The sequence below is a fragment of the Bubalus bubalis genome, chromosome 2 (assembly GCF_019923935.1).
Source record: "Bubalus bubalis isolate 160015118507 breed Murrah chromosome 2, NDDB_SH_1, whole genome shotgun sequence".
Taxonomy (NCBI): Eukaryota; Metazoa; Chordata; class Mammalia; order Artiodactyla; family Bovidae; genus Bubalus; species Bubalus bubalis.
Window position 1 is genome coordinate 41,294,571 of NC_059158.1, and position 121,896 is coordinate 41,416,466.

Here is a 121,896-nt window from a genome sequence, read left to right on the forward strand (position 1 = left end):
GAGTAATACAGCAGGAGCCAGCACCTCATATCCCTGCTTTGCCTGAATTCTAATGGGAAACAGCTGCTCCAACCCCTTTTCAGGAATCCTATGGACGAGAGAGGGATATACTGCTCACAGGAATATCTAATCGGCTCTGGAAAAACTGGGCCAACAGTTAAACCACACAAACAAAACAGCTGCAGCTCCACACAGAACTGGCTGCCTGGGACAGTGCCAGGACCAGCAGTCAGGGGGCTCCGGGCCCCACCAGGGCTGCAGGCTTCTTGGGTCTGCATGGATACATCTCAAGAAAGAGGGGTTGAGTCCCCAGGGGCTGTCATTCCTGGACTCCAAGCCTTCCTTCATGCCTCTTGGATTCTCTAGAATAGGCTGCCCTGTTTTATTTTAGAACCTTCTGGTAAACTGTGGAGCCTTCCGGGGCTTCCTTTCCTGGTGCATGTCAAAATCAGTGAAATACACATGGGAAGTTTCTAAAAATACTGATGCCTGAGCCCCACCTCAGTGCTGGTCAGAGATTCTGGTCTGGTCCAGCATTAAGCATTAAAGCTCTCAAGTGATTCCACTGTGCAGTCAGGATTAAAATCCACTGAGCTAAAAGAATGTATTAGGACAGCAATTCTCAAATTTGAGAATGCATCAGAATTACCTGGAGGGCATGTTAAACCACAGACTGCCAAGCCTCACACCAGTTTTCCGATTCAGTAGTTCTGGGGCAGGACCCAAGAATGTGCATTTCTTCTAAGTTCCTGGCAGATGCTCCGGTGTAAGGACCACATTTTGAGAGTCCTTTACTTACAAACTACAGCCCGGGTTTGAATCTCAAGTTTGCCAGATGTAGTTGACTATCCACCTGTCACACGAGTGTATGCTCCTTGGTCTCATCACAACAAAGATTTGGAGTGACGGACATTAAAGCCCCCCTCAGGGTGTCACAGCTCTTGGGTCTTAGACCGTGATATAGCTCTCAAGTCTTAAGCGGACCGTCTTATAGCTCTTAGACAAATCAGTGTTACAGCTCAGTGTTACAGCTCTATTTTATTTAGATAATAGCAGGAAAATCCATTGTCGAGGCGTGAGGGCATGTCGACCCAAAGACACGAAGAGAAGAGCACCCCAGCGCCCAGGGGAGAGAGAGTGAGCGAGCTTCGGCTCCTCTTTTTATCTGTTTTTCTCTCCCTGGGCCTGTCCTGTGTAAATTGGGCCAGCCAGGAGTGTTGTTTGTTTTACCTGACGTCCTCACTCCGGTCCTCGGACCTTACCTTCCTTTGTTCTATTTTCACGGGCTTTTCTCTTCCTCATCTTTTAGCCACCGCCATTCTGGACTCCTTTTCCCTATTCGAACTACCTAACATTCCCCCCTCAAAAGATGGGAGGCCCAATTCTTTGGGAATAGGGGCATCGAGGTCTTTCTACTTCCTGCTGAACTGGGATGGCGAGGGGTGTTGGGCCTCCCCCTCTTGCTAGTCTCAAGCCTCAGAGTCCTTATAGCAGTGTCCATCTAAGGGTGAGTGATATTTTCCATGGTTGGCTGTAGTTTTATATCTTTGTTGAACTGGCGCTGCGTGTTGTAGCTTGTTGACCTGGTGGCAGAGGCTTAGCCTCTATGATCTCAAAATTGGAGACTACTGCATATCTGGCTCTTCTTTTTCCATCCAAGATAAAGCTGCTTCCATCAGTGTACCAGATTTCTTCAGGATTGGTCAGAGGATCTTCTGACAATCCCTCTCGGGGTTTTGTCCAGTGGTCCAAGGTTTCTAGACAAGAGTGAAAGGGGAGAGAGCCCTCGTGGCTAGGCAGGAGGGTGGCTGGGTTAAGAACCTCACAAGGGGATATAGTGAGGCCTGGACTTTCCATCAGCATTACTTGATATCTGAGGATTCTTTGACCAGACATCCATAAATGGCCTCTCCCATTTAGGAGTTGTTTTACTTGGTGGCTGGTAAAAATAGTTTGCCCTCAAAGGAGAGTTTTAAAGCATCTTCTATCATGATTGCAATAGCTGCAAGATTTCAAAGGCAGGGGGGCAAGCCTCAGGTGCCCCTGAGCCTGTTGGATAAGTAAGCTACAGGTTGGGGCTCAGATCCCAACCTTTGAGTTAACACTCCCAAGGCTATTCCCTCTCTTTCATGGACATAAAGTTGGAATGCTTTTTCTGGGTCTGGCAACCTCAAGGCAGGTGCCTGAGTTAAGGCCTGTTTTAGTGTAGCTTCTGCCTTCTTTTGAGGAGTTCCCCACATCAGTGGGATTGAATCACCCCCATCCCTTTAAGCTTTCATATAAGGGCTGGGCAATTAGACCATAGTTGGGTATCCAGAGTCTAACAATACCCAGTTAGCCCCAGGAAAGCTCGCAATTGTTTTCAAGTCGTGGGGGAGGGCAACTGGAGGATTCCTTGTACCTGATCAGAGGACAGCCTCCTGGACCCGTGTGTAATCTGAACTCCCAAGTAAGTGACCTTTGTCTCGACCATCTGTGCCTTAGCACAGGAGACTTTATATCCCCTTTCTGCCAAAAAGTTTAGAACCTGAATTGCATATTGTTGGGCACTTTTCTCATCTGGAGAGCAGATTAGTACGTCATCTACATATTGCAATATTTTCCCATTAGGTCCCAGGGTCCAGATCTAGGAGATCCCGGCTAAGGGCCTGTCCAAACAGGTGGGGGCTATCTCTGAACCCCTGAGGTAATACTGTCCAAGTCATCTGTTGGTGTTTTTCTCCTGGGGCCTCTCACTCAAAGGCAAAACGATATTGGGATACTTTAGCCAGTGGTATGCAAAAAAATGCATCTTGGAGATCCAAGACTGTAAACCACTTGGCCCTGGGTGGGATTTCTCCCAAGATTACATAGGGATTGGGTACTGTGGGATGGAGGGGGACTACAGCTTCATTTATAATCCAGAGATCTTGAACCATTCTCCAGGTTCCGTCTTTTTTCTTTACTGAGAGGATTGGGGTGTTACATGGCGAACTGGTGGGGACCAATAGCCCACAAGCAAGGAATTTATTTATTAAAGGCTATAGTCTCTCCTGAGCCTCTCTTTTGAGAGGATATTGTTTCCGGTTAGGAAACTGAGTGGGATCTTGGAGGACAGTGATAACCGGTTCAGTTTGGTGGGCTCGTCCAGGAATCCCCTGGTCCCCTGGGGGTTAATTTTGTCCTCCCATAGTTTTCAGTCCCTCTCTATTGGAGAAAGTGTAATGGGTTCTTCAGTAGTAACCAGGAGCTGTAGGGCTCTAGGGGCTGAAAAGCTTCCCATCACAAGGGTGGTCCCCAGTTTAGTGAGTATGTCTCTTCCCATTAAGGGAGTAGGACACTCAGGGACCACCAGAAACTGGTGGGGAAATATTTGTCCATCCCAGCAACAAAGAAGTGCTCGGGTGAATCTTTTAGTAGTTGCTTTTCTTGTAGCACTCAGAATGGTACAGGTTTGGGAGAAGGCTCCGGAGTAGGAGATCAAGATGCAGTAGGTAGCCCCCATGTCAACCAAGAAATTCTTGGACCTACCTGCCACATCCAGTTGCACCCTGGGCTCCAGCCCCGTGATGGTTATCTGCGACAGGCCGGCTGGCTGGAGCGGCCGCTTCAGTCCTCTTGAACCATCGTGAGGGTAGGCTTGGCACTTGACCTTGAGGCTCCTGGGTCCCAAGGGCAGAGTGCCGCCCAGTGTCCCAGTTGATGGCATTTGTGGCAAGCCGTTCTAGGAGACTTGTCAGGGTTTGGACACTCTTTGGCCCAATGTCCCACCTGTCTACAGATCAGGCATTTGCCTAGTGCCTTGTCCTTCAAGGACTCGGGGTTTGTCATAGGGCTTCCCTGGAGGGCGGCCAGCATCTGGGCATGCCTTGTCTCTTTCCTTCTCTCCCTCTCCTGGGCCTTGGCCTCCTTCTCCTGTTCTCTGTTATAAAAGGTATTGGTGGCTGTCTGGACCATCTCATCTAAAGAGGAAGCAGGGTCCTGCTGCTGTAGCTGTTGTAACTTAATTCTGATATCTGATGCACACTGGGACAGGAATTTGTCCTTTAAAATCACCTGTCCCTCGTAAGAGTCTAAGTCGAGATTGGTAAACTTTTGGAGGGCCTCTTTTAGCCTTTCCAGAAAGGCAATGGGGTTCTCACTGGGCTCCTGAGTTATTGCTGAGACCCGGGCATAGCTAATTACTTTTTGTTGGGCTGCTTTCAGTCCTGCCTTCACACAGATTAGAAAATGATCCCTTTCCCAGATGTGCTCAGGGTCATTATAATTCCAATTAGGATTGGAGGAGGGGACTGCAGTTTCCCCTACTGGGTATCTGCCACTGGACATGTGAAGCCCTGTTGCATACCTCCAGGCTTCCTTTAAGACCCTAGGATGTTCAGGGTCAGATAAAATTTGACTAAATATGACCATGATGTCTTTCCATGTCAAGTCAAAGGCCAAGGTAATATGTTGGAATGTATCTATATATTTGCCTGGGTCATCTGTATAGCTTCCCAGGTCTTGTTTGATCTGTCTTAGTTCTAAGAGGGAGAAGGGCTTATGGACCCAGTTGGTCCGAATTCTCCTCCAGTTTCAACTAAGGGACATACTCGAGCTGGCTTTTGTGGAGGAGGTGCTCCCGGGTATGGGGGCACGTTTGGATATAAGGAAGGAGCACCAGGTAACTCGGGAGCTGTGGCAGGTGAGCCTTCACGAGGGGGTTCCTTTTCTTGGTTGCCTGTGCCTAACACCATTTGCCTAGTAGGCTCACTTTTAGGGCGTACAACAATCCCATACCTAAGACAGAGTTCCTTCATATCTCTTAGTTGGAAGAAAATTTGGACATAGGGGATCTCTGTCCATTTCCCTTGTCTTTTGCAGAATAATTCTAGCTGCAGGATGATATTGTAATTTAAAGTCCCATCCTCAGGCCAGTGTTCCTCGTCCCCCAGTGGATACTGTGGCCATGCAGTGGCATAAAAGAATTTTAAGCGACTTCTCCTTAGAGTTAGAGGATCGAACAGCTTCCAGTTATCAAGGATGCATTTCAAGGACGTCTGCTGGGAAGTGGATTGGTTATTTCCCATCTGAAAGACAGTCATGACAGGGAGAAAAGAAAAAAAAAAAAACTAATAGGCCTCCTTTGATTTCTATGGGTGGACTTCCTTAGGGGTGAGTCTTTCTGAAGCTTATCCTACCCAGTACTGTTGCAACCTGACAGCCAGGCATCCCCGGGTCAGGATGCAGATCCCCAGGCAGGCTGAGGCGTGACAGCCTCCTAGAGATCGAATCCCTGGGCAGGTCAAGGCGTGACAAGCTCCTGGGACCCCTGGGACTGGCAGATCCCCGAGCAGGTTGAGGCGTGACAACCTTTTGAGGACCAGATCCCTAGGCAGGTCAAGGCAGGTTGACCTCCTGGGACCCCAGACTGGAGTCGAGAATCCCCAAGATCTCCAGCGTGACCAGTGCTGGGTAGGATTAAGGGGTTGTAATCTTAACTCATTGCTGGTTTGTCCACCGTGGATGAGAATAGATATGATGTAAAGCAACCCAAGCCTGTGCCCAGAGACGGGGAAACAGTGCAACAGTCTTAAGCCTTGTCCTCTTTTTGCTCTGAGGGATTGTAAGTCACTGATTTCTTCCCCTAGTCCTCCATAAGAGTAGGTTAGGGTGTCTCCAGTGGTAAACATTGCATTGTCATAGACCCACTTTAGGTAATAACAGAAGTAGTGACAAAGGAGTGGGTTATCTGGCCCTTTTAGAGACATTAAGGGATTTTAATAGTAGGCTGGCTGGAGCAGTGTTGCCTACAAGGGGAAGGGTCCTGATTGTAGGAGTTAGTAATTGGCTTAAGAACAAATTTGTTAAGAGGCAACAGACCAGATGTTCCATAAAAGTGGAGTAGAGATTTGATCCGATCCAAGGGTATGTTTGTAACTTTAGGAGAAGGGTGGTAAGGGTTTGCGCCCAAACAGCCTGTGGGGCCAACTCCCAAAGTGGCAAACATTATCCCTGGAAGCCCATCACCCACCCTAGCGGGTCCACTGGGAGATGCTGATGTTGCACATGTTGTAGGAAACATGGAAGATGAAGGGCTGAATATCTAGAGGGATTGGATATTATATAGTATTTCCCTCCCAAGGGCCAGCTATTTTCTGGTTGTCCCTCCATAAGATTGTAGAGGTGACATTGTGGGCCCGGTTGGGGCTGAGGAAAAGAGCATGAGACAGGAGGGAAGGGGGCAGAGCACAACCTTTGAAAGAATGACATAGCACAAGGGTGTAACATAAACCAATTAAAATCAATTGGGTCCAAGAGGACAAGTCAAAATCAAGTCAACCTTAATCCCCAATCTGTAAACCAAAAGACACACCCAGAGGTGGCAGATCAGCTCTATGCTATGCTATGCTATGCTAAGTCACTTCAGTCGTTTCCTGTGTGTCGTGTGACTCTGTGCGACCCCATAGACGGCAGCCCACCAGGCTCCCCCGTCCCTGGGATTCTCCAGGCAAGAACACTGGAGTGGGTTGCCATTTCCTTCTCCAATGCATGAAAGTGAAAAGTGAAAGTGAAGTCGCTCAGTCGTGTCCGACTCTTAGGGACCCCATGGATTGCAGCCCACCAGGCTCCTCCGTCCATGGGATTTTCCAGGCAAGAGTATTGGAGTGGGGTGCCAAGCTCTAAGGCACTGTCAAAAGACAGAGGAGTGGGTGGTTCCCCAGTGGCTGGGGTGATCCTCTCACTCATTAGCATATGAATTCACCCCGCTGGCAAAACCTAGCCAGGCCACATTCCTTGGCCTGTACCCTGTACAGTGCAGCGTTTCTCTCTGAATCTTAACAAGTCTACCTCTTACCTATCGCTTTGTCTCTCGCTGAATTTTTGCAACGAGACATCACAGCCTGAGCTTCATTAGGTCCTGAAGTCGGGCATCCTGGGTTTTGGTCGGGCTCAAGTCCCGGGAGAGAGAGCTGAAGGACAGGAGGAAAAAGCAGTCGGAAAAACGTGCCAAGGAATCCCCTTCATAGCCTGCGGGAAAATTTGCTAAATATCTGACCGGTGCTCACAGTTTTCATTGGTCTGATCCTTGGCAGAGAAGAGAAAGGACAGAAGAACCCCCACCGGCTTGTGTAACAGCTACTGGGGCTCAGCAGATAGCGCCTTTGGGACATGCTGAGGAGTAGCCCCTCCAGAGTCCCTCAGTTGCGCCCACTGCCGCCCGCCTGTTCGCAGGGGGTTCGAGGAAACAAGAAACGAGAGACTAAGGAACTAAGATTTTGTTAGGCATGTCCCTCCAGCCATAGGAGCGAGGACCTCCTACCTTAACCGGAGGTCTTCTGGAATCTGAGGCTGAGCCGCGTGAGCTTTCTGCTGAGTTCGCTTTTGCTGCCGGGTTTGCAGCACTGGGCCTCTTGTCACTTCCCTTGTGCTGGGTTTTCTTCGCGGTCCGCTTCTACCGCGGGAGCTTTCGCTGAGTTGGGCTTCTGCTGTGCTTGGCGTCTTCCGTGGAGGTTGTTTAAGCCAGGTTAAACCCGAGTCACGACACCATAGAATGTCACGCGAGTGTATGCTCCTCGGTTCTGTCTCGTCACAACCAAGATTTGGAGTGACGGACATTAAAGCCCCCTCTGCGGTTCACAGCTCTCGGGTCTTAGACCGTGATGTAGCTCTCAGGTCTCGAGCAGACCGTCTTATAGCTCTTAGACAAATCAGTGTTACAGGTCTTAATTTTATTTAGATAATAGCAGGAAAATCCATCATCCAGGCGTGAGGCCATGTCGACCCAAAGACGCGAAGAGAAGAGCGCCCCAGCGCCCGGGGGAGAGACAGCGAGCGAGCTAGCTTCAGCTCCTCTTTTTATCTGTTTTTCTCTCCCTGGGCCTGTCCTATGTAAATTGGGCCAGCCAGGAGTGTTGTTTTACCTGAGGTCCTCACTCCGGTCCTCGGACCTTCCTTTGTTCTATTTTCGCGGGCTTTTCTCTTCTCTTTTAGCTCATCTTTTAGCTACCACCATTCTGGACTCCTTTTCCCTTTTCTAACTACCTAACACACCTGCGAGAGTTTTGTGAGGAATGAGTGACGTAACTTGGCCAAAGAACCCCACAGAGTATGTACTTAAGATAATTAGTAGGCAAAGCTACAGAAGTCTTTTTTTTTTTTTTTGGAGGAGGGGTGGGTGAGGCCATGCTACACAGCTTGCAGCATCTTTCTTCCCCGACCAAGGGCTGAACCTGGGCCCACAGCAGTCCCAAGTGCTGAGTTCTAACCACTGGGCCACCAGGGAATTCCCAATAAGGTGACAGAAATCTTGACTTGCAGCAATGTGAAACTGAACCATCATTTTAATCAGAGCCTCAAATTTCCCCATCTGTAAAATGCAGATAATGATACTCTCGCTCAGCCCAATTTACATGTTGCAGAAGGATCAAAGGAGTTCCTTCATGTCAAAGTGTCCTGGACACTATAAAGCCCTGTAGGAGAGCTTTATTACAAAGCGGTCAGGCCAGCACAGCCCCATCCTGGAGCCACAGGTAGGGTTCCCTGCTCAGGGACGACATCCGAAACAGCAGTTCACAGGCTGGTGAGAGATGAATTCCAGTGAGGCCCTGCTGCATTCCTGCCACTCTCAGTGTATTCAGATGTCTCAGGGGAAGAGATAGGGGGATGAGGGAGCAGCCAGGCCCCGCCTCAGCAGCATTTCTGCAAAGAAAAGCAATGTGGTGGAAGAGGGCAAAGTTGTGTAAAGGTTCCCTCCCCAGGCCTGGCCACACTGTGGCCATCAGGTGCCTGTACCTCTGCCCACCTGGCTCCAGGGAGGGAAGATGGGCAAAAGCTGCACTCCCAGCAAGACTGTTCTGCTCCGGGTAGGCGTGTGTCCACTTGGTGCTGTCTCTGCAGTTCAACTCAACAGACACATACTGTACATCTGCTAGTACAAGGCTAACAGGCTAGTTAGTATTAATGCTTTCTGAATTTTTCTTTTTAATATATATTTTGGAGGAATGGCCTCACAGGGGCTGAGTTGAAAAGAGCTAAGAGCCCTTAGCAGTGAGGACTTGAGAAGCCAGTGGGCCTTTACACTGCCAGTAGGGAGGGGCAGGGGGCTTGACTGACTCAGGGGCCATTTGGCAGAACAGATCAAAAGTCCAAAAACATGCGTTATCTGACTTGGGGAAGTTTAGGAATCCATCCCAAGATGATATCACAAAATGATCTGATTTTTTTTTTTTAGTCTTGGCTCTAATGTGGGTGCCCTAGGGCAAGTCACAGCTTCCTCCCTGCTGCTGCTGCTGCTAAGTCGCTTCAGTCATGTCCGACTCTGTGCAACCCCGTAGACGGCAGCCCACCAGGCTGCCCCATCCCTGGGATTCTCCAGGCAAGAATACTGGAGTGGGTTGCCATTTCCTCCTCCAATGCATGAAAGCGGAAGGTGAAAGTGAAGTTGCTCAGTCGTGTCCGACTCTTAGCGACCCCATGGACTGCAGCCCACCAGGCTCCTCTGTCCATGGGATTTTCCAGGCAAGAGCACTGGAGTAGGGTGCCATTGCCTTCTCCGCTTCCTCCCTAGAATGGGGTTTAATAATGGCATCCCACCAGGCAGGGCCAAGGAAGAAATGAGACAGTGCCTCAAATGCAGTAATTGCTCACTGATATCAGCATCTTGCTTGGGGGACCCTCAGATATAGAGCCCCAGAGAAGAATTTGGGAGGCGAGCCCAGGAATCACATGGGGCTCTGAGACGGGGAGGGAAGGAAGTCCGTGCAGGGCACATGGATCATGCTGTGCACAGAATGAGCTGCCTGATGAAGCAGAGTCCGGAAGGTGAGGGGGTACCTGGAGGTCTCTATTCCTTTAAGTCTTGCTTTTAAAATGCTCAAGACTGTCTCTACAGTTGAACGTGAGGGGAAAATATTCTCAAGTTTAAGCCACTTATTTTGCTCTTCTGTTATACACAGCTGAGTTTAATAATCCTTATCTGAAGCTGGAGGCCAGTGGCTGTCCCCAGCAAGAAGCTTTCCAGGGGGCCCCAGTGTGGAGGCCCAGTAACATAGGCAAATGCTGTGATACTAACATTTCCCTAGGGAAATGATCTCACTAAGGGACTCTACTCACACTACCCACCCTCCTGGAGCCTAATTTTGTAGTGGAAAAAGTTCTCCTAGGTAGGAGTTCATCCCTCCCACCCAAATCCCTAGGGTGTCTGGCACCTCCTTCCTGCTCAGAGGTGTCACGACACCTCCCCCAACGTGGCCTCCCTGTGCCCAACCCTTCCCAAGGCCTCCTTCACAACTGATCCGTTCCCTGTGCCCTTCTCCTTGGTCTCTGGTCTCTTAGGCAACAGCCAGCACATCTGACAAGTGAATCGGTGTTACTGGGCTAATGTGTCACCCTCCAAGTAGCCAGGAGGCTACTTTTACAGGAGCCAGGAGGAGTCGAGGCCCTATGCCCAGAGCTGAGTGACATGAAGATCACCAGAAAAGCTAGAGGCCACCCTGCTGCTGGCCTCACTTCCTGTGCGCCACTCCCATTTCCCCCTTCATCCCATGCGCTCCCTTGGCACAGCCGACCATGGTCGTAGCTCCTACCTCAGCAAATGCCAGGTCCCCACCCTCCACCGCCATTTGGCCTGAGCTGCCACACTGAAAGCGAAAGGAGGAGTCGGAACAGAAAGAAAAATAATAAAACTACTGAAAGAGAAGAAACAGCTGGCAGAATATTGGAAAAATTCCCAGGCGGGAATCCCCAGCCCTCAAGGGCTATGACTGGCCGAGGACCTTCTTAAAGGGCAATCTTGAAATGTGTTCTTCACATCGTGGTCAACTCACAGGAGTACCCGATCCCTGGACCCCACCCTGCCCCAGAGTGGAGTACATGCATGAGCTGTGGTCAGAGGGTCAGAGCAGAGTTACGGTGGGAGGGAGAGGGGAAGGGCTGAAGGACGCAGCAGGGACGTGGATGCATGAGAATCCAAGCTCTTCTGGGATTCCAGGGGGGGACAGGCAAACCCAGCAAGGAGAAGGCTTGGCAAAATCGTGTAGCCAAGAGGGCGTGCGTGCAGGTGCAGGGAGGGGGCCTCCAGAAGGCTGCCAGTGCAGCTGGGCGGTGGCAGCCAAAATAAAGTTGGCTGCTCTTACCTAAACCCAAGTGAAACTTTATATCCGTTCAGGAAACATGGATGGCAACTGGAAAAGGTTGAAAGGGGGATCTGGCTTGTGCTTCTGCAAGTCTGAAGCAGGCATGACAGAGGTTGGCAGGCAGGGAGGCAAAAGCAGAGGTACCAAGAGCACAAAAGCAAGGCTCCCACCATGCCTGGGGACCAGCAGACCGGCCACCAGGAGGGGCTGGCCTTAGGATTTCTGATGAAGAAATATGAAGGGGCCTGCAGGGTAGGGACGGGGGTGGGGGACGGGGTGAAGGAGAATAGGAGCGGGTCTGCAACTTACCCAAACTCTGGGTTTGAGGTAATGGAGTTTGGAGAGAAAGACCAAGGCTGGACCTGGCACAAATCATCATGTCTTCTGGCCAAGTCTGGGAGACCTTTCAAGCCCCCGTGTTTTGGGCTCAGGACCTGACCTACCAGAGAGGCCCCCTCACCCTTTGTGAAATGCAGTTACTGATAATACAAAGAATAATCCACAATAAACCGGCAGTCAGTCCTCTTTGATGAGAGAATAATTTCCACCAAGTTCATTAATTCCAGACAAGCTATGACCTAAGGAATGTCCCAAGCCCTGTCTACTGATTCTTCTGTCTTCACTCTTCTCCCTCCAGCCAGTAAGGTTAGAGGGGTTCACTGCCCGCCCCCAAATCCCCAAGTTCTTCCAGCCATGTGCTTCTCCCCATTTCACTCCACACACACCCCCGGAGTGGGCTTCCCCTGTGGTTCTGCTGGTAAAGACTCCACCTGCAGTGCAGGAGACCTGGGTTTGATCCCTGGGTTGGGAAGATCCCCTGGAGAAGGGAAAGGCTACCCACTCCACTGTTCTGTCCTAGAGAATTCTATGGACTGTATAGTCCACGGGGTCGCAGACTCAGACACGACTGAGCGACTTTCACTTTTACGCCCCCAGAGTAATCTTCCAGAAGCACTTGAATACCCACTTTCCCTGCCCAGCATTTGCCACCATCCAGACCAGCCCGTGTTGCCTGGCAACCTGACCTCCCACCCTTTCTCACTGAGGGTGGTGGAGTAGAGGAATGTTATGGTCAGAGCAGGGGCTCTGAGTCTGCAGCTGCCTCCACTCTCGGTGCCAATACTTCCTCATCTGCGGACTAGAGACAATAACCATGCCTAGTTTATGTGGATGTTTTGAGGATTAAATGAGTAAATAAAGTACTTGAAACAACTGCGAGGTATGTAGTAAACACTTAATCCTAAATCGCTTCAGTCGTGTCCAACTCTGTGCGACCCCACAGACGGCAGCCCACCAGGCTCCCCCGTCCGTGGGATTCCCCAGGCAAGAACACTGGAGTGGGTTGCCATTTCCTTCTCCAATGCATGAAAGTGAAAAGTGAAAGGGAAGTCGCTCAGTCGTGTCCGACTCTTAGCGACCCCATGGACTGCAGCCTACCAGGCTCCTCCGTCCATGGGGGATTCTCCAGGCAAGAGTACTGGAGTGGGGTGCCATTGCCTTCTCCGAAGCACTCAATAAGTGTGAGCTATTATCATCCTGGCTATGCACTACAATGTCCACAGAGGAGGGATTTTTGTTTTGTTCACCAGCTTCATCCCAGTAACTCGAACAGGGTCTAGCACATAGTAGACAATGTACATTTATTATTGTAAACTCTGTTCTAACCTAACTCTTCCTTCCCTGTAACACATTTTATACATTCCTACCTCCATGCCTTTGCTCATGCCATTCCCGCCTCTTGAAGGGCCATACCCCATCCAGGGTTATTCTTCCTACTATTCTGAATTGCCACTCCAGCCTCCCCGCTGCCCGCTCCCGCCCAGACGCCTTCCCCGGGCTCAGAACCTGCACAAAACAAGCTCTCAGCAAAGCCTCAGTCGCTTGTGGCCGGGATTTTTTTTTTAATGCTTTGGCTCCAAAACAGTTTCCTCACTGACTTGGCACTTAATGTTCACCACCTCCTGGGGTGGGCCCCAAGAAGTGGCGCCCCTCCCCACCAACCAGCTACTATATATGTCACTTATCTTGTGGCTTTGACATTGAGAGGGCTTCCGAGGTAAAATTACCTGAATAACTAGACATAACTGGACACGTGGTCTCCAAACCACAGTTTCTAGGCTTCCTAATTGGTGAGTTGAGAGACATGGCATCTGTTTGCCCAAGAAATATGAGCCAGGCGGCTCTACATCAACAGCCCGCTTTCCGCCCTGGATGGGGCAACAGCTGCCTTAACTTGGCTGTTTGTGCACTAAAAAAAGAAATTCCATGGTGACCAGTTGACTCAAGCCAGCTCCCAATGTGAGGAGGTAATTTCAAAGTAATCCCTGATGACACCAAATGCTCCCCACCCAGTCCTTAATGAAAAGAAAAAACAAGGGCAAACCTTGAGCAGGAATTTGCATCAGTTGATATTCTAAACCTCCTGGAGTGTGTGGTGTGCGAGCTGGAGTTGCATCTAGGAGGTTGCAGGCCTAACGGTCCCCTCCAGGCAAGCTGGTCCCCCCTCCCCAGAGACAGGGCACTCTCCCCACTCCCTGAGAAGGATCACAGCACCATCGGGAAGGTCCACTTCTGAGGCTGGGGGTGGGGAGGGAGCAGGAGATTGACTTGACTAGCAGCATGTCCGGGCCGGATTGTCCATGGGCCTCCTTGGATAGCATGATCAGGTTTTCTCCACAACCACACTTATCACACATTAGGCTTTCTTCTCAGTGCATTACATACATAGCTCTTTTTAAAAATTTTTATTTATTTTTATTTTTGGTTGCAGTGGGTCTTTGTTGCGGTGCACAGGCTTTCTCTGGTCGCAGAGAGCAGGGGCTACTCTCTGTGGTGTTCAGGCTTCTCACCGCCCTGGCCTCGTCGCAGAGCACAGGCTGTAGGCACAAGGGCTTCGTTAGCTGTGGCACCCACGTACTTGTGGTGCATGGGCCTGTTGCTCCAGGCGTGTGAAACCTTCCCCGGCCAGGGATCCTGCGTCCCCTGCACTGGCAGGCGGATTCTTGTCCACTGTGCAGCCAGGGCAAGTCCCACAGTTCTCTCTCAATCCTCACAAACAGCCAGGAAGGTAGGCCAAATTATTTCTGCCGTTCTACAGGTGGTGAAACTGGAGCCCGGAGTGTTAACTGTCCCACATGTAACCACTTGAAAATGGCCAGGCTGGTTGAAACCTGGCCCCGAGTCCATTCTGAGTCTAAGCTAAGTGGACTTCAGTGTGTGCCCTTCCTACCCCTTGAGAGTGCCACCACCGCCTCTCCAGCACCACCGCCTCTCCAGCACCACCGCCCACGCTTCGTGCCTCCCAGTCACTACTATCTGCGTGAACTTTGCACTCTGCCCCTGTGGACCCAGGAGAAGTGCTTCCTCGTAAGAGCATATCGCCCAGTTTTATAGTTTCCTCCTAGACTCTTTGGCAACACCTGAGCCTGCTGCTTCCCTCTTCCCCATCTCCACTCACAGTCACCCTCACACACTCAGAATTACACTAGTCACACACACACACACACTATACACACACATTCACACAGAAGCGGTGATGACATTCACACACACCTACAAAGTCACTCACCTCTGTGATGGCTAATGGGATGAGAACTGCTTTCTAGAAAATCCTGCCTGACTCTCCTTAAAGCCCTTTTTCCCAGCCCCTGGAGCTCCAGGCTTCTGCCTCGTTTCATGTTTCATGACCGAGTAACTCGCTCCGAGGACCACGGTCCCCCCTCTTCCTGTGCCCGCAGGCAAATCTGGATGTTCTTCCCCGTGCCCAGAACTGTGGGCTCTGTGCCCAGGGGAGACCCACTTCCCCGGGAGGTTCCAGGAGCCAGGTGGGCTGTTAGGAGAGGTCTACATCCAACTGTCCCCCATCTCCGACGGGCAAGCCGAGTAAACCAAGATGCCCTCTTCCTCCAGCCGGTCTTCAAGGGCACAGTCAGCTGGCACGGCAGATGGGAGGGTGGGCCCCAGGACCAGTGCGTGTCAGGCTTGAGCTCACAGACAGGCGTGTGACCGGCTCTCACCTCACTCGCTCCACTCAGGGACACTTCCAGGCCTCTCTGCCTTTGGTGAGGCAGCAGCCCAGGTGTGCCCCTCCTTTCCTCCTTGAGCCCAGAGCCAGTGTGTTTCAGGCAGAGTGATTTCAGCTCCTCTCTTTTACTCAGTTTTATTTTTGGCTCTCTGGTGCAGAGGGATGAGTCAGCCCTACTCCCCAGATGACGGCTGCCCTCACCATGCCTGGCTAGTCACGGGCCACTCCCATCCCCCTGCAGCGCAGACTGCCATTCTAGTACATCCTTCTTTGTATGGCTTCTAAGTGCAGGGTTTTGTAGGTGTGTTACCGCACGGCATTGCCTGCTGCTGCCTCTTTCATTACCATTTTCCTGACTGTTATTTAAAGTGTTTGGGGGAAGGGTTATAATAGACACAACCTGTTCCAGAGTGGAAGTGCCTTACACTGAGACTCTCCGTATTAGTGATCATGGAAGTGACTGCACTTTTTCACTGATTTGTGTTTCCTCAAACATAACCTCAGGATTGTGGGTCATGGGCACCCCGACTGGGCAAGGCTGCCCAGAGGCCTGAATCTTCACCCCCAGCTCTGCCTGAGACCCCCTGCAGGTCTTTTTACCTCTGATCTTTGGATTCCTCATCTGTTAAATAGCCCTTAAACTAAGGCCCTTAGAAAGATCCATCTACCTTGAATGGTCTTTGACACTCAGAAAAGTGCTGTCTAGGAGTCACCAGCCCTGGAATTCTTACCCTGAAGCCAGACAGCCTAGGTTCCAGTTCCAACTTCCCCACTTGCTGCCATGTAATACTGGGCAAGTTACTTTACTGTGTCTTTTTTAACTTGAAGATAGTAATAATACCTACTCTCTGAGGGTTGCTGTGAAGATTAAATCAATTAAATTAGGTGAACAGTGCTGGGCACCTACCAAGCATTCATTAATGATTATTGGAGTTTTTTTTATTTTGTTTTAAATTTTATAATAGCCCTATGTTCCCATTTTACAGATGACAAGACCAAGGCTCAGGGAGCCAAGTAACATGCCCAGGCTTACATAACAGTATTACTAGGAGCTAAATCTAGGTCTCCTGACTCTGAATGCTATGGTCTTCCCACAAGAGAAAGCCTTAGGACTTCAATGTGCAACCTGGAGACATTATGCAAAACATTCTTGATACCAATGAGTGACAAGAGGTGACCCAGCGCCCACTGCACAGCCAAGTCCTGGCCCTGGCAGTCTTCATTCCTCACTGGCATCCTTTTCCTTTACACCCACTTGCCCTCTCTGACAAAGAAACTGCTTCCTCTAGGGTTCTGTGGGTATCCACGCAGCCTCTGAGTCAATGTGAACCACAGTGCCAGGCCCGTTAATAGCAGACACACAACTGAGATGTGCTAGCAAGACCTTGGGGCTAAGGAGTCAGGCCTGGGTTCTAGTCCTGGCTGTGGCATTTCCTCACTCTGGGAGGAAATTTTCCTTCTCTAAACCTCAGTTTCCACATCTGTGCAGTGGGAATAGCAACTGTTAACAAAAATGTGTGAGGACTATTTGAGAGACTATCGATCTTAATCAAATACGAATATTTGCATGACCACTTTCTAACAGAAAGTTCCTGTTAAAAAATCCTGATGCCAGGATTTCCCTGGTGGTCCAGTGGTTGAGAATCCGCCTGCCGTGGGGCAACCAAGCCTATGAGCCACAACTGAGCCCGAATGCTCTGGAGCCCACACGCTGCAGCAAAGACCTGTACACCATGTACCCAATGCAGACAAATAAATATAAAATTCTTTAAAAAGCCTGAATCAGCCTTGGATGAACTGTCACCCACTGTACGCAGTTAACATTTTTCCTTTACTCTCCAGAAAAATAACTGTCTGAACCGGCCATCCTTACCAAAATATCATATTTTCTGGACTTGACAAGTTTTAGAATGTAAGTGTTGGAAAAGACCTTGCAAACCATTTGGTCCCAGTGTAGTATAACCTGTATCTGATCAAGAGCTGCCTCTGCCTGAAGCAGCGCATGAGCTGAGAGTCCAGCTGGAAGGACACTGTGGGCCATCTATTTACCCGGTGCAGTAAGAAGGCACAGGCTGCCACACGAGGCACATGCCACCTGCAGCCCCACTGTCCCCCCTCCTACAACGGGCACACCAAGGAGGTGAAGGTCCGTCTCTCCTCCAGCTGACCCTCAGGGCCACCAGGTCTGACTGCCATGTTGGCACAGGAGATAGGTCCATGTGCCACCTGGACCAGCACAGGGCAGGGCCCACATCATACGTGATCACTCACAACCACCACACAATTAGGGTTCTTGAGCTGCTGTCTTTATCTTTTTGGAATTCTTTAAAATTACAGGTAGATTTTAGGGAACGATTTGCCTACAATCCACTTGACCTCCTCAACGTGTAATTTTAACGGCTGAAACAGTGCATATTTGTTACCTTAGGCATTAAAACACTGCAGTTGGTTTCTTTTAGAACACAATGGAAATATTTGCTGGGAACTCCAAGACAGGTAGCAAACAGGAAAGACCAGAAGAAAGCAAACACAGACTAAAAAGCACCCTTTTAAAAGCGAGGGAAGCGACTTCCCTGGGGTTCCAGTGGTTAAGACTCCATGTTTTCAATGCAGGGGATGCAGGTTTGACAGCTGATCAGGGAACAAAAGATCCCACATGCTGTACTGCACAGCCAAAAGATTTTAAAGGGGGAGGGAGGGAAAAGCCCAGAAGGAGAGAACTTATGTGCTTGCAGAGCTAAGGACAATGCCAACCCAGTATCCCTGGGAAAGCAAAAAACCCTGAGTTTACTCACAACCTGCCCACTCCCAGGACTCCAGCACTGGACAGGCTGCAAAACAGGAATTCATCTTCAGTGAGGAGGTTTTAAGTACCTCGTCATCATGAGGGAAATACATCATGGGCGCAGGCTCCCTGTAAACACGGGGGCTCGGGGGCAGGTGTCTGAGGCTCACGGGTGGGCACCTCTGAGGTCCCTCCTGGTCCTGACACGAGTGCTGGGCTTGGACTTAGGCTGTGGAGTTCAAACCTGGCTTAACCTTCCTACTCTTGGCGTGACCTTGGGAAAGGTACTTCCTCTTTCTGGTTTCAGTTTCCTCATTTGCAAAGTGGGGCCATGATATCACCTCTCTAACACCCGCTAAACACAAATGATGTTGGAGAAGACTCTTCAGAGTCCCTTGGACTGCAAAGAGATGCAACCAGTCAATCCTAAAGGCAGTCAGTCTTGAATATTCATTGGAAGGACTGATGTTGAAGCTGAAAGTCCCAATACTTTGGGCACCTGATGCGAACTGACTCATTGGAAATGACCCTGCTGGCAAAGATTGAAGGCGGAAGAAGGGGACGACAGAGGATGAGATGGTTGGATGGCATCACCGACTCGATGGACATGAGTTTGAGCAAGCTCCAGGAGCTGGTGATGGACAGGGAGGCCTGGCATGCTGCAGTCTATGGGGTCGCAGATTCGGACGCGACTGAGCGATTGAACCGAAACACAAACAAATGAAGACACTTCCCACTCCAAGCATACAGAATAAATAAAATAGGATAGAAAAAAACTTATGAAAATCCAAAATCTACTGGGTCACTTTCTTATGTGCTGTCTGCCATTATCGTGGATTACCTTTGAATTAAAAGTGAGTAATTAAAGAGGATGGAGTAGAGCTCATGTGAAAAATGCTGAGCCTGGCAACTTTCGGGGCTCCCTCTGTGCCAGGCAGAGTTGTTGAAGCTTTACACACGTTACCTCAGGTTTTGTCCCAACAAGCCGGGAAGGGAAGCAGTTCTGGCTCCCACTGCTCAGCTGTGGAGACTCAAGTTCCCAGAGGAGTCAAAGGCTTCACTATCGCGAGGGGCCACGGTGACGTGCCAGCAGGGGGTACGCAAATACACAACAGTATGGTCAAGGTCAGCACGGCAACTCTGGAGAAAGCAGAACCTTCTCCCTCTCCTGCGACATGACCACAGAGCCTCGGAGAAGCCTTTCCCAGCAGAGCAATACTCTGTGAACCTGCTTCTGGAGGACCTGCTCTGAGTCAAGGTCAGGTTAATTTATTATTTGATAACAGCCTGTGTCCAGCCAAAGGTTTCAGTGTGTGAACTTACTTTTAAAACATTTGTTTCTGTATAAACATATTGCTTGCTCATGGTATTTCTCTCCTCAGGAGCAAGAGAATGCATTCTCTAAACAAAAACACTAATACGAATAATGCTGTGATTAGAATACCTCCTAATAGTGGTTTATCATGCCTCCCTGAAAAAAAGGCTGCAAATGATGATAAATGGTATTTTTTAAATCCTGGGAGTCAGTAGCCCACCTATTCTCCCATGCTTCAGAGCCACCACCTGTCGCCAACATGTCTGCACCCTGGTAACACAGCACCACACCCCATGACGCTGCCCCGCCCTGATACTGGGCCTGAGGTCGATGGGGCAAGGCTCTGAGCCGTCCACAGGGACAGGGCAGACAAGTCCCTCTGTGGCCTGGAAAACCCTCCTTGAAAGAGCCGACACCTTTCTCAAGCTCACAGGTGTCTGCCTGTTGCTCAAGAGCCTGGATCTGGCCACAGTGAGGGAAGGGATGTGGCACAGGCAGAAACCGCTGGGTCAATCAGACCTGCGCTGACTCCTGGAGCCATGTACTGTTTGCCCTCCGTCTGAGGCTTTATCTGCCAGGGAGATGGGCAAGCAGCCAGGGCCTTGGCAGGTGAGGGGTTGTACAGCCAGGGCGGTGGCATGCGGCCACACCAGATTTCAGTCTCTCAGGAGTACTGAGCTGAGACTCAGGAGGCTGAGCACCCAGAGATGGCCCTAGCTGGGCTCCATGAGTCTCAACAACTCACTCCCCTGTCCCTTTACCTCAGGCTTTACAGGGTAAAGGCCTGGGCAGCGCAAGAACTCTTACATGGTGCCTCAGGAGTCTCCCAGGCATTTGATTGTGTTTAAAATATATGTTTGTATGTCTAATGATTGTTTTTTTAGAACATAAAACTTACTAACATGCTAAAGTGAATCTGTGTTTCTAGGTTGTTGTGAGGTAGACTTTCCATCCTTGTCACTTCTAGGATTGCAAAATGAGTTGTTAAAAAATGTATTTACTTCTCTGTACAACCAAAACAGGAAAAACTTGGCTCTGAAGTCAATTTAAGACTGCATTCATCAAAACATTATTTTTCCTTTTATCTACCAGAACTTACATCATTTAAATTCTTATGTATTTTGTAATATACAATTTCATTCCAGGAAAAGGTTTGGCTTGTTTTCAAGTTTGAAAATCACCAATCCCTGATGAACTCTTAAGTTCTCCTCTAGTTGTCACTTTTTACTAATCTCCAATTCTAAACCCTGAATCAATTCACAGGGTTTTAAAAGCTGTCAGTCCATAATAAAACCTTAAAGTTTCCTGCCTTTGCTTTTATGCACATGGCTTTTTTCTTTATACAGCCAGCTTTCTATCCCAATCCCATTCTTCAATACTTAGCTCAAGTACAACCTCTTCTACACAGAACACTTAACATGGGTCTTGGACCTAAGCCTTGATTTCTTCATCTGTTAACATGAGAAACTGCCCTCAAGTGGTGAGGTTTAAGTGAGCTAGTAATAGGTATATGTAAAACATTTAGCAAGATGCTGGCAGAAGTTTAAGGAATACTAATTACCACTCTCTTGTCTTTATTACTACCTTTATTGTTACTATCATAGTGGAAAAGAGAGACTCTGGAGTCAATGGAGACACAATTCTACTCAACAAGTGTGTGAGCCCAGGCAAATTTGGGCCAGTATTCTCAACAGGGCAGTACTGCCTCCTGGTGGGTGCTGGGGAAACGGCAGCTTTTTTCCTTTTTATGGTTGTCACACTGGCCAGGGAGCATCACTGACATCAGGTGAAGAGGACAGAGACACTCGATGTCTGGCACACAAAGAACTGCCTATGCCCACAGGTCTGAACCAAGTACAGGTAGAAAGTATTACAAGTATCTGCATAAAGCCATTTAAAGAAAATGATTAAATGGGATAAAGACATTGTCTAGAATTGTACTTTACCCTGTGCAATCGGGACTAGTTAATTTTTCCTAATTGTCATTCCCCTTCTACCAAAGGACTGTCGTCGTTCAGCCACTGTCACGTCCAACTCTTTGGGATCCTATATACTACCTCATACTTTATGTTTAAAAGTGACAGAACGTTTTGAGCACCTTTCATGTACTAATTCACTTAAATCCTCATAACTTAATGGGACAGAACTGTATTTATTCCACTCCCCTCGCCCCATGTAGTTTTTTTGGCCATGTGTCCGGCAGGATATGACCAGGGTTCCCCTGCAGTGAAGCATGGGTCTTAACTACTGGACCACCAGGAAATCCCATTTGAGTTTCTTTTTTGACATAGTTTTAAGACCCAACTCGTTTGTGAGAATATTGTGCTATCTCACTTCTTCAGTTCAGTGATTTGTTGTATTTGTCTTGACATGTTATCCCTACTTCAATTAAGCTTATTTCTCCCTCTCCTATCATATTCAACTAAGTATGGTCTCATTACTCCCTGGCTGTAGCTTTTATTCTGATTTCTACATGTGCCTTCACTCTTTTCTTACAGGTCAAGTATGGAACAACTTCAAGTGGGTTCAAGCATCTGACTTATTTCTTGTCTTCTGGCAGTCATATCCAACATACACAAATACATTCTATTTTAAACTGCTCTCCTTTTTATATTATAGTTAAGGCTTCATCTTGCTTTCTTTTTTAAATAGTGAACACAGAAAATGGATTTCACTTCAGGATAGTGAAGGATCATTACAAAATGTATTTTTATACAAAGGGAGCACCAAGTCTGTTAAGAGTCGAGACCACTCTCCCTCTCTGAGCTTCTTGAGTAAATGAGGTAACCCCAACATCAAGAGTTGGTAATGAGGGAAAGCACTATACATATGCTAAGCACGTGGTACTTCCATTTCAGCTCCGTTTTCCATTTTCTCTCCCATACTTTGCTCCAGCACTAGCAACCAACTTGATCAATGAACAAAACAGGATTTTCTGGTAAAAAGTGTCTCATCCAACTGCTAGGCAACACCAAGGCAAGCACCCAGGGGCGGCGAAAACTGGGCAGCACCCAGTCGTCGGTGCTGTCTTTCCCAGCAAAGTTAAGCAGCAAGAACAGGGATGTGCCTTTCTCCACATACAGGGAGGCCTGGGAGAACTGGGGTGAAGAGGCAGCAAATATACCCAAAAGACTACTGCGGGATCAGAAACAGATCTTAATTCTGATCTTAACAGATCGTAAGCTCTTTAGACTCACCTGTTCAAACTAAATAAGAACATCTGGGGGCACGGCCCAGGTATTAGTTTCAAAAGTTCCTCTAGGAAATTCCAGTATGCAGCCAACAGTGGAAAAAACCACGTACAAAGATTAATCAGTTTAATACCCTCTGAAATGTTTTGTTATCCCCAGCTTTAAAAATATAAGTGACTTGTCCCAGACACACACAAAGATGGAAATCTGAATACAGGCTGGGCTAATTTGAAAACCTGTTTCTAAGGAGCCATCTAGCAGTTAGAATCCACCTTATCCTTCCTATCTTTTTGAGTTCAGAAGCCCCCTTTTTGAAATCTGCCTGGACCCCTGTAACCACAAATGTTCCTCTTGACCTTGCAACCCTGAAAGCAACATCCCCTCAAACTGGACAAAATATTCAAAAGTAGGTAAGGACCAGGGTCAGTGGAAACACTCGTATGCACTGGGGGCACTCCTGCGTGCCCAGCACCAAAGTGGTTCAGTTTTTCTTTACCAGCTGAGCCACCAGGGAAGCCCTCAGTTTTGCTTAAAAGCCATTACTTGACTGCAAATTGCGTACCGGTGTTAGCCTGCCACGTACGAGCTAATGCTTATTGAGCAGTGTTGTCTGTGTTGGGTGCCATTATCTGCATCACATTACTACATTCTCAAAGGTAATTAACCTAAGATGAGAAAAATTAAGTGTCAAAAATTATGCAGCTGGCCATTGGGCTTTAAGTGAGGAAGCCAGGATTCAAACACTGAAGTCCTTAACGTTATACTGCTCCCTGGAATAGCACTTCAGTAGCTGTTGAGGCAATCCTTGTCCCAGCTCTGCCAGCATCCCTGCATGACCTTTGGCAAACCCACCTTCTCGTCTCTAAATATAGGACTCCAACTATGAACTCCAACCCACTTTGTTATTCTACACCTGGTATTGCAACCTGGTTTACACCATTACAGCTCAATCACTCCTTAACAACTTGTCCAGCCTTCTCTATACTTCAGTCTCTTCCTCAATAAAGCGTGAGTACATTACCTTATTACTGAGACTCTTTTTAATTATTTTATTCCTGTCACCTGCTTTCAAGTCCCAAAGTTGGCCCTGGTTCAAGAAGCCATCTTGGATGATGCACTTAAACTCTCTTCCTTCCATTCACCTCTACGAGAATCAATCAAAATCATTTAGTGTTCTTCCAGGTCAGCAGGCTGCGGCTGTTGGAGGCAATTCAATAGCTTTAATCACTAAGTCCACTGTCAAAATCTAAATGATCACTCAAATGTGCCTACTTGGAGATGTTTTCCTCAATCTCTGCAACAGCGTTCTTAGCCATGGAATTCTGGGGTACTCTCCCTAAAATTCCATTATTTTAAAAAAGGAAAACATAATTGGTATACTTTTCTCTACGAAGTTGACATTATTAATAATTAAAATGCGCCTCAGATGAAAGTTTGATGTTTACCAGTCCTCACATAAACTGCAATACTCACCAATGTTGGTCTCACATTGCTTTAAGGGTGACCACAGGTGATGTCAAGATCAGGAGACTGGAACAGCCACAGCAACCAGTAACAGCTTTGACGCATGCCCATAACACAAAACTAATAGTCAACATGGACTGATGGAAACAATGTCAACCCATCTATGTCAGCACAGCTTTGTCCTCCTTGACAATGACATCTTAGTCATTAAATTAGGCATCAGGATAAAGCCAGCTGTCTTGCCAGGTGGCACACTGGTCAAGAATGGCACTCCAGCATTCTGAAAAATCCCATGGACAGAGAAGCCTGGCAGGCAACAGCCCATAGGGTCGAAGAGTCAAGACACGACTGAGTACACACACAAACCCTGACTACGTAACAGCCGTACTACTGGCCCAGACGATATGCAAGTTTAGACAGTGCATTTCAGATGAGCGTGCCTCAGACGTGTAATCAAAAGCTGAAGGACACACAGCACTTCTAGCTGTATAAATACTTGCTCATCACAGTATGCCTAACTTTCTAACAAAACTTTAACAAGTTTTTATCTCTAGAAAGGAATTAATTCCCCAGTGTGTGTACGATTTACTTTTACCATAAGCATATTTTACAACTAGAAAGATAAGTCCTAAACCCTGTTAGTCACAATATAGTGGTGTCTTACAATTGGGTTGTAAAATAAAAACACAGTAAGCAGAAAACAAAGGCTTGGGAGTCTAGTATGGCCTCAGCGCTGAATCCACTACAGTTCTTCCTTATGATGGGGTCGTATCTTGATAAATTGAAAACACAAGTCAAAAACATATTTAACATAGACCTAACCTACCCAACATCAGAGCTTGGCCTCACCTAAACGTGCTCAGAACATTAGCCTACAGTTGGGCAAAAACATCTAACAAAGTACTCAATCTTTCATGTAACTCACTAAATACTGAACAGAATGAAAAACAAAATGGTTCTGGGTACAGAATGCTTTTAAAGCATATTAATCGACCTTTGTGATCACCTGGCAGTCTGGGAGCCAAGGCTTGGCTTGCTGCCCCTTGGTGCCCAGCACCAATAGAGTATGGTGCCAACCACTACTGGCCCAGGAAAAGATCAAAATTCAAAGGAGTTTCTGCATATTGCTTTTGTACCACTGTAGTCAAATCACAGGTTCAATCACCAAGACTGTCTGTACTGTTTAGCAGGATGAGGAATGATAAATGAGGAACTTTTTTCTGCCCTTTTTAACAAGGAGACTCACCTCTCAACTGGTTAAGATTTCATAAGAATAAAGTCATGGATAATGTTTGGCAGACCAGTACTCAAAAAGAAAACTTCCTTTCCTGGAGGATACAGCTGGCCAAGTGAGTAGAGACAGGACCAGAACAAAAAGCTTTTAATTTCCTTTCCTTTCCTATGCCAACCGTCTTCCCCCCAGCTTCCACCATCCTGAGAGCTTTCTTAACCCTTTCCAAACTATCATTGTTCATCTACTCCTATTTTCAAAGTGGGCAGCTTCTATGCATTGCCAACTGAAGACAACCAGGACTGTCAGTTAAGTCAACTTCGTATCCCCACTAAAATTTTCATTAGAGCAGTAACACTCCCAACCTTTTAGCCTTTCCACCAGTACTAAAGCTACATAAGCTATCCGACACTACTTATTTAGCAATAGGGCTGAAAGAAAATAAAAAATTAGATGGAAATTGGTACAAGTTCAGTAAAACACTCAGTTTTACCTCCAAAGAGTTGTGCACTCCACTGCTCCTGTCTTCTAACTTCTACTTTATGACTAAAGTTATTTATACTCATTTCTTCACCTCAGATTCTCTACATTCACTTGTCTTCCACTACTGCTAGGTAAGGGGCTTTTCAAAGCACCTGAAATGTTTGCCACCTCACTCAAGATCCAAGAGCCTCTCAGAACATTTAAAAGCCCTACAACCAACATCTTAAATCATTCTAATCTACAAGGGAACTTATTACTATTTAGTTCAAGGTTTCAACATCCCAACATTAGACAAAAGTATTACCTTTGCTGTTTTGAGTCAGAGCTGGTGTTATTCCTTATCACCGCACCCCATTCCCCATTAAATGCCTGTCAGTCTGCCATGTGGGGAAAGTGTGACACAAAAAGGATTAAATGACAAATCAACACTCCAATTTGTATTTATTTACAAGACACTTTTGATGAAAGTTAACATGGATGGTTTTTCCTAAACTAAAATTTTCTCATTACAAAAGAAATTCGGTGGCAGAGAGCCAGCTGGATTGAGTTAAAAGAAGTGCCAGCTGCTTAAATTTAAAAGGATGTAGAAATTGTTTCCTGAGGGAGTTCTCTCAAACCTTAGAATGTTTTTTATGTTGATCATTTCCATTTCCCTTTCCAAATGACCGATACAAACAGCAACCCTACAGCGTTCACTAAGTAATTTTCTTCAGCAACTTTCCAATTTGAGGTTTGGGGACTTAAAAAAAAAAAAAAAGCCACTAAAAGGATACTAACTTGCCCCAAATGAAATCTGTGAGTTATATACTGAAACAAAAATGCCAGTTCATAAATGAACAGAACTTCAAAAGGAGGGGGGGAAGTCACCTACAGCCTACTCTTTCTGGAAGGTATAATTTTGCTCTGGAAATAAAGTGAAATATTCTCCATCTCATCTAGTCCCCAACAATGAATAGCAAAAAAGGTAAGTATCAATGTTTCTAGAGATTTTCACTTCAAGACTAAGTACATATATGTACTAATAGATAAGGCACTAAATGGTCACAATGCTTTATGTAAGTCAGAGAACCAAGGAAAAACTTAAAAAAAAAAAAAAAAAGTAATATTCTACACAAGTACTTCATGTGTTAGTCTGGGAAACATTTTGGCTGTTGTCTTGTGTTCCATCCAGGTAGTTAAAAGAACCGGGATACAAAATTATGAAAATACCATATTATGAATATCTGCAGTCTCAATTAGACATTAAGTTGCATAACAAAATTAAGCAGTTAACTAGGTTTATCAAGACAAATTTTCAGTATCTCTTCTCAGAACCTTACAACTATTCTGTGTATAGCTGAATTCTTTTGAAGCAGCCAATTTAATAAAGTAGAATGAAGAGAATTTGTGTGGATATATAAAATTAAATCCAACAGTATCAGACTGTTTTGATAAAAATATACTCCAACCCAGTTTTTCTTCAGCTACTTTAATTATAAAGTCTTTCATGTTCTCAAAAAGAAAAGAAAAGAAAACCAGAAGGCAACAGTCTAGTACAAAAATATACAACTGGAAGACATTGCCACCAACCAGATCTGACAACTAAATCATGTTGGGGATTCCGAAAATAAAAGCACATTAATACAAAGTACTAAACCAGTGGTTCTTATATAACCCAGGGATGGAAAAATCAATCAGTAGGCCTGGAAAATACCATTCCTGATAAAGCACTGCAGAAATATGAACCACGACGCTTGATAAAAAGCAACCAGGACTTTCCATCCAAATATGGGTGAGTTTAACTAAAAAGGTGGTGATGCCATCTACTCATCACATTATCTTTTAGGGAACTGTAAAAAAACATAGAAATAGTTGGTAAAAGGTATCTATATCTCTAAAATTAAAAACTTCTCTTTCTGCTTAAGACATGGAGGTCAGATGTAACCCACAATGAATTGAGAACCATAGAATTAACTATTCCTGCAAAAATAAAAACTATAAGCCTTAGATATGTTCCTTAAGTTATCACCAAGTGTTAACAGTGACCTCTAGTGAACACCTGTCACCATTACATCACAAGTCAAAGTTTCTGTGACTGCTTTCAGTATAATATTCAACTGAGAATCCAAGACACTGGCCAATAGGACTTGTAATTTCAAAAATTAGTTAACTACAGAGAACTTTTTAAAAGCCACAATGTAAATGTAAAATACAAAGTTTTAATAATTTCTACCTTCCATATTTTTTAATAAGCCATAGAACTGTGCTAAGGCTTCTGGTTAAAGTGATTGCAAATCTGGATCCTAAGGATACATCTGAGTTAACTTTATATTGGGTCTGTATTGGCCACTTTGTAGCTATAATCTTTCCTTTTTACAGAAGCCCAATTTAAGACTCTGCAAGTTGCATACTGTCAAAAATATCCATGTTCATTATAAGAGCAGTGTAATAGCGATGTACCACATTACTTCCACAAATCAGTAGCTATCTTGCCTTGCTTGATCCCAACAGTTTTTAAGCTCATTATGAAAGCCAGAAGGCACAAAGCCTGAGCTCTCAGTAAATAAGTAGGCAGTTTTACAAATGTCTTCTGCCAGCAAGGATCACACTGAACTCCACTGACACCAGTTCTCCCCTGTGATACCCAGGACTCTTCTCCCTTGATACTTTTGTGAAAGGTTAAGAAGGACCACTGGAAATAAACTTGTTTAGGATGAATTTCTCATAAAACATCCTTATAGATTAACACAATGACTTGTCTTTCATGTTAAAGAAAAGTCAGTACAGCACAATCCAAAACTATCTTTAAATAGCACATTTAAGGAAACTAAGCCACAAGACTGTTGCATTATGATTTAATCTAATTGCACAGAAGTTTGAAATTACAACTCCTCTAGATATCTAAGAGGAAGATTATGCATGCCTCCATATTTCAATTCTGCACTGTTACATTTGAACCATGTAGTGAATTTCACATAATGATGGATCAATTTAGAATTCCCATGCAACACCTCAAATTATATAAAATGGAAGCAATTTTTAAAGCTCTGTGGAACGTTTTCATGCTAGTGATAGAAGCTTTTTTTTTTTTCTGGCAACTTTGGATTATAATGTATCAGGTGGCTATACTTTAAAATGTTGGTCACTGAATATCATGGACTTTAAACTGGCTTCTGCTCCAGAAGACATATCACTTAGGTAGACAACCAGAAAGTCCCTTCACTTCAAAAGCGTCAAATGTATTTCCTAAAAAATAAGATTTGTGTAACCAACTGCCTTCTGTGGGACAAGAACTATGGTAATAGTGGGTTCAACTATTACAATTATGCTTATATTTTATTTTCAAAAGCACTTTACAAGAAAATATAAGTATGGCTTCCAATAGGAATGTTACACCTGGACTTGGTACCAAGCTCAGATTTTAGTTTTGCAAGGAAAAACAGGCTTTCAGGTTAAACAACAATTTGTAACCAAAACTTTAATCCCAAGGATTCTCACAAAACATATTACAAATGACAGCATGAAAAAAGAATCTTGCACAGTAACTCAGTTCAGCTCTACAATGTACCCTTAAACTGGCAGGACATTTGTTATCTTGAGTAGTCTCATATTTCCAAATAAAGAATGTTACAAAGAGCTATGTATTCATATACAGCAATCACAGAAGGAACTTACAACCTAAAGCAAAGGTAAACTAACTTCCTTGAAACTTCTTAGATTCTACACCAACTGGACAACCTTTTGTCCAGTGTGAAGACTAGTAGGATTTTTAAACCTCTAATCTAGTTTAAGGTTGCAGCTTTAATTTTTCCAGCTGGCTTTTGAGTTCACAGCAGCTTTTAAAAACTGCTTAACTACAGCTGCATACCATATCCCAGGTATGTTGAAAAAAAAAGATCTTCCAATTTTTGCCAGTTTTTATTTCCATAATGTTAAACATCGACTGGGCAGGAGTTAAGAGGTTTATTATCAGCCTATGCAAGACTAAAATTCAAAGCAAATTAAATTTTGCTTAAGGGAACATTGTAAAGTAACAATTCTTGATATTACATGCCTCATATGATCCATTTCAAACCATAGAGAATTACACCTTTGTGTCACTGTTCCAACAAACAAATGTGAACAGCTAAAACATTTTAAAAATGCACCAAGCTTATGAAGTCTCAAACAAAACTTGAATTTTCTGTACATACTCCTGTCAAATGAAGTTATTTCCTGTACACCACTCCTCTTGCAAACTGGTCTTCTATTTCCTTTCATTTGACCTAGATCGGCTGGAAAACAGAAACAAAAGTTACATCTGTTAACTCAGTTACAGGCAAAACATCATCAAAAGATTTTTACAGTAAAGTTATAAAACATTTTGTCCTAGTAGCTTAAAAGACCTATTTCTGTTTCTAGTATATTATGTATGTAAGCTCTTAAATGGCTCAGGTCATTAAAGATCTTACCTACGAGACCTAGAGAAAGATCGGGACGGCTTGTGATTTCTCTCCCGGGACAGTGATCTCTCTCTTCTCCTATCTCTAGAAAGGGACCTAAAATAAGAGGAGAAAGAAAAACGGAGCCATTCAGGATTACACACAATGTCTAAGTTTTTGAAAGCTAAAAGTTCTATATGTTACTTGATTCATTACTAAAGTCAGTGTCTACTGCCATTAACTGAGTCATCTGGAAAACAGCTTAGAAATTTCACAAACACTCCCATTTCTGAGAATGTGGCCCCCAAAAGATACTTTACCTGCTCCGGCTGCGGGAGAAGCTTCTCCGTCTTGGAGATCTAAAAGCAGAAAACAGAAAAATTAGGCTAATTGTCAATTAGCATTTATGGCGTGAGGCATTTCCCAACTTTTCAATCTCACTGTTGGGCCCAGTGAATGTGCCGAAGAACTGGCACCCATCGTCCAAAAAATAAAAATTTTTTAAAGGAAAACAAAACAAAAAAAGGGCACAGAAGGATTAAGGAACCAAAAGCTCAAGTGAAAAGCAGGTATTCCAATCATGGATTCACTTTAACAAAGAATGCTTCACAGCAGATCTGTCCAATGCAAAACTTCATGTCAAACTAACTTCACTACCCAAACACCACACCAAAATGTAGTCCCACAAGTAGTTCCAAAAACAGTACCATAAACCAGTATTTGGAACCCATGCAAACCTGTAAGTCCATGACAAGACTTAGGTACCAGGTGGATAGTGTAATTTTGTGAAAACGCGCTAGGTGTAAATATTGATGCCATTAAGTGCTACATTAGAACTGCATTTGTGATCGTCACATTTAAGAGTGTGTTTAGACTTATCAAAATTACCTTAGCTTGGCCCACTTCACCCCCAAAATTTAAAAATTTTGAAAACTGTTAGTAAAACCATTTAAAGGTGATAGGATTCAACAAATTTTTGCTAGAAAGGAAAGCTAAATCTGTTAGAGTTATTAAAATTTTTAGTTTGGCATCTCACACATGCAAATAAGTTTCACTTGAAGGTCTAGTTACATTATGAGTTCCCTATCACCCTTAAAAGTTTTATTCAAGCAATATATATGTACGTTACCATTCAATTATGCACAGCCAGCCTTTGATCCAGAAAAAAGAATTACTTTAAGCCGCTTACTCCTTATTTTAACCAGCAGTAAACTGTATAAGCAGGAAAAACTTACTAGTTTTTGGGTTTCAACAAGCTAGAAATGGTGAGGTGAGGCTGCCGGACTGACGGCCAGGAAGAATTTGCTGAAAAGGTTTTGCCAGATGTTGCGTTGGATTTAGTTGGTTGGCGAAGGGGGTGTTGTGGATTTTTCCTGCTTTTTTGTTAGCCGAAGGCTGCTGCTGTAGTTGTTGTGAAGACATTTGGTAAATAAACAGCTGAGCTGATTGGCCAGGAATGTGTGGGCGGTCGAGGTGGCTGCTGCCGATTTGGTTAAGGTTGGAGAGAAGGCTGAGAGAAAACAGCATGCTCGGGAACCAAAGGGCGGTGCAACCTGACGACTGGCCATGCCTGGGTCATGTGAAACGACACCAGCCAAGCTGAATGGGGCGCGCTGGTCACATGACGCTGAAAGGGCTAGTTGACTGGCTAATGCAGACTCAGAGGGTGGTGAGAAGAGACATGATGGTGACTCTGTAACGGGGTTCATTTTTATTAATAGATGGACCAAAAAGCACAAAAAAAAATGAAAAACAAGCCATCAGTACAACCATCTATTAGCTAACAAATACTCTTTATTATGATGGGCAACAGTGTGTTGTTTTGTTTTTCAAAACAGCAAAAGGGGCAAGATTTTGAACTCCTATCTCCTAGGACTTCACTCACCTGTAAGAGGTAAATTCAGTCCTATAGAAACTATTTTGGAGGTCTGAGGAGATGTGGAGTTAGCATCCAGACAATACTGCCTGGTCCAAGAATGATGCCATTTTCAATTATAAAAAAAACCTGCATTCTCTCCTATTTGGGTTTGAAGAACAGATGACTGGGATTACGTTAGCCCCCTTTATTGGTCAGTGACTTTAGTTTCAGAATGATTTCTACTTTACCAGTTGTAACAATAAAACAGCTGCCTGTTTGATAAATATTACAATCGTGCTAACAGTAGAAAACACATTCTTGTGAAGAGCTAGAGTTGAATGTAATGTTTGTCATTATGGAGTCAAGAAATGGAAAAAGGCCTAAACTGAAGTATAAGGGAAGACTTGGAAAGATGCAACTAGAAGATGAACTAGAAGACAGATCCAAGATAGAAGTTACTGACTACCAACATGAACAGTGACCTAAAGACAAAAGCCAACACTCAGCACAACTCACATATCCCAAACTACACCCAACAAACGCTTCGTAAAAACCTGATTCTTCAAAGTTAAAACCCACCAACAAACTTTAAGAGAGATACCTGTTCCTATTAGCTACACCAATACCTCTAAACACGCTCTCTCTAAGTACCTGCGTCGAGGTGGAGGACTCCTCCTCCGATAATCATCTCGAGGGCGACGACCCCAAGAAGGAGGTGGGCCACGATTACGACTTCTCTTTTCACCATTCGATAGTTCCACTCTTACTCGGCAGCCACAGAGTGTTCTAGGAGGGAAAGAAACAGTGAATTTAAAACAGCCAAACTAATTTTCTAGGAGATGTGCATTAAAGCAAGGAAAAAACAAATACAAAGCCCCCTCTTATAGCTAGCTTCTTTGCAAAGAATCCAACTGAATGTCTGCAGAATCCTTAATACCAAAGCAAGTTTTAGTTCCTTATCTTTTTTCTAGTAAAGAAAACCAAGTTCCTTGTGTTTTATTGCTGTTAGTCAGTCTGATCATTGGGCTCAATACAATTTAAGTGTGAAAACCTAGATTCATCCTCCAAGGTAGTTAGTTCATTTGGTACATCCTATTTTGACTTCTTCCTTGGGAAGATGCAGCAACTGTTTACCAATCATAAATACTCCATTTGTTGGTCTCTCTCCTCCCCATCCCCTCTAAGCAAACATCAGTAAACAGGACAGAAGCATCCTGGACATTTTACATTTTCATTTCCCTTCAATCATCACACAACAGGTTAAACATAGGAAACTGTAGCTGAGAACAATTAAAAAAAAAAAAGACCTTTATATTCCACCTACTCATTGGTCCACAATTACTAAGTTTAGATAAGCCACCATATGTGGACAGTGATTGGGGAAGAGGTGGGGCCCTGGAAAAATGTTTCTGTAATCTGCTTAGATAAATGACCTTTTACATATCTTTATAGTCAACTCGCAGATCCTTTAATTTTTGGATCTTAATTCTGTTCCTTGGTTTCATGAAACCCAAGTTTTCAAATGCCAAGAAGAAAGGCAACACCTGTTCACTGTTAAGACTCAGTTGTTAAAAAAAAAAAAGAAAAAAAGACTCAGGTGTTAACTTACCAGCCAGCTAACAGAATATTGTAATGCAAAGGGAAATACTGTTATATGATCCACACTTCTTAAATATTTCCAACAGGTATCAAAAAAAGATAATAGTACAATAAACCCATATAACCATATCCACTTACAATCCTGTGGCCATTAAGAGGGATGATTGAGCCACAATTATTTTAGACACAATTCAAAGGTGACAATATGATTGATGCTTTGTGGTGGATTTAGATTAAAATGTTTCAACCACATGAAGCCACACACCCAAGCTGACCATTAAAATTATTTTCTCCAATGGCCAACTGAATAAAAAACTTCCTAGATATCTTCACAAATTGTTCACTTTGATTGCCAAAAAAAAAGTTTTATGTAAATTTCCAATACCATCAATTTCAGATAGCAAAGAAGCCATCTAAAAGCCATATATCATAGAGATTTTGACTATTAAAACACAATCAACTATCATTAATTAATCAACAAATTACCTCCCATCTAGCTCTCGGACAGCATCAGCTGCGTCTCGGGGATCTTCAAATTCAACAAAAGCAAAGCCGGGAGGGTTTCTAGCAACCCACACACTTCGGAGTGGTCCATAATAGCCAAAAGCTCGTTCCAATTCAGTCTTGTTACCATTGTTTCCAAGATTACCTACATAAACTTTACAGTCCAATGGACAGGAATCACGATGCATTTCTGCAATAAAAAAAAATTATAATCCACAGTGAAAAATAGATTCAGGAAAGAACTCAACACTAAAACCCAAAAAGCTAGAACTATCCCAATAGTACCGATAACTGCATAGAAGACAGAACAAATTGTGAAAGAAGTGGGGGGGGGTGGCCTCCTTGAAAAGCGGGGGGAGGCGGGGCGGCGGGGAAGAAAACACACCAGAGGAGTGTTATACCAAAGTAGAAACTAAGGATTTTATCTATTTCAATTAATTTCACCTAGAAGAGTAGATCACCTACTCAGAAGCAAATTCCAAAACAAAATCAACTCGCTGAAGACAATCACCAAGAAAACTGATACTAATGTGCCTTCACAGGTCGTTAACCAGCATCACTCCTCACAACGCAAGACAAATCTGTTTTTAAAAAATGTACCTTACTGTATTCTCAACAGCCCAAAAGTGTCAAGCCAAATATCCAGCAACAGGTACATAAACAAAATGTACTATCCAAATTATTCCGGAATCAAGTACCCATAAATGCTACAAATGTGTCAGCATACTGTTAATAGATATTCGACACAAAATAGTGCACATATTACGATTCCAAGGATGTGAATTATCCAAAACGGGCAAATCCAGAAACATTTTAGTAGGTACCAGGGGCTTGGGAGAGAGGACAAGGCAAAAGGTGAATGGATGCTTCGGTATACAGGTCACTTCGTTGGGTATAAAAGACGTTCCAAACTAGTGAGGTGATAGCTGTACAACAATGTGAACATACTAAATACCTCTGAATTGTGCACTTTAAAATGAAGCTTATGTTAATTTCACCTCAGAGAAAAAAAACACTTGTTGCATAATTTAAGCCACCCAGGGGGCTTACATTTTTACAAACTTTAGATACTTACAGTCACTTAAAGCAGTATCTAATCAACTTACAGGCCAGTTATCAATTGCATAAAAAAGCAGTCTGCCCATAAACTCAGCTCAAGAGCTTTACCCTTTTTTCCTCACTCTGGGTTTATCCAATTAAAAAAAAAAACAAACCAGTCCAGACACATCCTAATTGCGTGACCCCACCCTGCAACCAGTTCTGAGACCAAACCATTGCTGGGGAATGGGTTTTTTCCCTTTTCCAGAAACTTTACAGTGACCAGTTTCAGGCCCACGCATCAATAGGAAAAGTCACAAGAACAATTCAGCTCAAGGAAGGTCGGTTTAAAAAAAAAAAAAAGTTATTGGGTCCCGACTTTAAAAGTGAACTCAAGTTAAAAGAAAAACATAAAAATGAAAATGAGCATCGAAATTAATTATTATGGTTCTAAAGGCTCAGTTTTGATTAGTGACCTGAAGGGAAAAAACGATGAGAAGCTACCTAAGGAAACGTGCTGCCGGAAAAAAAAAAAAAAGGCGCCATAAATTGAAAAGCCGCGGCCTAAAGTACAACCGACTACTGAGTCCCCCTTCGCCTCGACCCGGATAATCTCCCTTCCCGGCTCACGGCCTCTCCGTTCCCAGTGTAGGATTAAAAACATCTCCACTTTGAGGGCTGGGTATACCTCCGAGGGGCCGAAAGCCCCCGCCACAGCCCCTAGCTGAACGTCACAAAATGGCGGCACGGTCTCTTTGTCTCAGCCTACCGCCGCCATTGGCCTATCCCCACTTCGGCCCCTTTAAGACCCATTTCCCACCTCATTCCTTTAGTAGTCGTTCGCTTACCGAGATCTTGGGTTAGAAATGCGGAGGTTCAAATCCACAGAACCTAGATTAGGTCTTCCCGGTCCACCTCCCGCCCGGCGTTCCCGGATGCTCTCGCACACCCGGCGTCCACGAAATGGCGGACCACCGCCGTCTCCTCGCCCTTATTTATACGACACACCAGAGTCACATGACTGGATGGGCTCGCCCAATGAGAGGCGGAGAACGCCGTGACGTAATAGCTACAAACGCTGCGAGAATCGCGGTTGCTGGGAGCGCGCTCAGGTCTTGGCGCCTTGTCTGTAGAGGCGGCTGAGGGATGTCTCAGGTCCGGAGTTCCCTCAGGTGTAATTCCCTAGTTGCTGACTTCCAAGTTATCCTCAGTCCCGTCTCCCTCACCTCCAAATAGGCGGGGGTTTAAGAACACCTCCGCTGTTACTCTCACTGATAAAACGTTTTGCTCCTAATAAGATTAAAGTATTAAATACTAAAGTATTCACTAATTACTTCATCCGCGTAAGCGGTTAGGGTGGAACTAAGACCATCACGTTTAGGAAAGTACTTCGGTATTGCTCCCAAGGTCAATGAGCCTTTGTGATCAAGCTGCCACCAGACTGTACCAACCGGGGTCCCACAGTTAGAGAAAAGCCCAAGCCTAGAAAGTCTGGAACTCTGGCTGGTATCTCACGTCTCACGCAAACTGCAGGATTTGACCGAGACTATGGCGCATTATCACGGACTCTTGAAAAGTTTAATAGCAACGCAAACGCAAATGAGACTGCGTTCCAGGCCATCTGGAAACGACCACATTTAGCAAATGAAAGTGGAAGCTCCTGAAGAAGATTGAATTTAAATTCAGGGCTCCGGACGAGTGCTAGCTAGCCTTTCTCCTAGCAATGGCTGCTGTATTGGCCTGAGGGCAGGGGTGGGGTCCGTGGGTCGCTCATACCTTCCTCTGTTTTCTACCTCCCCTAAAAAAAAAAAAAAAAAAAAAAAGGCACGAGCCACAAGGTTAACTATTGGGAGAGAAATATAACGACTGTGGCTTCCCAGGTGGCGCTAGTGGTAAAGAACCCGCCTGCTAATGCAGGAGATAAAAGAGAGGTGGGTTCGATCCCTGGGGGAGGGAAGATGCCCTGGAGGAGGACTTGGCAACCCAGGCAACTCCAGTGTTCTTGCCTGGGAAATCCCATGGACGGAGGATTCTTGCGGGTTACAGCCCAGAGTGGAACTGTAGCGACTTAGCATACGTGTCAGAAAAATCACCAAGAGCCCCTTCCTCACAACAGTGAGTTCAGTTAGGAAGTTTGCCTGGTGTTCCCTACCCGCTTTCACTGGAGTCTGTGTTAGTTGTTCAGTCGTGTCCGACTCTTTTGCTACCTCATGGAGCTCAGCAGGCTCCTCTGTCCATGGGATTTTCCAGGCAAGAATACTGGAGTGGGTTGCCATTTCCTCCTCCAAGGGATTTTCCCGACCTAAGGATCCACCCAGGTCTCCCGCATTGCAAGCAGATTCAGTGGAGTCTGACTTATGCTAAATCTGCTCTCAAGAGAAACACTAACAACTTGTATTTTCCCACCGTTACCTGAAAGATATACCAATTATTGTTTTGTTTCTCTCAGGCGTTCTCTTACTGTGGCTCTGAGAGGTTTATCCATAGTGGGGGGGGGGGGGAATACAAAGATTAAATATCCCTGAGCCTTAGTTTTTACATCTGTAAAACGGGGCTTCCATACCAGCAAGGGAAGAGTTGCTGCTGCTGCTGCTGCTAAGTCGCTTCAGTCGTGTCCGACTCGGTGCGACCCCAGAGACGGCAGCCCACCAGGTTCCCCCGTCCCTGGGATTCTCCAGGCAAGAACACTGGAGTGGGTTGCCATTTCCTCCAATGCATGAAAGTGAAAAGTGAAAGTGAAGTCACTCAGTCGTGTCCGACTCTTAGCGACCCCATGGACTGCAGCCTACCAGGCTCCTCCGTCCATGGGATTTTCCAGGCAAGAGTACTGGAGTGGGGGAAGAGTAGAGAAGGAGAAATGCAGTGGTCGAGGCAGACCCTGAGCTGGCCTTACCTTGGGTGTTTACCAGGTGAGGGATTCTAGCAAAACCTTTCTGTTTCTTACTTTTCTTTCCTTCTCTTATTGTTTTTCTTTTCTGGCTCACATAAATTTGCTTTGATTTGCTCCCCTCCTCCAAGGTAAATTTTTCTCCTCTTTTTATTTCCTTCTATTAAACCAAACCTTTTTTAAAAATTTTTTATATATTTTTTCTTTTTGGCTGCACCCAGCAGTATGTGGGAACTTCATTCCCTGGCTAGGGATTGAACCCGGGCCCTCTACAGTGGAAACATAGAGGCTTAACCACTGGTCCGCGAGGGAAGTCCCAAAGCAGGGCCTTTTTTAAGTTAGACTATCCTGGATTTGGACCATAGCACTGCTGCTACTTAAAGTGTCTGCAGAAGAGTCCCTTACCCTCACTCAAGATTGCTTTCCTCTCCATAAAATGGAGTAATTATATCAATGCAGGGTTGTTGCGTCCTGTCTCCCCTCAGAAGAACTTCAGCTTTGGTCTCCTGTGGTCACTCCTGCATCCCCAGGGCCAGGAAACAAGCCTGACACATAGCAGGTGATCAAAACATATTTGGTTAAGTATTTAAAATAAATGATGTATGTCAATCAGCTGGCACAATCTTTGTTCAAAAAAATTGTTTTTTTTCACGTCTCATATCCCATTCTTTCCCACCATTTCCCCTATTTTTGTTATTATGTGTGTGTGTAATGCTAGTCTAGCATGCATCTTTCAGTGGAGCACTCTTAATCCCTCCCACTGTATTTTCAAATACCTTCTGAACCTCCTCTTCTGGTCATCCACACAGACTTTCCATCTTCTGGTAACCACAGCCCAGTGAATTATCCATTTAAATTATAGACTATTTTAATGTTCCTTTAAATTTATTCAACCACCAGCCACTCTTGTCTAGACCCTAGAATCATAGGAAGCTTCAAGGAAACATATCAGAAATTCTTGAATGGGGATCATACGTTGTAGCAAACAAGTTATCTTTTGACTTTCTCTGAGGCAGGATTCTCACAGTAGACCATGTGATTGACTTAAGTGTGGCTGGATCCTATACCCTACTTTTTTAGGGGTAGAGGCATGAGCACCCCTAGTTAATTAAATCATCCCCATTCTTAGTAGCCTCCTTGCCTTACCTCAATTAGTTCAGGAATGGATGAGTAATCCAATCAGACCTGTCAGCTAATGGGACTTGTAATTTGCAAAATTACAGTAATTTTAGAACTTTTAATAGCCACAATCTAAATGTAGAATGTAAGATTTTAGCAGTTTTCACATTCCATATTTTTTACAAGTCATGAAATTGTGCTTGGGCTCCTGGTTAAAGGGATTGAAATTTGAACTCTAAGGATAATTTCCTGGGGTTATCTTTATATCATCAGGTTCCGTATTAGCTGCATTCTAGCCATAATCTATTATCCTTTATACAGAAACCCTTTCAATTTAAGACCCTGTGAGTTGTATACTGCCCAAAATGCCCACATAAATTTATAAGAGCAGTGTAATTATTGATGTACAGTATTGCTGTACATAAACTAGCTATCTTGTCAGCACTGCCACTAAGCCAACCAGAGAGAGAGGTATGTTCCTTTTCTCTGACTAGCAGGGTCTTGAGCCTGGCAGCCATCCTCTTTCTAGAAGGGAGGAAGCAGCCTGCAATCGATCCCCAACCAAAAGAAAGGGCGAGCTGAGAGATGGGGACTAGACTCTTATTTAAGAAACACTGAACCCAATTCCATTTTTGAGATTTCCAGTTGTGTAAACATACATGTTCCCTACCTCTGCCTCTCATTGTAAGTCACTTTCAGTTTTTTTTTCCTGTTACTTGCAAACAGAAGGATTCCAAATACAGAAATTACTCTGACACAGACTTCTCATTACCCTGTCTATAACCATGACTGTAAGCTATCTTGCATTTCTAAAATTTGCCTGCTACCAATTTGCTGCTGCTGCTGCTGCTAAGTCGCTTCAATCGCGTCCAATTCTGTGAGATCCCATAGATGGCAGCCCACCAGGCTCGCCTGTCCCTGGGATTCTCCAGGCAAGAACACTGGAGTGGGTTGCCACTTCCTTCTCCAATGCATGAAAGTGAAAAGTGAAAGTGAAGTCGCTCAATCGTGTCCGACTCCTAGCAACCCCATGGACTGCAGCCTACCAGGCTCCTCCGTCCATGGGATTTGCCAGGCAAGATTACTGGAGTGGGTTGCCATTGCTTTCTCTGACCAATTTGCTAAGTGCTTTAAAAAAAATTTTTTTTTAATTGAAGTATACTTCATTTACAATGTCATGTCAGTTTCAGGTGTACAGTAGAGCGATTAATATATATATATATATCATATATATATTCTTTTCCAGATTCTTTTCCCTTATAGTTTATTACAAAATATTGGGTAGAGGGAATTCCCTGACAGTCCAGCAGTTAGGACTCAATGCTTTCATTGCTGTGGCCTGGATTCAATTCCTAATGGGGATCTCCTGCAAGTCCCTGCTAAGGCCAAAAAATAAAATTAAAAAAAAATTTTTTTTAAGTATTGAGTATAGTTCTCTATGGTATACTGTAGGTTAAGTACCTTTTTTTTTTTTTTTTAACACCAAGAGCCATTTATTAATAGGCTGGAAATATAATCTAATCAAAAGACAATGACAGTTATAGGCATGCAAGAATAAATGTATCAAGAACAGTAAAGAATATATTTTGCAGAAAATTACAAGAGTTTAATGAAAAACAAGATATGTAGAAATGCAGATACATATTAGGTTCCTGGACAGAAAAAAAAAATCTAATAAATACCACTCAGTCCTCATAAAACCAGTACATAAATTACATGAGTGAAGTGAGTGAAGTCGCTCAGTCCTATCCGACCCCTTGAGACCCCGTGGACTGCAACCCACCAGGCTCCTCCATCCTTGGGATTCTCCAGGCAAGAATACTGGAGTGGGTTGCCATTTCCTTCTCCACCTATTTTTTTTTTAATTAAAAAAATTATTGGGCTTCCCTGATGGTCCGGTGGTTAAGAATTCACCTTGCAATGCAGGGGATACCAATTCGATTCCTCGTCCAGGAAGATCCCACATGCCTGGGGGGCACCGAAGCCTGAGCACCACAACTACTGAAACCAGCACCACCTAGAGTCTGTGCTCCTCAATAAGAGAACCCACCTCAATGAGAAGCTCAACTAGAGAATACCCCCCCACCCCAGTCACAGGAAGTTCCCCTGGAGAAGGAAATGGCAACCCACTCCAGTATTCTTGCCTGGAAAATCCCATGGACGGAGGAGCCCGGTAGGCTACAGTCCATGGGGTCGCAAAGAGTCAGACATGACTGAGCTACTTCACTACAACTAGAGAAAGCCTGCATGCAGACTCAGGGCAGCCAAAAATAAATTTTTTTTTTAAAGAAAAAAAAAAAATTACTGATGGTCAGGCATTATTAGCATTATGTATAACAAATAGAACTTTTCAATAATGTGATTGATTTCAAGTATCCACGAACAAAAATCTGTTAAGAGTGTAGACCATAACAATAGTTTATTAACTGCTTGATGTAGTCAGTGTCCTCACAGGATGCAGATGGCATACCAACATAATCATTTAAAAACTCATTTTAATTCTATGTCCTGGACAACTATATGAAAATAGTGTTTCTGCAAATCACATAGTTTAAATTTTTTTAAACCTAATTGCCTTGATCCTTTGACATATGGCCCTTCTATGTATTTTTATATTATTCCCTGAACCAGTTTTTTTTTTTTTTTTGCATGTGGGATCTTAGTTGCTTGACTAGGGATTGAACCTGTACCCCCTATATCTGAAGTGCAGACTCTTAACCACTGGACCACCTGGAAGTCCCTCAAACAGTTCTTTGGCTCATATTGCATATTTAACAATCACTCATTCAGTCAAGAAGTGTTTGTTAGGTACCTTCTATTTTCCAAACACTGAGATGAATTTAGAGGGGTAAGTCAAAACCCAAAACAGAGTCCTAGGCTCCCATCATGGGGCTAAGTTCCAAGATATAGGGGAATTAGAAAAAGAATCATATAACTGGTTGTGAAATTACTTATGTAGAAAATGGTCTGAAGAGAGAAATGGTGTCTTAAGACCATATCATAGGAAAGATTGCCTGATTAGGTAAACCAAAGGAGGCTTCCTGGAGGAAGTGATGATTTAGCAGAAACAGGAGAAGTCTGGCAAAGTTTGTGAGAAGAAAGAAAGTTCCTGGAAGAGGGTACTGAATATATAAAGTTACTGTAGCAAGTTAGAAGAATTAAAGAAAAACAGGCCAGTGTGGTTGAAACACAAAGTGAGGAAAGATTTGAAATTTTATGAATATGTAAAATGTTCATGTTATACTTGTATTTATTTGTATATCAAGTATTTCAGTTCAGTTCAGTTCAGTCACTCAGTCGTGTCCGACTCTTTGTGACTCCATGAATTGCAACACACCAGGCCTCCCTGTCCATCACCAACTCCTGGAGTTCACTCAGACTCACGTCCATCAAGTCAGTGATGCCATCCAGCCATCTCATCCTCTGTCATCCCCTTCTCCTCCTGCCCTCAATCCCTCTCAGCATCAGGGTCTTTTCCAGTGAGTCAGCTCTTCACATGAGGTGGCCAAAGTACTGGAGTTTCAGCTTTAGCATCATTCCTTCCAAAGAAATCCCAGGGCTGATCTCCTTCAGAATGGACTGGTTGGATCTCCTTGCAGTCCAAGGGACTCTCAAGAGTCTTCTCCAACACCACAGCTCAAAAGCATCAATTCTTCGGCGCTGAGCTTTCTTCACAGTCCAACTCTCGAATCCATACATGACCACTGGAAAAACCATAGCCTTGACTAGACGGACCTTTGTTGGCAAAGTAATGTCTCTGCTTTTCAATATGCTATCTAGGTTGGTCATAGTATTTACCAAGCTACTAACCGCTTTCAGTGAAGCAAATCTAAATCTATCACTTTCAGTCAATAAACATAAATTGAATACTTATTATATTTCTCTCTGGAAGGCTTAGAGCTGCTACAGTGGTATGTTAGAAGTATGGAAAGTTTCACCCAGGAGATTTTCCGCCCTCTACCATGTGGAAGATTCCAGGTGACAATTGGACTATTTATTTATTTGGCTGCAAGATCTTACTTCCCCAGCCTGGGATCTTACTTCCCCAACCTGTGATCAAACAAACCCCTTGCCCCCTGCAGTTTGAAGTATGAGTCCTAACCACTGGACTGCCAGGAAATTCCGTGGACATTTTATTTTCTGAGGAGGGTTCTTGTTCCTGGAAAAGAATAGTGATTGATTCTGGAGTTCTGATTAATGTTAAATTTGACAAAGTTTCCAATTCTTTTTATTTATTTATTTAATTTGCCTACACCGAGTCTTAGTTTGGGTATGTGGGGTCTTTCTTAGTTGCAGCATGTGGGATCTAGTTCCCTGAGCAGGGAATGAACCCTAGATGGCTCCACTGGGAACTCAAAGTCTTAGCCACTGGACCACCAGAGAAGTCCCCAAAGTTTCAAATTCTTAAATCTGTTTCTTTCCGTATAGTTAAGCTAAACTTTGAATCATTGTTATTTTATTTTCTAAGAAACTAATTTTAAAAATAAGATCAATAATTCCCACCATCCTTAGATAAATCTTTAATAGAATCAAGGGACTTCCCTATGGTCCAGTGGTTAGGACCCACACTTCCAATGCCTGGGGACGAGGATCTGATTCCTGGCTGGGTAACTAACATCCTACATGCTGCATGGAGGGGCCAAAAAAAATCAGAAGTTAAACAGAATTTTCCTAAACAGTTAACATTATCTACGCACTTGACTGATTTAATTCCTTTAAATGTATCAAGTAACACTTGTATATTTAGTACATTTAATCCTCTGAACTATTTCAAAGGTCTCTCATAGCAGACTTAAAATTCTAACAAGCAAAATATCTCCTATTCATGGATTAAATGACTTAATAGTGTTAAAATGGCAATAATACCCAAAGCAAGCTACAGATTCAGCGCAATCCCTACCAAAATTCCTGAAGGGGAGGGTGGTCTTGTGAGACAGAGCTTTGTATCTGTGAAATCTCATTCCGTCTCCTGATAAACAGTTGATGTGGGATCTGAACACTGACTAAATGTTTGATGACATTAAGGAAAGATGATTGAATGAGTTTTTAAGTCCTTACCTTTTTAGAGATATATGCTGAGAGGCTCACATATGAAATGATATGTTCTGGGTTTGCTTCAAAGTAACATGGGGGGACTTCCCTGGTGGTCCAGTGGCTAAGACTCTGCACTCCCAAGGCAGGGGTCCCAGGTTCAATCCTTGGTTGGGAAACCGGACTCCAGAGTTTGCAGACCTCAACTAAAAGATACCCACATGTCGCAGCTGAAGATTCCATATGCCACAACTAAGACCCAGCACAATCAAACAAATACATAAAAATAAAGTTAAAAAAAAAAAACCACATGGGCTCCTCTGCAGTTCACTTCAGTTCCCTACCACCCTCCCATCTTCAACGTGCCTGGCCTGACCCACTGTGGCGCTAACGTGGGTTCCTCAGGGCACTCTCTCAGCAAAGCAAAGCACCGTCTGGCAGAGGAAGAATGCCAGCTGTGGAACAAAGTGCACAGGCTGTACGACCTCAGCGGGCACTGGGGGGATGTGGCGATTCTACACAGAGGATTCACCAGGGCTCAAAGAGGGCCCTGTTCCAATATCAGTTATGAGTCTTCCGTTCATCGCTTCTATATTTATGTTGCACATTTGGGGCAAGTACACTTGTTCATAGATTCCACTACATCCATCTGTCTGTCATCTGAAGAAGAAAGGAAAAAAATCCCAACATATCTTGGACCAAAAGCATAGTGATTTTCTGTTCATGAGGAAGAAATTTTCTGTAAGCTTATTGTTTTACAGGGAACTTAACGAGAATTAAAGAATCAATTTTTTTTTATGGCTAATAAACTTTTTAATTCATTAACACACACACACACACACACACACGGATGGGGGAAGTCAATTGAGTCTCCAGTCCTCAGCTGATAAAACAAGACTGAGCTCAGAATTGTTGAAGCTGGGTAATGAGTACATGGAATTTGTTATGCTCTATCTACTTTTGTTATGTGTTTGACATTTTACCATAATTAAGAAGTCAGAAAGAAAAAAAGGAAAAGCAAAGGAGAGAGGCCACAAGAGGAGATCAAGAAAGAGACTAAGCTTGCTGGTGATGATATCATAATAGTGTAGCATTTTACAGAACATTTATGGAACATTTACATTCAGTATCCAGAAGAGACCGGATAGATCCTTGATCTTTCCTAAACCTCTTCCCAGCCACAAGATCCCTTCCTGTCTTGAGACAGAAGCCAGCCTGACACATGGAAGGTGATAAATGTTCATCAAGCATGAGTATGAAGGGACTTTCTGGTGGTTAAGTTGGTTAAGAGTCCACCTTCCAATGCAGGGGACGCGAGTTTGATCCCTGGTTGGGAAACTAACATCCCACATGCCCTGGAGCAACCAAGCCCGAGTGCTGCAACTAGAGAAGCCCGCAAGACCCAGCACAGCCAAAAGGGGGGGCGGGGGGCGGGGAAGAGTGTGAAGCTCTCGTTACCAGCCCTCCCCACACTTCCCAGAGACTCTGCTGCCATCTTTCCAGCCTTGATCTTAGAGCAAAGAGCAGTTGTAGTCCTGCTCTCTTTTCACCCTTCTCTTCTAGCATATCTTTTATTTTAATTATTTTTATTTTTGTTGAAGTATAGTTGATATACATTCCATAGTATGTCTTGATTGCTTACCACATATTTCAGAATTTAAATTATACCCAGATTAAGCTTTATTTTATGTATTTATCCACAATAAACTGTGGAAAATTCTGAAAGAGATGGGAATACCAGACCACCTGACCTGCCTCTTGAGAAACCTGTATGCAGGTCAGGAAGCAACAGTTAGAACTAGACATTGAACAACAGACTGATTCCAAAAAGGAAAAGGAGTACATCAGGGCTGTATATTGTCACCCTGCTTATTTAACTTTTATGCAGAGTACATTATGAGAAACGCTGGGCTTGAAGAAGCACAAGCTGGAATCAAGATTGCCGGGAGAAATATCAATAACCTCAGATATGCAGATAACACCACCCTTATGGCAGAAGAGGAACTAAAAAGCCTCTTGATGAAAGTGAAAGAGGAGAGTGAAAAAGTTGGCTTAAAGCTCAACATTCAGAAAACGAAGATCATGGCATCTGGTCCCATCACTTCATGGCAAGTAGATGGGGAAACAGTGTCAGACTTTATTTTTTGGAGCTCCAAAATCACTGCACATGGTGATTGCAGCCATGAAATTAAAAGACGCTTTCTCCTTGGAAGGAAAGTTATGACCAACCTAGACAGCATATTCAAAAGCTGATACATTACTTTGTCAACAAAGGTCTGTCTAGTCAAGGTTATGGTTTTTCCAGTAGTCATGTATGGATGTGAGAGGTGGACTGTGAAGAAAGCGAATGCCAAAGAATTGATGCTTTTGAACTGTGGTGTTGGAGAAGACTCTTGAGAGTCCCTTGGACTGCAAGGAGATCCAACCAGTCCATTCCGAAGGAGATCAGTCCTGGGTGTTCTTTGAAAGGAATGATGCTAAAGCTGAAACTCCAGTACTTTGGCCACCTCATGGAAGAGTTGACTCATTGGAAAAGACTCTGATGTTGGGAGGGATTTGGGGCAGGAGGAGAAGGGGTCGACAGAGGATGAGATGGCTGGATGGCATCACCGACTCGATGGACATGAGTCTGAGTGAACTCCGGGAGTTGGTGATGGACAGGGAGGCCTGGCGTGCTGCAATTCATGGGGTCACAAAGAGTTGGACACGACTGAGCGACTGAACTGAACTGAAAGCTTTATTCTACGGGCAAAATTCTATAGCTTGCTTCATGCGCTTTCATTGTTTTTGTTTTCAAGTTTAAGGGGCAGGGCCAGCGAATCAGGTTATAACCTGTTCTTTTATAAACTATTAATATAACCTGTTCATTTCAGTTTATAATTTGTAACTATTCAGGTTATACTTCCTCCCATTCACCATGTTGTATCCTCCTTATGTTTAGTCCTCTTAAAGTGTATTACAGAATCAAAAAGATTGGGAAACATTGAATCAATAAATACAAATTTTGTGTGTAAGGAAACCGAGAAGGCTGATGGCCACTTAGTGGATTTTAAGAGGATTCAGAGCTATTCTTAACACCGTCCCCCCAAAAGGACCCCCACATAAACCCACACAGGTTATAGAACAATGCAGGGATGATTTATTTTTCAAATATATGAGCATTATATATATATATGTATGTATGTATGTGTATGTCCATACACACACACATATATATAGACACAGAGAAAAAAGCAGAAAAGTTTACATACAGAATAATAGCATTTAACCTATCATATAGCATACGGAACTCTGCTCAATGGTATGTGGCAGCCTGGATGGGAGGGGAGTTTGGGGGAAAATGTATACATGTATATGTATAACTGAGTCCCTTTGCTGTCTTCCTGAAACTATCACAACATTGTTAATAAGCTATACTCCAATATAAAATAAAAAGCTAAAAAAAAGGGAAAGAAAAAAGAATAATTAGCATTTACTTCTAGGTAAGATGAAGATTTCTCTTTTTTTGGCCATTTCTTATAATTACATCTAATGAAAATTCTTTTTACTGAAATAAAGAGCTGAAATAATGTGGGTTTAAAACTTTCATTTTAAATTGATCCATAATTATTTTCCTTTTCATACTGTCCATGGGGTTCTAGAGGCAAGAATACTGGAGTGGTTTGCCATTCCCTCCCCCAGTGGACCACATGTTGTCAGAATTCATCACTATGATATGTCCATCTTGGGTGGCCCTGCATGGCATGGCTTATAGCTTCAATGAGTTACTCAAGCCCCTTTGCTATGACAAGGCTATGATCTATGTGCTGGAGAACTCTTGAGAGTCCCTTGGACTGCAAGGAGATCAAACCAGTCAATCCTAAAGGAAATCAACCCTGCATATTCATTGGAAGGACTGATGCTGAAGCTGAAGCTCCAATACTTTGGTCATCAAATGCGAAGAGTCAACTCATTGGAAAAGCCCCTGATGCTGGGAAAGATTGAAGGCAAAAGGAGAAGCGGGCAGCAGAGAATGAGCTGGTTAGAAAGCATCATCAACTCAATGGATGTGAATTTGAGCGAACTCTGAGAAAAGGACAGGGGAGCCTGGCATGCTGCAGTCCGTGGGCTCACAAAGGGTCAGACATGACATAGTGGCTGAACAACAGCAAATTATTTTCTGATAACCATCAGTTGATTATCCGAATTCCCCTAGTCTGGGGATGTGTCATGTGACAACTGAAGTTAGCTGAGAGCATTTGTGTAATTCTATTTCCCTGACACCACACCTGCCTGCAATATCTTTCTCTATATGCAATAACTGCTCCCATAGCATACACAATAATTATCACCCTGTGGTTTTCTCTGGAATTTACTTGATTTACAAAATGTAACTGCAGCACTGAAATGGAAACTGGGATACAGAGAGGTTAAGTAAGTTGCCCAAGGTCACACAGCTTGTAAAGAACAGAGGTGGGATTCAAACCCCAGATCTGACTCTGAAGTGAAGTGAAGTCGCTCAGTCGTGTCCGACTCTTTGCAACCCCATGGACTGTAGTCTATCAGGCTCCTCCGTCCATGGGATTTTCCAGGTAAGAGTGCTGGAGTGGATTGCCATTTCCTTCTCCAGGGGATCTTCCCGACCCAGGAATTGTACCCGGGTCTCCAGCATTGCAGGCAGATGCTTTACCGTCTGAGCCACTAGGGAAGCCCTCTGACTCTGAAGCCTAGTGATAACTCGAGGGGTGGAAAGCAGCCAAGCTCATGAATTGTGGCCATTTGGAAAAACTGCCTTGATGTCTCTGGGTGTGTGTGTTTGTTTCTTCAGTCCCCCACGTTCCTCCGGGAACCCCAGGGAACAACACGTCACATGAACAGTGGTCCTTCCTGGCTGGACCCAGCCCCCAGAGTCAGCTCTGTTCCTGAACTCCGGTTCAGATTTCAGCTCCACCCTCTTCCCCCCTCACTGGTGCCTCTGTGTATTACCTTATTTGGCTCTCAGGCCCACAGAGAAGTCTGGAAAAGGATCCAGGCCAGAATAGGATTGCTTGTACAGTGAGGGGGTGAGAAATCTTTAGTGACCTTGGCTCGCGCTCTGAAAGTCACAAATATAGGGAAGTAAGTTTAGTCTCAAAAACAGCTACAAGAAGCAACTGAAGAGGGCAGAGTGGAGGGAGGTGCCGATGTCACAATTTTTCACGTGTGCTTAAGTCTGTCTTTGTCTTTATCGTGCTCTCTTATGGCTGTCTTTCTTTCTTTCCTCTTTCCTGAGTTTCCAGAGTTTGTACCCCAATGCAAGGAAACTCAAGCCCAGAAAGTATAAAAAGTTTTAGGTAGCTGGTGCCATAGATATCATAGTTTAGCATATGCTTATATGGCTTATGAACAACGTTTTAAACCCAGTTCAGAGAGTCTTTCTTTCTCGTCTAATTTTTGAAACTCTCTCAGGTAGATATTCTATCTTCATTTTATGCTTTTTTAAAAATATTTTTATTTATTTATTTGGTTGTGCTGGAGCTTAGGATCTCTAGTTGGAGCATGCAAACTTTTAGTCTGGTCTAGTTCCCTGACCAGGGATTGAACCCGGGCTCCATGCATTGGGAGCATGGAGTCTTAGCCACTGAACCACCAGAGAAGTCCCTCCGTTGGACTTTTTATGTTTTGTTGTTGTTGTTTGGTTGGTTTTGGTTTTTTTGTTTGTTTTTGGCCATGGTGCTCAGCTTGCAGGATCTTAGTTCCCTGACCAGGGATTGAACTCAGGCCATGGCAGTGAAAGCTCAGAGTCCTAATCACTGGATTCCCAGGGAATTCCCAGTATTATCTCCATTTTATTGATAAGAAAACTGAGTCACCAGAGTCTAAGTCACTTGTCCAAGTTTCCAGAGTTCAGAATGACCAAAGCCGGGCTTGCGCCTACAGTCAGGATAGTAACCGTAGGCCCATGCTACTACTGAGACATCCCAGGCTTCTGGGGCCTTTGCCTTACTTGACCTGTTATTACATTTCAGCCTGTTGAGCCCTTACCCTTGCCTTTCTGTCTTCTCCCTTCTAGATTTGCAAGTTCCCCACTTTCTGGCTCAGTGCCCAGCAGAGTGCTTCTTCCTCCACTGCCTGCTAATTCAAGGAGCCCTTAGGATTCCCTCCTGGTCTCTTCCTGACTCATGTATGTTTCTGTCCATGAGAAACCCTCCTGACTTTCAGGAATTAGGCTCATTGCTTTATCTTTGGTGGAGTGATTATTCTTCTATGCTCGAACCATACATCCAATACACATGCTTCTTTCTCAAGTCTCCCTTGTACTTCAGACCTCCAGTTCACTATCTTTCCATCCTGTACCCCACATCTGACTCTCACTGCTTCCCAGACACCCTTGACTGACCAGGAGTCTCACAGGAGTCTCACATATTGGCCCTGCCTACCTCCTAGTCATCTTGTCTTTCCTTTCCAGAAACAAGCTGTGTACCTCTGCGTTCAGCCTCCTTTGTCTGTTATGCCCTAGCTTCGGTTTTTCAAACTTTTGATCCCAAGCCTAAGAAATACATGTGACATCATAACCCAGTATCCATGCATACATGACCCCAAGGGTAGGCAGAATCTAGGCTGTCTCAACAGTGGCTGACAACACCACATTCATGTTCAAATTAGAATATAAGTGCCAGGTCACACCAATGAGAACTCCAATCCAGTTTGTGTCCACACCCAGGCGGGCTGTTAAAAACATTTAACCATAGTTCAGCCTGAACCCTAGATGATGAAGACAATCGTGGGAGGGTGAAAAGAGGAGACTGGGTGCTGTGATGGGAAGAAAACAGGGGTGTGATGGGAGCGTCTCAGAGCAGCAGTTATTTACCAAAGAACACTGATGTTTTTGAATATTTTAGCAACTGCTACCTCTACCTTGGAAGGAAAGTTATGACCAACCTAGACAGCATATTGAAAAGCAGAGACATTACTTTGCCAACAAAGGTCCATCTAGTCAAGGCTATGGTTTTTCCAGTGGTCATGTATGGATGTGAGAGGTAGACTGTGAAGAAAGCTGAGTGCTGAAGAATTGATGCTTTTGAACTGTGGTGTTGGAGAAGACTCTTGAGAGTCCCTTGGATTGCAAGGAGATCCAACCAGTCCATCCTAAAGGAGATCAGTCCTGAGTGTTCATTGGAAGGACTGATGCTAAAGCTGAAATTCCAATACTTTGGCCACCTCATGTGGAGAGTTGACTCATTGGAAAAGACTCTGATGCTGGGAGGGATTGGGGGCAGGAGGAGAAGGGGACAACAGAGGATGAAATGGCTGGATGGCATCACCGACTTGATGGACATGAGTTTGAGTAAACTCCAGGAGTTGGTGATGGACAGGGAGGCCTGGCGTGCTGCAATTCATGGGGTTGCAAAGAGTCGGACACAACTGAGCGACTGAACTGAACTGAACTGAACCTCTGTTTCAGAGCCTTCCAGCCGAACGTCACTCCATCCACTGCTTAGCTTCAGTGTCCCTTACTGACTCCACCATCCAAACCTGCTCTTCTGCCACTTGGGGGGAAAAAAAAAAGCCTCATCCTTGCTTGGAAAAAAGCCCAGGAGGTCAGCCCTAATTAATTCTCATTTCTGAAAGAAAAGCAGTCTGCTCAAACAGAAGTCGGTGAAGGGTGTTTCATGGCAAAAGAAAGTGTTCCAGGCCTGTTGGGCCCAGTGTTTAGCTTCTGCCTCTCATCAGCAGGTGCTGAGCAGGGCAACACACCAGTGAGACTCTATTGGTAATGACCCTGTTGCAGGGGAGGGAGTTAATGGTGGGGAGATGGGATGTTTCTCAATAACTCTGAGCACGGAACTAGGAAGCAGGCAGCCTTTCAGGCAGACTGTGACAAGTCCTCAAAGAACCTTGGCAACCAACCAAGACTTTTATTTTAGAAGCAAACTCTTATCAGGGTTCTTGATTGTTGGCTGAGATTGAGACCTTAAGCAATTTCCTTAAACTCTTTTGAATCTCATAGTCATATGTTTCATATTGCGAAATGGGAAAATAAGAATGACCTACTTGATCAAAAAGGTATGGAAGGATGAAAATAACTCTTTGTTTTGAAAACCGGCAATTACAGGAAAGGAGTTAAACATTTAATCTCTTTCTAATGGGAACTATATTTAGAATAGCTACATAATCTTAGTTTATGAAAGTTCTGTTTTACTGAAGAATGCCAGCTAATTAAAGTAGAAATAATAAATCAACATTTTTGCAAGCTCTAATGCATTTAATTCAAGCAAGTATTGTCAACTGCTGTTAAAAATCATTAGGTAGGGAGTTAGCTGGCTGCGCAGTGGTTAGGGCTCCACCCTTTCACTATTGAGGGCCTGAGGTCAATCCCTGGTTGAGGAACTAAGATCCTATAAGCCACACAGCCAAAAAAAAATCATTAGGTAACCCCTGCCCCTTTGAATGGCTAAAATTAAAAAGCCTATCCGTACTATATGTTGGTAAGAATATGAAAGAAGAATTCTACAGACAGGAAGCAGGCTGATAAAATGATTCAGCTGCAAACAGTTGCATCTTTCATGAAAAAGGAAGGATGACTCAGAAAATAGAGCTTCAAATCCAGAGAAAAGAACTGAGAGCCATAAGGAATTATTCCCAGGCCTTAAAACCCAATGGAGGGACACCCGCCGTGGTCCAGTGGCTAAGACTTCTCGATCCCAATGCAGAGAGGCCCTGGTTCTATCCCTTGTAGAGGAGCTAGATCCCAAATGGCGCAACTAAGAATTCAGGTGCCACAATGCAACTGAAGATCCTGCGTGTTGCAACTTGCAATGCAGCCCAATAAATAAATACATAAACAAACTAACAAAGTGAAACAAAGCAAAAAAAAAAAAAAAAAAAAAAAAAAAAAACCCTCAATGGAGTTTACAAGACTGGAGTTCAAAATTTCTTGGGAAATTTCTTTCCTTTTTCCAATTTTTTTTTTTTCTTTCTTGTTGCTTCACAGGGCTTGTGGGATCTTAGTTCCCCTACCAGGGATTGCACCTGGGCCCTTGGCAGTGGAAGTGCAGAGTCTTAATCACTGGACTGCCAGGAAAGTCTCCCACCATTGTCTCTTGGGAGCCCGAGACTTACTTTCTAGTTTCATGGGCCCACAGATAGGGAAGAATTCTGTCCCAGGCTGAGTTACATCCAGAGTCTCCCCTATATCTAACTTAGATGATTTTAATGAGATTTAGGACTTTGAATGGAGAAGACAATGGCACCCCACTCCAGTACTCTTGCCTGGAAAATCCCATGGACAGAGGAGCCTGGTAGGCTGCAGTCCATGGGGTTTCTAAGAGTCGGACATGACTGAGCGACTTCACTTTCATTTTCCACTTTCATGCATTGGAGAAGGAAATGGCAACCCATTCCAGTGTTCTTGCCTGGAGAATCCCAGGGACGGGGGAGCCTGGTGGGTTGCCGTCTCTGGGGTCGCACAGAGTCGGACACGACTGAAGCAACTTAGCAGCAGCAGTGACTATATAACAACCTCCAGCTGAAGACTAGCAGGGGGGTACTCTTTCTGCTCCCTTCTGATGCCTATGTCAGAAGCTTTCTCTGTCTCCTTTATACTTTAATAAAACTTTATTACACACACACACACAAAAATACCACACCAGTTCACTTTTAATCTCACACTGGGGGTGAGGTGGATGTAATGGTATAATGGGAGAATCTGTCATTCCCTTAAGACTGGTTGATTTAGTGATGAATCTAAACTTTTTGATGAAATAATATGAACACACAACACTACTTAAGCTGTTGTCTAGCCAGAATGGTTAAAGTGAGTCTCTTACACCTTTAACTATAACTTTTCAAAGTTTATCTATTTATTTACTTTTGGCTGCACTGGGTCTTCATTGCTGCTCACAGGCTTTTTCTAGTCGCTGTGTGCAGGTCTCTCCCTGCAGTGGCCTCTCTTGTTGAGGAGCACAGGTCCTAGAGCACCGGGGATAATTCGTGCTGCACAGGCTTAGTTACGCCACGGCTTGTGGGACTTTCTCAGACCAGGTATAGAACCCTACGTGTCCCCTGCATTGGCAGATGGATTCTTAACCACTGGCTCACCAGGGAAGTCCCTAAAAATAGCTTTTAAATTACAGTAAATGCAGGGCGCAAGATAAACAGTGCCACAAGGAAGTAGACAGACAAATCAGCAAATGGAACGTCCTGCAGTTGGCCTGGTTTCTCTCAAAGTCATGACAAAAGGATCAGAAGGCACGAAGGGCTGTTAGAGCCAGATCAATGAACAGTTCTGCTCCAATACTGCTTGCAACGAATTTGCTAAGAAGTACCTTTTGGAGGGAAATTTGAATATGGTCTGGATAGTGGATAAAATGAAAATATATGAGAGTGGAAAGGAAAAAATTGTTGACTGAAAAAAAGGAAAATACAAAGGATATAATTTTGAGTTTAAAAGTGTGTGTGTAGGAAAAGATCCAGATGGATATTCACTCTTAACAGTGGTCATCTCCGGTAATGGGATGATAATATTTTATTTTATTAAAATAAAATATTTTATAAAAATATTTATTTTTGCCTACTTGGATTTTTTTTTGCAGGGGGTGGGGGGTGTGGGGGTACATTTCACATGGCATGTAGAATGTTAGTTCCATGACCAGGGATTGAACTTGTGCCCTCTGCAGTGGAAATGTGGGGTCTTAACCACTGGATCACCAGGGAAATCCCCCTACCTGGATTTTCTAGCTTTCTACTCTACACATGCATGGTTTTGTAGTAATATATTATTTTATGATAAAGAATATTAGAATTATGTGAGGCAACAGATAAATATAGCATTTGAAGTATATTAAGCACAATTGTGGCTACTCCACAAGGTTTAGGGCTGTGATGAGAACTAATATTTACTGAGGGTTCACAAGCTGCCCGGGGCTTTTCAGTGGCTCTAGTGGTAAAGAACCCGCCTGCCAATGCAGGTGACGTAAGAGACACAGGTTCGACCCCTGTATCAGAAAGATCCCCTGGAGGAGGGCATGGAAACCCACTCCAGTATTCTTGCCTGGAGATTCCCATGGACAGAGGCGCCTGGTGGGCTACAGGCCATAGGGTTGCAAAGAGTCAGACACAACTGCAGCAACTGAGCACACACACAGCATTCATACATACACAATGGAGACTAAAGATTTCAGAAGACAATTACCTATCCTGACTGTGGGCAGTGCATTCTGATATGCTGTGTTGGATTGTATTCTGATTCTATTTCATTTTTTTTAAATACGGTTAACCCATTACGTTGATTTCATGACTCATTGACAAGTCTTGACCTACAGTTTGGAAACCCTTTTGGTTCATTTAATACATGTACACCCAGGCACATACAAACTCCTCTGAGGTAAAAGCTGTTCTTGTATCCATTTTTTTCAGCAGAGAAAATTCTGGCACAGAGAGGTTTGATAACTCGCCTAAGCACACTCAGCTAAGGATAAAGTGGGAGAATCCGGATTCTAACCCAGGTTGCCAGCTTCAAAGACAATCCTCTGAACTACTCTCTTACAGGGCCTCTCTCACCCTGCCTGCCACATAGTGGTAAGTATCTGCTGATAGAAGTCTCTGCTCCTCCAAAGGAGTGATTCAAGTTATATTCGAACAGAGTGTTCTGTTAAGATTATTGGCGCATTCAAGGTTACAGCAGATTTAGGGAGCAGCAGTTGTATTTTCTGACTCATATGTCACAATGAACAGTAGCTCTGTGTGAAGAGCATAGACTTCCCAGGCACATAATTCTGGGTTCACATACATACTCCACACCAGGGACAGATCCAGACTTTCAGGGGCCGAAAAGTGAAAGTGAAAGTTGCTCAGTTGTGTCCTACTCTTTGCGACCCCATGGACTATACTAGTCCATGGAATTCTCCAGGCCAGAATACTGGGAGTGGGTAGCCATTCCCTTCTCCAAGGGATCTTCCCAACCCAGGGATCGAACCCAGGTCTACCACATTGCAGGAGAATTCTCTCCCAGTGGGGACGGAAGCTTTATGCAATTTTGAAAGCTCTTCCTAAGGAGAATAGAGCTCATGGTTTCAGAATTAAGAGCAGTACTTTGAAAGGGGCCTGTGCAAGAGAGGGCTCTGGGGCTTAAGCTTCCTTAGCTTCCTGTTTATTCGCATCTGTCTGCCCTTTATCAGCCCCTTGTTTCTTACACTCAGTTTTATAATCTCTGAGATAGGAGTAAGGATTCCTATTTCTCTTGGATGCCAGATGATCAGCTGAAAAAACCCAGCTGAAGAACCTAGTACAATATTCACTGATTAGATACTCAATAAGTACTTGTTAGTAGTAGTAATAATAATAATAATAATTAAAAGAATACTTCATTTAGAAACCAGTTTTTAAGCAAGGTTTCAAAATAAAAACATGATTTAGAGAAAAATTATTTTCTCGATTCCCTTAAGCCTCAGCTCTGCAGCTCAGCTCTCCCTGGAGTCCAATTATTTTGGTTTTTCCAAAGCTCTCTCTCCAAAGAGAGGTATAAGTAAAAATAAGACAGCAGAGCATCCAAAAAACAAAGGCAGAAATAGAGAACGGTATCAAGGGAGAAAGTCAGCAGCAGGGGTCCCTGAAGGCCAGATTTCCAAGGTGTGGGTGTCAATAAGAAGAAAAATTATTTAACTGTTTAAAGTCTTTCTCAATAATTCAGGGCTTCCCTGGCAGTCCTGTGGTTAAGGCTGCAGGCTTCCACTGCAGGGGGTGCAGGTTTGATCTCAGGTCAAGGAGCTAAGATCCTGTATGCTTTGCGACTTGGCAAAAATCAAATTTTAAAAAAAATCTTTCTCAGTAAATCAAAAAGGGCAGATTTCAAGATGCATTTTGGTATTGAGAGAGCAGGCAGCTGGACGCATTCTGTGCTGACAGAGTCAAGTTTTTGTCACCTGTATTCAGACACTTTATGCTTGTTCTGCTGTGTCCTGAGGGATTATCAAAAAGCAAGAGGCCTCTGGAGTCAGCTTCCCGCCCTTAGAGAACAACAGTATGTGCAGAAAAGCATGAGGTCACTTTGATTTCCACTTACATCTTATATTCTCCTTTCGGAGTTTCAGATTCTAAAAACAGGAGATATGTTAACATAGAGTTATAAGAAAATATAACGGGAGTCTTTCTCAAACATGTGGCTTCTCTTGGCAACCTGTGTAGGGTTTTTTTTGTTTAGGTGACTGTTGGTCATTTAGGTAATAACTAATAAGGGGGGATGTGTGGGAAGAGAAAAGTCAAAAGATGGTAGGAGGTAATTAGATAAATTAGGTAATTAAGGGGAGATATGTGGGTGATTATTAAGTTTCTGGCTAGCTACATTTAGGCATAAGCACGTTTTATTTTTCTTAATAGTTACAATGACTCATACCCTTTGTGATTCAACCATCATGAACTCTTCACACTTCCCCCCAAAAATTCCTCTGTGTAACACTGAAGATGAAACAGCCCCTTTCCTACTCGCTCACAAAATGATTTCTTTCCTTTTGTCATGTCTCAAAGTGTTAGTCACTCAGTCATGTCGGACTCTCTGTGACCCCATGGACAGTAAGCCCACCAGGCTCCTCTCTCCAAGGAATTCCCCAGACAAGAAGACTGGAGTGAGTTGCCATTCCCTTCTCCAGGGGATCTTCCCGACCCAGGGATCAAACCTTAGTTTCCCACACTGCGGGCAGAGTCTTTCCCATCTGGGCCACCACGTCTATTTATCTACTAAAGGCATCAGGCAGTTCTGGATTCATCTATTGCCTCCAAATCCCTGTTTCCCTTGACTCTCATCCACAGCACCTATGTCAGGAGGCTGCTTTGCAGTATTAACTGGTGGCTTTTGTCCCCAGCATCTTCTTTTCTCCCTGGCCTTTCCCCCCATTTGGTAAACTAAGTGTTTGTTGTCTCAACTCAGGGAAGGGTATACCCCACTGAAAGAGGAGTCTTTTCCTGGCTTTGAGAAACAGAAAGGACTCCTCTGCGGAGGCAACATGGAAGGTTGGCCAGAGTTGACTTGACCTCTGGATAAGCTCAGGGTCCCCAGACTGAGGAGAGGGTGACTGGGGAACTCAGGAGCTAGTGCATTCCACACAAGGCCCAGTGCTGTGCCCACATTACCAGACCAGGCCTCCTGGGGTGGACTTAGAAATGGGATGAGAAGAACTCCCTGATAACTGTTTCGGCGTCTTCAGTGATTGCTAGGCAAAATTTCACACAAAGAGGCTGTGTGGCCACTATCAGGGCGCCCTGCTGCTTTAATCATTCCCAATGATTGCTTTGGACAAAGTCCGGAAAAACATAGTGGGGGGGGGAATGTAAATACATGAGGAGGATGAAGGGAAACATTCAGATCCCTTTAAAAACTAGGATTCACAAGGACCATGAACCCTCAGTACATTTCAGCCTGGCCAGCATCACAGGTGATATTCAGGAGCAGAAAGTCACTCTCCCCTGTGTCTTGTCACTACAGGAGTCCCTGGAAATTAGATACGACTCAGGGGAAAAGCCACTGGTGTAGAATGACCCTATGCATCTAATTGCAATCTGTGATAATTGTTACTCTGGCAAAGCACAGGAAGCCCTGCGGACTGGTCTTGGGGGACAGGGAAAGACGCCCTGAGCTGAGACCTGAAGGGTGAGTTAGACGTAGCTGTTTGTGAAGGTAGAAAGGCAATACAGTCCCTGGACTGGCAATTACCAGGTGAGCCACCCAGAACTACTTATGAAAGAGTGTCATGAGGAAAACAGCAAAGGAAGGAAGATCAAGGACTGGTCAATAGTGGCAAATGCTTCAGAGAGGTCAAAGCAACATGAAGACTGTTGGGTTAAATACAGGAGATTTGTGTTGTCTTTGTCAAGAGTAGTTTCAGCAGATTGAGGGAAGAAAGAAAAGTTGCGGGAGGCTGAGATGTGGGAGGTGTAAAAATAAAGATGATAGAAAGAGATAGATTTTCATGAAACTAGGCTGTGAAGAGAATGGTAAAAGGGCAGTAGTGGGAGCTAGATAGGAGGTCAAAGGAGAGGCTTTCAGGTTGGGGAACTTTAACAGACATTGATAGGAAGCCCAAGTCGAGAGAGCAGGTAACTGAGAGAGGATGGAAGTGGGGGTGGGCCTTCATTAGCAAATGGGAGGTAGGAAGTGACACAAGCCAAAGCCCATGTAGGAAACTGGCCTAAATAGGTGGAGAAAAGGCTGGACAAGTGTGTCTAGTGGCTAACTGGAGTGGGTCAGTGGGTGGGAAGGGTTAGTGAAATCAAAGAATTGGAGAAAGCAGATCTGAAACAGCCAGTAGAATCGGTACGAGTTCCAGATGCACAAGCAAAGCCTTCTGTTTCTGTACCTGTATTTCTGTTTTGAGCTCTGATTCCTCTAGGTGGCAGAGGCTTCATCTCAGTCAGTTCAAGAAGAGATGGCAGGGAGGCTGTTGGGTTCAGGAGCCCGGAACTCAGAGAAGAGATAGGGGCTGTAAACATCCCTTTGGGGTTGATCAGAACACAGGGCTCGTCTCTGGGGCCCCAGAAGTCACGGACATGCCCCAAGGACATCGAAGAGGATAAAGCATGACACTTGGGGGAAAGACCCGGTAGAGGAAGAAGAATCAGCAAAGGAAACTGAGAGGGTAGGAAGAGAAGCAGGAGAATGTCATGTCACAGAACTAAGGGAAGTGAATAATTTAAGTGAAGTAAGAGGTCAACCAGGATTAGGATTATAAAATATTCGTGGGTATCATGTCTTCTTTCTTTGGGTTGGGACATGAAAGACAGAAGATATAACCATAGTGTGTGTACATGTGTGTTAATTGCTCAGTCTTGTCTGACTCTTTGCAACCCCAAAGACTGTAGCCCACCAGGCCCCTCTGTCCATGGGATTCTCCAGGCAAGAACACTGGAGTGGGTTGCCATTTCCTTCTCCAAAAGGAACTACAGAAAGAAAGAAAATGAAGTCACTCAGTCGTGTCTGACTCTTTGCAACCCCATGGACTGTAGCCTACCAGGTTCCTTCATCCGTGGAATTTTCCAGGCAGGAGTACTGGAGTGGGTTGCCATTTCCTTCTCTAATAATCATAGTACCTACTAATTATAGAGTACATAGTGCCTGATTACGTCATTCAACTAACCAATCATGTATTAACTGAGTATGACTGTAGAGGAGTTTTATTCTTAGGAGGGCAGAGCCGGGGACCACCCAGATAAGCACTGCTAGTGGTTACAGAGTCTCAGAGAAGGAGGCAGATGTCAAAAGCTCAGTGCTTAAAAAAACGCTACACTAGTTTGTTCAGCTTCGGTAATGAGGAACACGTGGAGAGGCAGCGAGAGAAAAAGCAGCTGATTCCAAAAAGTATGAAGATTAAGGTTGGGGAGGAGTTCCTGGGCAGTCCAGGCTTCATCCTTCCACTGCAGGGGGCACAGTTTCAATCCCTGGTCTAGGAACTAGGATCCCATATGCGACATGGCACAGCCAAAGGGGGAAAAAAAGATTAAGATCTGAGGGTCTTGAAGCAGTGTGAGATTCAATCTTAAGATTTAGGAGGTGAGGACTCGGTTCATCACCTGTCTCACAAGACACTCAGGATCAGCAATTCCTGGCCAAAAAACAAAAGCAGAGTCATCCCAGTCGGCAGTGGATTTGGCTAAAAACTGAGTTAGAACTCCCAGAGGCGAGCAAGCTGGGTCTATAAGGAATCGCACAAGGAGATGGACACATATTTATTCTGTATCAGGTCACTTATTTTCTACCATATCATCAGTCTCGGGAAAGCTAGATGTGTTTTCTTGAGAAAATGATTTTTCTCTTAGTTGATTGACTCAGTAATAAATATGTGAGAAGTTTTGTCAATTAAAAAAAAGATTTAGGAGGTGAAAACTGTGAGTTTCTGATTGGAACAAGTTCACCTACAGGCGGGGCTTCCATAGCTGGTGCAGTGGTCAAGAATCCGCCTGCTGCTAATACAGGAGACTCAGGAGACGCTGGTACAACCCCTGGGATTGGAAGATGCCCTGGAGTAGGAAATGGCGACCAACTTCAACATTCCTGCCTGGAAAATTCCATGGATTGAGGAACCTGGCAGGCTACAGTCCATGTGGGTCACAGACAGTTGGACTGAGCAGGAACTCACGGACCTCCACATGCACTGATGCCTGTTCTGATGTGCAGAAAGGGAAGCACCCTGAGAGAATCTCCTTTCCGTAACAAGAGTGCAACTGAAAACAGGATGTTAGGGATTAAATCAGATTATCCATGGAGGAATGGAATTTACTGTTAAACAAGAAAGACCCCTTTCATTATTCTTTGTTTTTTCTTTTTTTCTTGATCATGCTGTGCAGTTTGCGGGATCTTAGTTCCTCCACCAGGAACTGAACCTGGCCCCAAAATGAAAGTGCCCAGGCCTAACCACTGAACCTCCTGGGAATTCCCAAATGACCCATTTTAGATTAATTTATTTTGGTATATCCACCATTGAAAAATTAAACAATGAGGCAGTTCCACTTGTCCATATGTGGAAGGATTTTTAGATATATTTTTCAGTGAAAAATACAAAGGTACAAAGCAGTGTGTTTGGCGTGCTCTTTTCAGAAAAGGATCTATACGGATATATTTTGCATATACAAAGAATATGGAAAAAACAAGGAACTGGTGACAAAGGTGGCCTGTGGGGAGGGGAGCTTGGTGACCTGGGATCAAGGCAGAAAGTTTTCATTGTATATTTTTCTGAATGTTGTACCAAGTACTATTTATTTAATAAGCAAATATATGTAAACATGTAAAAGATGCCTTTGGTGAATCATTTTGCAAGTTTTGTTTTTAATACAACCAGCCACTCCCTAATTTGCTTGGGAAATGTTGACATTTGTGTATTGGATTTTCTTAAATACCAGAGTCTGCAAGCCACACCCTGAATGCCCTAAATCTGAGGTCACCAACAAAACCAGCCATGCAAGTGTGATTTTCCAAAAGGCCAAACAGCGTCAAGCAGCAGGGGGCTTAAAGCATTCCCAGCCTCTGAGAATGTCAGAAGGGCACCTGGAGAGAATTGGTACAATCCTCTTTTTTCTAAAGAGGCTGAAGGGGAAGAGTCTTGCCTAACAAAGAGATAATGCCATTTTGTGGCTTTATAAATATGGGAGAAAAAACCATCTCTCTGTCCATATCTCTCTGTCCATTTCTGAACTCAAAAAGGATACAGAGAACACTAATAGCAGCACCTAACTATGTGGAGAGGGTAGGTGAGGAATGGGAGGGTAGGAGATAGAGGTAGGAATGAGATTTTTTCACTTTGAACCTTTTATAATCCTTGAGCTATTTTTTGAACAACACAAACCTTTTTAAAAGCTGTATAAGGACATCCCATGTGGTCTAGTGGTTAGGGCTCCACAGTTCCTCTGCAGGTGTCATGGGTTCCATCCCTGGTCAGGGAAATAATATCCTACATGCTGCATAACATGGCCAAAACTAATAAAAAAAATTTTTTTTTAATTAAAAAAATAAAAGCTCTGTAAAGAGAGATGGGGGCTTTCCTGGTGGTTCAGATGGTAAAGAATCTGCCTGTAATGCCGAAGACCCAGGTTGGATCCCTGGATCAGGAAGACCCCCTGGAGGAGGAAATGGCAACTCACTCCAGTATTCTTGCCTGGAGAATTCCATGGACAGAGGAGCCTACAGTCCATGGGGTCGCAAAAAGTTGGATTAGACTGAGCAACTAACACTTTCAAAGACAGATGGACCATGATATCTATATGACTTACAATTCGGTTTTCAAAGAAGACATCCTGAGGCAATGGGCTCAGAGATAAATCTGGGGTTGAAATCACATATCAAATCTTGCTGCTTCAAATGCCCGTGGCAGTAGGACTTATTTTGCCATATTGAGATTTGTTTGAAATAACATGGGCCATCAGCTTGGCTTAGATCTTGTTTTTGATTATAGCCAGATTTGTCAAAACCGTGCAGTAGCAGCTCCGTCTGGATTCACTCTTCTGGAGAAGCACCGCAGGGCAGGACAAAGATCAATAAACAGGAAGTCAGGAAAGATGGGTCTAACTGAACTTTGCAGTTTAATTCACCTATGACTTCAGGCAACTCTCCTTAGGCCAGTTTTCACATCTGTAACACGGAAGGATTAGATGAAATGATCTCTAGCTCTGATAAGACTGAAGTCTTAAATAGCTGTTAGCAATTTAGAACAAAGGGGGAATTTATGAGAACTTTGTTCCTTTGACTCGAAGCTGCAAGAATGAGCAAATGATCCTCTTGGCCCTTTTCTCCCACACCGGCCCACCGCCCCCCCACCCCCCAACTCCCCACCCCACATAATCACTAGTTAGATCTGTGTTCTTCACTATTCAATAAACATTTCTGATGGAGAGTCACAATGATATTTAAGGACCTAAGAAGTCCTGCAATAAAGAAACTCATATAGGGAATTCCCTGGCAGTCCAGTGGGTAGGGGGACTTCCCAGGTGGTGCTAGTGGTAAAGAACCCTCTTGCCAGTGCAGGAGACATAAGAGATGCAGGTTCGATCCCTGGGTTGGGAAGATCTCCTGGAGGAGGGCATGGCAACCCACTCTAGTACTCTTGCCTGGAGAATCCCATTGGACAGAGGAGCTGGGTGGGCTACAGTTCATAGGGTTGCGTAGAGTTGGACGTGACTGAAATGACTTAGCACGCACGCTCGCCAGTGGGTAGCACCTGGTGCTTTCACTGCTGTGGCACAGGTTCAGTCCCTGGCTGGGCACCTGAAATCCCACAAGCTGTGTGGTGTGCTCCCTCCCCCAAATAAATAAATAAAAGAAAAAGTGGAAAAAAGAAACTCACATAATTTTACTTAACCCAGCATTTTCCAAACTTACGTATATGGAACACTTTAGTGTGTCCTGTTACTTCTATTTAGAACAACTGGGATTCACATGCCTCTATTTTTAGGGAATACATGAGATCAGCTATTATCTGGCAGTTAGGACAGTTCTGGGGCTTCTGCAAACATGGGAAGATTGAGCACAGTCCTAAGGGAGCCTGAGAGTCTTGTGATTCACTGAGCTCTCCACCCCACCAACTGAAAGAAAACCTTTCAACAATGGGAGCCTCAGAAACTCACTCACTTTATAGGAAGGTTCCCATCTAAGTACAAAGAGATCAGTGGACATCTTCTCCTATTCACTTCTGACTTTCAGATTTATTTTTTCTTTGGGAAATTGCTTCTGTCACCCTTTTTGTTCAGAAATTATAGTTCTCTTTCTCTCCTTGCTGCAAAAGGTTTAATTCTCTCCCTCCGAGTGTTTTCACTCTCAAAACAGACAGGTAGGAAAAGTGTATGCACTGTGCCACACTTCACATTCTGCATTTGTTTTTGAAATTTTTTTGCCCTCAATTCCCAAAGAAACACTGACTCATAATCACACACACACACACACACACACATACACAGTCATTTGGAAAAAATTAATTTAAAATCTGTTTTTCTTAAGACTTCTCAATTATTTTGGCCCCATCACTAAGCATTCAGTTTAAGGAAAATAAAAACTCTAGGCAGGCAAAATCATGACCAAAGCTATCATTGTACAGTGTATTGATGGCATATCTAGAAGTCTGAAACCAAGAAGCAATATGAAAAGTTACTTTTGCATTTAGTGCTCTTTTTTTTAGTTTTCAGGTTTGCAGCCTAAGTATTGAGATAAAAATGACCAGGTGGCAGGGCCAGCTGATTATACTAAGGCTTCCCTGAAGAACTGCAGCTGCAAGTAAATTCTTTTCTGACCAGCCTTTATTATTGGCAGTTACCACATAGTATATGCTGTCCCCCTGTGCTCTCCTGGGACAGTGGGAAAGACATGGAAATGAGAAGGCAGCTGGATGGTGGAGGAGATACCCACTGACTCTCCCACTCTGTCTACCTTAGCACCAGTTCTTTGATGGGTTGTCATTTATTTATTTGGCTGCGTTGGGTCTTAGTTGCGGCACGTGAGATCTTTGTTGTATCATGTGGCTCAGTAATTGGATGCATGGGGTTCGTTGCTTGTGGACTCTTAGTTCCCTGACCAAGAATCAAACCCATATCCCCTGCATTGCAAGGAGGATTCTTTTTTTTTTTAATATGCATATAATTTTATTAATTATTTTCGGCTGGGCTGGGTCTTTGTTGCTGGCTAGTTGCGGTGAGCGGAGTCTATTCTACTTGCGGTACCTGGGCTCCTCATTGCAGCGGCTTCTCCTGATGCAGAGCACAGGCTCCAGGTGCTCGGGCTTCAGAAGTTGCAATATGTGGGCTCAGTAGTTGTGGCTCTCAGGCTCTAGAGAACAGTCTCAGTAGTTGTGGCACACAGGCTTAGCTGTCCCGCAGCATGTGGGACTTCTGCAAACATGATCCTGGATCAGGGATCGAACTTGTGTCTCCTGCACTGGCAGGAGGATTCTTTACCACTGAGCCACGAGGGAAGCTCAGCAAGGTGGATTCTTAACCACTGGACCACCAGGAAAGTCTCTTTGTTGGGTTGTCTTAATTCACCTGGGACAGATTTACTGAAAGATGTGGTTGAATTTTAAAGAGAAGGCCATGAAATTAACTGGGAGGGAAATACCAAAAAGAAAAAAGTAAACATAATGGGAAAGAGATTACTTAGGATAATGGAGGGTGTGGTGGTTAATTTTATGTGTCAGCTTGGTTAGTCTATGGTCCCTTGTTTGGTCAAACATTCCAGATATTGCTGTGAAGGTATATTTTAGAATCATTAACACGTATAATCACTTGACTGTTAAATTGAGCAGACAACCCTTCATAATGTGGGTGGGCTTCATCCATTCCGTTGAAAGCCTTATGAGCAAAGGCTGAGGTTTGCCAAGGGAGAAGGAATTTTGCCTCAAGATGATAGAAATCCTGCCTAAATTTCCAGCTTACTTGCCTACCCTATGGATTTCAGACTTAAGACTGCAAACCCTTGCCTGAGTTTCCAGCCTGTCCTACAGATTTAGAATTTGCTAGCTCTCCCCAACTCGGAGAAGGCAATGGCACCCCACACCAGTACTCTTGCCTGGAGAATCTCATGGATGGAGGAGCCTGGTAGGCTGCAGTCCATGGGGTCGCGAAGAATCGGGCACGACTGAGCGACTTCACTTTCACTTTTCACTTTCATGCATTGGAGAAGGAAATGGCAACTCACTCCAGTGTTCTTGCCTGGAGAATCCCAGGGACAGGGGAGCCTGGTGGGAGGCCATCTATGGGGTCGCACAGAGTTGGACACGACTGAAGTGACTTAGCAGCAGCAGCAGCCCCAACTCTGATGTTTAAAACAAATCTGTTTCTCTCTCTACTCTATTGCCTGTTTCTCTGGAGAACACTGGCTAAACAGAGAACTCTAGGAAGGATGATCCTACAGGAAAAAAAAGAGCTGTTTGATCATAATCTGATAAAAGCTATCCAGTTTGACAGAGAACTTGCTGATAAATCAGTGACAGATATCTTAGAACTATGCAAGGCTTTTCCCTTGAAAAATTCCTGAAGCAATTGTTAACTTCCAGGAAAACAAAAAAAATGGCTTAAAAAGATAGGGTAATGGGACTTCCCTGGTGGTCCAGTGGTTAAGACTCAGAACTCTCAATGCCAGGGGCCTGGGTTCGATCCCTGGTCAGGGAACTAAATCCCACATGCCGCAACTAAGAGTTTACATGCTGTAATTAAAAGATACTGCATATCACAACTAAGGATCCTGCATGCTGCAACAAAGATCTAAGATCCTGAGTGCCTCAACTAAGACCCAGTGGTGCCAAATAAATAAATAAATAAATATTAAAAAAAAAAGACAGGGTAATTATAATGCCTCATTTGGTTCAGTTATAAACACTGAATTAAAAATCTTTTATAATTGAAGTACAGTTGATTAAAAATGTTGTGTTAGTTTCAGGTGTACAGCAAAGTGATTCAGCTTTACATATATGTAAGAAATACACATAAATTCTTTTTCAGATTATTTTCCATTATAGATTATTACAAGATATTGAATATACTTGGCTGTGTTATACAGTAGCTCCTTGTTTTATCTATTTTTTCTATAGTAGTATGCATCTGGTAATCTCAAGCTCCTAATTGATTCCTCTCCTTTCCTCTGTGGTAACCATAAATTGGTTTTCTATGTCTGTGAGTCTGCTTCTGTTTTGTAAATAAGTTTACTTGTATCATTTTGTTAAACTTCACATATAAGCAATATCACACAATATTTATCTTTCTCTGATTTACTTCACTTAGTATGGTAATCTCTAGGTCTATCCATGATGTTGCAGATGGCATTATTTCTTTTCATGGCTGAGTAATATTCTGCTATATGTATGTACCACATCTTCTTTATCCATTCCTCTGTCAGTGGACACTCAGGTTGCTTCCATGTCTTGGCTATTGTAAATAGTGCTGCTATGAAATTGGGGTTTTCATAGCAAAAAGATATGCATATGTTTTTGAACTAGAGTTTCTGTTTTTTCCAGATATGTACCTAGGAGTGTGACTGCTGGATCATGTGGTAACTCTAGTTTTAGTTTTTTTAAGGGACTTTCATACTGTTCTCCGGAGAAGACAATGGCACCCCACTCCAGTACTCTTGCCTGGAGAATCCCATGGACGGAGGAGCCTAGTAGGCTGCCGTCCATGGGGTCACTAAGAGCGATTTCACTGTCACTTTTCACTTTCATGCATTGGAGAAGGAAATGGCAACCCACTCCAGTGTTCTTGCCTGGAGAATCCCAGGGACGGGGGAGCCTGGTGGGCTGCCGTCCATGGGGTCGCACGGAGTCGGACACGACTGAAGCGACTTAGCAGCAGTAGTAGCATACTGTTCTCCATGGTGGCTGCACCAATTTACATTCCCATCAACAGTATAGGAGAGTTCCCTTTTCTCCACACCCTCTCCAGCATCTATTATTCGTAGACTTTTAGAAGATGGGCATTCTGACTGGTGTGAGGTGATACCTTATTGTAGTTTTGATTTACATTTCTTTAATAATTAGCAAAGTTGGGCATCTTTTCACGTGCTGTTAGCTATCTGTATGTCTTCTTTGGAGAATAAAATATTGATTTAAGGAAAATGATGGTGGTGGAAGAAGTTACATGGAAGTTGTGGTGCAACTAAGTAAAATCTTCATCTTCACTTGAGGAAGTTAAAAAATATCTAAAATTAAAAAAAATATATCTAAAATTGGAAATTTAAGAAAAAGCAATGTTGTTTAGAAACAAGGTGATAAATAACAGAAGAAACAACTAAAAGCATTGAAAGCAGCTGCTTGCTGATTAACTCCAGTGGCAGTGGGTGGGGCAAGGAACTGCTATTTATCATTATAATATTGTAGATAATTTTGTGTTTTTCAAGTCCATACTACTTCGATAAAAATAAAAACGAAATTAAAAGTTACATGAGTCCAATGTGAAAAATTTGGAAAGTATAGGAAAGTATAGGAAAGAAATAAAAAAAAAAAGAAAGAAAGAAATAATAACCACTCATAATCCTTCCAAATCAGAGAAAGTAACTATGTACATATTTGAGGAATAGGATTATTAAATGAATTTGATATTAAGCTTTTAAATTTGAGGATTTAATTTGAGGATTTTAAACTATCATAAATTAGATATAAATGGACAAATACTATAATGAAAGTACAATACTGGAGAGTTCTCTGGTGGTCCAGTGGCTAAGGCTCCCAATGCAGGGGGCTTGGGTTCAACCTTTGGTTAGGGGATTTAGACCCAAAGATTCCACAGGCCACAATGTAGATGGAAGACCCTACATGCTGCAACTAAGACTCAGCGTGGCCAAATAAAGAAATAAATATTTTTTAAAAGAGTATAATACTGTATGTAAAATATTGCATGTATAATTACATATAGTATAATCATATACAGTATGATCCCATATGTCTTTATGAGTGTATTAGAAAGTAATCTGTACACCTGAAACTGATATAAAGAAAAAGGAAAATTGCTAACCACTTGGCAGTTAATTTATTCTAATGAAATTTGTGATTCCCAATACACTACTACGGTTCCCTGGTGGCTCAGAGGTTAAAGCGTCTGCCTGCAATGTGGGAGACCTGGGTTTGATCCCTGGGTCAGGAAGATCCCCTGGAGAAGGAAATGGCAACCTGCTCCAGTATTCTTGCCTGGAGAATCCCATGGACAGAGGAGCCTGCTGGGCTACAGTCCATGGGGTCACAAAGAGTCAGACACGACTGAGCGACTTCACTTCTCTTCACTTCAGTACACTACTCAACATACAATAAACATTATTATCTGCGATGATAACTTTCAGCCAATTGAGGACATCTAGTTGCTTAAAAGTTCATTAAAATAAATAAAACATAATTGGGGGGGAGGCGGTTATTTTTAGGGACTGAAACAAGACAGACCTAAAACTGCAGCTTTTGGGAGAACCATCTGTTCTTGCCAGTCTTGTATCTCTCCTTAGATTTGAACTTGGCCTCTCGTTTGGCCTTGTGTTTGAGAACAGGTTCTCTGAAGACGTCCTCGTTGACTACAGCTTTGTCCAAGGGGTTATCCACAGAGTAGTTTGTAGGCCTGAGTTGATTGGAATGATAAACTTTCGCAGAAGATTTAATCTTTGACTTCTTGGCAGTTTTCTTCTTGTCTATGGCACTTGTCACTTTGCAGGGATAGCAATCAATTCCAGCCACCAGAACATGGTTGTAGATCCGGTCTGAGGTCCCATCATCAATGTTCTTCATGATGACTGCTTTGCGTTCGGAGTAGTGACCAGCCAGGACCAGCATCACATTCTGGGTATCATGAACTTGCGCATTTTGGCAGCAACCTCTCAGGGCTACAGCAGAAAGCACAAAATATTAGAAAGAAAGAAAAGAAAAGGGAAGGAAGGAAGTAGTCTGAAGGAATGCCTACCAAAATGTTGCTTGGCAGTGACTGGGCCTGGGATTGAAAGTAGGGTGGGCAAGTGAGGTGTTAGGACTCACAGTGTAAGGAAACACATTCGCAGGATCAAGAGCATGCGAGTGCAGGGGCCTTCAGTGCTGCAGAGACATCCCTAGGTGCCTCCCTTATCTCTGTCTTTGCCCTGATGGGGACCAAGAGCTGCTGGATTGTGGGCACTTTCTCCTCCGTTTTCATTCAGATATATGTTTAAATTCCTTATTACTCCAAGGTATGTGGGCCAGTGGCATTAGAACCACCTGGGAACTTGTTTGAAATTCAGAATCTTAGCTCTGCCCCAGGCTTTCTGAATCAGAAACTGCATTTTATTTTATTTTTTCCTTTCTGGCTGTACCACAAAGCATGCTGAACTTCCCTGACCAGGGAGAGAACCAGTGCCCCCTCCAGTGGAAGCCAGAAGTCTTAACCACTGGACCACCAGGGAAGTCCAGAATCTGCATTTTAACTGAATCGCAGGGGATTTGTTTGCACGTTAAAGTCTGAGAAACACTGGGCTAGCAGGCACCGCGCACGGTTCCTGCCCTCAACTGGAGGGAATATTCAGAGGCATTTGATGTCACGGCCACCAGAGGGTCGGACACACACTGCCAGGGATAAGAAGCCTATTCCCTAAGGAACTGTGGTCTTTGCCAAAAGGCTGAGCTTCAGTTGGTGATACAATCACAGGTCCCCTTGACGGAGGAAGAGCAGGTATTACCTTTGGGACAAAGAACAATTCAGAGCAATGTTTAAAGAGAAGGAAAGGGTTAATGGGTGTGAAACTGGGAAAAGGAGCAAGACAGAAAAAAAGAAAGGTGCTAATATTCGAACCAAGTAATTCAAGTCCCACAGAGATGAAGAATGACAATATACTATAAGCTTGTTTATCCAAGAGTTTTTTAGAGAAAACTGTTATAAAACAGAAACTTGGATTTGGTGAATTATATCAAAATTATAAAAAGGCAGAGATAATATAGAATAGAAAATACAAAGGAAATGACTCTGTTCAGTGTTCCCATTAACCAAAAGTCAATTAATAAGGGTTCTGCTATATGTCTGTTCTCCATTTGATGGTTTAGTCTCTAAGGCCTGTCTGACTCTTGCAGTACCACGGACTGTAGCCTACCAGGTTCCTCTGTCCAGGGGATTCTCCAGGCAAGAATACTGGAGTGGGTTGCCATTTCCTTCTCCAGGGGATCTTCTTGAAGCAGAAATCAAACCCAGGTCTCCTGCATTGTAGGCAGTTTCTTTACTGACTGAGATACGAGGGAAGTCTGTTTCTCCATTTAGATTAGTAAAATAGATTAAAAGAGAACAGCAAAGAAATATATACTGCCAGGGCAAATATTATTGGCTGTATGAGCCAATATTCATTTCTCACTAACCTCTTTTTTCTTTGCCTGCCTCTCTAGAAGATCATAAAAAGCTGAGTTTGCTTTCCCAGGAAGAATGACCATATGATGCAATTCTGGCCAATGAGACCTCTGTGGATGTCTCTAGAAATTACACGGAGCCATCACCACTCTTACCAGAATGGATTCAGAATGATCGTTCCAGGGCCTGAAGTCGGGTTAAGGTGAGATAAGCAAGACACTCACCTTGGCATAAGATTTATAAGGGTGGCAAAAAATCAGTAATCAAAGTAATATTTCAATGCAATATTTAAAAAAATACCAGTTAATGCAAAAAAAAAATTCATAATGAATGAAATAACATTTGAAATAAAGGCCAGATCTGACAATACCAGAGTTTCAGAGTGAGGCAAATGAAGCTCAGTATTATAAGAGTAGGATCAGATCACCCTAATTTCCAACTCACAGGTGAGGGCAGGGTGAGGGGGTTGAGGGTGGGGGTCAAGGCGAATAAGTGATTGGTGGCACTTAGGTTTTATGCCTACTCTCTAGCTGCAACAGAGCCTAAAAAAAGAGGTTATCTGTACTTTTCAGTTTTGAGAGGAAGAAGTGGGAAATACAGGAAAGGATTCAGGAGCTTGATGGTCAAAAAGAATGATGTGTCCACTACACTTACTGGAGTCATGGTGAAGCGTCACCATTTGGCCACTCCAGTGTTCTTGCCTGGAGAATCCCAGGGACAGGGGAGCCTGGTGGGCTGCCGTCTATGGGGTCGCACAGAGTCGGACACGACTGAAGCGACTTAGCAGCAGCAGCAGCAGCAGCAGGGCTAGATCAGCAATCAGGTTTCTCAGGAGGCAGGTAGGGTGGTCTAGTATTCCCATCTTTTTAGTGTCGTCAATGAAGCAAAAGTAGATGGCTTTCTGGAATTCCCTTGCCTTTTCTATGATCCGGTGGATGTTGGCAATTTGATCTCTGGTTCCTCTGCCTTTTCTAAATCCAGCTTGTACATCTAGAAGCTCATATACTGTTGAAGCCTAGCTTGAAGTGTTGCAGGAAGGAGGACCCTTTCCAGGGCCCGAAACCGGGCTCTTGTCTAACACTCAGAAATGAATTGTCCGAGGAGACACATGTGCTGACAAAGCAAGAGATTTTATTGGGAAAGAGTACCCTGGCGGAGAGCAGCAGGGTAAGGGAACCCAGGAGAACAGCTCTGCAGAACTGGGTTGCAGTCTTGGGTTTTATGGTGATGGAATTAGTTTCTGGGTTGTCTTTAGCCAATCATTCTGACTCAGAGTTCTTCCTGGTGGTGCATGCCTTGTTCAGCCAAGATGGATGCCAGCAAAAAGGATTCTGGGAGGCGGTCGGACATGCAGTGTCTCCTTTTGACCTTTCCCGAACTCTTCCAGTTGGTGGTGGCTTATTAGTTCTGTGTTCCTTACCAGGACCTCCTGTCGTAAAACAACGCATGCAAATGGTTACTATGGTGCCTGGTCAGGGTGGGCGGTTTCAATCAGTGTGCTTCCCCTAACAACTCTCCCCTGAGAGACTTCATACCCAAGACACTTCTTGGGAATTGGGGCAGAGGTCTTTCTTCTGTAACTTCTTCCTGCTCTGCATGTGTGTAGGCCTGCCTAGCAGAGCAGAAATCTCTCTCTACCTGATTTAAGCCAAGATATTTTTTGCTTGAAACTAGCATTCACCCTTGTAAGCAACAGCAATTTAGTTCAAAACTGTTGGCTCCTCTCAGAGATGAAATAGACAGGGGCCAAACAGGAGACCCACCAGGATGGTCATTACTAGTCCCCAGAAACAGGAGGCAACATTTGGGGTAAGGGCTGTAGGGCTTGTGACTTTTTTTTTTATTGGTTGGTGGTGAGGCTATGCTCCAGGAATCTTGTGTTTAGTCTGAAGTTACCATCCTCCACCTGGGTCAGGGCTCCAGTTCTGTAGAAGAACTCAAAAGACATCGTTATGCATATTTCTTTGAGTAGGAACCAGGACCCTGTCTCAAGGCTGTACCACTATTTGATTGTTTCTCCTCTGTTTCTGGATCCCCTCCCTTCCCTGATTAGCAATTGTTTGAATCCACCCTTCCAAACTCAGGGAAGGTCAAGGAGGCTGAATGAAGCCTATATCCTACAGACAAGAAATGGAGAACACAGAACAGATCTGTACTCCAGAGCCCCACAGAGTTCTGCTCAGTTTTAATTTAGGGAACTAGGCAACTATGACTGTGATAACTTCCTGTCAAAATGGAGCATAGGACTGCCTCAGCTTGGAGTATAGACACTGAATTGGAAGTATTTCTGAGTTCCAAGTTCTAGATCTGAGTCTTGTATGATTAAAAATCTCAATTCCTTGGTCTGCCATTTTGGTGTAACATACCCAATTAGAAGTAGTTGGAGGAATGATAACTGGAATTTTAATAGACAAAATAAATCTCATTTCTTTTTAGAAGAATAGGCCTGAAACCCTGTCTGGACCTGGCACTTCAGGGAGACTTGTAGCCAGGTAGCCAGTTGCCTAGTTTTATAAAAAGTAAGGTTGCAGTTACTAGCTTCAGCAGACATTGTTTTGAGAATGGTGGCATCCAAGCCTGACACGACTCAGAAAACTCAAGTGTTTAGCAATACAAGGTCTAATCTGAACGTACACCCATAGCATCACCTAGTTATTTCCCAGGATATTTGAACCATAGCTACTCTATTTTGACTTTTAATTGTAAAATTTTCCTTAATAGCCAAAGCAGATGTTACCATTAATGATGTCAGTGTTTCTCTAGGTATGAAAAGATGCAAGAATTGGGACTCATAAAATCTTCTCCTAAAAAGATCTAACTATCTGAAGACCTGTTCTGCCAGTTTTTCCCAGAGCACAGAGTGCCTCATTTCTGATTTTCACCCTGAACTCCTTTCAGGGGAGTTGAAGGTCAGCTGTTGCAGTAGCCATAATTTAATCTTTGTGGATATAGATGGCAAGTGTCAGTTTTCAGTTGGCAGAGCCCCTTTTCACTCATAAATTTGATCATGATTCTGAGGGGGGCATTTCATGACCATTTTATCCCATGGTGCTGAGAATCTCCATTCTCAGGTTTGGCAAAGATTTTGTTGACAGGCCACTCAATGTTCTAGGCCATAAAACAGTATCCAAAATTCTCTGGAACACCTGTCTTACTAGCCTCTTGGTCCAGGAAAACATTCCCTCTTGTTGCTTCTTCCCATATCTACAGTTACACTGTTACCATCATCGATCTCACATGGAACTATATATTATTTTATCAGAGGCCTCAGTCACACATTTGGCAGTGTAAGAAACAGCAATTTTGTAAAACAGATGAAATACAAATAACATAGCCAGCAGTATTAGTAAAGTCATAAGTAAGACTTAAGAACTGCCATTAGATGTAGCCCAGTACATCCCAGGTCATCTGACTTAGTCTACTCTGTACGAATCTTTACCTTCCAGGGAAATTATATAGTGGCACTGTCTATAAGGCACATAGCCCAGTTATCTGTTGTTAAAAAACAAAAATTCCACCAAGTAAATCTTAAGTTGTAATTGACTTTGTTCAGTCTTCGTGAATCAGGCAGTATCCCAGCTAGCACAGAGAAAGGTGCTTGCAGACCTTGTGCAGAATGGATGGTTTTTACAGGCAGGAGGAAGGCGGGCAAGGAAGCAATTAGCAAATGAAAGGAAAGGATTGTTTTAGGCCAGATCACCTTATGTGGGGAAAGGGTGAGTTTGAATCATGCAGATTCCATCTTCTTCCTAGGTAGGGGTTGTGGAGGGTGGGATGGAGAGGGTCTAAATGACAGATTACCTTGTTGGTGCTCGTCAGAAAATTCCAGGATGAATGACTGAGACTACATTCCCAGGGAAAGTAAAAACTGCAATTAGATGAGGTATTAAATCTAAGTTTGTTATCATGGGCTTCAGCATAAATGATGCCATTTTGGGCCTATGGTTTCCTTTTTAACACTACAAGCACCCTTTGTAACCAAAAAGGACTTACTGTACAGTACAGGGAACTCTGCTCGATATTCTATAATAATCTAAGCAGAAAAAGAATTTTAAAAAGAATAGATATATTTATATGTATAAATGAATCACTTTGCTGTACACCTGAAACTAACACAACATTGTAAATCAATTATAGTCCACTATAAAGAGAGAACGGAGAAGGCAATGGCAGCCCACTCCAGTACTCTTGCCTGGAGAGTCCCATGGATAGAGGAGCCTGGAGGGCTGCAGTCCATGGGGTCGCTGAGAGTCGGACACGACTGAGCGACTTCACTTTCACTTTTCACTTTGATGCATTGGAGAAGGAAATGGCCACCCACTCCAGTGTTCTTGCCTGGAGAATCCCAGGGACGGGGGAGCCTGGTGGGCTGCTGTCTTTGGGGTCGCACAGAGTCGGACATGACTGAAGTGACTTAGCAGCAGCATAAAATAAAAGTTAAAAAGTAAATATTAGAAAAAAATAAAAATAAAGGGCAAGACCTTGATCTTGAAAAGTAAAACAGCAGCAGCTTAACCTTTATGACTTGCCAAAGAGACGTGAAAGTCAGAATGGCTGTTTTCAAAAAGATAATAAGATGTGGAGAGAAGGGAATCCTCACGCACTATTGGTGGGAATGGAAATTGGTACAACTACTATGATAAAAAATTAAAAATAGAACCACTGTTTGATTCAGCTTCTACTCTTGAGTATTTATCCAAAGAAAACAAGAACACTAATTAGAAAAGATATATGCATTCCTATGTTCATTGCAGCATTACTTGAAATAACCAGGTTATGAAAGCAACCTAAGTACCCAACAATAGATGAATGAATAAAGATGTAATATATATATATACATACAATATTCATATATGGATATTACTCAGCCATGAAAAAGAACAAAATCTTGCCATTTGCGACAACATGGATGGACCTAGAGGTCCATATTACGCTAAGTGAAGTTAGTTAGATGGAGAAAGACAAATGCCATATGATTTCACTTATATGTGGAATCTAAAATAAATGTTAATGAACAAACATAAAGCAGAAACAGTTATAAATACAGAGAACAAATTGGTGGTTGCTAGAGGGGAGGCAGGTAAGAATGGTGGGGGAAAAAGGTAAGGGAGATTAAAAGTACAAGCTTCTAGTTACAAAATGAATGAGTCATAGGTCTGAAATGTACAGTGTGGAGAATTTAGTCAATACCTATGTAATATCTTTGTATGGTGACACTAGTAAATAGACTTACATCATTTTGAAATGTGGGCTTCCCCGGTGGCTCAGTGGTAAAGAACCCACCTGCAATGCAGGAGACACAGGTTTGATCCCTGGTTTGGGAAGATCTCCTAGAGGAGGGTATAGCAACTCACTCCAGGATTCTTGTCTGGAGAATCCCATGGACAGAGGAGCCTGGCAGGCTATAGTCCATAGGGTCGCAAAGAGTCAGACATGACTGAACACACACGCATTTTGAGATATATAGAAATATTGAGACAGTATGTTGTAGAACAGGAACTAAAGTTGTAGATAAATTATACATCAAAAACAAATAAATGAACTCAACTTATAGAAAAGGGTATCAAATTTGTGATTACCAGAGTGGGGAGGGGAAGTTGATGAAGGTGGTCAAAAGGTACAAACTTCCAGATTTAAGTACTAGGAATGTAATGGACACTATGATAAATATAATTAACACTGCTGTATACTATATATGAAAGTTTTGTTTCTTTTTTAAAAAAATTTATCAAAAAATTTATCTTATTTTGCAAGACAAGGGAGACTAACTTGACTTGGTCACTTCTTGCTTATGCCTCTGGAAATCATGGGCAGAACTTAAACTCTTCGCCAATATTTTTATGAGGTAACCACTAACCAATTCCCTATCATTTAAGAAAAGTCTAATATTGTAACCAATCACTGTGAAGAATAAGCAGTCACCGGGGTCGCTAAGAGTCAGGCACAACTGAGTGACGTCACTTTCACTTTTCACTTTCATGCATTGGAGAAGGAAATGGCAACCCACTCCAGTGTTCTTGCCTGGAGAATCCCAGGGATGGGGGAGCCTGGTGGGCTGCCGTCTCTGGGGTCGCACAGAGTCGGACACGACTGAAGTGACTTAGCAGCAGCAGCAGCAGCCTCTTCACTAATGTTGTTATTGTTTAGTTGCTAAGTTGTGACTGACTCTTGTGATCCCATGGACTGTAGCGCTCCAGGCTCCTACGACCATGGGATTTCCCAGGCAAGAATACTGAAGTGGGTTGCTGTTTCCTTCTCCAGGGGATCTTCCCGACCCAGGGATTGAACTTGAGTCTCCTGCATTGCTGGTGGATTCTTTATCAGTTGAGCCACAAGGGAAGCCCTAAAGTTTTGTTTCTTTAACTTTGTATTTATATGAGATGATGGATGTTTACTAAGCTTATTGTCATAGTCATTTCGTGAGATAGGTCAAATTATTATTTTGGACACCTTAAATTTATACAGTGCTATACGTCCATTATAACTCAATAATTATGGAAGAAGAAAAAAATAAAGAGTTGTGAGGATCACCTGAGATTAAGTTCTTGCATGTGGTGCTATGCAAAAGTCTGGCACTGTAACTAAGTCGTTAAGGATAGGGAAGACTTTAACAAAAGGCACTGGGGAAGAAGGGCCTCTGGGCAGGGAGAATGAAAAGCAAAGTGGTTTTTTTTGTGCTGAGACTAAAGGAAACTTGGGTTTTGAAGTCCAGCAAGATGAAAGCAGTCAAGGAAAGCCTATGTTTTTAAGACCATTAAGGAAACAAAGCCTAGGACCCAAGCTTGAAGGATTAAAACCAAGCCTTATGCTCTTACACAGATACACAAGAGCCTGGGGGCACGTAATACCACAAAACAGTAATGAATGACTTGCACACATGCTTCTTTCGCTGCCTAGATGGCCTCTGTTGAAGGCAGGCAGAAACTGTCATCTTTGTTTCCAGGAGCCTGATAATTTCTGCTCAAGAGCACTGCGCTCCATTCTCAAGGAACCAGTGGGCATCCAAAAGTCTTGGGTCCTCGCTAACCCAAGGGATGGGGACAGACTCCGCAGCTGGGTAGCCTTGAAAAGCAGGTTCTGTGCACACTGGGGTGCCTTCCCTGTATCCGGTATCAGATGTCCAAACCTACGAGAGCTCACCCCATCCAAGGCAGAGTATGCTAATCCTTACTTTAAGGGAGTGTAGATGGGGGGTGGGGGGTGGGGGTGGGGAAGGGCTCGGGGGTGGGGTGGGTGGGGACCGATTTATGATGGAAATCAAGAGTTGGTAGGGGACCATGACTACACAAGTGAAAAAACTTCATGGAACTACACAGATGGGCGCGAGTAGGCGCGCACACGCAAAAATGAATGCAAGCCCGAGTGGTTAAATCGGAGGTTTGTCATCTAGTTAATTGCTTCGGTCTAGTCCATTGTACTCCGCCGATATTAATCTCCTGGTTTTGATAACGCAGTGTAGTTATGTAAGATGTTGAGAGAAGCTGGATGGGTGATGGGTAAAAGGGACCTTTTTGTACTAATTCTGTCACTTTGGGGGAGAGTTTATAATTATTTCAAAATGAAAAACAAAAAAACAAAAGGACTCTCACGGCAAGCCCAGCCCGGTCCCGCCCACCCCAAAAAGGACCCACCCCTCAGACTTCTCTCAATTCGGCCTCTCTAGCTGGAATGAGGCGGGGAGGGGCGGGGCGGGGCGGAGAGGGGGGCGCATGCGCAGACCCGGAACTCGCCCCGCGGCTCCGGGAAGTCACGCTTGCGCAGTCCGTCGCCCTGGCAGGCGCGCCAGCCCGTCTCCGCGGTTGGGGACTGGGCAGCCTCGGTCCCTGCGCTTGCCGTCTTTTCCGGCAGTTGGGGCTCTTCCTGTCGTCTTCACACCCGCAACCGCCCCACGGCCCCCTACTTCAGAGTCCCTAACGCGTCCCCTCCCCTCCTCCGGTCGGCTGGCAGCTGCTGCGGGGGTTTCGCCTTGCCTCACTTCGAGACCGCTGGCCCGGCTGGCGTCTGCGGCTGTTTGCCGCCCCCAGCCCTGCCTCTCCCCTCAGCCCGGGGCTCCGGTGAGTGTCTTGCTGCCGTTGTCTTCCGTCCATTCCGGCCTTTTCCCTTCTCTCCTCTTTCCCTGACTCTTTTTTGGGGTTCTCCCTTTCCCGCCGGCGTCTTCTTTCCAGCCCTGCCCTTTCGGCCCCTGCTGTCAGTGCTTTCCTCCCGGCTTCCAGAGGCTCCTGGCCGGTCCTCCACATGGTTTCCCAGGCTCCGCACCCCGTCCTTTCTCTGTCTTCGAGTGCTGTTGGGGCGGGGTGCCAGGCTCTCTTCTTTCCATGTCGCCTGCTTTGTCTCCTCGCTGCCACCGCTCAGTCCCCTCCAGGATGTCTGTCGGTCGTTACCAATTTTCACCTCCTTTTCTTCTTTTTTTCTGGAGTCTTAAGAATCTGAGAGGTGTTGTCTGAGGCAGTTGTCGAAAACCACCCCCCTCCCCCACCTTGGGGGGGCGGTTACCTTTGCGTCTGCCCCCTTCCCTATGGTTAATCTTAGGGTACAGGGCTTCAGATAATCCAACTGAAAACCACAGGAAAATGTAGTGAAGCCGTCTTTAAAGAAGAGAGTGGAGAAGAAAAGTAAGGACTTGGGGCAGAGTCTGTGCAGAAAGGTTTCAAGTGTGCAGAATGGCAGGTAGAGTGACCCAGAGCTCCCACTAGACGAACAGACCCAAAGATAATCTTGTTCTTTTTGAAGTGTACAGGGGAAGGCTGGAGTGAAGACCACTGCCTTTCTTTTCCCTTTCAGCGCACTTTGGCTCCGAGTTGGAATTAGCCAGGCAGTGGATGTGGTTTCCCTAAGCGTAAAACAACCTCCACCACAATAACAGGCTCCAGTCTCCCCCAGGCAAGAGATGGCAGCTTCCTCTTAAGCGGATGAGGTCAACTCGATTCCGCTTGGTATAGAAAACCATTCCATGTCCTAACCCCACCCCCGTCATACATACATATTTTCGGCTCCTAGTAATGGGCATAAGAAACCAGTTTTTCCTAGCAAATCTTTTATAAGATACTCAACTAAGTGCGTAGCATTGTACCCGATATGGGGAAGAATATTAAAAGCATTATAAGACAGGGTGCTTGCTTTCCAGTGAGTTACAGTTCCAGGAGGAAAAATTAGATATGTGTCTATTAAGGAATAGTCTCAGCTCCAGTGTTGAATTGTCCAAATGAAAGATACTAGGTTGTCAGTCACAAAGAAAGAATTGGTGAGGAAAGGGGATATTTATGGCGTTCACAGGGTACTTTTGTAAAGTCAGTCAGTTAACCATGTATAACTCTCTAGATACAATGATAGTTTTCATTTGATCTCCTTTTAATGTTTGCCCCAACTTGTGAAGATCACATTCTTCTGTTAGATTTCTTTTTTAATTATTAAGAGTTCCTTGCTTACCTATCATTTCTTAATTCTGAGCTGGAGAATGAAAGAAATAGGGCAAGGGCCTCCAGTGGCCTATAGGTCAGGATAAGAAGGCCTGAGTTGTCAAAGCTTGAGGGAGAGTTGTCTTATGAAAAGTACTTGGTTGACCCAGAAAACCTAGAAATTGCTATAGGGCAATAGTAACTTTTGATGAAAGGTTATTAGAATTATCAATTATGAATTTATGAGCAGAGGAAAAGGATGGGGGAGAGGGTTTGAAGAAAGGCCAAAGGGAAGGACAGTGTAACCTTAGCCATTGCATTAGAGACTGAATGAAGGCTGAAAACCATTCTGTTAGAACATTATTGGCCTTTTATAGGAGTATCTTTGAGTGCACTTAATCTCCTGTTGATCTTTTGCAAAGTTTAGGAAGACACGCTAGCAACTTAAATGGGTCAAAATGTTTGTTCTCCAGTTTTTATATACCCATTAATATAAATGTAATTTAGTTCTTTGTTGACAACTGAAAATCATTAATTTGCTCAATCTGTGTTTACTAACTGCCTGTTATATGGAAGGCATTGTTTTCTTAGGCTTAAACACTCTTTAGTTGTGTTTTTATGTGGAAATAATTTCATTTGTTAAAATGTGTATGTATATATGTAGAGACAGACAAGAACATTCTCTGGAAATTTTCAGACAGGGGAGGAGTACTAAGCACTCTCTTGCTTCAGACTTGTTTTTAAATCTGGTTTTAAAATTTCCTCACCAAACTTAGAGAGCATGTGGTTTTCATTGTGGGTGGAGGGGGTACAGGCTGACAAATAAGGAACCACACCCAAGCTTCATAAACCAGACAGAGGTTTAAAAAGAATTCTGATATCCTAAAAACATTTGAGTTTGCTTTGATGTTAGCAGAAACTTCCCCATAAAAAATAACATTTTATAGTAAGATTGAGACAAGTTCAGTGTCTTGAATTTGTGATTACTGATCATTTTAGCACATCGTGAATGACTGAAGTAGAGCCTTGATTTTGAATCTCTTCTCTGAAAAAATTATTCTTTATGTGATTTCCCTCCCAGTATCTTTTTGTAAAATTGCTTAATGTTAAGTCTTTTTTCTTAGTAATAATGTGTTTACACATTTCTTAAAAGGCTACATTTAATTTCCAAAACAATTTTAAAAGCTGCTAAGTATCAAGAGGAGAACCTTAAGAAAACTTTTGTAATTAAAAGATGCTTGCTCCTTGGAAGGAAAGCTATGACAAACCTGGACAGTGTATTAAAAAGCAGAGATACCACTTTGCCAAACAAAGGCCTATATAGCAAAGCTAGGGTTTTTCCAGTAGTCATGTACTGATGTGAGAGTTGAACCATAAGGAAGGCTGAATGCCAAAGAATTGATGCTTTTGAATTGTGGTGCTGGATGGAGGAGACTCCTGAGAATCCCTTGGACTGCAAGGAGATCAAACCAGTCAATCCTAAAGGAAATCAACCCTGAATATTCGTTGGAAGGACTGATGCTGAAGCTCCAATACTTTGGCTACCTGGTGTGAAGAGCTGAGTCATTGGAAAAGACCTTGATGCTGGGTAAGATTGAGGGCAGGCTGAGGAAGGGTCAACAGAAGATAAGATGGTTGGATGGCATCCTCGATTCAATGGACATGAGTTTGAGCAAACTCTGGGAGATGGTGAAGGCAGGGAAACCTGGCATGCTGCAGTCCATGGGGTCGCAAAGAGGTGGACACAACTGAGTGACTAAGTAACAACAAAGCTATTTAAACCTCATTGGTATCAGTTTTCAAATATGTAAAACTAGGAAGTTAGGGCCTCTTGTTTTTAAGGTACCTTTCATCACTAAAGTTATGACTCAGGTTTTTTTCTTATGTAGTATTGTTTCCATCATAGGTCTTTGTTTTAACTTGTCAACTCAAATAGATAGCAGACATCTGTCGAATACCATAAGCCATGTCACAGTACATTTATACCGATAGGTGAAGATTTTAGTCATAGATTTTTTTAAATTATAGAAAGTGTAAATTTAAAAGTTCTTGTTAACTTAGTACATACTCATTGAAGAAAATGTGGAAAAACACAAACAAGAAGATGATCTATTGTATTCTCACTGCCTAGAGTTAGACCACTAATAATATTTTTCCCCACTGGTAACATTTTGATACATGTTTCTAATAATTCTGTGCATGTACAGTAAACACATAAAAGTGAAATGGTATATGTTCTGTTTTATAACATTATTTTCAATTAGATTGGAAATATTTTTCCTGAAAAATGTTTTTTTTTGTTTTATTCTTTAAAGGCTTGCCTGACAAACATTTAAAGATATTTTAATTGTCTGCATGTTGTTTCATTGTAGGACTTTACCATGATTTAATCAGTTCTGTTCTTGGTTATTCAAGTTACTTGTAGTTTTTCTTTGTCATTACAATGTTGCATTGAATCCCCTTGTGTATGAATCCTTGTGGGTCTTTGATTCCTTCTAGGTAGATTCCTAGATGGCAAAGAGTGGTACTGTCTGTGTTACATGTTCTTAATATATGTGTCTGGTATTGTGGTCTTGTTCCCTTCTTTCTGAAAAAATGCAACACTCTTCCTTAAGGATATATTCATGTCGCTTTTGCTATATGGTAATTTCTTTGTATGTCTCCATAGCATTTTACTTGTTGATTTGCTTACTGAATTGCTTCTAGTTTCTCCTAACACAGTTGATGGCATAAGGACCATCTTCCATAGTGCACATCTTGTTCATGTTCCCTTAAGAGCCTGTGTGGAGTGGGGAAGTCCCTGGCAGTCTGGTGGTTTCGTCTCTGCGCTTCCACTGCAGGGGGCACGGGTTCCACTGGCACAAGAAAAATAAAAAAGGAACCTGTGTGATAGTTTCTCTAGGCCTTATACCTAGGCATGGTAGTTCTGTGTCAAAAAACTTTAATGTATACTTGTTTTCACCAAGTATTCTGTTTGTCTGGGTTTTGTTTTATACTGTTTGTATTCCAGAAAACTTAGGTCAATTTACATTCCTACTAGTAGGGTAGGAGAGTGCAGAACTGGTGGATTCCATCTCCAAAACTAAGACCTCTTTTTTTTTCATTGTTTCTAGCAGCCATGGCAATGACAGGCTCAACACCTTGCTCGTCCATGAGTAGTCACACAAAGGAAAGGGTGACAATGACCAAAGTGACACTGGAGAATTTTTATAGCAACCTTATTGCTCAACATGAAGAACGAGAAATGAGGTAAAGAATTTTTAGAAAATCGAGTCATGGTTTTGGGATCCTTCTCTTGTATCATGAATCACATTTGTAATATGATTGAAAGGAGACAAGAGTAGCAGCAACCATGTTCTAACCAATTCCATTACAGTGGAGTAACAGTGTCGTTGATTTCCAAGGTCCTTGCTAATAACTCACTTATTTCTATTTCTGTTTACTGGTCAAGAACATAAAATTCCATGGTACTATAAGAAGTTAATTGGACCAAAACCTTGCAGTTCATCGTTAAGGCACTGTGATATAATGGAAAGAGCAGCATTATGGAGCCAGATCTGGGTTTAGAATCCTGCCTTTACCATCTGGTCGATGTATGAGGTTAGAACAGATTTTTAGTTTTTCTGCACATCAGTTCTCCTATCTGGAAAATGAGGAGAGTACTACTTGCCTTTCAGCATTGCTGTAGGTATTGGATGTAACACACGAGTACCCGCCAAAGTGCGTCACACCTAGTAATCACGTGAGTGGTGGGAGTAGTGGCATTACTGAGTCCAAGCTCATGCTGCTCGCTGCACTGACAGACCAGTAAATTGAGAGACGAGTTGTTGGGGCAAGAAATAGTGACTTTATTCTGAAAGTGAGAAAACTGAGAAGATGGTGGACTCATAGCTCTTAAGAACCACCTTGCCTAAGGCTTTTCTTCCACTAACAGGAGAGGGAGTAAAGTCAGACATTTCCTGGTTCCAGTCAGCCTCCAGAGGGGTTGTTTTAATTTCTTCCTCCCTACAGTCATTCACAGGTAGGCCTGGTCATGATTGTTCTATGAGCTAAACAAAGGCCTTTTAGCTTAATGCTCATTACATGAGAGGCAGGCTTACCAGAGATGGGTCATTACATATAATTTAAGCTTATAAGGCGAAATGGTAACCCACTCCAGTGTTCTTGCCTGGAGAATCCCAGGGACAGGGGAGCCTGGTGGGCTGCCGTCTATGGGGTCGCACAGAGTCGGACACGACTGAAGTGACGCAGCAGCAGCAGCAGCAGCAGCAGCAGCAAAGGGTCTTCCCTATTAGAGTGGCAGGTATTGTTACTGATCTAGTGTGTACTATCCATGTAGTAACTCATTTAAAATTTTTTTCCATTATTTTATTAAGAAACTCTTCAGAAGCACAGAAAAGTTGAAAGGATTGTTTTCAGTAAATACCCATACAGACATCATATAGATTCTACATTTATCATTTATCACATATTGATCTGTCCATCCCTTAATACATTCATTAATTCATCTTAATCTTTTTGCTTGTACTTCAAAGTATGTTGCGGATGTTTGTATGTTTTACTTCTGAATATTTCTGCTTGTATAATATATTTCTTAAGGGAGTTCAAAGTTTGCATACAATGAAATGTACCACCTTAAGGGTACATTTTGATGAGTTTTGACAAAAAAGTTACCTGTGTAACTTAAACCTTCAGAGAAGGCAATGGCACCCCCCATTCCAGTACTCTTGCCTGGAAAATCCCATGGACGGAGGAGCCTGGTGGGCTGCAGTCCATGGGGTCGCGGAGAGTCGGACACAACTGAGCGACTTCACTTTCACTTTCATGCATTGGAGAAGGAAATGGCAACCCACTCCAGTGTTCTTGCCTGGGGAATCCCACGGACGGGGGAGCCTGGTGGGCTGCTGTCTATGGGGTTGCACAGAGTCAGACACAACTGAAGCGACTTAGCAGCAACTTAAACCTTTCTCAAGACAGACTATTACCATCACCCCAGAAGGGTCTTTCCTGGAGATTCTTCTTCAACCCCTGGCCACTGCTGTTGTGGTTTTGTTTCTACCATAGATTAATATTGTCTGTTCCATACAAATGGAACATGTAAATGGATTCATTTGAATAAAGCATCTTGCACTCAGCCTAATGTTTTAAAAGTTTATCCATTTTGCTATCGTGTCCATAGTTTGTTCCTTTATATTGCTGAATACCATTCTGTTTTCTGACTGTACCATAGTTTGCTTATATGTTCTTTTATTGATTAAAAAAATTAGGCTTTTTAAAGTTTTTGGCTGTTCTGAGTAAGTTGCTCCGAACATTTATGTATAGATCTTTTTGCGAACATATGTTTTCAGTTCTTAGGTAAATATTTAGGAATGGAATAGCTGGCTCTTGGCTCATAAATATACATAAATATATGTTTAGTTTTATGAGAAGTTGCTAGACATTTTTCTGAAATATTTCCAATGATGTATGAGAGTTGTAGTTGCTTTATATATATATTTTTTAAACATTGGTATTGTCAGTCTTTTAACTAGCTGCTTTTGTGGATGCTCAGTGTTATTTGATTGTTTTTTTAATTTGCATTTCCCTGATGATTAAATGATGTTCAGCATTTTTATTTTTATGCCTTTTGGCCATATTTTCCTTTGTGAAGTGTTTGTTCAAATTTTTTAACTATTGAGTTTTAGAATTTCTTTATATATCTTAGATAGTGATCCTTTGCTGTAGATGTGTTTTGCAAAGTTTCTACCCGTCTGTGGCTTTCCTGTTCATCTAATTTGGCTTTTTTTTTTTGTTTTGTGGTTATTGCATTCTGTGACCTGTAGGAAACCTTTGCCTACTCCTCAGTCATGAAGATAATTCTCTTATGTTTTCTTCTGGAAGTTTTATAGGCTTAGTTTTTATATTTATGTGATCAATCTTGAATTGATAAGTGTGTGGGGTATGAGGCGGAGTTTGAAATTTATTTTCCATATGGATATCCAGTTATTTTAGCACTCTTTATTGCAAACTTTCTTTTCCCCATTAAATTGCTTTGGCACTTTTGAAAATCAAATGCCATATAATTGTGAATCTGTCTGGGCTCTTTGTTCTATTTCATTTATCTGTCTGTATGCCAGTATCAGATTGTCTTGATTATCAGAGCTTTGTAGTAAGTTTTGAAGTCAGTATAAGCCTTCAACTTGGTGGTGGTTCTTGTCTTTTTCAAGGTTACTTTGGATATTCTAGGTTTTTTGAATTTACATATACATTTTAAAATCAGCTTATCAGTTTCTGCAGAAAAGCCTGGTGGAATTATGGTTGTAGTTGTATTGAGTCTGTGGATCAGTTTGAGGGAGGGTTGACATCTTTACAATATTGAATTTTTTGATGCGTATCAATCCATTTTTGTTCAATCTTTAATATTTCTTAGCAATATTTTGTAGTTTTAGGGTGGAGGCATTTCATGTCTTTTGTTTGTCTATTACTAATATTTTTGGGTTTTTTTTATGCTATTGTAAGTGGGTATTTGAAATTTCATTCTCCACTTTTTTGTTGCTAGCATATAGAACTATAACTGAATTTTGCATATTGACCTTAAACCTTACAACTTGCGAATTTACTTTCATAGTAGCCTTTTTGTAGATTCCTTAGAATTTTCTTTGTAAAGAATCATACCCAGATAGTTTTACATCTTCCTTTCCAGTCTGTACACATTTTCTTTCTTTTTACCTTTTCACATTGACTAGGATTTCAGGTGCAGTGTGGAATGTAAGTGATGGGAGTAGACATTTTTTGTTCCTGATTTACAGGGGAAAGCACTATTTCTCTGTTAGTTATGATGTTAAGGTAGGTTTTTCAAAGATGCTCTTCATTGATTGGGAAAGTTTCCTTATGTTCCTGTTTGAGAATTTTTATCATGAGTGGGTGTTGAATTTTGTCAAATGCTTTTTCTGCATCTTTGAGATGATCACCTTGTGTTTTCTTTATTCTTCCACTATAGTGAATTACATGGACTGGGTTTTGAATGTTAGACTCACCTTCCATTCTTGGGGTAAAACCCTCTTAGTCAAAATGCATTATTCTCTTTATATATTGCTGGATTCGGTGTGCTAAGGTATGGATAAGGATTTTTGCAATCATTTTCTTCAGGAGGGTAGAAATCATAATTTACATGGGATATATGATTTGATTTTAAATATGCAGCTCTGTATGCAGAATAGCAAGATACTTTATATGTGGTGGTGGCTAGCTTTGTTCACTGGGACAAATAAGAGCCTGTACAGTGCTCTTTGTTAGGATCATGGGGCATTCAAAGATAAATTTGCATGCGCTAGGCATGTAAAACCTGTTGGGGATGGTTATTTTCAAATACAACTGCTCTGTTGAAATCAGAGCTTCTCGTGTTGCAGTTACAAAGAAATGTTTATGAGTTCTGATTAAGTTCCTTATTTTATTTGATAATAGTCAGTTGGTACTTGTTACCTGTTTTATTTACAGTAGTGTGTATATGTTAATCCCAGTCTCCTAATTTATCACTTTTTTCCATGTTTCCCCTTTGGTAACTGTAAGTTTGATTTCAAGATCTGTGAGTCTATTTCTGTTTTTGTAAATAAGTTCCTTTGTATCATTTTTTAATTAGATTCCACATATGTGAAAGTCAGTCAGTTGTGTCTGACTCTTTGTGACCCCATGGACTATACAGTCCATGGAATTCTCCAGGCTAGAATACTGGAGCCAGTAGCCTTTCCCTTCTCCGAGGGATCATCCCAACCCAGGGATCGAACCCAGGTCTCCCACATTGCAGACAGATTCTTTACCAGCTGAGCCACAAGGGAAACAGATTCCACATATAAGTGATACCATATGATTTGCCTTTCTCTAACTGATTTACATCACTTAGAATGATAATCTCCAGGTCCATCCATGTTGCTACAAATGGCATTGTTTTCTGTTTTTTTGTGGCTGAGTCATATTCCATTGCATATATGTATCACATCTTTTTTATCTGTTCCTCTGTTGATGGAGATTTAGGTTGCTTCCATGTCTTGGCTATTGTAAATACTGCTTCAGTGAACATTGGGGTGCATGAATCTTTTTGAATTACGATTTTCTCCAGGTACAAGCCCAGGAGTGAGATTGCTGGGTAATATGGTAGTTCTGTGTTTAGTTTTTTAAGGAAGCTCCGTACTTTTCTCCATAATGGTTGTACCAGTTTACATTCCTACCAACAGTGTAGGAGGGTTCCCTTTTCTCCGTAGCCTGTCCAGCATTTATTGTTTGTAGACTTTTTGATGAGGGCCATTTTGACCAGTGTGAGGTGATACCTTATTCTGGTTTTTACATTTCCTTAGTGCCCTCGTTTTTGGACATGAGTTGATATTTGGTCTTAAGTTTGTTGATACAGTTTGGTAAGACTGTTTTATTTTGGGTTTTATCACTCCAAGAAAATTAAAAAAAAAAAGCAGTATATAAATAGCTCATATAACTCAACATCGGAAAATCAAAGAATGCGATTGAAAACTGGGCAGAAGAGCTGAATAGACATTTTCCCATAGAGGAAACACAGATGGCCAGCAGCCACATGAAAAGACGCTCAGCCTCACTAATATCAGGGGAATGCAATTCAAAGCCACAGTATCACCTCACACCTGTCAGAGTGGCTGTCACCAAAAAGAGCACACATAACAATTGTTGGCAAGGATGTAGAGAAAAGAGAACCCTCCTGCATGGTCAGTGTGAATGTAAATTGATGCAGCTACTGAGGAAAACAGTATGGAGGTTTCTCAAGAAACTAAAAATAGTTACCGTATGATCCAGCAATTCTATTCCTGGGTATATATTAGAAAAAACCAGAATCACTAGTTTAGGAAGCTGTGTACCCCAGTGTTCATAGTAGCATTATTTACAGTTGACAAGATATGGAAGCAGCCTAAATGTCCATCAATAGAGGATTGCGTAAAGAAGATGTGTAATGTATGTGCACACATGTATGTGCACACACACACACAAAATGAAATATCACTAAGCCATAAAAAAGAATGAAATTTTTACCATTTCAGCAACGTGAATGGACTTACAGGGCATTATCGCTAAATGAACTAAGACAGAGAAAGACAAATACTGTGTGATATCATTTGTATGTAGAATTTAAAACATACCACAAACCAGTAAATATAACAAAGAAAGAAGCAGACGCACAGATATAGAGAACAAACTAGTGGTTACCAGTAAGGGGGAGGGGTCATAAAGGGGTAGTGGAGTGGGAGGTACAAACTATTGGATGTAAGAAAGGCTACAAGGATGGATTGTACAACATAGGAAATATAGCCAGTATTTTGTGATATTTGTAAATGGATTGTAACATTTAAAAACTATGAAAATTTTAAAAATTAAAAAAATACAGTGATTGGCAGGAGCTACTACAATAGTAAGTAAACTCAAATTGGAACTGTCAGAGATTTTCAAGAGTTTTGATGTTATGGGGGCAACATCACAGAACCTTGACAAATAAGCAGAGTTTTAATGATATGAGACAAATGATGGTTAAGAAACATTTAATTATGAATATGTGGCTAACGTGATGCTGCTACTGCTGCTGCTAAGTCGCTTCAGTAGTGTCCGACTCTGTGCGACCCCATAGACAGCCTCCTACCAGGCTCTGCCATCCTTGGGATTCTCCAGGCAAGAACACTGGAGTGGGTTGCTATTTCCTTCTCCAGTGCATGAAACTGAAAAGTGAAAGTGAAGTCGCTCAGTCGTGCCCAACTCTTAGTGACCCCATAGACGGCCTCCCACCAGGTTCCTTCGTCCATGGGATTTTCCAGGCAAGAGTACTGGAGTGGGGTGCCATTGCCTTCTCCAACATATGATGAGCAGTTTGAAATAATAAGTATTGGGCTGGTAAATTTGGGGGCTAAAAAAAGAGATCAGGTTGTAATACAAATTTTTGTTTGTATATACCTTGTTGTCTTTAAAATCTCTAGTTTTTCTTCCCATTTATATGCAACTTTTGTGCCATTCTGTTGATAGTAGAGCACTGGGTTATATTTGCAACATTTTATTTATTTATTTATGGCTGCGCTGGGTCTCTAGTGCTGCATATGGGCTTTCTCTAGTTGCGGCAAGTGTGGGGCTTCTCATTGCGGTGGCTTCTCTTGTTGCAGAGCTAGGCATGTGGCCTCAGTAGTTGTGGTGCATGGGCTTAGTTGCTCCTCCGCATGTGGGGTCTTCCCAGACCAGGGATGGAACCTATGTCCCCTGCATTGGCAGGTGGATTCTTAACCACTGGACCACCAGGGAAGTCCAACATTGGTTATATTTGAACAAAGGGTTTACTGCAGAGGGAAATGAGATAAAAGCTGAAAGGCAGAAGGAAAAATGAAAATCATTTGGAAATTGTCTCCTGTATAAAAGTAGAATATGAGAACATTGGGCTATTTCATAGAAACACTACAGTAATCCTACATATTGGTTTAAACAATTAAATTCCCTGAGTCTAGTGTGGCAGAATGCTTATTGAAGCTCCTTATAGGTGGCAAACTGAATACATCCAATAATGCAAATTTCATATTTTTTTACTCTGTCTTTTGCCTTTCCTGGCCTCTGTGTTAAGCTTCTCTAGCAATAGCAGTTCTCCTATTCTCTCATGTGATCCTAGGTGTCCATAAAGAGAGATAGGTATTAATAATCGCCTAGTTGTTCATAGAAAATTAATGGTTTGTATAATTTGTAGCAGTTTGAAATGAAAACTGAGGCAACTGGCATTTCTTTTTACAAAATGATCTGGGTTGTTTCTGTTCTTTATGAATATTATTTTGGTGGATTAATTAAAGCCACAAAAGCCTAATTTAATAGGCAATAATTTTGTGCTTTCCCCTTTCTTCCCCCTAAATCATATAAGAATTCTTCTACATTTTACCCTCTGAGAACCAGCATCTGCTGCTGCTTCTCTTCCATATTCTTACTCAGGTTTTTCTGTTTGCTTTTAGTCTGATCTGATAATGAGTTTTGCAATGTGTGGTTATTACAGTGAGCAAGTGCAATGTTTGATTATTACTAGTGAGCAAGTGTCAGTTTTATTTGGACCCCAGGAATGGGTGAGTCTAGACTTACATATAAAGAAGAGGTGGCAAGAATACACAGAAGAACTGTACAAAAAAGATCTTCATGACTCAGATAACCACAATGGTGTGATCACTCACCTAGAGCTAGGCATCTTGGAATGCAAAGTCAAGTGGACCTTATGAAGCATCACTACAAACAAAGTTAGTGGAGGTGATGGAATTCCAGTTGAGCTATTTCAAGTCCTAAAGATGATGTTGTGAAAGTGCTGCACTCAGTATGCCAGCAAATCTGGAAAAGTCAGCAGTGGCCACAGGACTGGAAAAGGTCAGTTTTCATCCCAATCCCAAAGAAGGGCAATGCCAAAGAATGTTCATACTACCTCACAATTGCACTCATCTCACACGCTAGCAAAGTAATACTCAAAATTCTCCAAGCCAGGCTTCAACAGTACGTGAGCCGTGAACTTCGAGATGTTCAAGCTGGATTTAGAAAAGGTAGGAGAGCTCTGGCTCTTGCCAGCATCCGTTGGATCATAGAAAAAGCAAGAGAATTCCCGAAAAACATCTACTTCTGCTTTACTGACTATGCCAGAGCTTTTGACTGTGTGGATCACAACAAACTGTGGAAAATTCTTCAAGAGATGGGAATACTAGACCACCTTACCTGCTTCCTGAGAAATCAGTATGCAGGTCAAGAAGCAACAGTTAGAACCAGACATGGAACAACAGACTGGTTCCAAATTGGGAAAGGAGTACGTCAAGGCTGTATATTGTCACCCTGCTTATTTAACTTATATGCAGAGTACCCATGTGAAATGCCAGGCTAGATGAAGCACAAGCTGGAATCAAGATTGCTGGGAGAAATATCAACAACCTCAGATAGGCAGATGACACCACCCTTATGGCAGAAAGTGAAGAACTAAAGAGCATCTTGATGAAAGTGAAAGAGGAGAGTGAAAAAGCTGACTTAAAACCCAGTATTCTGAAAACTAAGATCATGGCATCCAGTCCCATCAATCCATGGCAAGTAGATGGAGAAACAATAGAAACAGTGACAGACTTTATTTTCTTGGGCTCCAAAATCACTGCAGATGGTGACTGCAGCCATGAAATTAAAAGACACTCACTCCTTGGAAGAAAAGCTGTGACCAACCTAGGCGGCATATTAAAAAGCAGAGACATGACATTGCCAACAAAGGTCCGTCTAGTTAAAGCTATGGTTTTTCCAGTAATCATGTATGGGTGTGAGAGTTGGACTGTAAAGAAAGCTGAGCATTGAAGAATTGATGCTTTTGAACTTTGGTGTTGGAGAAGACTCTTGAGAGTCCCTTGGACTGCAAAGAGATCCAACCAGTCCATCCTAAAGGAAATCAGTCCTGAATATTCATTGGAAGGATGATGCTGAAGCTGAAACTCCAATAATTTGGCCACTTGATGCGAAGAACTGACTCATTGAAAAGACCCTGATGCTGGTAAAGATTGAAGGTGGGAGGAGAAGGGGATGACAGAGGATGAGATGGTTGGATGGCATCACGGACTGGATGGACATGAGTTTGAGCAAGCTCCAGGAGTTGGTGATGAACAGGGAAGCCTGGCATGCAGCACTCCCTGGGGTCGCAAAGAGTCGGACACGACTGAGCGACTGAACTGAACTGACTAGATATCAGTCAAACTAATTTGTTGAGATTTTTAAAGATGTGTGTAATACTCATTTTTAGGGTAATTCTGGAGAATTCTCAGTTCTGATCATGGAGATACCCACTGTTTATTTCTATACCATTTTCCCTGGTTTTAAGTGACTCATCTGCAGAAATTAGAAATATTGTCCACTCAACTCGCTTGTAGAGTAGACTAGCCTTTCCTCCCATCCCTGTTGCCTCTGAATCAAGCTGTGTTGGAGGCGAGTATAAATTAGGTGTAGTAAGGGCGGCTGATTACAAGTAGTCATGAATGTGTGCGTACATTGTGACACTTCTTTTTTTTTTTTTAATTTAGTAAATGCATCTTAGGCTTTCCTGGTGGCTCAGAGTATAGAATCTGCCTGCAATGCAGAAGACCTAAGTTTAATTCCTGGGTCGGGAGGATCCCTTGGAGAAGGAAATGGCAACCCATTCCTATATTCTTTCCTGGAAAAGTTCACGGGCTGGTGGACTACAGTCCATGGGGTCGCAAAGAGTTGGACACGACTAAGCGACTAACAACACACATCTTAAAAAAATTGCTGTGTACAAAGCACTATTCCTAGTGGAAAAGGAGGATTCAGATGTGGTCCTTGTCTTCAAAAGAACTTACTGTCTCATGTGGGAAATGGTCTCACACCCTAATAGAGGGCGCTCATGGAAGCCTTGCTGGGTGGGGTTGGGTGCGGCCTCTATGTGTGAAAGTGCCTCTCCCTCTCAGGGTCCTGGTTTGGAACATTGGAGCCGAGCTGGAGTGACCTCACCAGAGGCTGGGGTGTTAAGCTACCTGGCCCTGCAACCAGAGACGTGTAGTGGAGGAGCCTGCCTTTGTTCATACAGTCAGCCCTTAGGTTCAGTGATTGTCAAGACTTTGCTAAATTTGTTTCATCTATTCCATTTTATTTTTTCTTGCTATTGTGTTTTAAAGCAGATTTGAAACATCTGTCTTTTTAGTCCTGTCTGCTTCAATATGCATCTCCAAAAGCATGGGCCTTTTCTTGTCATCACAATGCCAACATGAGTCTAACAAGTTAGTAACTCTGTGGTATTGTCTCACAGAGGATGTGATTCATAAGCCTTTTGTAAGATGTCACTGTGTTATGCCATTTTTGGTGTCTTCAAGATCTTTGACTTGGTCCCAGTGAGTCATTACCATGGATCATTTTGGATGGTAGGTTTTTTCTGGATATTTTCTCTAATAAAAGAATCTGAGGGGAATTCCTTGGCCGTCCAGTTTTAGGACTCCGAGCTCTCACTGCCTGAGGGCCCAAAAGTTTAATCCCTGGTTGGGGAACTAAGATTTCATATATCACAAATTGCATGCAGTGGCCAGAAAAGAAAAGAAGTTGGTTGTGTTCAAGATGTTGATGCTGCTGAATACTTTACTCTCAGGTAGATTATCTACTGAGACCAGTTTAATTACACTTGCAGCGGCAGTGTAGAATACAGTATGAATTTAGATTTAAAATTCAGAAGGCGCCGTCTCTGTAACACACATTGTGTGATAGCATGTTAAGACTGCTGTCACCGTCTGGTGTGATCATTCAGAGAACATGTAGTCAGAAAGTATGATGGTGTTTGATACTCAGGGCCCAGAAGTAGCTGACCAGGGTTGAGTTCTTATAGTTCTTACCATGAGTTTACTTTTTTTGTGTGTGTTTACTCTTCTTACTCTTCCCAACTTCAACATTTTAACCACAAAAATGGAATTAATTTTCACTTCGGAAGTTACCAGTGGTACAGCCTTCTCTCTCTGATGTGTATGCACACATAGATGCATATCCCCAGACATTCTGGGAACTAGGAGAAGAGGAGTGGGCAGACTGGGAGTCATGCAAATGCTTTCTTCTTCCTTCAGAGTTGCTGTAGATCTTTTCACTTCCTGGGAGTTTGGACACAAATTCTTGTGTATCATCTGAGCCTGTGGATTTGTACTGTAATATGATTTCTAATAGTAAATAAATATAATTAAATAAAAATATTCATTTTCACTAAATACTGGTATTGCAGTAAATATTCATTGACTAAAATAAAACTCATTATCGTCCCATGTTCCTCTCTGTGTGTTCCCTGTCGTAGTTAGTGGCATCATTATCCTCTCACACAAGAAATTCCAAGACTGTTCGCTTGACTCCTTCTGTCAACGGGTCATATTTGCAGTGACTCTGTTCACATCATTTTGAGTTTCCAGCCCTAGCTCCAGGTCTTTATTGTCTGTCTGACTCATGATAGCTTTTTTTGTTCCAGAGTCCCTTCCCACTTCTGTCTCCTGTCTCCTTTCTCCTCTGTCTGTTGCTTTTCCTGATAGTCCATCAGCTCACTACAGGCTGCCATTCTCAAAGAGAAACACCATTCAGTTGTGTACAAGCCTCTAGTAGCTCCTAGATGTGTACAGACTGAGAGTCAACCATCCTTGTGTGGCATTCTTCCCTGCCCTGCTCAGCTGGCCTGTTACCTGGGATCCTGACAGGGATAGAGGAGATTCCAGCCCCTGTGCTTTCATTTATTATGCAGAATAAATAACAGGAAATTTTACTTGTTTCTCTTAGTTTTATCAAATCAGTATGAGAGTATAGGTCAAAACTATTCTTGGATGCAGTTTCTAAGGTATCCTACTCCAAGGATTTAAAATGTCAAGGTTTTTTTTTTTTTTTGGTGCTTTTTTGGTATTGTTTTTTTGTTGTTTGTTTTGGCTGTTCCATGTGGCTTTGTGTCTTTTAAGTTTTATTAGTGCCGCTAATCACCTTTTTTGAACTTCACCCCCCTTAAATCTCCAAATTCTGTGTTTACCTTGGTTACTGCTGTGCTTGTGGCAGGGAGGAGGAGGAACATGTGAAAACAAAAGAAGTGGATTTCAGTCTGGGGCAGGGAGAGAAACACCCTGATAGAAGAGGTTATCAGACACCAGCTGTTGGTTTGTTAAGGAAGAACTACCACACCCAAAGAGAGAGAACTTTACCTTTTGAAATTAGATTCTTTGTTGCATTAACATCTTAAACAATTTTTGTCAAAATGTAGAACTAACAAAGGATGAGAATCTTTTCACTTGCCTTAGTAACTGTAATTTGTTGATTTAATGAAGCATTTTGAGTTTTACCTGTTTCAGTTAAAAAAAAAAAATTGTACATAGATTAACAAAGTTATCATTCAAATGTTAATTTCATATGTCTTTATTTTTAGACAAAAGAAGTTAGAAAAAGTGATGGAAGAAGAAGGCCTCAAGGATGAAGAGGTAATTAATATTGGAAAATTTCCTTGATACCAAGCCTGGCAGATCATGTCTTGTGTAGCAAGTTGTTAGCATTGGCGCATGGAGGAAGGGTTTTGACTTGTAACAGGAAATTATGAGGGCTGGTGTGCTTCTGGATTTAGGTACTCATGCAGAGGGAGAAGTTAATTATTAAATACCAAGAAGGATGACTTCTAGGCTCTGTAGTAGTAAATTAATTAGTTTTAGAATTCCAAGAAAAGGAAGACGTGAAATAAAATTAAAATTTTAAAAAGCAAATTAGCATTTTTAATTCACTGAAAATGCTCCATAGAAATGGAGCAAATTTCTGAAATTTTTGTCAAGGTGAAATACCTCTCGAATCAGCCTTTTCCCCCAATGCCCACAGATGTGGCAGAAAATATAATAAATAAGAAACTGTGAAAAGAACTGAAATGGCTATGGAAGTGTTCTCAAAAGGAGGAATGAATCATAGAACCCAGGAAAATTGTGAAAAATACCCAAGACTTGTAGGAACAATAGAAAGTTAATGCATAAAATGAACCATAATGTGTAAAAAATCCAGAGAGAAATTTAAAAGCCATACTTGTGTACAAGTAAAGTTAAAGGAAAATGTTGAAAGTTTATCCTTCCATTTTAGGAACATTAGAGTAACAGGCTGTGAAGCAGGTTCATCCACGTCCACAGAGGAGGCGTCCTCTGTTCAGTGTGGTTATTGTGTCTGAGGGCTGGGAGGCAGGGCTGACCTCCTAAGGGTCCTTCTGCGGTGCTTTCCTGTGTGAACAGATGGTGCTTAGTCTGGTGGGGCCCTGCTTTCAGGGTGGCCTAAACCACAAATAAGACTTGTTGCAGAGTCCCTTCCCACCTCTCTCCCTCTCTGTTTAAACATTAGAAACGACTCCGGAGATCAGCGCATGCTCGGAAGGAAACAGAGTTTCTTCGTTTGAAGAGAACAAGACTTGGACTGGAAGATTTTGAGTCCTTAAAAGTAATAGGCAGAGGAGCCTTTGGTGAGGTAAAAACACCACAGCTACTTATCAAATACAGGAATCCCACAGCACATCGAAGCTTCTAACGTAACGTGAGCTTGTGATGGCTGATAGAACTGTAGCACGGAGTGGGTGGGCCCAGCTTTGAGCCCCGTGTCTTTACCTGCTCTCTGTCCTCTTTTTCTTGCCCTCTCACTGTCCCAGGGATCCGCTTGTTCTTCTCTGTTTTGCTAGAGATGATGTTGATGCTTTAAGTATTCATCTAGAGGGAGAGTTGATAGGTAGAAAGAAATCAATATTTATTGCTTAGTGAGTGCTTCTTTCCTAGAATCATGACTAATATTTTATACATGATGTGGTTAAACCTGAGGGGATATATAATGTTCCAGTGTCACACATCCATTGGGCAGTGGTACCAAAGCGGGGCCAAGGTCTTCCTGATCTCAAAGCTGTTGCTTTTCCCATTACACTGCCTTTCCAAGAGCAAACTTGCAGCATATTTCCACCCTTTATTTCTTCCTGCCAGATTGGTACAGCTCTGAAAAGATAGCCCTGGGAAACAATTTATAGAAATAAGTTAATGTGGGTGGTGGTAGAGAATGAAAGCATTTGCAGCTTTGTCCCAGCTGGTTGTCCAAGTGCATCCTGCTTGGTCACAAGGGCAGTCTGCTGGGGAGGGTTTGAATGAGCCCGTGCAAGATCCTCCCCATTTGTGGAAAACACCCGAAGTGAACAACCTACTGATGCAATAGTTTCACTATCGTTGTGAATACAAAAGGAGCAGCACATTATTAAAAACCAGCACCTAGGGGAGTACATATGTGAGTACATATTCAAAGGCACAGGTAAGAGATTAAATTGATCCCTCAGTGTTCAGAATCCCTGTTGGCCTCTTGAGAGAGGAAAAGGTACAGGACCACGTCTAAAAGAGCTTTAGGTTCAACGAGGAGGGGACTTGGGACTCGAGGAAAATAATGTTTCAGGGAGAAGAAAACATACTTGTCTTGGGGGAGGAGGAGGGAATGTGCAGGGACTTGCCGAGGAGTTGTATTTGGGTTTACAGACCATTTCTTTTCATCATAAATTATCTGTTCTCTCTCTCTTAAAAAAAAAAAAAGGAAAATAAAAAAGAGAAAGGAGAGCTGCAGAAAACTCTATTTCCCTAATTATACATTTTAGTTCCTCCCCCACTGCCAGGCATTTTTTTCCCTGTGCCTTAGCTTTTGCTGTTGTTTTAGACATTGTTGTAAACATTTCCTTAGGTTTTTTTGAGCTGACTGGATGACATGTGTCATGGGTTTAACGAATCCAAAGTGAGGGTTTTTTTTTTTTTTTTTTCCTTCAAAGTGAGGGTTTTGAATTAGCTTGATCTGTTCAGCTAGGGAGCCAGAGCTATCCAGAGGTGCAGATAGATATCTGAGGGTGTTTCGGCACTGACCTCACTGTGTATAATGTATCCATTTTGAAACATTGAAAAGCATTTTGTTCTGCTTTGTTATTGCTTATATAAAAATTGCAGTACTTTTTCAGTTTAAATATGATTTCTTGTTACACATGAAAGCATTAGTTTGGCATCGTGAACTCTTGGCGTTTCTCTTATAATATTTAGGTGCGGCTTGTTCAGAAGAAAGATACGGGCCATGTGTATGCAATGAAAATACTTCGTAAAGCAGATATGCTTGAAAAAGAGCAGGTAAAGCACAATTGTAGCAGTAATTTTAGTTACCTGACGAATTTTTGTCTTCTAAAACTGTTCTTTTTGCTTAATTGAAGTGTATATTCCTCTCTTAGTTTTCTTTAGCCCTGTCATATAATATTGCTTTTCTTTCTCGCCTCCCCCACAGTAGAAGCAGTTACATATATTTTACGTACAAATAATGCCTAAGACATTATGTGCAGTCTTTTTAAAGTTGAAAATCTACTAGAGAAACATCTGCTATTTGTGTTTCGCAGTTGATCACAAGCTGTCCTTGTCATTAGGAGCAGTTTTCTGAGGTTGTACTTACTGGGGTAGCATGTTCCTTACAGAATGTTGAGGAAAGTGGTGTATTGTACCTTGGAACTGAGACTTAGGAACTAGAATTTGGAGTTTTATCTAAAATAGGTCTTAACATGCTTCATTCTGTAAATTCACGCAAACCCAGTTTGGATCTTCTGAGTGGCTTCTCACTACGTAAGAGAGGCCAGTCTTCTTTGGGAATGAATTTGAAAAAATATAATGAAGGTTTCACAGCAGTGCAGACTCATTTAATGATTAAGAATATTTTCTAAAACTTCAAATCTACTTTGCAAATAGATGTATAAGCTGCATCCAGTACTTTATGCAGAATAAGTATGATTTTAAATATTAGACAGTATATATTAAAAGTGAGAAGGCAGATTTTCTATAAATCTGATTTAATTTAGCAGAACAGATTGTAGTGGGCAATGCCTGCAAATATCCTGTAAAATACCACTTGCTACAGGAGGGCAGAGAGACCCCCCTGGAAAGGAGAGCTCCAGATAGAGAACCCCAGAGCCAGGATGGAGGCTGGCCCCACACCCAATCCTTCCAGCCGCTTGAGAGGAGCTATAATCACCAAGGCTTTTCTGCCCTTCATTTCAGTGCTAGCTCAAAATTTGGGATTTTAATTTTCTCTTTAATTTTCCTATGTTACCCAGAAGCTTTAGACTCCCAGGAATTTTGGTCAGAAGTAGCAAATACCTTGGCAGTAGATGTTCAGACATTATATGTTAACACCAACCTTATTCAAAATGCACACCAGCCTTATTAATGTATCTAAAAATCAGTGCGATAAGGGTATTGACACTGTAAGAGCTTCAGTTCATCTTGAAAAGGAGAATGTGAAGCTGTATTGATTAGTCCATATAGTTTGTATGTCACAAGTAAATTTTATTTTTACAAGATATATTTCCTGTAGTTTTAATCAAGACTCAAAGTATTTCTTTATCAAATGAATAGTAGGGTAAAATTGTAAAGAGAAGTGCACATCATAACTTCCACTTACTAATCCTTCATAGAGGTAACAGGTGGTAACAGGATGATCCAAACATGCTGTTTAAAGGCATTCTGTCAAGTACTGTACCTTCTTCAAAATCAGTTTCTAAAGACTTTCTACGTGAAGATAAAGGAAGTGTCTGTTCAAATTAGGATTTTAAATGAATTAACTTAAATTGTTAGCGCCATTGTAGCTGATGGACTCAGCTCCCTAGGGTTGATCTCAGCATGGTCCAGTTAATTTCCGGCCACAGACATGACCTGGGGCAGCTGTCTTGAGGAAGCAGGCAGCAGCTTTGTGGGGCAAATCCATCACTTCTGAGTGGGGCTGACAAAGTACAGATTCAGAGCCTGACTTCTTGTAGGTATAGGTGCCCTCTCCAGAGGAAAAAATCTTACTTGCTTTTATGAAACTGAGCAGGAATTACAGCTACCCATTTAGAGTTCTGGTTGTTATTCTCTCTCACAAGATGGAAGTTTCTGCTACCTGGAAAATGAATTTTAGAGCATAAGAGACCAGTGTTTAGCTAGTCTCTTCCCATTTCTCTTCCTGTGCGAAAGGACAGCCCCGGGTTGTGATGCCTGTGTAGAGGTAGGATGGACCCAAAGACTGTTCCCTCTGCTCTCCTAGTGCCCTGGGTCACAGCTGGCACATAATCCCCACCCCACTCAGTGTTTATGGAGCAGGGGAAAGGGAATCCAGAGCCCACCCTCCCGTAAAGTCGCCCGACTCCACCCCTAGACCTTGAGTTCTTGACTTGCTGTCTCAGCCCCAGGAGAAAAGGGCAGGGTGTGGCCACCATGCCTGCAGCTTTCCCTGTGACAAACCGTGAATGTTGCTGTTACTGTCCTGCCCTCTAAGGTGAGTGACAGGCAGCAGTGGTCACGCTTGTCCTTTCCGTGTGTCCCTGCAGTAGGCAGAGGCCTTCACAGGAGCCAAGGGAACAGGTGGGGGAAGTCAGCTTCGTGCAGTCTTTGTGTGGTAACTGACTGGGGCAGAGCCAGCAAGTGGCGTGAGCATTTCCTCAGATCTTCACTGGGCTTCATCCTAGTTTTATGGCCCCATTCCTTATCACTGTTACCTTCTTCTATTTTTCCCACCCTCATGCCATAAGTAGAGATGTAAAAATGTGAAATTTCTAAAACACTGAAGTTACTTAAAAATTTCCTTGAAAACAGTTTTAGTAGAAACTGAAAACTCAGTAGGAGTTTTAGGCCCATAGGAGTGAGCACGGAAAGATGAGGCAGGTTAGGTGTAAGACAGGAGAGAAAGCTCTGGGGTCTGTGTCCGAATGGAATAGAGCGCACCTGGCTTTGCTGAAGACATCCATTAAGACAAGCACGCAGAACATCCTATCAAACAAAACCACCACCAGGGGCTGAGTTTGCCAGTAGAAGTGCCAGTTTGTGAACTTGGTATATCTTCACCTCCAAACATTGTAGGAGGTCCCAGCCTGGAGCACATGTTAAAATAAAAACCTCTACTCAAGGATCAGCCTGAGTCGTAATAAATTTAGATCTGATTCAACCCAGTCTTGCAACTTAACAGCACTTATACAAGAAGAAAAGGGGTGGGACTTGGTGATATGCAGCAGTGTTTTGATTATTATTGTATATTTAATGTAGATGAAGTCAACTTGATAATAATAAATTAATAAAGTAATCCTCCCAAATCTTTGTCCTAGCTTGGTCTCCCTAGCTAAATATTTCAGTAAAAATAGAAAACTGGCAGTGTCATAAATGAATCTACAACTCTTCTTAGCTGTTGTCATGTTTCAGTTCAGTCAGAACTGAGTGCCTCCTGTGAGCACAGCTGTGAGCACGTACTGTGGCATCACAGCATCGGGGACTGTCAAGGCGCCGTCTTCACAGATGTCTCTGAAGACCTGAGACAGGATTTGCTTAGAGTCTCATGTTGGGGACTTTTATCAAAAAAGAATTATTAGAACAAAAAGATACGAAAAGAATGGTAATTTTAACTAATCAGAGGTTCACGTTATAGCACTGTTAAAGTTTCCATTTGCATTAAAGCCGTTGATTTTTGCCATTTTCAAGCCTTTCATCACTCAGGTTTTCATTACCGAATACCTTCAAGTCAAATGTTGTCAATTTTGAGTTCGTAGGTTTGCCTAAGCATAAGCTGTATCTTTTGCATCATCACAATTTAATACTCAACAGTATTTAAATTGTTTAAGCAAATATGCAGTCTGATAAAGCAGAGCAAGGCTTGTCATTAATCCAATGCGTGTACCTCCAGGTTGGCCACATTCGTGCGGAGCGTGACATTCTAGTGGAGGCAGACAGTTTGTGGGTTGTGAAAATGTTCTATAGTTTTCAGGATAAGCTAAACCTCTACCTAATCATGGAGTTCCTGCCTGGAGGTAATTACTTGACGATGAAAGGTCATTTTTCCTTTTTGTTTTGTGGTTTCTCTCTTACATGGATTAACCCTCCTCTCTACTTTTAACCGTGCTCACAAAGTTGCTTTCTGTATCTTTTTAGGTCTGTAAAGGAGGTCAGTAGTTTCTCTGTGCTGAGTACCTTTCTACAGCTTTAGGGCCATAAAAGTAACCTTCTCATTCATTCTCAGGATTTCAGACGGATATTTATTTTCTTTTTAAATATATAGAAATAAACTAGGAGCTTTGCCTGTCCTCCTGTCAGTCTGTTTACCCAAGTGACAAGATTGAAGCTATTACATTCTTTGCTTCAACTTTTTCCCCCCTGTAACTTATAAAGAATGAATTTCTCATTACATATATTAGTAGTCACAATCTGTTTCTTATTTCTGAAATTTAAAGTTTTTGGTAACTTGGCATGTACATCTTGTAAGACAGCTCCAAAGTAAACCCAGAATAGAACATGCGTCTGTTCTGGGGAACACAGTCTGTTTCCCAGTGAGCAGATAAAGTGTGAGCACACTGGTAGAAAAAAAAAAGAGAGAAAACTTTCTCTTTTTTTGCTTTTATACCAAAGCTAATCTAATTGTGGCATAATATTTGATCTGGTGACAACCTTTAGTTAGATCTAGGGTCATCAGTACTTTTTATTAACAGCTGATGAAGGTTAGAAAAGAATCTATATGACAGAATGAGGAGAAACTTTTTAACGTTTAGATGTCAGTTGTTAAATAGGAGTAAGAACCAGCTCAGGAACCAGCCAGCCCCTTGACGTGCGTCTCTGCAAGCCTTACGTGCACCGTCTTCCGTAGCTTTCCGTGTCCCCTGGACCCTGCTCTTTGCACTTGGTAGGGCTGGCCTGCACGGCCCAGACCCTCTGGCTTGAGCGCTCTGATCATATGGGCGCACTTGCACAGGTGAGGCCACTGGCTGCTCTCCTGGGCCACTGCGCTACGGCCACTCGGGTACCTCAGAGCTGGCCCCACTGATGTGCCTCCAGATTGAATGTGTGGCTGCCAGGAGTGATTAGGAAATCATGTTTTTCAAGTTTTGGGAGCATCTTAATAAGTGCCTTAATTTTTGCCCAAGGGTAAAAGTTAGAAATAAGCAGCATGACACACTATTAAAATCCGAGGTTTCTGTCTCTTTTCCATTTTCTAACATAAATGGCTTTCTGTGCAATGTGAACTGAATCTTTCCTGTTTCTTTTACCTTTAAACTGCTTATTCATATTTGCTTTGCTTTCGTCTGACTGTTGAATTGGATCAGAATCTTTTTTTCACCATTGTATGTTGATGGTATTAAGCAGAAATACTTAAATTTTGACTTTGCAGAAAACTAACGAAGTTACTTTCCTACTAAAATACTGACATTGTGTTGTAAAAGTTGCATAAAGCATTTTGTACCCACAAATAAGCACTGGAGAAAAAACCCCACTCGTCTTGGGAGGTGTTCACCATGCACGTTTGGGAGGCAGTTATTACAAATCCTAGTCTGTAGCATTTACTGTTCATATTTACAACAGCTTTTGTTGACTAACACTTTGCTACCTAAATCCTACTTTTTTATATATGTTCTAGTGTTCTGTGAATAGACAGTGGAAAGCTTGTTTACAGCCTCCCCAGATTTTTACATTTTTGTTTAGGCTTCCCTGATAGCTCAGTTGGTAAAGAATCCACCTGCAATGCAGGAGACCCTGGTTCGATTCCTGGGTTGGGAAGATCAGCTGAAGAAGGGATGGGCTACCCACTCCAGTATTCTGGCCTAGAGAATTCCATGGACTGTATAGTCCATGGCATCACAAAGAGTTGGACACGACTGAGTGACTTTGACTTTACTTAGCCTGTTTAATAACTGTAGTACAGCCATTGTTAGAATGTGGAAATGCCTTAGAGAAGTTGGTAGGTATTTGTGCCAAGTGAAAGTAAAGTAGCTCTTTCCCCAGTCCAAAAAATTGTCTTAAGCAAATTTATTGATTGATTGGTTTATTATTTTAGTGTGGGAGAAATTTCTTTTCTCTCTCCAAAGTAAAGTGGAAATCATTGCTCAGGGGTCAGCATCAGTTAGCTTAGTGAAAGTGTTTTGCCATCTGTGGCTGTGAATTTTAGCTTTTAAGTGTTAGAAACTGCTTACCATTTCTGCTCATGTTGGGCATTTCCACCCATAGTAGGTCATCTCTGGGACACAGCAGAGGCCTATTTAGCACCGCCTTATGGTGGCAGGTAGGGAGGACATATCTGAAAACTGGCTGTTACTCATATTGTTTTGTGTGTTTGTGTGTGTACGTGTGTGTACTTTGTACCTTCTTGTTTCCAGGGGACATGATGACCCTGTTGATGAAAAAAGACACGCTGACAGAAGAGGAGACTCAGTTTTATATAGCAGAGACAGTATTAGCCATTGACTCTATTCACCAACTTGGCTTCATCCACAGAGACATCAAACCAGACAACCTTCTCCTGGACAGCAAGGTACTGTGAGGCGTGCAGGCTGACCAGCGTGTCTCTACCTGTCTGAGCAGCCTCTGCCTTAACCCCTGCGCGACTTGTCGTAATCACAGTAGGGGAGCTGTGAGCTCCCTGGTGTATTTTCTTCCTTTTTTTTAAGGTAAGAACGGCTTATGAATTCCATAATTTTAATTTTCCTCTTAAAGAACATTTTGAAAAATTATTAAGCATAAAATTGATTTAAGTTATTTTGTAGTGAAGCCAAAGATGATCATCTTCTCATATGATTAACTACACTAACGCATCCCCTGTCAAGAACCCCTCTGCTGAGGATCCCAGCCTAGAACTAGGAATTACGGCGACAGCAACAGAAAGCTGTCACAAAGCTCAGCTTCCAGACCCTGTGCCCTGCGCGTAAAGCGGAGTCCTGCTCAGCTTCCCTGATGGCCTCTTTGTAGTTAGCTTTAGACATGCACATGAACTGAGTTGCCTGATTCTTAACTCTCAGCAAATCAGAGGAGAATCCCTGTGCTGCTGTGTTGTTGATGCTGCTTGACAAGTTACTCCACCGTCTGGACCTGACTCATCTATGAAGTGAATATATGGATTGCGAAATGCTCCAAAGTTCCTTCCAGCTTTAAAATTCTAGATTGTTGTGTTCTGGTACATAGAATTGTTTTCTAGATTGAATTCTTTTAAGTAGGAAAGTAAATTTAATTCATAGGGTATTTTCCTTTCTTACTGTCTTTTGATAACAGTCTTTGGAAAAAATCTGCAGTTTTAGTCTACTTTGAAAACCTTAATCTTTCTGTTTTGAGAGTAGTTTTGTCCAGTAATTTCTTCTGGTTAATAGTTTTTTCCTTCATTAGAAGAATAATATACAAACATAGTGGAAAATTTTAATAATACAGAGAGCTATAAAGAAGAAAAATATAATGTCATTGTTCAAAATATTTTTTTATTGTTATTTTTTATTTAAATAAATAGAGTAGTTTTGGCCGTGCTGGGTGCTTGGGCTTTCTCTAACTGCAGCAAGTGGAGTCTGTTCTCCACTTGGGCTGTGTGGGCGTCTCCCTGTGGTGGCTCCTCTTGCGGAACCTGTGGGATGTGTGGCGTCTCCCCTTGCGGAGCGCAGGCTCCATGCGGGTGGGCTTCAGCAGCTGCAGCATGCAGGCCTAGCAGCTGTGGCACACGGGCTTAGCTGCGCCGTGACGTGTGGAATCCTCCCTGACCAGGGATCGAGCTCGTGTCCCCTGCGTTAGTAGGCAGGCTCTTAACCACTGGACCACCAGGGGAGTCCCAGTAACAACTGTTTTAGTGTAATAGCTTCAGTAGCTTTCTCTCTGTGCCAGTTTATGTACAGTTAGCGTCCTCAAAGTGAATAGTAAAATGGTAACGTGTATGAGATTATTTTTCTGTCCTTAAGCTCAGATATATTTTAATAAAGTAGCAGCTCTGCTCTGTGTTGTCTTGGGTTCAGATGCCTTGGTCCTGTACCCAGTGCCTTAGTGCTGGCTTCACTGGAGGCTAAGTCTGTGTTCAAGGCCGGCAAACATACTGAAGGCCAAGAGCTGGGGACTCAGTCTAGCTGAGGAGGACTGGGGACACCTGTTTGGTGCAGACATGCTCTCTACAATATGTCAGCCCAGACTTGTAGAAGAGGGCTCATTTATGTGTTTAGCTATATTGGTTGTAAAAGTGAAAATGTAGACATTTTGAGTTCCTGCTGTATACTGAGAAGTGCTACCGAGTTCTCTGAAAATCGAGGTTTGAACAGCATTTGCTCCAGGCACTGTTTTTTAAGACTGTTCTGGAGTTGTCTAGGTAAAACATGTAATTAAAACTGTGAAACACTTCCTTGGCTTGTAGAACAGGTTATTTGCAAATCTAAAAGGGAACTAGCAGGTTAGTAGGCTCAAAGCCATCTTTGGTAGTTTACCTTTTATGCTTGTGCCTGCGTGTGTATACACACACACACACACACACACACACACACAGAGCCAAACGTAATGAGATTGAAAAAACCAAAACAACACAGAAAGCTACTCTTAAGCAAGGCTTCTGTAGCCTTGTACCCTGGGATGTTTATATGTTAGGGACCAAAGACCACAGATGGGGAGGTCACCAGGGCTCAGTCCTTGGCCACATCACTTCTGATTGTGTGACCTTGAGCAGTATAGAGTTGCTCCCAGCAGCAAGAGTTGCTCCCCTAGTTTTGGTTTTACCTCCTTATCTACCTAAAATTTTGGTAGGTGGACATTTGGTCCTGACTATAGCCATTTGGTTCATGACAAAAGTTCCTTGAAATTTGGTCCAATCCAAAACATCCATTTTATTTATTTATTTTTTTAATTTTAATTTTATTTTTTTTAATTTTCTTTTTATTTTATTTTTAAACTTTACAATATTGTGTTAGTTTTGCCAAATATCGAAATGAATCCGCCACAGGTATACCTGTGTTCCCCATCCTGAACCCTCCTCCCTCCCCATACCCTCCCCAAAACATCCATTTTAGACAGAACTAAATACCAAGGACTTTTTGGTGTGGGCCAAATGTCCCGCAGTGGAAAATCTCACCACCCCTAGAACACCCTCTTCTACCTTAGAGAACCAGGAAAGGAGCCTTACAAGCCTTAATTCTCACCATTTGTGCCAGGAAGATACCATGATATGCATTTTCTAGATGAGATCAGGGGTTGAAGACGGGTTAAATAATCCTGGTCTGGAGAGAAAGAGCTTTGACTTCTGGCTTTGGTGCTGCCATTTCACCAGCAAGCCGTTTAATGACTCTGAGTCTATGAAAGGTGGCTTAAGAATTATAAATGAGACAACACATTTAAAAGCATGGTGCCTGGCTCATAGGAGGTGTGAGTTTTCTTTCAAGAGAATGATGAAGTCAAAGACTTATGATTGGAATACAGTATGGCAACACTTACCAAGAACTGTACAATGAAGTAGATTCCCTTTGTCTTTGGAATAGTTTACTCCTTGGAATTTATCCCAGTGAAATAATTCAAGTGGAGAAAAAGCTATGTGAATAAAGACTTGCTCAAACAGCCTTTTATAAAGACCATCCTCTGTATCATGCCTGACTAGGGTTGGGAACACGGGCCCTCTCTGGCAGTGGGATGCTTATTGTAATCCACATGACTTGAGATTGGATTAAGTAGCATTGTGGGGATAGGTAGAAAATGATGTACTGAGTCATTTGATTATTATATAGATGTTAAAAACAATTTTGAAGAAACACAGAATATTGATTGAGGTAGTTTAAGAGGTAAAATTAGATACTGTGGATACACCCAAAACATATAATATTTGTATAATAGGATTTGGAGTGATCTTTAATTCATTTGCTAGTATATATTTCTCCCCATAATAAAAGCAGCAGCAGCATCCTTTGGTTGTGGAGCCGTAATGGGTAATGCACGGAGCTGGAGAGGATAATGTTGTCTTCCACATCTGTGAACGTTCATCTGTTCTTTCCCTTGTTTCCTCTCCATAGGGCCATGTGAAGCTTTCTGACTTTGGCCTTTGCACAGGGCTGAAAAAAGCACACAGGACAGAATTTTATAGGAATCTGAACCACAGCCTCCCCAGTGATTTCAGTAAGTGTTAACAGTGATGGTAGCCTTTTTATCCCTGGAAGAGCTTATTCCCCCTGGTAACCAGAATATGCAGGATGGAGTAGGAGATTCTCACAGTTCAAGTCTTTCGAGAATAAAAATACCTCACAGGTTTGCCTGTGATTTGTACTGTGTGGTGAGAGAAGATGAAGGCCACCAAATGGGTTAAGGCAGATGTCCCAACAAGCATTCTTTGGAGCTCTCCTGAGAAGGCTACAAGGGATGAACAAGGAGCAGGCAAACAAAAGTAGTAGAGGAAGAAATCCTGGGAACAACTCCAGGTTAGACTTACCATTGGTGCTTCTTTCTGTCACTGCAGGAAGAAGCTTGCAAGTTACTTTCGCTCTGTCAGACTGTTGAAAAGTGAAAGTGAAAGGGTTAGTCGCTCAGTCGTGTCCAACTCTCTGTGACCCCATGGACTGTAACCTACCAGGCTCCTGTGTTCATGGACTTCTCCAGATAAGAATACTGGAGTGGGTTGCCATTCCCTTCTTCAGGGGATCTTCCCGACCCGGGGATCGAACCCAGGTCTCCTGCATTGCGGGCAGATTTTTTACCATCTGAGCCACCAGGGAAGCCCCAAACCATTGAAACTATGTAGTAAAATTACAGTTCATCCTTGGGAAGCTATGTCTGTAGTGTATAATATATACAGAAGTCTCTGATTATGTAAGAGTTACTACTCTTGGAAATTTGATAGTAATTTGAAAAGTTGTGCATGTTTTAGGTCCACTTGAGGACCTTCGCCTCTCTCTGATGAGACTGAATTCCCTGTGATTCTGATTCAGTTCCTTGTAATTCTGTTTAAGGCCTGTCCTCCTATCTGGTCATATTATCTCCAGAGAAGTGTGGCTTAAAACTCTATGCGTGATGCTTTGAATCAATGCTTTAGCGCCTCTGACTGGGGCTTACGGATTTGGTGGGAAATGTATCATGCAGAGTTCTTGGTGTGTGGGGAGAAAAGCGAGACTTGAGGGTCTCCTGTGCCTTGAACCAGAGCCTAAAAAAGTAGTAAACATTGCTGAACTTTGCTTATTAGAACTTGTTTTCTCTACTTTTAGCTTTTCAGAACATGAATTCCAAAAGGAAAGCAGAAACCTGGAAAAGAAATAGACGTCAGCTAGTAAGTAATATCTGTGGCTTCTTAAATGCTACAAACCAAGTATGAATCAGTTTAGAAATATGCACATAAATTTGCATTTGATAAATGTTTGCAGCTTACCTATTCCTTGTTTTAAATTACCTTAAGGGAGGCCTGTCACATTGGTAGCACCAAAAGTTGTATTTTGAAGGAGGGCAGATATAAAATGAGGTTGTTTTGGTCATGACATTTTCAGTGGATGACCTCATTCTGACCTTTTACATTGGTGACAGCTGCTTTCCTTCCTCCTCTACCTTTTCCCTCTGGAGTTCTCTCAAACTGAAACTAAGTACAAATATCTACCCAGAACTTCAAGGCTGTGGTTCTCAAACTTGTGATTCACTTAGTTCGCCTGCCCCACCCTTTCCTATGTTATTGCAGAAAGAAGAACTTGGTCATTAAAAACTGGAGAGAAATTTAAGGGAAAGGCTTACTTTAATAATTCGTGTATATACACATAAAATTATGCCCCGTAAGCTTAAAAATAAATAACATTATTGCATTACCTCAGTAACATGGTGGAACTTATTTAAATAGTGCAAATTTACCACTGAAATGTTCTGTCTAGGCAAACTTTTATTCTGATTCATTGGTTCATAAATGACAATGCACATATCCCATTGTCTAGTTATTGGAAAATTATTGACCAGATGTAATAGGACTGTATATCCCTACATATTAGGCTTTGCAAGAAACCCAATAGCAAATTGAAAATAGTAAAGCTAAACTGGCAGTGGGTCATTAGAAAGCAAGAATGGCAAGGATGGAAAACTGACTAACTTGGAATGAGGATCATGTGTGTGTGTTTCTAGAAATTGTGGCATTTCTGCTTGTTGGTGTACACAGTTGTAACTTGGCAGGTTTGCCAAATACTATGTTTTGGCCAGGGTCCTTAGTAAAACAATGAATTAGGGTTCTTTGTGGTATTTCTAATAATTCATTTAATAGGTTGCTAGTAAGTACCTGTTAGTCATATGTGAAAGTTGGAAGCCTTAGGATTAAGAAAGAATCAAAGGAAAGGCTTGCATTTTTCGGATTCATTTGAGGTCCATTCAAGACCATGTTTTGAATATTATGATTTTTATGTTAAACCCGGGCCCTGGGAGAGGCATTAACCTAAACCAAACATTTTTGGAAATATAGTAAATGAGATTAATGTTTGATATCTTTTCTAACATTAATTTGGGGATACTAAAGTTTGGTATACCTATAAATGTTTAAATTTTATAGGTGGTTGAAGCACCGTTTACATAGGTTGTTAAGGATTAGGGAACATTGGGAACAAATCTTTTCACATGCCTCTATTGTCTGTCACAGAGCGATAGATCTTAGCCTTGGCTGCTCACCAGAATCACCTGGGAAACTTCAGAACATACTGATGTCTGGTCTGGGTCCCACCCCAGGAGATTGTGATGCAGTTGGTTTGGGGTATATAGTCTGGGTACCTGGTTCTTTAAAAGGGCTCTGGGTGATTCTGCTGTGCAGTCAAAGTTGAGACCCTCTACCTAAGAAACTGTTTCTTAGACAGTGGCTCCTCCATTACTGGGAGACTGATATTTATCTGTGTTTTGGAAGGTAACAAAAGGTAAGGAATCTTCTGTGATTAAAAAACAATTTTTAAAGCAAACTAAGATTAAATCTTTGGCCACTTTTATTTTGGGGGTAATTAATCTTAAATACCTTAAATTATCCTCATACTCGGAGAAGCTTCATGCCCTTTGACATAAACCAGAGAGTCATGTCAAACTTACTAGGAATGCCTTATAGGTCTATAAGGAAGGAGGTTCCACAAGTTCTACATTTGGAGTTAAATGATCTTTAATATTTACTATTCTTTAATTTGAATAAACTTAGTTTCTCATGCTCTGGTTAAGGTTCTTGCCTTTTTATCTACAGCAGAAGTGGTCATCCTCATATTTACCTCCTTTGATAACTTGGAAATAAAGCTACCGTCAGTCTTCAAAAGGCCATTTAACCCTGTGCTTTTTTGACCTTTCGTAAGTGATCCCATTCTGCTAGTGGAAGGTTAATATAAGTTAATGCTTAGTATAAATTTATTGCTCTAGGGTAAGCCTAACATAAGTAGTTGTTCACCCAGCCTGTTACTTTTCAGTCTGTTGAAAATCACAGAAAACAAGTGGAGGCTTTACCTTCATCTTTGGCTGCTTAAATTCCATTCTAATATTTGTAGTGCCAGTATGGTCCTGGGTGATTGTTAGGCCAGTAACCGATTAGGACGTAGGTATGAGTGGAAGTTGCTCAGTTGTGTCCGTACAGTCCATGGAATTCTCCAGGCCAGAATACTGGAGTGGGTAGCCTTTCCCTTCTCCAGGGGCTCTACCCAACCCAGGGATCAAACCAAGGGCTCCCGTATTGCAGGTGGATTCTTTACCAACTGAGCCACAAGGTATGAGTCAACCTTAATTTATTTATTAAACAGAGGTAAAAGTTGAAGTACATCTATGCGTCTAATCTTTGTCAGTTAATTTTTTAAAGTGTAAAATTTACAGAAGTGATTAAGAAAGAAATTAAATCGCTATTTCCCCTAAAATCCTAAATGAAATAGTAAGTTGCAACACATCTGAAATTACTCTTAACAATGAACAAAACTTTTTAAGCACAGCTGCAGTTGACACTGTAAACAACACTCAGACAACAAAAGGAAAAAAAATAGTACAGATTTTAGGTATTAAGAGCTTGAAATTGGAGGACACATCCGCCTGGAAAACAGAGGTTTGGGCAGGGGGCGGTCCCTGCTTACCTGCACTTACAGGTGGGGCAGTGAGCATGGACTCCCAGGGAGGGCTCTGGCTCCCAGGTGAGCACGTTACAGCAGTTTGGAACCTGCTGTTGCCTGCATCCTGTAACTCCAGGATTTTTTATTATACCTTAGTATCTTGAAGTTCTTTTTTTTGTAGCAAGAGATCTCAGTTTTATAATGGAAATCTTCGGACAAATAGGATTTACTTAACATCCAGCTTTGCTGGAATATATTTAGTCTAATTTGAAGAGTTTCTATAGTTTCTTAACTTTTATAATTAGAATTAAAACATTAATGCTTCTTGGGGAAAGCCCAATCCATATTTCAAACTTGAAAGATTAAAAAAGTGGCATATATGTTATTTAACATGCATATTTGAAAGAAAACAATGTACAATTACTCATATGGAAAAAATGAATTCATACCTTATCATATACACAAAAAAATTATAGATGGAAAATAAAATTTTACAAGTTTTAGAAGAAAATACAAGACAATATGTGTATGACTTCAGTAAGGAAGAGTTTCTTAAATAACATACTGAGAAATAATGCAGGTAATTAAGTACAAATTGTGAAGGAATAAGTGTATTTTACTACTTTAAAGAAGAATAATTTGTATATTGAAAAATATAAGCAAAATAAGAGGCAAGCCACATGGGCCAAACTCCTTTGGAATCATCTTCCAGTTCATGTGCGTACCTACCCTTAGTCAGATGCCCTGGAGAAACTCTTGCACCTCTGAACCAGGAGATATGTATAAGAATGTTTTATTGCATTTTCATAATAGCAGAAAACTAGAAATAACCGTGTCCATCAACAGGAAAATGGTTACATTCTGGAATAGAATATTGTTTAGCAGTGAAAATAATTGAACAACGGCCACATGTGACAACACGGTTCAAATTTAAAAACAAAATAGAGGAAAAATCAAGTAGCAAGAGAAGATTGCATGTAGAATGATACCATTTTTACAAAGCTCAAAAACAAAACTAAGATCTCAGTTTGAGAGACTTGTGGCAAAATTACTTTTTAAAATCAGAGGAATGGAATTCCATGTCGGTTCAGTGGTTAGGATTCTGAGCTTTCACTGCCAGGCTGAGTTCAATTCCTGGTCGGGGAACTAAGATTCCACAAACTGTGAGGCCTAAAAAGGTTTTGTTTTTTTTAAAGTTAAAAAAGAATTCCAATGAATCAATGATAAAAAGTGATGCAACTGGGAAAAAAGCTAATAGTCAAAGGATCTGAACAATAATTCACCGAAAAAAAAAGAAAACTGAATGTCTGATTAACAGATGAATAGGCACTCAGCCTTACTAGAGATCTTGCAAATGAAAACAGCAAGATCCTATTTCATATTCATCAGATTGGTAAAAAATTGAAGTCTGGCAAAGCCAAGTGTTGGTGAAAGTGGATCGCTAAGAGCTATCCCCACTGGGCATGTTTAAAGAGGAGGACAACTTGTCCACCTTGGAGGACAACTGGAAGATGTCTCATTGAGTTGAAGAAGCTCATAATGGAAGACCCAGCAATACTCCCAGTGCCCAGGACGTGTTACAGGAATGTTTATTCAGGTGTTACTTGTTAGAATGAAACACTGGAAGCAGCATAAGTGTCCATTTACAGAAGAATGGATAAAACCACTGTGACGCTTATATAATGTCACGGCAGCGCACAGCGGTGAAATGGGTGAACTAAGAGCCGCGTGAGTAAATCTCAAAGTCATAATGTGGAAGAGAAAAAGCAAGTTGTAGTATTGTAGAATAATACAGCACAGCATGAAACCCCTTATTAAGAGTTGAAATATGCAAGGAGTAGTTTGTCATTTATGCAAATTTCTATACAGTCATAACACAGCAACTTCAGGTTGTTATGACTTCAGTGAAGAGGGAAGGAGTCTCACTTTTCTTGTTTACATAGTTTCTTTTAAAAAGACAAATGACCTGAGAAAAGTATCACAGGTTATTAACTTTTCTTTAATATAGGTAATGGGTACGTGGATGTTGTATTGTCTGTGCCTTTTTTTTTTCCTATACATTTGCACTGTTTCATAATATTTTTTAAAACACCACACAGCTGTGGCTTTTAACTTTACAAGTTGTATAACACGGAAAGCACTTAGATCTGAGCTTTCCCCACTGGGAAGCCCTCAAACGCTGAGCACAGGAAGGCCGTGACTGCAGTTCGCCTGGTATTGCAGTCCTGGTGTGAGAGAGTAGCTTATTTGAATTTAGGAAGTAACCGCCTAAGAACTATTACATACATGTTTCAGTTTGGTAAGTAGATATTTGTAAACTTTTGACCAATAGTTTATAATTTTATCTTTAATTTCCATACGGGGGTCTACCACCTGACTAGTTCTGAGGCCTTAGGCAAAGCCATTTTGGGCGTCAGAGTTTTATCTACAGAGTCCTCTTTGCTGAGTTTTGTCATAGGCTCATAAGCATAAAAGTATCAGAGCCTGACACACACTGGGTACTCAGTCTGTTATGGTACTATTATACCTGACAGATCCCTTTGACCTCTGCCTTTGAGTAAATGGCCTCTCACTTCACTGACAAGGCTTTATTTTCATTTTGGAAGTGCTGTGGAGAGGCCTTCCTGCTTATTTAGTCTGTGGGTAGCTCCAGGAGGTCTCATAGCCTCTGGTCTCTAGAACAGAACTCTGGGCGTCCACCTTCCTGCCAGGCCTCCCTGACATGTGGTACGTGTTTCAGGCCTTCTCCACAGTAGGCACTCCTGACTACATTGCTCCTGAGGTGTTCATGCAGACCGGGTACAACAAGCTCTGTGATTGGTGGTCGCTGGGGGTGATCATGTATGAAATGCTCATTGGTAAGTCGCGTGCTTTCAGGGAACTTTTTCTGTGGGGTAAGGAAGGAGCCATGCATTGATAAGGCTGTTTCAGTTGGGGTACCTAAGTGAGCACTTCTCCCCCCATGTCTTTCACTATGAAGTTTCCTGGGTAGAAAACTCTGGGTCATCGAATGAATCCCACTGTATTCGGGCTCATGGGCACCTGTCGTGGCTTTGCTGATCATTTATCATGGTTTTCTCTGACTTTTCCATCCTCTCCATCTGGCAGCTCTTTCATTCACTGGCATTTATTAAACACCCACTGTATTCAGAGAGCCTTCACTGGGCAGTATTAGAAGCACTCTTACTTGCTGTCCCCCTTCTCTCTCAAAGCCTTCAAAGCATGGACTGCTCTGACCTCTCTCCCTCTTGCTTGGTGTATCTGTGTATTTAGGGGACGTGTCTGGCGGGGTGCCATATGCCTGAGCACTAGGAGAGCCCCGTCTGTGGTGGCCCAGAGCGAGTCCATGTAAATGACGGTGTGGCAGCGTCTGGCTGCTGTCTCCAGAGCGTGGGATGGGTGTGTGTGGAGGCGGATGTGATCCGTGCCGGGGGCAGGTGGAGCGACACGCGGTGACTGCCCTCTCCCCTGCAGTTCTCAGGCATGGGGTCACTTTTCCCAGATAAGGATGTTCCTGGAAGGGGTTATTTCTTAGTGCCGCATCCTTTTTTTCCCCTCTTGGGGCCCAGGGAGCCCCGTGTCCACAGCTCGGCTTCTGTCCTTCCTCTTGAGCCCCAGCTAGTAGCTGGCTCCCTAGTGGTGTCAGAAGCACAACTTCACTTTGGATTTGGGGGAAATGAAGAATTGGTTTAGTTGTTTCCTGGGATGAGTAGGAATCCTGTCCATGTCACATAGGAAAGGACACGTAGGATCATTAAAATTCTTTTAGAATCAAATTAAGTGGAATAATCTCACTCAGATTCAAGAGTTCTGGGATATGAAAGCTCCGAAGTTCCCTTTTCATTACAGGCTACCCACCTTTCTGTTCTGAGACCCCTCAAGAGACATATAAGAAGGTGATGAACTGGAAAGAAACTTTGACTTTTCCTCCAGAAGTTCCTATTTCTGAGAAAGCCAAGGATCTAATTTTGAGGTATCAGAGAACATTTCCCCTGTCCCCCACCTAGGCCTTTTGAGATGAATGAATCCTTTTTTTTTTTTTTTTTTTTTAGAAATTTCATCATTTCCTAGGTCTGCCCTCTGCTTCCTCCCATTTCTCTCTTTTTTTTTTTTTAAAAAGGGGGAGGTTATTCCTTTTCTTTTTCTGAGGAGACTGCTTGAGGTGTGCTGAAAAGCCTCTCTTTTCCAGATTCTGCTGTGAATGGGAACATAGAATTGGAGCCCCTGGAGTTGAGGAAATCAAAAATAATTCTTTTTTTGAAGGTGTTGACTGGGAACATATCAGGTATATCCATGTAAAAGCTTTCAGGATAATTTGAGTCTATAGCTTGCTTAATACTAATTTAGAAGCCATTACTGGCATGCCAAGTATGGGAAGAGAGCTTCTTAGAAATTCATTCAGGGTCTTGTCCTGATTTTCATTCCCGTTAAGGATTGGGAGTTGGGACTTCCTGTCAGCCATGTGCCACAGGATTTGTTGAAGCCAGCAGTTGTTTGCAGAGTGAAACACCTTTGGATTCCATGGTGAAAGGACCGCCTGAGCATCGTGTTTCACTTGCTTCTTACCTCGGACACACCAGTCTCTCTAGTGTTGGGGGCCACCAGCCGGACAGTCTGTGCCCACAGGTGGAGGCTGTTATTGGGGGGTAGAGAAGGAAGAAAGGAGTTGGGGGGGAGGCGGGGGAGCATGAAATTGTCGTGGGAGTGGGTCGTAGAGCGCTGTCAGTGTTCTGCCCACACCGCTGTAGCCAGCATTCCCTGGTTGCTAAACAGAAGATGAAGTTGTATCTGTTTCATAATTGTCCCTAATTTGCATGCTTGTGATTTGTAACCTTTGCCTTTTAGCCTCTCTACTCGGTGGCACTTCTGGTAGAAGAGGGCAGAGCCCTGCACGAAGGGACATGTAGAGGTTGAGTTTCCCTTTTCAGCAGACAGGGCACGCTGTCAGGAGTATGCTAACTTTGAATTTTAATTTCACCTTATTTTTCTTGTCTTTCTTCCTGGCTATGGATAATTGTTATATTTTTCATCACGATTTTGTTTGGATTTAGTCAGCTAGTGTGGCTGTCAGTGGTCGTAGCTTTTCAAAGGAAATAAAGGCTGCCTGTCCGTGGACAGGGTTTCCCTGTCAGTCAGATCAGGGGTCTTTCCCGGACTTTAGTTGTGACCCGTATGATTACTAACCATAGTAATTTTTGGAATGTCTGTTCTTGGCAGAGAGAGACCTGCTGCAATATCTATTGAAATCAAAAGCATTGATGATACCTCAAACTTTGATGAGTTTCCAGAATCTGATATTCTTAAGCCAACAGGTAATACCACCACCACCTCAGCTGCCTTATCAGTGCATTATGTCCCCCAAATGTGGGTGTGATGTTTACAAATCAGGGTAGAGAACATGGAGAGGAACTTCAGTTCTTCAGGCTCTTTGTAAGTATATTTCCAATGTTAATGCTGGGCAGCAAGTGAGACCTTGCCAAATGGAAAGTGAATACAAACGCCCACATTTAGACGGCTCAACCACAAAGATTTGCTCTCTTGTTTATTAAATTAAAGGTTAGGTAACCTGAAATGACAGAAGTGGGAAAATAAAACTTTAAAAATATTGTGAAAAATATGAGGTTCAAGGAACATAGGCAAGCAAATGTAGAAAATCTGCAGAATGTTCTCCAGAATGTTACGTCTTCAGTACTGAGTAGTCCATCAGGGTAAGGCTGTGAATCAACTCTGACATCTGTTTCTTTCCCAGTGGCAACAAGTAATCACCCTGACACAGACTACAAGAACAAAGACTGGGTCTTCATCAATTACACCTACAAGCGCTTTGAGGGCCTGACTGCACGGGGGGCGATACCTTCCTACATGAAAGCAGCAAAATAGTTTTCCTTGAATAGGGATCCTAAATTGAGCAGAATTCTTTGTACAACATTATGGTTTTCTTCTCACATACTCTTTTGAAAGAGTTTCCAGGAAGTTTATGGAACCCACCAACGTGGTGAACATGGTGATAGTAAGTGGATTCTCTTCCATGGCATCTGATGACCGGTGAACAAAGACAACTGTTTGTACTATGCTGGCCATGAACAGCTGTCCTGTTCTTTAGAAGTATCATGAGCCAATCTGATGTTTTAAAAAAAACCTCAAATTTTCCTAAGTTCATCAGAACGAAGGGAGAAAAACAGCCATCATCCAACTTTGAGACTGTAACATAAACTTATTATCAGCCAGTTCTGGGTTTCTGTGACATGCTTCCTGTCAAGCCCACCAAGTATTTTTTTTCTTTACGGCTAAAAGTTCGTAGTACTAAAGGAAATAAAGCAATAAAGAGCGTCAGCAGCCAGCATGCTGGCTGAAGGAAATGATCCGCCATTCTGAATGGGTGGTTATGGTGGTTTCTCCCCAGACCTCAGCCTCTGGCAAGTGGCTTTTTATAGCCTCCAATCATGGTGCACTTTATTTATGGTACTAGGGTAAAGACTCTCAGTCCATTTTGATTTATTTGCTCCTGCCCATCTAAAATACTCCTGCTGCTTTTCTGAGTGTTGATGGAGGAGCCCAGCTTGATCCATCGTTGCTCTTAGAAGGCCCAAAGCCTGCTGGGCATCACCATGGAGGCTCAGATCACATGGAAAATCCTCACCTTCTCTTCACGACTGTATCAGAAAATCCCCTTGGATATTGCCATGGACCAGCAGTACGCAAAGTGCTGCCAACAGGACCTCAGCGCCTTCCTGAGAACACAGCAGGGGGAGCCTGGGCGGAGCAGGCGGCCGGGAACCCTCTTGGCTAAGGTGCTGCTCCCGTTGTGTCTCCAGGACGTCCTGCAGCGGAGGGAGCCAGCCCAAGACGCAGTGCAGAGCCCGCCTGCAGACGCTTGTATAGCTCACGCCTCAGTCCCTGGTGCAGCCGTATTTGTATTCTCTGTTTCTCCTCTCCCAACTTCAAGTAACCATCTTGCCTTGGAATCATGATTACAAATTTTTCCTTTGCAGATGCCTTCCTGAGGGATGGTCCTCTCCACCCTAAAGGGTCACCTGCAGGCCTGGGCTGACCAGGCCTTTCTGCTGGGGTGGTCTCTGAAGAGAGACCCTCTGAATTTTAGCACGAAGTGCCTTTTCTTTCACAGCTGCCACCACCTTTAGAGAACTTATGCTGCATCAGAAAAATGTGGAGGCTCCGTATTAATGCATTATTGCTTTAAAAAATTTTGATGACTCCCTCAGCGTCATTTGCACCTATGTGATAACTTTGCATATTGCAGAGTGTCGTAGCCACGTCACAACTGGGAGACGGCTTCCTGCCAGTCTTGAGGTTGTAAACATCAGCTATGAAAGGAAAGTATGTCCTAGCTTAGCCATTCAGGACAATTTTAAAAGAGTATCAAAGTGACAGTAGTAAGTGAAACCTCTGGGTTTTAATGACTTAGAGGAAGGAAAAAGAATTTTAGGGAAATATTAACTCTGGATGAAGATCATGTGTTTGCCCCTTATTCTTTGATTCATGGTTTGCTGGTGAAAAGGAAGTGAGAGTCTTTTGTGTAACTGTGTAGTTTCTTTGGATTACCAAATAGTTGGGGCCTTGACCCCCATGTGTTTTGCAAGAGTGTGTGGTAAGCATGGGTAATGAGAACAGGAGGGCGATGGTCTGTATGTTGGAAAGTGGCATGGGATGATTTTTCTTGGTGGGGCAGGGGTTGGGGGGATGCCCACATTTTAACTTCTAAACTTCTGAATAAACTGTGTGAAAACAGTTGTATAAATTTGTGTGTTTTAGAGCAAATGTGGCTTGTAATACCAAGAGGCAGAGTGCTGGTGGCTTCTTCTCAACCCCTTTGTCTGCAAAGCATTGCAACAGCGAACGCCATCTTTAGGCAGAATACTTTACTGTCTCAGGGAAGATGGGAGCCCGCCCTTCTGAACCGGAGTTCGTGTGAAGAGACATCTTCTGTCGGCCCCACGCCCCTGCTCCTTGCACCTGGCTGTCTCAGGGCAGCGGGCGCTCCTGCAGTTCAGTGCAGTGAGGCCGAGGGGAGACCTGCTGACCCAAGTGCTGTCAGCTGGTGGGCCCTTTGTACAACTGTTTGTAGCTCAGCCCCATTTTCCCCACAAGCTGCCAAGATGGACACCTCAGCTCCTGCAGTCCACCAGAGCAGGGCTCTGCTCGGGACATGTATTGTGAGGAGCCTTCTCTGGGTCCAGGAAAGGAGCCTCGGGCAAAGACCAAGCAGGGTGGGAATCTGTTTAAATTCAGGCATCTGTTTAAATGCAGCTTAAACAGAATGTGTTGTCTTCCCGTGGCTCATGAGTTTCAAGAAATGTCGGGAACCGTTGTCTCTGGGTTCTGTCTCTTAGCGGGGAGTTAGAAAATAATAGAACTTAACTGTACCACGTACTAAAGTGAAACTGAATACTGATGTCATTCAGTCTCCTTGATTCAGGAGTACATCAGAATTTTCTTCAGTACCTATTTAAGAATTACTTTTAAAAGAGGCAAATTCCTTTGGGATTATAGGCACTGACTAGCAGATGCTGATTTCAGTGCTCATCTATATAACATAAGAATCCTCTGCCACTGATTGCTAATACTCCTTCTCTGAATCATTTCCTTGGAAAATACATTTCCTCGATCACCTTCTGTTACTCTCTCCTGGGCCTCTGTGTGTTACCCAAATGGTGTTTTTAATTGAATGCAAAAAGGATTCGGTGAATGTTTTTTCCTTTCCTAGTTGGCAAACATTTCCCTGGAATCGTCTTATCAAAGCCAACACTGACTTAAAAACTAGGCTCTATGATGCTTTTCAGGAATATTTTCAGAGACAAACATCTTGCCCACATAATACTTAAGCATCCATAAAACACAGAGCTCAATCCCAGGCACTCGAGGGAGCAGTAGGGAGCCCACTGTGGTTCTGAACCACAGATCGGTGTGAGGAAA

At 42.8% G+C, this 121,896-nt stretch overlaps 3 protein-coding genes, 1 long non-coding RNA gene and 1 pseudogene across 14 annotated transcripts; 2 read left to right on the forward strand and 3 right to left on the reverse strand.

Annotated features, from left to right (window-relative positions):
- Nucleotides 1–4,133: 4,133 nt before the first annotated feature.
- LOC102402010 lies at nt 4,134–9,350 on the reverse strand. 2 transcript variants are annotated; one of them, XR_326816.3, is made up of 4 exons: nt 8,765–9,350; nt 7,283–8,661; nt 6,818–6,932; nt 4,134–5,048 (listed from the first exon to the last, which is right to left on the reverse strand). It is a non-coding gene; the product is annotated as an uncharacterized LOC102402010 (long non-coding RNA). The 2 variants fall into 2 exon arrangements; XR_006545794.1 differs by having other exon boundaries at nt 7,283–9,350.
- A 19,670-nt stretch (nt 9,351–29,020) lies between these two features.
- Nucleotides 29,021–35,994, reverse strand: SRSF3 (serine and arginine rich splicing factor 3). Its single transcript, XM_006050405.4, has 6 exons — nt 35,837–35,994; nt 33,933–34,140; nt 32,499–32,633; nt 30,310–30,348; nt 30,020–30,106; nt 29,021–29,842 (listed from the first exon to the last, which is right to left on the reverse strand). Exons 2-6 carry the CDS (start codon nt 34,136–34,138, stop codon nt 29,815–29,817), a joined length of 495 nt encoding a protein of 164 aa, XP_006050467.1. The 5' UTR covers nt 34,139–34,140; nt 35,837–35,994; the 3' UTR covers nt 29,021–29,814.
- Nucleotides 35,952–44,681, forward strand: LOC112578771 (annotated as a pseudogene).
- Nucleotides 44,682–69,120: 24,439 nt separating this feature from the next.
- Nucleotides 69,121–70,041, reverse strand: LOC102411130 (60S ribosomal protein L27-like). The gene is made up of 2 exons (XM_044925810.2): nt 69,951–70,041; nt 69,121–69,802 (listed from the first exon to the last, which is right to left on the reverse strand). Exon 2 carries the CDS (start codon nt 69,750–69,752, stop codon nt 69,372–69,374), a length of 381 nt encoding a protein of 126 aa, XP_044781745.1. The 5' UTR covers nt 69,753–69,802; nt 69,951–70,041; the 3' UTR covers nt 69,121–69,371.
- Nucleotides 70,042–79,024: 8,983 nt separating this feature from the next.
- Nucleotides 79,025–121,593, forward strand: STK38 (serine/threonine kinase 38). Of its 10 annotated transcripts, none has more exons than XM_044930700.2 (14): nt 79,025–79,334; nt 83,789–83,924; nt 96,577–96,628; nt 97,518–97,640; nt 99,224–99,307; nt 102,870–102,993; nt 105,328–105,482; nt 108,964–109,066; nt 110,146–110,207; nt 115,703–115,820; nt 116,812–116,935; nt 117,152–117,247; nt 118,180–118,274; nt 120,736–121,593. In XM_044930700.2, the coding sequence occupies exons 2-14, from the start codon at nt 83,794–83,796 to the stop codon at nt 121,233–121,235; spliced, it is 1,767 nt and encodes a 588-aa protein (XP_044786635.1). In that variant the 5' UTR covers nt 79,025–79,334; nt 83,789–83,793; the 3' UTR covers nt 121,236–121,593. The 10 variants fall into 10 exon arrangements, with proteins under 10 accessions (XP_044786635.1, XP_044786649.1, XP_044786631.1 ...); XM_044930696.2 differs by having other exon boundaries at nt 79,026–79,334; nt 83,792–83,924; XM_044930693.2 differs by lacking the exon at nt 79,025–79,334 and adding an exon at nt 82,198–82,263.
- Nucleotides 121,594–121,896: the final 303 nt, after the last annotated feature.

Bases quoted from the DNA above. Each gene is read 5' to 3' on its own strand.
- SRSF3 (XM_006050405.4), bottom strand. From the start codon at position 34,138: ATGCATCGTGATTCCTGTCCATTGGACTGTAAAGTTTATGTAGGTAAT. The intron at 32,634-33,932 runs GTAATTTGTTGA...TTTCCCTCCTAG, and splicing joins GTCCGAGAGCTAGATGGGAG to AACACTCTGTGGCTGCCGAG. The intron at 30,349-32,498 runs GTACTTAGAGAG...TTCTGCTTTTAG, and splicing joins AGTCCTCCACCTCGACGCAG to ATCTCCAAGACGGAGAAGCT.
- LOC102411130 (XM_044925810.2), bottom strand. From the start codon at position 69,752: ATGCTGGTCCTGGCTGGTCACTACTCCGAACGCAAAGCAGTCATCATG.
- STK38 (XM_044930693.2), top strand. The intron at 99,308-102,869 runs GTAAAGCACAAT...GTGTACCTCCAG, and splicing joins ATATGCTTGAAAAAGAGCAG to GTTGGCCACATTCGTGCGGA. The intron at 117,248-118,179 runs GTATATCCATGT...TGTTCTTGGCAG, and splicing joins GTTGACTGGGAACATATCAG to AGAGAGACCTGCTGCAATAT.